Source organism: Rattus norvegicus, chromosome 14 (genome assembly GCF_021556685.1).
Source record: "Rattus norvegicus strain SHRSP/BbbUtx chromosome 14, alternate assembly SHRSP_T2T, whole genome shotgun sequence".
Taxonomy (NCBI): Eukaryota; Metazoa; Chordata; class Mammalia; order Rodentia; family Muridae; genus Rattus; species Rattus norvegicus.
Genome location: NC_141547.1, coordinates 41,039,963 through 41,162,578, shown reverse-complemented (window position 1 = coordinate 41,162,578; position 122,616 = coordinate 41,039,963). Strand labels below are relative to the sequence as shown.

General features: G+C 45.9%; 1 protein-coding gene, 1 long non-coding RNA gene and 1 pseudogene across 5 annotated transcripts; 2 read left to right on the top strand and 1 right to left on the bottom strand.

Moving 5' to 3' along the window:
- Window positions 1–5,252: 5,252 nt before the first annotated feature.
- LOC148001326 (glyceraldehyde-3-phosphate dehydrogenase pseudogene) lies at window positions 5,253–6,557 on the top strand (annotated as a pseudogene). Its single transcript, XR_015637419.1, has one exon. The product of XR_015637419.1 is annotated as a glyceraldehyde-3-phosphate dehydrogenase pseudogene (transcript).
- Window positions 6,558–26,810: 20,253 nt separating this feature from the next.
- Window positions 26,811–62,629, bottom strand: Bend4 (BEN domain containing 4). 2 transcript variants are annotated; one of them, NM_001447004.1, is given in 5 exon segments: window positions 26,811–33,614; window positions 35,118–35,358; window positions 40,693–40,781; window positions 52,170–52,733; window positions 61,891–62,629. In NM_001447004.1, coding segments are annotated over 5 exon segments (1,638 nt in total). In that variant the 5' UTR covers window positions 62,417–62,629; the 3' UTR covers window positions 26,811–33,396.
- On the top strand, window positions 62,482–98,045 carry LOC108352745 (uncharacterized). 2 transcript variants are annotated; one of them, XR_015637421.1, is made up of 5 exons: window positions 62,482–62,646; window positions 91,615–92,119; window positions 95,957–96,115; window positions 97,090–97,148; window positions 97,875–98,045. It is a non-coding gene; the product is annotated as an uncharacterized LOC108352745 (long non-coding RNA). The 2 variants fall into 2 exon arrangements; XR_015637420.1 differs by lacking the exons at window positions 95,957–96,115; window positions 97,090–97,148.
- Window positions 98,046–122,616: the final 24,571 nt, after the last annotated feature.

Genomic DNA, 122,616 nt, shown 5'->3' with positions numbered 1-122,616 from the left:
GGGAGGCAGGCACAGAGTGTCCTAGAAGCTCAAAGACAGGTGGGCTTGATGTGCACAGAGGTCAGAGGTGATCAGCAGAGTGACTGTCTCAAGGTGGACTGCAAGGACCAAGATTGACCTTTGACCCCCTCCCCATACATATTTGTACACTCTACTCATATGACTTAAGTGCATATGTGCATACATATACAGAAAGACCAGTTCCTCACATTTCTTTTAATTTTTGAATCTGATTTGGGTTAAGCATATAACCTTAAATAATAACTTGAAAATATGTCTTTCTTGTTCTAGTAGTTTAGGAGGCTTCATATAAATTTGGCATAAAAGGATGCAGCATGTCTGGAAGTGTGTGTGAAGACAGGAAATGGATGACCCCATTTTTTTCCTCTGAACTAAAGCCAAATTACAATTTTAAAACCAGAACCAATGAGATGGATTAGATAAAAGGACTCACTTGCTGCTAAGCCAGATGACCTGAGTCCGTCACTGACACACACATTTGTGTGTTTAAATGCTATGAACCAAAGCAAGACTTAGGTAAATATTTAATTAAAGAAAAACAAAAATAAGAATTTAGAAAACAAGACCTTAGTTTTTAAGAAAGATGCATAAATTATCCAAGTTTTAAATTTCTTTTTTAAAAAAGTATAATCTTCCAGCACGCCATTAATCCCGCACTTGGGAGGCAGAGGTAGGTGGATCTCTGAGTTCGAGGATAGCCAGGGCTACACAAGGAAACCCTGTCTGGAAAAACCAAAACCAAAAGAGCAATTAACTTATCGATTGATGGTGTGTGTGTGTGTGTGTGTGTGTCTGTGTGTGTGTGTGTGTGTGTGTGTGTATGTGTGTGTGTATGTGTGTGTATGTGTGTGTGTATGTGTGTGCGTGTGTGCGCCCAGTGCATACGCATTCCAGCATGGAAATCCGAGCACAGCCTTGCAGGAGTTGGTTCTCTGTTTCCCCCTCGTTTCTGAAGCACTGTAATACTAAAAATTATATTCATACCTTCTGACAGGATTTGCCATTCATTATCCTACATATAAATGTTTTCTTGGCTTCCCAGCGTTCAATAGTGACAGTGAGCTCATGCAGGTGAGGCTACACCTCGTGTTGGCTACAGCACAATTGCTACATATGCAAGCTGTCCTGCCTCACTGGTGGCCCAGGAGTAGGCTGGGATTACGGACCTGAGCCGCCGGTCACTTTTACATGGATTCCAGGGAGTGGAACTCAGGTTATCAGGTTCGTGGGGCAAGCACTTTTACCCTGTGGGCCATCTTGGCAGCCCAAGAAATCTTTACTAAGTAGAATGTCTTGGTGGCCAGGAGTCTCCATTGTCTCCATTGTGAATGCTAAGGAACCCCTGAATTAGAATCAGTTTCCTAAGGTTAATCCCAATCCCCGTTTCCCCTCCCCCATACTCAAATATCCCCAATTACCCCAAGAGTTTGGGGTGCACAGCTTTTCAGTGCCGCTTTGATATTTTGTAGCTGGGTGATGCTTTTGCTAAAAGTATCATGGCCTACAGAGACGCTTCAGAGAGTGGCATGGGCATCTGGAGTCTGTACTATCCTCTCAGATCACATTTGTGAAGCCTTGCTGACATTTCTCTCAGATGTGATGACCCCCAATTTGCCAAACTGTCAGAAGTCAGTGAAGCGAAGAATTGAAGGTACAGCGTTCATTCAGAGATTGTTGGCCCCGAGTCCCACATCCTGCCTCCGAGATGGAACTTTGGAAAGCATATATATTGAAGATTCGTTTGACTCTTTTATACGTGCAATTTTTAAATTTCATTCCTAGACTTGGTTTTATGGGAAAAGGAAATTTTCATCTCTATTTCATTGTGTTTTGTCTGTCTGATTTAACTGACAGATTAAAAGAGTCCCAGCCTCTCCGGATTTACTTTGCCATAATGTGACAGGTAAGTAAGAGCAACCCACCTCTTAATTGGGATTCCCCCCCCCCCCAAATAAATGAATGGCTTTTGAACATGTATCCTTTTTTTCTTAACATGTTAAAGAGCTAAAATACGTGATGTCTCATTTTACCCTAAAAATGATAGTCACACCTTCTAACAATCTGTCATTCATGATCCTTCTTATAACTGTTCTCTTGGTCTCACAACATTAAATAGTAATTATTAGCATATGGCTAGGACATATTTTACGTTTGCTAGAGTACAATGACTGTCGTGGCATTTGTAGGGAACACTCTCCCAGCCCAAACATTTTCCACCTAGGAACAACTGATATTACAAGTATTTGGCTTGGCCTGGGAGGACCTCAAATATGTGTTCGCACATGGACTTCCTTCCTTTGTTCTACAAGGGCTGTAAAATACCGTATACCAGCGAGCGCTTGTCCTTAAAGAGTACTCAGCAAGGCTGCAGAGGCTCAGTTTCTTAAAAGCACTCACTGCACATCAGCTACGTCAGCTACATCGTCGAGCTGCTCACAGCCATCTGTAGCCTCAGTTCCAGGAGCTTTGGCTCCCCCTGGCCTCTGGGCGCATCGTGCACACGGACGTTTCATACACATGAAAACAAAGCCCTTCAAAAGAAAAATTAGAATTCAAAAATGAAGAACCCTCAACCAGTTCCCCATTTTGCGTTAACTGAGAGTCACCCCGTTTCCCAGAGGATTATGCTGTGTTCTATGGTAGCTCCCAGTAGCAGGACATTGTTTAGGTGAACTCCGACTGCATTGGGCATGGTTTTATGTGCCCTGCTGCCGCTGTGATCACTGGCTAGTGTGGTGCAGACACAGAGCACTTCTCTTGGCACAGGCAGTCCCTTCGTATGTCTCCATCGCGGTGACGTCACCCTAATCTCTCTACTGTCTGCTGTCTGTGGCACACAACGGAGTAGAACCTAACCTGAGGAAGAAATTGTAGCTTTTTGTCTTAGTTGGGATTTCTCTATGTGAAGAGACAGCACGACCAAGGCAGCTCTTATAAAAGAAAGTGATAGTGGTGCTTACAGTTTGAGAGGTTAGTCCATGATCACGGGGGAGCAGGGGGAGGAAGCACGGTGCAGGGGCAGTAGCTGCAAACTTCATATCCCACTCCACAGGCAGAGAGCTCCTGGGCCTGGTGTGGGCTTTTGAAACTGCAAAACCCACCCCTTGTGACATACTCCCTGCAACAAGGCCACACCTTCGAATCCTATTCTGTCTTAAATAGTTCACCAACTGGGGACTAAGGATGCAAACATATGAGCCTATGGGAGCCATTCTCACTCAAGCCACTACACTCTTCCCCCGTGTGTCTGGATATGTGGTATGCGAATGTATGTGTGTAGGTGCACATGCAAAACGTGTGCAGCACAGTGGCCTCTAAATGACATTGGGTGACTTTAGTTGCTCTCTATTTACTGAGTCTCTTACTAAACTCAGAGCTCACCAACAATGGCTAGTCTAGCCTTTCAGCTTGTCCCAGGGATCCCTGAGTGTTGGGGTTACAGGTGTTCTTCCGGCCTGTACAGCTTTTACGTGGACACTGGGAATTGGAACTCTGGTCCTCACTTGCAAGGCCAGCAAGTACTTTATCCACAGAGCCATCTCCAAGCCTGGCTTGGCTCTGACAAAATTGTATTGCTATAACTAATTAGCTTGAGGACCATTTAAGGACACCAACTAGTGTTATTTTGTACAAGTAAATTTGTCATTTAGAAAATGAAACATTTGAACTCCCACCTCTGGTTCAGTCTAAACATTCAGGGACAGATGGGTCCTAAGAACTGTTCCTGAGCTCTCAAAAATTCCTGCCCAGACTGGTAATTTATGTGACTCTGAGGGTTTGTGTCAGTTTACTCAATGCCCACCCAAGCATCGCCAAAAAGCTTTCACAGGTGAAAACTGGAAGTCAGTGTGCCCAGGTAACTCAAAAGGAGTTTTCTGTTTCTAAGAAATGAGCTCTTGAATGTTGTGTAAATTAGTCTGTACCTGGAGGAACTCTCAGCATAGTGAAATGCTGCTGTTCTGGACGAATGCTGTCATCTGCTCCAATAAATTCTATTCAAAAGAAATGGACTCTCAGACCCTCCTGGAGCTCTGATGGTCAGGTTGAGGTCTGTGGAGCATTAAGGGGTTGGTCGTCTTACCACTGCAAGCACTTGAAGAACAAGGAATCACTTGGATAGATCTGAGTTCCTTTTAAAACATTTTTTTGGGGGTTGGGGATTTAGCTCAGTGGTAGAGCGCTTGCCTAGCAAGCGCAAGGTCCTGGGTTCGGTCCCCAGCTCCGGGGGTGGGGGGAAAAAAAAAAGAATGTAAAACATTCTGGAGAGATGGCTGGAGAGATGACTCAGCAGTTAAAGCTGTGCCCCAGCCAACCCAGATTTAATTCCCAGCAACCATCAGATTTGCGTGGCTGTGTTCTCTCCTGCTGACACTTCTCACTGGCCTATTTTCTGTGCTCTATAAGAACCTATCTCAAAATTTACTGAATAGTGTGTTATACAAGGTTCCAGTTTGGAACCTTCTAGAAGGAAGTATGATGGTAGTATTACCAGCTGCATGAGCAGACTCCTTCCTGATGGTCTAGGGTATGGCATATTGGTCATCTCGCCTAAGAACCATGTAGCTGTGGCCTTTGGCTTTCTTGGGGGGCCTCTAAGGCCATGCGATTGTCAGCACATCACAGACCAGTGATGGCCAGGCTAGCTCTAATGTTGGGAGATGTAGAATCCTAATCTGAGCTCACTTAGTAGCATCCTGAGCAACTCCTATAAATAGGTGTTGGCTTTTCTGGATTCACCTATGCTTCTCAAAGAGCATGGCCAGCCAAATTCCTCGAATTTTATAATCATAACATTTATTACTCATTTAAGAAAACATACTTGATGGGGTTGGGGATTTAGCTCAGTGGTAGAGCGCTTGCCTAGGAAGCGCAAGGCCCTGGGTTCGGTCCCCAGCTCCAAAAAAAAAACAAAAAAACAAAAAAAAAAAACATACTTGAGGGGCTGGAGAGATGGCTCAGTGGTTAAGAGCACTGACTGCTCTTCCAGAGGTTCTGAGTTCAATTCCCAGCAACCACATGGTAGTTCACAGTCATCTGTAATGGGATCCGATGCCCTCTTCTGGTGTGTCCTAAGAGAGCATCAGTGTACTCACATAAAATACATCTTCAATAAATAAATAAATAAATAAATAAATAAATAAATAAATAAATAAATAAATAAATAACATACTAGAGCAGTGATTCTCCAATCCAGAGCAAAAAGAAAAAGCAAACATTAAAAACACATATGTGGCTCTCTGCTGCTCCCTGTTCTAGAGACAGCCGCATCTCCTTGTGCAGTGCCAGCCTCGTCTCATAGACAAGATGGTGAAGGTCGGTGTGAATGGATTTGGCCGTATTGGGCGCCTGATTACCAGGGCTGCCTTCGGCTCTGCATCTGGCAAAGTGGACATTGTTGCCATCAATGACCCCTTTATTAACCTCAACTACATGGTCTACATGTTCCCGTATGACTCTTCCCATGGCAAGTTCAACGGCACAGTCAAGGCTGAGAATGGGAAGTTCGTCATCAACGGGAAGCCCATCACCGTCTTCCAGGGGCGAGATCCCGCTAACATCAAATGGGGTGATGCTGGTGCTGAGTATGTCATGGAGTCTACTGGTGTCTTCACCACCATGGAGACGGCTGGGGCTCACCTGAAGGGTGGGGCCAAAAGGGTCATCATCTCCGCCCCTTCAGCCGATGCCCCCATGTTTGTGATGGGTGTGAACCACAAGAAATATGACAACTCCCTCAAGATTGTCAGCAATGCATCCTGCATCACCAACTGCTTAGCCCCCCTGGCCAAGGTCATCTATGACAACTTTGGCATCATAGAAGGGCTCATGACTACAGTCCATGCCATCACTGCCACTCAGAAGACTGTGGATGGCCCCTCTGGAAAGCTGTGGCGTGATGGCCGTGGGGCAGCCCAGAACATCACCCTGCATCCACTGGTGCTGCCAAGGCTGTGGGCAAGGTCATCCCAGAGCTGAACGGGAAGCTCCCTGGCATGGCTTTCCATGTTCCTACCCCCAATGTATCCGTTGTGGATCTGACCTGCCGCCTGGAGAAACCTGCCAAGTATGATGACATCAAGAAGGTGGTGAAGCAGGCGTCTGAGGGCCCACTAAAGGGCATCCTGGGCTACACTGAGGACCAGATTGTCTCCTGCGACTTCAACAGCAACTCCCACTCTTCCACCTTTGATGCTGGGGCTGGCATTGCTCTCAATGACAACTTTGTAAAGCTCATTTCCTGGTATGACAATGAATATGGCTACAGCAACAGGGTGGTGGACCTCATGGCCTACATGGCCTCCAAGGAGTAAGAAACCCTGGACCACTCACCCCAGCCCAGCAAGGATACTGAGAGCAAGAGAGAGGCCCTCAGTTGCTGAGGAGTCCCCATCCCAACTCAGCCCCAACACTGAGCATCTCCCTCACAATTTCATCCCAGACCCCCATAATAACAGGAGGGGCCTAGAGAGCCCTCCCTTCTCTCTTGAATATCATCAATAAAGTTTGCTGCACCAAAAAAAAATCAAAAAAACAAACAAACAAACAAAAAAACACATGTTTCAGAGGCTGGCCTCCTTTCTGCTTTTTTCCTGTGTGTCCTCTGCTCACATGCACTTCCTGAAATGGTCTGCACACACCTATACCACCTGCCTTGTTGCTTCAAATGTTTATTCCATTGCTGCTTCGTCAGTGACGCTTTTCCCGTACCAAACAGCAAGCCCTCTCCCTCTCCCACCTCCTGAGTCTTGTCCCTGATTGGTTTGGCCATGGCACTTCATGGTTTCCTTTTGTTGATCCACACCAGAATGTAAGGTTCTCGAGAGCTGCCCCTGGGGATGAGGTATTGTGTAACTGACCAAGCTGGAATAATATCTCATGCTTGATGGTTGGCTCTAGAGGAGAGAAGGAGGAGAAAAGACACACTATGCAGGACTGCACAAGAAGGGAACCCTGCAGATGGTCACCAGACATCTGGTGTAAAAATAGATCTATCAAATCTTTTAAATGAATTCACACTAATTTTCACATGGCAAACTGTCTGAAGACAATCTAACATGCTGATGATGCATGCGCAATTCATGACGGAGGACAGTTTTGTAGTGGATATGAAGTACCTAAAGGATAGCCATGCCCTTTGACCCCATCTTTCCACCTCTGGAAGCATGGCTGTTAGGATTTGGATATAAAACGGCCCCCAACCACTGTTCTCTAAAAGATGCCCCTCGCCATGTTGGTGCTATTGAGTGTTGATTGGATCATGGAGGTTAGATGGCTGTTAGGAGGTGGGGCCCAGTTAAAGGGGTAGGCCACCAGAGCCATGCCTTTAAAGGGAGTGTCTTGTTTGGCCCTTCTCTGACCCTGCCTCCTGTCTTCCATGAGGTCAGCTACCTTGCTCCTACATGCCAGAATGCTCTATGTCATAATACCCCAGAAAGCAATGGATCGAGCCGACCACAGGCTGAAGCCTTTGAAACCATCAGCCAGAATAAACCCTAACCCCACTTAAATTGTTTCTCAAGTATTTTTGTCACAATTACCAAACAGCAAGATCTAATGAGAGACTTTTGTCAGCCTGGAAAGAAAGCAGTTTAGTAAGACAATGCAGTAACCCTCTCTCCTTGTGGCTTGTTTTCAAGGGGTTTTGTTGCTTAAAATAACCAAAAACATTAAATGCAAAATCCCAGAGACATTTCACATTGCAAATTGTCTGAGGACATCACTCCCCTGCCTCACCCCACTCAGGACGTGAAACTTTACTTGGATGCCCATGTCTAACCTCCACCTGCTCTTCAGTTGCTGAGTGACAGCTCAGCTATCACAGCTGTGGCACTGTCTCAGTTCTGGTCAGTCACCAGTTTACTTGACAACGGACAGGTCCAAGGTCCAAGGGTAGGTTATGCCTGGAGGCCTATTAAGCTGTAGTGTTGAGTAGAGTGTAGTAGCTCACATCTGTAATCCTCTTGGTGAGGACACTGGGGCAGGAGGATTGCCTGTCTGTGCACCAGTGAGATGGATCTCTTTCCAAAGACAAACAAACAAACAACAACAAAAACCACATTGTAGTTCTCTCATTAAGTATTGCGACACTAAGCGTCAAACCCAGACCTTTGCTTATGCTAGGCACATGCTCTACCAGGGAGCGGAATCTCTGCCTAGTGATTATTTTTGGCAGATTTCCTTTTTTATAACGTATTGTTTGAAATTATAATTACAACATTTCCCCTTTTCATTTACCTTTCCATCCAGTTCTTTCATGATTCCTCCTTTGCTCCTTCAGATTCAGATTCATGACATTTTTCTTTAATTGCCACAGACACACAGACACACAGACACACAGACACACAGACACACACAGACACACAGACACACAGACACACAGACACACACAGACACACAGACACACACACACAGACACACAGACACACACACACACACAGACACACAGACACACACACACAGACACACAGACACACACACACAGACACACACACAGAGTCCTAAATACATAACTGTATATACTCTCGGAGCTGGTCACGTGGTATCGGTAACCAATTGGAGGTCTATTCCCTGAGGAAGATTGTTTCTCCTACTCTCAGCTCTCCTGACTTGTCTGGAGTCCTAGGCTTGAGGCCATGAGCTCTCTTCCTGCCCTGTTAGCGTGTCTCTTGGCAGCGCCGTTGTTCAGGTCTTGCTTGGGCATCTGTGTTAATGAGACTTTGCATTTCTAGGAGACACAATCTCTCCGTACGTTTTCTGTTCTCTGGCTCTTACAGTATTTCCACCCCCTCTTCCTCAATGAAGGTGCAGGAATTACGTTAGAGATTCTCAGTTGGAACCACACCATCTCTTAGTCTCTGAGTTTCCATCAGTTGTGGTTTTCTGTAATTGCAAAAACAAATGTCTTTCCGGAGGGAGGAGAACTACATTTATCTGCGAGTGTAATCCTTCCATTCATTTAGACATGTCTTCACGATAGCTGCTGCTGAAAACATGGTCCATCTAAACCATGGGACACTATTCAATTAGAAAGAAAACACAATCGTGAAATGCGAATGTGGCTGAATGCTACCAGGAAAGGTCACAGGAGTGAGGTAGCCCAGACTCAGAATTTCCCCTTCTCTCTCGCCTGTGCTCCCTAGCTCCAAGTCCTCAGCTATAAGTGCAGAAAGCAGAAGAGTAGACAGTACCTGTGGGGGGGGGGGGAGAGAAGACAGTGCCTGTGAGGGTTGGGGGAGAGAAGACAGTGCCTGTGAGGTGTGGGAGAGTGGACAGTGCCTGTGAGGGGTGGGAGAGTGGACAGCGCCTGTGAGGTGCGGTAGAGTGGACAGCGCCTGTGAGGGGTGGGAGAGTGGACAGTGCCTGTGAGGGGCGGGAGAGTAGACAGCGCCTGTGAGGGGTGGGAGAGTGGACAGCGCCTGTGAGGGGTGGGAGAGTGGACAGCGCCTGTGAGGGGTGGGAGAGTGGACAGCGCCTGTGAGGGGTGGGAGAGTGGACAGTGCCTGTGAGGGGTGGGAGAGTGGACAGCGCCTGTGAGGGGCGGGAGAGTAGACAGCGCCTGTGAGGGGTGGGAGAGTAGACAGCGCCTGTGAGGTGTGGGAGAGTAGACAGCGCCTGTGAGATGTGGGAGAGTAGACAGTGCCTGTGAGATGTGGGAGAGTGGACAGCGCCTGTGAGGGGTGGGAGAGTGGACAGTGCCTGTGAGATGTGGGAGAGTGGACAGCGCCTGTGAGGGGCGGGAGAGTAGACAGCGCCTGTGAGGGGTGGGAGAGTGGACAGCGCCTGTGAGGGGTGGGAGAGTGGACAGCGCCTGTGAGGGGTGGGAGAGTGGACAGTGCCTGTGAGATGTGGGAGAGTGGACAGCGCCTGTGAGGGGTGGGAGAGTGGACAGCGCCTGTGAGGTGTGGGAGAGTAGACAGCGCCTGTGAGATGTGGGAGAGTAGACAGTGCCTGTGAGATGTGGGAGAGTGGACAGCGCCTGTGAGGGGTGGGAGAGTGGACAGTGCCTGTGAGATGTGGGAGAGTGGACAGCGCCTGTGAGGGGCGGGAGAGTAGACAGCGCCTGTGAGGGGTGGGAGAGTGGACAGCGCCTGTGAGGGGTGGGAGAGTGGACAGCGCCTGTGAGGGGTGGGAGAGTGGACAGTGCCTGTGAGATGTGGGAGAGTGGACAGCGCCTGTGAGGGGTGGGAGAGTGGACAGCGCCTGTGAGGGGTGGGAGAGAAGCAAGGGAGGGAAGAGCGAGCTACGAGTGACTTGAGAGGAGAGATGGGAAAACAGGTGGGACTTTAATTGGGGAGGGGGTGGGAGATAAATACAGAAGAAAGAGGGAGGTGACAAAATAAAGACATCTGAAGAAGTCATACGGGACATCATTCATCTACCTAAGATTACGTAAAGGTTACATATAATACATATGAGACTCTGTATACATATTAGCTTAAATGGCATCTTCCTGTATGGGCTAACAATTCTCCCCCAAGAGCCCTAGCTTATCTAATAAAATCCACAACACCAGGCAGGAGGTGCCTTTTGAGTTGTTGATCAGGGTTCTCCATGAGGTTCTCCAGACATAGACTGTCATGGTTTGTATATGTTTGTCCAGGGAGTGGCACTATAAGGAGGTGTAGCCATGTTGAAATAGGTGTGTTATTGTGGGTGTGGGCTTCAAACCCTTGTCCTAGCTGCCTAGAAGTCAGCCTTCTGCTAGCTGCCTTCTGAACAAGAGGTGGAACTCTTAGCTCCCCAGTCCTACATCTGCCTGGATGCTGCCATGTTCCTGCCTTGATCATAATGGACTGAACCTCTGAAACTGTAAGCCGGCCCCAATTAAATGTCATCCTTATAAGAGTTGCCTTGGTCATGGTTTCTGTTCACAGCAGTGTCGTGCCCAACCTCGACCAGCAAGGAAGACATGACCAGCGAAGGTCTTCTTCAAGCAGTTTATTTAGGAATCTTGTAAAAGCTTCTGACCACGGGGAACCCCCACACCACACTTAAATAACTAGCTCTGGCCAATCCTAGCAAGCTACTGGGGATAGCGGGTAGGCTGTATCTATGCATAAGCGACCAGGCTGAGCGGGCCTAGCCAAATAAGGACTTGTTTATCTCCTGGAGTGCTCACCATCGGGAAGGTGGAAGGCAGAAACCCGCGCCATCTTTGGGGCTTGGGGCTTCGCAGCTCCCTACACTGCAGTAAAACCCTAGGACATAAACTATTGTCCTCGGTTGCCTCCCAGAGGTGGAAGGTAAGTATTGCAGAAAAATAAATCGTACTTCAAGGACAGAACCCAGAAGCCCCAGAGCTGGAACTGACCGGAAACTCACTCCCCGAGGACTAGCTTTCATGGCACCAGAAGGCACCATGCTGCCTTCCAAAGGAGGGAAGCAATCAATCCGTCCTACACCTCTCTATGATGCCCATCAACCACAACGATGATCACCATAGGACGTGAATCTAATGCCACAATAGTAGCACACTATTGGCAGAAACCAATCGCCCTCTAATTGATCCGAAGACCTGCCCAACAAGACAGAAACCATTCCTGGTTCCGGAAACACAGCCCACTCCCCGGGGCTAGTGAAGTCCTGGATCTTGGAGGAGAACCCACAACCATCACTTCGTGAAGCCAGCATAATTCCTGGCTACACTCTGAGTAGGTTTTTCCTTTTACTTTGTTAGACAGGCGCTATGTTCCAGCTCAGGCTGACCTGAAACTCGCTCTGCAACCTTTTCTCACCGCGCCCACCTTAAGAGGTGGGATTACAGGCATAAAACACCAATAAGGTCAGTACTTTTCATCTCTTCCCACTGGAAGCATGATGTATACAGAGGTCGGGATTCTCTGAGATGTCCTGAGGGTCTTAGGAGATAACGCCCACAGATGAGGAAAAAGCACCTCGTCACAGCCTTTGGAAGTCTCTGTTGGTCTCACGTGTAGTGCAGTATACAGAGAGTGCGAAGTGGCAGGTGGTCGTGACCGAGGCAGAACAAGGTACACTGGACAATGTAGCGTATTACTGCAAAGTTTCAGAACTGAGATAGGAGGCCAAGAAATACTTCAATAAATATGTATTAGTTTTTTTCAGTTTTCAAACGTGCACGAGATTTGGGACTAGAGATGTGGCTGAACAGATGGCAGCCCTTGATGCTCTTGCAGAGGACCTGAGTTGGGTCATAGCACCCATCTTGGGTAGATTATGATACCAGTAACTCTGTCTCTGGGGATCAAATGTAGCCTTCTGATCTACATACGCCCTCACATACATGTGTGCATATCTGTACACAGCCAGACACACTGACATATAAAACATGTTTAAAGGTTCCCAGGATTCCTTTGTAAACAAAAGTACTACGAAACTAAGATGCATTATTCAAAATTGTCCCAATTTTGTATAAAGAAGATGGACAAGAAAAGTATTGAGCATTAAACTTCTTACATATATATCTTCCACTTCTTTTCCAGATCTATAGATTTCATAAATGAAATCTTAATAAGAAAGGACAGATTAGGGCTGGAGAGATGGCTCAGCGGTTAAGAGCACCCGACTGCTCTTCCAGAGGTCATGAGTTCAATTCCCAGCAACCACATGGTGGCTCACAACCATCTGTAAAGAGATCCGATGCCCTCTTCTGGTGTATCTGAAGACAGCTACAGTGTACTTATATATAATAAATAAATAAATCTTTAAAAAAAAAAAAAGAAAGAAAGGACAGATTACTTTTCATCTGGAGATAATTAAAGACATTTGAGTGTCATAAAACTAAGAAGTTCAGAGCCTTAATTTTGAACTCCTTTTGCTCAGATGAGGAGCGAACCTTCTCAGGAGAGAAAGAGAACGTGTGTTTAAAGTCTTTGAAAACTTGGTCCCTGTACCATAGTCTTGCCCTGAGAACTCTACTCCTGCTACTGGCTGTGTTTGCTCTTCACTGGCTTGCTGGTTATGTCTGGTCAGGTGATGCACCCTTAATCCAGAGTGCCCGTTCTCATTGGCAAACTACCTGCAGTAATATTTACATTATGATTCATATCAGAAGCAAAATTACAGTTATGAAGTAGCAACAAAAATAATTTGATGGTCAGGGTCACCACAACATGAGGAAGTGTATTAAAGGGTCGTAGCGTTAGGAAGGCTCAGAACTGATGCTCTGGAGGGGCTGGTGGGGCGCACTGTCGTTCCTCAGAATTCCTCTTTCTTGTAAAATAAAACAAACTGTCCCTCGACACTGAACAGATGGACAGCACTGGCCATGTATCTGTCGGGTCTGGAGAACTGCAATGGGTTCCATTTTGGAACAATGTTGATAATGTCTACCGTAGCTCTATGTATTTAGCCTGTTTCCTTCAAAATGTGTTGTCAAGATATTGCTTCTTCGTAGCATTTTGAATTGTGATTTATCCTCTCTCAGTACAGATATTAATTCAAAACCCCCCAAACCTCTTTTTTTAAAAAGATTTATTTATTTTATGGATGTGAGTACACTGCTGCTCTCTTCAGACACACCAGAAGGGGGCATTGAACCCCATTACAGATCCATCTCATGGGGAGGGGAGGCACCAAAGCCTGACACTATTACTGATGCTATGTTGTGCTTACAGACAGGAGCCTAGCATGGCTGTCCTCTGAGAGGCTCTACCAGAAGCTCACCGAGACAGATACAGATGCTTACAGCCAGCCATCTGACTGACATTGGTCACCCCTATGAAGAGTTAGGGGAAGAATTGAAGGAGCTGACGGAGATGGCAACCCCACAGGAAGACCAGCAGTCTCAACTAACCCGGACCCCTGGGAGCTCCCAGAGACTAAACCACCAATCAAAGGGCAGACACAGGCTGATCCAAGGCTCCTGGCACATATGTAGCAGAGGGCTGCCTTGTCTGCCCTCAGTTGGAGAGCATGTGTCTAATTCTTGTAAGAGAATTGAGCCCCAGAGAAGGGGATGCAGGGCATTTGGACCACCCTCTCAGAGGCAGGGGAGGGGGATGGGACGAAGAACTGTGGGACGGGGGACTGGGAGGGAGACAACGTCTGGAATGTAAATAAATAAAATAATCAATAAAAACAATACAGATGGTTGTGACCCACTATGTGGTTGCTGGGAATTGAACTCAGGACCTCTAGAAGAACAGTCAGTGCTCTTAAATGCTGAGCCATTTCTCCAGCTCCCCCAACCTGTTTTTATTGTCATTTCTTTTACTGGATTTGAGATGTAGCTTTTAGGTGGTTTGGTATTAGAAGGAAGGAAGGAAGGAGGATGTCCAACTCACGTGGGAGCGGTTCAAAGCTGTGTAGGTGGTTCTATGTGATCCAGAATTTCCCCGCTTACTCCAGAAGGGAAATGGAGTTACAGCTGCTTCTCACCTTATTTGTTCGGTGGAACTCACACACTGCCCAAGCCTGTCTGGGGTCCTCCAAGAAATCCCCAGCTCTCTTCCCTTCTCTGAGACCCCTGGGACATGTAGTGTCCTGAAGCCTGGCCTGGTGTCACAACAGAACCACCACGAATGCTTGCGCATGTCTTCAGATTACAGGGGGAGTCGTTCAGTCGATGTCCCCCGTCCACATAAACTCCGCTGCAGCCTTCTTGGAGGTTTACATTCTGACATAATTCTGGAATTAACCTTTTCTACGTAAGGACAGTCATTATTATCAGAAAAGAAATCAAATCTTGATCTTCATTCACTATTTCATTGGTATTGCAAATTATGTCTTTTGAAGGACCAGCTAGAGCCTTGCTCCTCAAACTTTACCCTGCTTAGAAATCACTTGGGAATCCCGTTAAAGGGACATTTGCAAGTTTAGTAGATGAGGAGGAAGCCTGTGTCCCATCAAGCTCTTGGCTCATGCACTGTGCTTTCGGTACCAAGGACTAAATTTTCCATGTCTGGATGTCCAGCAGATGCAGGAGCCTCTCCTCTCCTTCAGTAAATTCAGAGTCCTGTACAGATCCTGATTGTGGTTGTAAAACGGAAAGATTGTTCTAAAAAAAAAACCATCATGACTTCTCTTATTTAGAGAGAGTGTGCGCTAGATGTGTATCACTGACAGAATGCGTGGTGTGGACAGCCTGAGATGAACATTGGCTTTCGTTCACAATCTAAGAGGTACGAGTCTGGTCAGCTGATTGATTCCATTGCTTTTGAACACAGATAGAGGCAGACTGTGGTGGTGGAGAACCGAAGGTGGGCAGTTACTTGCTTCTCTGTTACTTTTATGACAAAGGATCCTTCCATAAAGCTCTGAAGCGTAAGTGACTTAACCCATCAAACACACATGCCCCAATCACATTCCAAAGGGCCCACCCACCTCCAAACACTGGCTGATGTATGGGGACCAAGCCTTCAACACACGAGAGCTTCTTTTGCCGAGAGGGGCAGTTAAGATCCAAATTCCAACAGGAAGGCATCCTTCCCTCCTTTATTTGGGAGATAAGGTTTCCAGAATGTGAGTGTTAAAAATGTCAATGGTGTTTTTAGCAAATATCAGATCATTGTCTCCTTGCCTGATCCCCCCAAGCAGGAGAGTAGCAAGAGCCCATCCTGACAGCTGGCTTAAAACGTATTCCAACAATGTTGCCATTTTCACCGCTGCCATTTTCTCCGGCCTGTTCCGAGCACCTGCTTGACAGTTGATGCGAGTGTTCGGATCCGATCCTTACTGTTTAAAAAGAGACTTGATGAAATGATGGGTAGCTTCATCTTCTGAAGATAAACCTGATTGTTTCTTGGAAGCAGTCAAAACTAGTGAATCCAAGGCTGATGAATTTGGTGGATGAGTAAGCAGGTTATTTTCTTTTGGGTTAAAAAGAAGGAACGCTGTGATCAGATGTGTGCTTGTGTGTGGCTTCTTTTCATAGCTGGCTCCCCAGCCATTTCAGGAAAGGGATCGCAAAAGAATCCATAGACTCATGGATGAACGGGTGAAGGCACATGCCACCAGGCCAGACAGCCTGAGTCTGATCACTAGATCCTGCATGGTAAAGGGAGAGAACAGACTTCCATAGGTTGTCCTCTGGCCTCCACGTGTGCACACTGATACAGAGAGACCCCCTCCCAACTAAACGGATGTAAAGAAGAAATCGAAATAAGTTCATGTTCCTTCAAGGTAACTGTTATTAGAAATAGTCCACTCCTGCTGGGAGAGGTTCCAGCGTGCTGGCTCAGTCAATCTCAACACTTTATCGTCTTGGCTCATTTTGTGTCTTCTTAGTCAATAAACAGGAACAAAGGGCTAGGGTGGAGCTCACCAGACAGAGTGCTTGTGTAACGTACTCCATACATTAAGTTTGGTGGCTGAGGCCTGTAACTCTAGAACTTGGGAGGTAGAGGCAGGAAGATCAGAACTTCAACATCATCTGCAATTATACAGGGAGTTCGAAGATGGCCTGGGCTACACAAAACTGTCTCACAAATAAAGTGTGTCAGCCAGTTGGTGGCGGCTCACACCTTTGATCCCAGCACTGAGGAGGAAGAGGCAGGAGGAGCTCTATGAGCTCAAGGCCAGCCTGGTCTGCAGAGGGAGTTCCATGACAATCAGGGCCACAAAGAGAAACCCTATCTCAAAAAGAAAGAAAAAACAATGTAAAATGGAACTTGGTTGATATTCACACTAAATGGTCTAAACAGTCAGCAACAGAGATCATCAGATGAAAACAAGCTCCAATTACACGATGTCCATAAAAACCACCGTAACTTACCCTATCGTAGCACCAAGGTACGATATGAAAGCCTGGGCATGGTGGCACACACTTGTAATTCTAGCACTGGGGCAGTAAAGACAAGAGGGTGAGGAGTTCAACACTAGCTCTGCTACATGGTGAGTTCAAGGCCAGCCAGGGCCATGGGGGCCTGTCTCAAACAAAACAAAACAAAACAAACAAAACCAACCAAAAAAAACCAAAAACCCAAAAAAGCTAAAAGCAGGAGCTGGAGGGATGGCTCAGAGGTTAAGAACACCACCTGCTCTTCCAGAGGTCCTGAGTTCAAGTCCCAGCAACCACAGGGTGGCTCTTAAACATCTATAATGAGATCTGGTACCCTCTCTGGCCTGCAGGCATATATGCAAGCAGAATGCTGTATATATAATAAAATAAATCTAAAATAAAACAAAACAACCAAACAACCAAAGAAACAAAAAACCCCAACCCAAACCAAAATCAAACCAAAAACTTTCTAGGGTAGGAGGTGGGTGAAGAAAAGAGAAAGGAAGAATGCATATAGTACTATCAGGAAGGGTACATTTTTTAAATTATCAGGGATAAAAATTATCCTCAAAATAAAGGGGTTAATTTTTCGGGAGAACAAAGCAATCCTAAATATTTGTCTGAATGCAGGATCTCAAAACACATGGAGCAAAAGTTATGGCATTGAAAAGAGAAACGGAGAAAATCCCAAGACGCCCACATGCAACACTTGGCAGAATGAGTAAGTAGTCAGGAAGTGTACGGGGGCACAGGATGAGCGACACAGCCACAGCCCCTCGTCTGACATCGCCAGCACCTTCCCTCCCAAGGCAGCCGCCTTCTGAAGGGCAAGTGGAAATCTTCCCATGCAGACCATCTGCTTGGTTATGAAAACAATTCTTAATGAAATTAACAGGGCTCGAATCACACCAAATATATTCTTTAATCACAAGGGATTTGAATTAAAATCCTATAAAAACCTGAGGAAATTAAAACAGGCCACAGTAGCAGCATAAAGGATAGGGATGGGAACTGGAAGGGCAGTGTGAGACCATCACAGTGAGAGGGCAGACTTCACGGGGTTAAAGATGTCCACTGTCAGTCAAAACACACAGGCGTGCACGCGGACACACAAGAACACACACACACACACACACACACACACACACACACCTCGGACATGCGAGAACACACACACACACAGACACACACACACACAGAGACACACACACAGAGACACAGACACACACCTCAGACATGCGAGAACACACACACACAGACACACACACACATGCACACACACACACACACACACACACACACACCGTCCAACTCACACACTGAAGAATTGCCGTGAGTTCTCGTTCCTGTTTTCTGTCAACGTTTAGAGACTGGTCCTGTGGCTGTTCACTGCATCCTCAGGACCGTGAGCAGTTTCTTCTCCCGTCACAGACTGCAGGCTCTGAAGCTGCTATCAACCGCCATAACTGCCCACCACCCAACGGTAGTAGAATGGCTTAGCAACCAAGCAGTCCTTTAAACATGAGCATGCTTGGAGCAAAAAAAATTATATATATTATATATGTGTGTGTATGTATATGTGCGTATGTGTATATGTATGTATGTATATGTGTGTGTTTATATGTATGTATGTATATGTGTGTGTTTATATGTATATATGTATATGTGTGTATATGTATATATATGTATATGTATGTGTATGTGTGTGTGCGCGTGCGCATGCGCGTGCTATTTTTAGAACAGTTGTGGGTTCATTGAATAAGTTAAAGAACTAATTAGTTTCCCTGTAACCTCCACTGCCTTGCCCCCACTTACAAGGCTTTAACCCATTATCGACAGCTCATTCTGGGATGGAATTCTTGTCCAACTAACGGACTTACACTGACATGATGTTCATAAACATAAATTTACTTTAGGGTCACTTCTGCTCTTGTGCATGACGACATAGCTCACCCGTCCTTCCTTCCTTGTACTGTGGAGTGAGCCTTAGATCCTGCCCATGCTAGGCAAGTGACTTACCACCAAGATGTAACCCAACCTGGCCTTGACCTTGCCGTTCTCCTGCTTCAGCCTCCCAAGTTGTTGAGGTCACAGACCCACCCAACCCCAAGCTCAGCCTCCATCATAGCTCCACACAGGAATCTCAGTGCCCTGAGTGTCCTCTGACCCTCTACTCATCCCTGCCTTTCTCCAGATCCTCACAACTCCCAACCCATTTCCTGTCCCTATAATCCCGACTTTTCCACAACTGTCTTCTCTCCTGCCATGTCCTCTTGTGACTCAGTGGCTTATTCCCATGGTCGTCCTTCACTATCCACCACTTCTATTGTGGGGTGTACCACAGCTTTGAGCTATTCAGCCTCGAAAGGCTGCTTGATAGGCCCAAGGTTAGGAAATTAAGAATAAAACCACCACAAACGCTTGTGTAAATTGTTCTGGGGATGTAAAACTTCAGTTCCAGGGGGCTAATCATCAAGTGTTGGGAATCGAACTCTGATCTTTTGAAAGAGAAGCAAGTGCTTAAGAGACATCTCTCTAGCCCTGTAGACTGCGTTTTCCAACATAGATACGAGTATGTATCACTTTAAAATATATTATTTTGATTAATTCTTTGACAGTTTCATATGAGCATACAATATATTTTGACCACATTAACCCCCTACTGCACCCCCTACTGCCCCCCTCACTCTTCCCAGATCCCCACCCATCGTAACCTCTCACCCCATCTCTCAGCGTTTTCTAGGCCATAAGACAAGCTGTGACCAGTGTAACTACAGCCTGTTGTGCGCTACGGCACCCTCATATTAGTTATGAGCTGTTTATGGAAGAAACCAAGCCATGCCTGGCACCAAGACTCATGTCCCTGCTCACCAAGACCTGGCATTTCAGGAGCCATTTGATTTTCTCTAAGCAGAGGCCTCAGGGTTGATCCCAAGTAGAGACGGTTAAAAGGTATCCTGTGCATCTACAGTTACAGGACTCTTCCTGTATCCTGTCCACCTTATTCCTGGAGATAAACATCTGGATTCACAGGACCAGGGCCAGAGAGTGACCACTTGCACAGAAGTTTGGAAGAAAAAAAATAATAATGAGACAATGATTTTGTCTCATTTGATTTGTCTAGTTGTTTGTAGTATATGTTAAAGATCACACACACACACACACACACACACACACACACACACACACACACACACGGGTGGCATGATTTTAAATTTTAAAGGTCCCCCAAGCATTTTCCTGGTTAGGTGCTAACTACTTAGGCAATGGAGACAGCTGCTCACAGAACGGATACCACGGCCCAGGGTGAAAGTTCAGACTTCATCTGCTCTCTGCTGGAAGAGGGAAGAGAGCCAATTCAGGAAGGGAACGCAGGGAGCGGCTGTGGCAGCGCCTGCGGTGGATGCCTGTTGACAGTAAAAATGGGCATGCTTGTCTGGCTAAAACAAACCAAAAAATTGAGAAGGATGCTCCCAGCACGGAATAGTTGTCCTTTAAGACATTCCCTTGTGTCTTTTGTGGAGGATGTGTCGCTTTTTAATACTAGTGATTCTCTGAGACTGAGGCATGGCATAATTTTGAGATGGTCTGTGTATCAGAGTTTAGGATTTGCGGAGATCCTTGAACTGTTTCCTCTTGATTATAACACACGGCTGTTTATGAGCAGAATTTCTGTTTATGGAGAGTCTCAGCCATGTCTTTCTGATGCCCTTGTTCTGGATGGCAGTGTGGGCATAGCATTATAATATTCTAGAACACCATCTCTTGCTACAATGCATTCTTATACTATGTGCAAGTGCTGAAAGAAAAAAAATATTTTATTTATATGAATACACTGTTGCTGTCCTCAGACACACCAGAAGAAGGCATCAGATCCATTACAGATGGCTGTGAGCCACCATGTGGTTGCTGGGAATTGAACTCAGAACATCTTAAAGAGCAGTCTGTGCTCTTGACCACCGAGCCATCTCTCCAGCACATGTTGAAAGAAATTAAACACCATAGGATAATGCCCAAGGAAAAGAGGTCGTGGTTGTGGTGAGGACAGTACGCCTAGTACAGCCCTGGGTTCAAGCCCCAGAGTGAAAAAAAATGGCTCTTCTCAGAGAAGGTTCTGGTAGCATTCCTAACACGGGACCACGGAGTAAGTCTTTAAGAAACCTCAGAGGTTCTTGGAAACCCTAGTGTATTCTTTCATGTAGGAAAAGGGTCTTGACCTTCAAAGTCAAAATTAGTCTCATATCTGTCAAGTTAGACTAACTCCCAGCCCCGAGACCCTCAGCAGCGGGGAGCACAGCTATTTCTCTCTCCTGGAGTTGCTTCATCCCTAGCTCCTCAGACAACAGGGGTTGGTGCAGCTTCGCTCCATTCTGAGGCCTTCAGCCAGGGCTCCAGTGCGGAGGGCTCAGACCCACCATCTCCCAGGCAGGTGGCTTCGACCTCCTGGCTCAGACTCTCCTCACCACAGATATGGATACAGAAGCCTGGTAGGAAAGCTTGTCATGGTTGACAAGCCAGAAGAAGCTGTACAAACAGCTGGAGGCATTTTTGTTAGTGGCTTAAGAGTTGAGGGTAGGTAGCAGGGAAGAGTGAGGAGCGGTCTCACTTCTGACATTAGTTTAGGGGTCTGACTACTACAGCTTAGCTTAGGTTCTGGAAAGTGTTTGAACACACTTAAGAGAAAGCACAAGAAATAGATCCGTGCCGATAAATACAAAGAACAGAAGGAAGTCCCTGGCTAGTGATAGAGTCCAAGCGTTCCAGACAAGTGGGTGAAGGGGACTGCAGTCGGAATGCAGCCTGGGGCTTCCTGGGAGGCAAGGGAAAATGGGAGACACTCAGGAGACATTTAGTTAGCTCATCCTTAGGGACGGGGCTGGGTCATTTTGTTCAGCGTACAGTTTAGTATACAGCATGGGTTTGGGAAGTTCTAGAAGTTTCTGAGTTTTGCTTCTTATGTCATAGTAATAATATTTTTTCAAAATAGAAGATTGCTACTTTTCTTCCCGTGTAATTTCCTGTTTGCATGTTGATGATGCGTGGGGAAAAAATAGCTTCCAACTTTTTACCAGGGTTAGACACGTCCTTATTAGAAAAGTTATGGTTCCCATGGATTCTGGGGGCTCATAGGGATTCTCTGCTTAGGTTCCCTTAAGGAGATGCAGTACATGTCTAGTTAGGGCTTTGATGTTCTGTAGTTACAGAAAGAAACACCTACCTAGAATGTATGAGAACCCAAAAGGCAATGAGCACAAAATGGTAAGTCCCATGGTCAGTGCAGTTCTTTGGTTTTGTAATTGTGCTGAGTACGCCTCTGTGTTGCCAGCTAAGAGAGAATCTTCACACAATGGGTTTACACAAGTAGTCAGAAGCACACAGTGCAGTCAGACATACCACTACACACACACACACACACACACACACACACACACACACAGATTGCAGACACACACAGTTCAGCCAGACACACCATCACACACAGATACACACACACACACACAGTTCAGCCAGACACACTACACACACACACACACACACACACACACACACACACACAGTTAAGTCAGACACACCACCAAACATAGAAACACACACATATTCACACAAACATACTAATATATACCAGTACACACAGATATACACACACATTCAACACAGAGACGTAGTCACAGTGAGACATTGGCACACAAACACAAACACACACATTCACACATATAAACACAAGACATACATATAGATACATAACCTCCTAAGACACAGAAGCAAACACATAGGTACACTCACACACCTTTACATACATAACTACACACACAGTTGAGTCTCACAGACACTCACAATGGCATATACCCACACAAGACACAGACACACACATTCACACACATAAACACTCTCGTATGTAACACAGAAATGCACACACATGCACAATCATATACACAGACACACATTTTGTGGCACACACATTCTCACACACAGACATATAAGCAATCATACACAGGCACACAAATACATACTCAGGCATTCTCACACAGAAACACAGAAACAGACCCCACAAAAACAGACTAGAAAATAAGACATTCTTATTGCTTGGTCCCCCTCTCTTAGCACGATCTGAGTTTTTTCCTAGACTCTAATGGAAAGTAAAAAGTGCTTGAAGCCTCACTATTGAGGCGGAACCTGATTAACAGAAACACCCGCCGAATAGTTACAATGTCTTTATTCCTCCTGCTGCTACCCATTCTAGTCCACTCGCACTAGTGATGCTGTTTGAGGCAGGGACTCATTTAACACAGGCTATCCCTGAGCTCGCCATGACCTTGAGCTTCGGCTCCTGAGTGCTGGGATTACAAGGGTGGATGTACCATGAAGCCCAGTTTACGTAGTGCGGCGCTCACACCCAGGGCTCCCTGCATGCCAGCCCAGTGCACCTCAGCCCTCATTAGTGGTATTCTGTAACAGTCTTGTGTTTCGACAAATACTAATTTTTTTACAAACAAAAACAAAACAAAATAAACAAAGAAACAAAAAACCAGGGAGGGGCGATGCCATGAAACAAGAGCAATCTTTTCTGTGTGAGTGAAGAAGGATGAGCGTTTACATCAAAGCTGTAGCTTGAAACCATGATTTAACCCAATTTGTTAAAAACTGACAACTGTTAAGTACAAGAATAAGACTTTATTTCGGACACATTTTATCCTGCCTTCCTTGTTTAATCAAAGTAGCAGCCCCACCCCCACCCTGCTTTCATATCATCTTTCCGTACTTGCATTTTTAATTGTCAAAACAGTGCACGCCTGCTGTTTGCTGTGAAGGCACGTATGCATGTGCTCTGTGTCTGTGCGACGTTGGGATCTTCTCAGGTGCCGGCCATCATATTTCTGAGACAGGGTCTCCCGGTGACGTGGAGCTTTCTAAGCAGACTAGGCTGGCCAGCAAGTCCCTTGGGGTCGCCTGTCTTTGTCTCCCTAGGGCTGAGAGTGCAAGCATACTCCTTCATGCTTGGCTTTACAGACGTTATGTGTATCTGAACGTGTACACGAGTGGATGTGTGAAGGTGAGGACTGTGCCCAGAGGTCAGGAGTACGTGTCAGATCTCGGGGAGCTGGAGTCACGAGCGCCTGTGAGGGTGTGGTCTGATGTGGGTGCTGGGTCCTCTGCAGGAGCAGCGGGGGCTCTCGTTCCTCTAGCCCCCACTGCCTGCCCTTTTATGTGTGTTCTGGGGACGTTATTGGCTGAGCCCAGATTAACTGCTTTGAGGTGGGGGTGGCATCAGCACAGAAACTTGCTGTGTAGTCCAGGCTGTACTGAAGTTTCAGCAATTCCCGCCCTGCCTCAGCTTTCTGAGCACTGAGATTACGGAGAGAATTCTTTTAATTCAGACTTCAAACCCCAGTGTATTTAAAAATGTATTTAAAAGATTTGAAAAAAGGATTTTTAAACAAAATCAGCTCAATCTTCAAACTGTGATTACCACAAGTTAACAAGCAAGTCTCACAAACCCCACTCCTGCATTTATGTAAAGGAAAGACAGTTGGAACGCAAGTATTTTATCAGTAACACGATTGAAAACAGGTTCTCTAGTCTGTCCACACGGACAGTGTCATTTTGGTACTTTACAGACCAGCTGAAGTGACCCCACCCCAAGGACACGGAAACACTAAAATACAGTACACATGGAAAGAGAACATTCAGAACTTCGAAGACGGAGAACAAAACTTGAAAATGCAGTTAAACAACTATTGACTGTGGTGTTTTTAACTCTTGACAAGTTTAAATAAAAACATTTTAAAAAATGTTATGTGCGTTTGCATGCGCCTGTGCCTGTGCATGTGTGGGTACCCAAGGAGGCCAGAAAAAGGCCTCAGAATCCCCTTGAACCGGAGTTACAGGTGGTGTGAGCCACTTGGGTAGGGTGCTGGGAACCAAATTCAGGTCCTCTGCACGAGCAGCATGCACTAACGGCCGAGCTCTCTCCAGCTCTGCCCGACGCACATTTCCTAAAGGCAGGTTTCACTGTGTTGTTTGGCATATTTCTTTACCATCAAGGCTAATTCTTATGTTGGCCTCTGGGTATGAACGTAAGGCTGCCCATGAACATTAAACTCATCAATATTCATATGCATGCCTGCGATTGTTAGCCTCAGCCTTGGGGTCACGGAGAAAGATGCATTTCTGTTGGGTCAGTCAGAGCTGGGGAGATAGGAAGGTATTGTTTAGTCTCATGATCACATCCTCACCTTGAAAGTCTCTTTTAAGATTTGTTTATTAAGCACAGTGCTCTGTCTGCATGTGCACATGCAGGCTAGAAGAGGGCATCAGACCCCATTGCAGATGACTATGAGCCACCACGTGGTTGCTGGGAATTGAACTCAGGACCTTTGGAAGAGCAGTCAGTGTACTCAACCTCTGAGCCATCTCTCCAGCTCAAGTCTTTGAGGGCTGAGGGGACAAAAGCATGGATGTGGAGTCAGCCTCCTCCATCTGCACACTGGAGCTCCTCCAGCTTCCGTAGCCACAGAGCGGGCACATTAGAGCTTCCCCATGGGCTGCGAAGACTGAATGAAGGAATGACCATAGCACTTAATTAATGATCCACAACTGTCAACTGCTCAAATGATTGAGGACCAAGTGGCTCTCAGGACCTCAATGAAGTAAACAGAAAGCTTTCAGGCACTGTCCTCACCCCCCAGATCTTCTCTCTCCTCTGCCTCGCTGTGTTGGGGGAGGGGTCTGGCTGGACACAGTGGATTATTCACTGTGAGGTTTCCAGTGTGCTCAATTAGAGAAACCTCCCGTCTGTCTCATATCTCCTGTGGGATGGGAAAGGGAGGTTGCAATGTGATCCCCGATCTGGCTCCTTTCTTGCCGTGTTCCTCAGATGTCATGGAGATCATATTTCCTAGCAGGGAACCCTCTATAATTTCAGTCCTGCTGCTGGCCTTGTCCCTTCCAGCAGTCAGCGCCCTCCCATCTCTGCCTGGGTAACGAGTTTTGAGGACTTTGAGGCCCCGTTTTTATCCATCACTCAAGTCTCGGGTGTTCTTTGCAGCTGCTGGCTGACCACCAGTCATGGTCTCACTAAGACTGCTTGGGTGAATTCTGACTAACACATCTTAAAATGGAGAGGGAAAGGAAGAGAAGCGACCCGGCCAGCATTTGGTAGACACCAATTCGTAAGGAAAGATGCTTTAACTGACAGTGATGAGACAGTAAATGTTGGTCAAACTGTCTTTGACAGTCACAGCCTTTTATGACCAATTCCCCTTCTCAGGAATTCACATTGGAAAACAAGTTGCCCAGTGGAACATGGATTCTTCTCATGGTTAATAGATCCTTGTCATTTTCTCTTTGACGTTACGCAGCCATTGACTTACACTACAGTTTGCTAAGGACTAAGTATGCCACTTCCCAGGCATATCAGGCTCTGGGTTAATGTACTGTATGAGTTATAACCATTTACACTGGGCTCCTTAGTCAGCTCAACAGTGTGCTGAGAAGCACTCTAAGCGGTGCCTGTCTGCGGCTGTCACTCTCCTGGTTATTTCATACAAGTGGAGCTGTAGAATAGCCGTTGTTTTGTTGTGTGTGTGTGTGTCCACTTTGTTCACTTGCTGTACTGTCAAGCTTCACCCATGTAATGCTGTGCTGTCTGCACTCTGGCCCCTAGTGATGTCACAGTCCAAGTAAAGACCGTCACATTTATCTCATGACAGAAGTATTTGCACTGCTTCACTCCTCACCACCGTCTACCACCTATTATGATTTTTCTTGGGTTGTGTGATGGTTACTATCAACCTGAGGGGATTTAGACTCACCAAGGTGGTGGCTGCCTGTGATTCTGGGTCTGGATGGCAGGGACAAGGGATTCCCCAGTCAGCATGACTAGCTTCATCAGTGTGTTCTGGGATTGACTGTGAGACCCTGCCTCAAAATAATATGGTAGAAACACAGGAAATGTTGATATCAACTTGGACCCCACAATGTATACACATGTAGCCCACATGTGAACATGCACACACACACACACACACACACACACACACACACACACACACACACACACACACACAAAGAAAACAGTCAAGCTAAAACATTTAACAGATAACTTGACATTTATTGTGCAATTTTACCCCCAACAGAACATGTGGCATTCTAGAGGTATATGAGGTAAGAAAATCAATATTCCAATTAGAACACCCGAAATAATCAGCTCTAGTAACAAATGTCTCTCATAATTAAAAATATTGAATGTTTAAAAAACTCTTAAAACGTTTTAGGTTCCTAAAAGAAATGGCCTAACACTTAAAAAACAACTCACTCTTCTATATAAATTGTTCACAAAAATTTTTTTGCTATTCTATATTATACTATGCATTTTAGCTTCTTTAACATATCCCTAGTGTGTATGAACTCTACACAGTACAATCAAATAGAAATTATTCAGAGAAGCCACAAGACTCCAACAATAAAAATATCAGGATCAATGGATTTGTCACAGTTTCTCCACAAGTATTCATCATAGAAAATAGAGTAAAGGCAACTGGCCCCAGTGTTAGCTGCTACATGCCGTTCTGCACAGGAGCAACATGAGGGCAAGCAAGGCTTAGCCAGGGCAGGGGCAGGCTGGTCAGTGACTGAGTCTCCGCCTGCTTCCGGCAGGCCTTGCTCCCGAGGCACAAGCCAGGCTCATCGTGACCTTGGCATGCGTTTGAAGGATGTTAAATTTTCGACTACAGGGGCAAACCCAACAGGTCACTATAGTCTTTACAGTCTCCTCTACCGTTCTCACAGTGACATCGTCAACTAAAACCTCACGTCCCACGGAACTGGAAGTGTCACCAGAGGCTGCAAAATCAGCCACACAGAGGGGGAACACTGGCCAATAGCCAGAGCTATCACCAGGTGTCACGTGAATGATCTAATCTCGAGATCCAAAGTCTTCCTTTGTTCCTGCATCTTTGTACAGGGGATCTAGAAAGGTGGGAGGGACTAGACTCCTGATGTGCCCACTTCCTTTAAGGGTTTCTGGTCTCCCTCACAGGATGCCACTCAGGGCACGCCTCATGCCGGCCCGAGAGGCCTGGAGGCTTCACAAGCTTGTTATTTAAGCACCTGCATATTTAGTGATAGAACGCCAACCTTCCCTTGATAGCATCAGAAAATCAAATAACGTTCACTCCAAAGTGTTGGCAGACTTTGAGAACTATGCCTGACGGGCACAGATAGAAGAGGCCATTCTGCTTACTGAGCTGAGAAGGCTCAGGTGAGCGCCCTGTCAGGAACAGCTCTTAGGGCAGCTGTGAGGTCCAAGCAGAGGAGAGGAAGCAACTAGCAGGAGTCAGGAGTCACACTTAGGTGGTGTAGTTACTATTGCTATGGGAGTGATCTCCTACAGCACGCTGAGGCGCATCTGCCTGCCTGTACTGCTGCCATGTTCAGAGTGACCCAGGTTTGTGAGTCCGTCTCACTAGCATATCACTTTCATTGCAATTTGGGGAACAGGTGAAAGGGGTGATTCAACAAGACATAGCCCTTACTGACAGCTATGGAGGCTTAGAAGCAAAATTTTTGGTAATCCACTGCCTTCAGTAGTCAAACTGACAAGGCCAGTAATTTAGTGTGAGAATTCCAGTTCTCTCAATATTTCCTAAAATCCATATACTATGGGGAGTGCAAGTGGCCTCTAACTTGATGGGGTATTACTTTTGCCCTCCATATTGCTGATGTCAATTCTTCCCTCTCCATGACGCACGCACGCACGCACGCGCACACACACACACACGCCCCTGGCTGACAGTATGAGTAGCTTTGCCATCAGTTAAGTGACATTTCCCTCCAGTGGTTATTTTTATCCAGTACTTATATGACTGAAAGAGGCCATCACTGTGTTTACAAAAATACATCATAGTGACACACACTCCTGTTGCGACACATTTGCATTTGAGTTGTGACTCAAGCATCCCTTTTGACGTGTTTGCCAAGCAGCTTTGGCAAGTGTCGCCACATTAAGCACACAGCAGCAAGACTCACACCGTATGTGCAAAGCCACTCTCTATTACACTTCTACAAACCCACACGTGAAACCTGTCACAAATTAACACAGATCTGTACTGTGAGATGATACAGCACTAGCTGAGGAAACGATACATTTAAAATTCTTTCTAAGTCACCAAAAATGACCTTTAAACTAAAAAATGTAACTGGTTTATACAGAAACTCAGGAGGTAGTCAGTGGATGTCAGGGTTAGTCTAGAGCACATACTGAATAATGGTTGACCCCTGTACCACAAAACACAGAACTCAAATGAGGGCGATGTTTGGGTTCCAGACATAACTCACATCTTCCCACGGAGTGCATGCCATCCACTTTCTCAGAGTTGCATGAGAGGCACAAGTCATTAGATGGCAGGGATATGTAGAAACCACACACCTGCAGATTCCTAAGTCTGAGTTATTGTGTAAATTTTGTGTAAACAGCAAATAATTCAAGAATCACTATTGGACTGGATGGAAACCACAGTCCTATTGCTGTCAGTGCCGATCACCTGATGCCGTGTAGAGTGGCTGTGTCAAGTAAGATTGTAGTTAACTGTGTCTCCTTATCATCCTGACAAAGGCCTCGCCTTGATGCTGATCACTGAAGGGTAAGGGACAGTCTACATAAACCACAGCGTCTAGCAGGGACACACACTCCTCAACACCTCACCAAGAGATCAACCCTCTTACTCCTCTGCTCTCTGCCTTGGGGAAACCTTATGAAACACATACATGGTGACAGTCTCCTAAATGCTGTGACAGATGAGGAACAGGGTTAAGGACTTGTAGAAACAGCTACACTTTTCTTGATACCACAAGAGGCTGAACACCCACAAATGGGCTGGTGAGAAATGGGGCCTTATCTAAACACTGCTCCCCTCCACAGGTTCCTGGTCTTGATCCCCTGAGGGCTCATCATTCTCTTGGCAAGATCTGTGCCTGGGGAGTTAAATCCCCATGAGAGGGAAAGCATTTTAATTTGGAAAGCGTCACTGTTAACTATGGAGCCTCTGATGCTGGGACTCCGGACCGGCCTAATCACTGATGAAAAAGCCATTTAATTACGCCAGCCTGGCAACCACGGTTTCCTCACCAAGGACAAGGTACAGTTGCATCCATCCTGAGATATTTTTAACTCAAGTCTACTTCCAACCAACACTGAGTGGCTCGGGTAATTCTAAAAGTTGACAGAGGACTAGCTTTTGCCTTGTGGAAGCCATGTGTCTTACTGCCAGAATAATGACAGACAACATCTTCAGACCTCCAAGAGCAAGCCAAAGGCATGTGCAGAAATCAGGGTAGCCAGTTTGATCGTGAGTTCTCAGAAGTGACACCTTTCACAGGCTGACTTGAGTAGCAGCCCAGCCTTAACTGGATATCCACAAAGGCAAAGAAAGAGCCAGCAGGATGCTGAAGCAAACCTCAATGTTCGACTGCTGGTATCGGGGTGAACTGAGCTGAAGAAAACAGCAGAAATCACATAAACAGGCAGGAAAAATGAACACCTGACTGGGCTGAGGCGTTCAGGTCCTCCTGTCATTACCTGTGAGGACTGGCTAGGATGCTGAGGACAACAGCCAGTATCATGTCCACTGTGGGAAAGTGCTGACAGAGCAGATGCAGTGGCAAGCCTGACACAGATGTCCTTTCAAGTGGCAGAAACAGCAGCCAGGTTTCTGCCCCTGCCCCATACTTGTGGGAAGTCAAAGGCTCAAAGAGTTGGTGGCCAAAATGCTCCAAGATGGATGCACAGAATGTTCCCTCGAACTTCCTGGAAAGAGGTACAACCTGCAAGTCTGTACCCTAAAAGCAGTTGCTAAGCACTACGGCTGTAGCAGGGTCAACATATCCAGCAGCAAGAGGAACTGCGGCCCAGTGCAAGACTGATGACGTAATGGCAGGTGGGTGATGACGGGCTCCACCTAAGGTTTCTTGACACTGGAGACCTCCTAGGTCAGACTTCCCAGACCTTGGATCACACACTAAGAAATACCGTTTTCAATATCCTATTGAACAGCGCTCCCACAACAGTGCTTGTCACTGTGGAGTTTATGACAAGCGTGTCACCAGATGGAAATGACAACAGCCCATCAGGAGTGCTCTGCACTTCTTACCTAGACCTTGCAGTAGAGGGAGCAGATGTTGCCGTTTGCACATCTGGGCAAGCGGCAAAAGCCCCTGGTGGAGTATATCATTGCCTACTTGTCTATACGCTGTTCCCTTCTTTATGTAAGTAGGAAAGAAAGTCTTGTTCCTATTCACATGTCAACGGAGCTGGGGAGTTTAACCAAATCGGTAAGCCCGGACCTGGGAAAACCCTGAAGTTAAGGAGACCAGAAGTGAAGACTGCAAAAGCAGAATCAGGACGACTGTATCACGTGACCAGAAAACCTCGACAAGTGAAGTGGAAGACTTAAAGCGATGTATGCAACCCTCTATCAAGGATCAATTCTTCCAGCTGCTGACCCTGACCCGACAGTGGGCTTGAGAGGTGCAGTCGTATGGTACCCACAAATGATTTAGATACCCTCTTCTAAAGCTACATTTGATGTGGAAGGTGATGTAGGCTGAACAGCACAGCACAGCACAGCACAAGCTCAACTAAAACTAGTACCAGCCTATGCAGATGACAATGAGAAGCTTCACTGACAAGAGCTTATCCCAGGGCACCCCGAGCTGGTGTTGAGATCAGAGCCTTTAAAGAGGTGGAGGAGGATCACTCCATGGGGTCTTCCTGATTCCTCACATGGGGGCTCTGAAGCTCCAGCGCCATGAGCCTTGCTCCTGCCAACTTTCCATACTTAGGCAGAGTTGCAAACTTGTGGACGAGAAAACTCGATGGATCGTTTAAAGACTACAGGACAACCAAAGAAAGCTTTTCACACTTACTGACCAAACTCAATGAGGTTGAGCAGGCAGTAAATAAACCACCAAAGAGAGGAACGGGGCTCAGCCGTGTGGATAAACAGCAATGAGAGACGTCTTCAGTGCTGCAGATGAGGATTTTAAACAAGATGATAGTGAGTGCCCCAGACCAGCAAGAAGCTATCAACATGCTGTCCTGGATGCTATCCGGAGACAGCTTTCCTAATTAAGAAAACAACATCCCTTTCTCTTGGACAGCCAAAGACACTGGTCTTCGGTCCATGTAAATGACATCTCATTTACTCGTTTAATTTCTTTTACTTCTAAACTGTTTGGCCGATTTGTTCAAAATCCGATGCTAAATACTGAATATAAAGGATGTCTGATTTATTCTGACAAAACTGGCCTCCCATACAGACCTTTTCTAAATGGATACTCAGTCTGAATTTCTATCCCATTTCAAAGCTCTTTGCTGTGTTTGTAGATGGCATTCATAATTTTCATAAATGCTGCCCATTTAGCTTTTGGTTCCACAAAGAACACAGTAATCTTGATTTGTTTAACAAAGCCAACGGGGGAGGGAGGGATTAAAAAAAATAAAACTAGCCTTCTCCTCATGTCCAAAAGTTTAACCTTCATCAGGAACAATTCCAGCACCTCTGTAGCCTTTACTAGACATCACTAACATGTGTGACTTCTCACATGGATGCCGCAAATTAAGCAGGGAAGCAGAGCAGTAACTCAGAACTTAGACCACAGAGGGACTGTGGGAAAAGGAGAGGCACAGCTGGTTGAGGTGTTTTCATCCATGACAGTGGGGAACAGAAGTTTTATATATTCTAAACCTTCACTCAGCCCAGAAAAAGGCCTCAAATTTCAGAGAAATCACCCATAAGCCATTGCATAGTTGTCAGAACGGCACTGAAGCTACGTGTCTACAATACCCGACCCTTTATCAACAGCAGATACTGTCATTCATGCCCTGTGTTTGATCTTACCAAATAGCTAGCTCGTAGAGGTTCTCAGTGAACCCACCACCCTGGCATTGTGTCAACAAAGCATGATGTAAGGCTATGGAAGGCTATGTGTTAGAACTTATGAAATGAGGCATTTGAAAATGGGTCTGAATCTTTGGATGTTTCCTAAAGATGTAAAGAGAATCTCTGCTTGTAAACCACAGCAATGAGGTTGCCTTTCTGATTGACACAGTGAGTTTTGCGTGTAAGAGAACAGAAAAATAGCTGACTTCCATCAAGTACCCTCTACAGACATGGCCTCTGTTCTGGCTTATCGTAAGAGTTTAAAACAGATGGAAGCTTACAGTCTCACCTAGCTTGTGTCTTTGCTGAGAACTCTAAAACCAAGTCTTAGGAAAATGAAAGACAGCTTACTTGAATTAAAGAAAATACGCGTTGCTTGTCTTCCCTTCCCCCATGTGCAGGAACACCAACTGAACCTTCCCTGGAGACCAGCTCTGCTCAGGAGGCCAGGCTTCCCTGAAGATCTGGGGCTGGAGTCACTCTCAATGACCAGCTAGTAATGACTTCATGTTAACTGTACATTCTCCTCTGTGATAGAATACACCCCAATCTACTGCAGCTGCTCATTTCCCCCCCGAATCCTAAAGTGGATTCGTATTTGGGAACTGTGGCAGTGGGTCAAGAATGTGTAAAGTATGACGGAATACCATGCTTTGGACTCTAAGAGACAAGGGGATGGACATTCACAACTGGAGCTCTTACACAAAAAACCAAAACACCACTGCTAGGTTCTGTCCGCTAGTCCCCAGACCCATCCTGAGAGCTCTTGTTGAAGACCTCATCTTGGGAAGCCTGGTGATCCATCCCTTCGTAAAACGAGCCACCGTTGTGCAGGAAAGTCCCCACTGCCCGCCCTTGTCGGGCGTGACCTACGGCATCGCTGAACACTTTGTTTATCTGCTCCTCCGAGGGCATCCACCAATCAGGGTTTGAGGTACAGTGCATCCTAATGAATTCTGTGGGAATAGAAACAACAGTAAAAAAGAGAGAAAAAACAGCTGGTTTTTTGACAGACGATAGGAAGGCAGCTTAACCTACAACAGAGGCACGATCAGAAAAGTCACATGGAGGTCCAGAGCAATGCAATGACATCGCCACTCACTACATCCAATCTACCCCACACCGGTGTTCTCATGTGCAAGACCAAAGCCACCTACACTCTAGGGAATGCTTGCTGTAGAAAAGAAAGTGTCTGCCTGAAGTGTCTTTCCTCAGTCACCTGAACTCAGACCTCAGGCTTGCGTTCTACCTACTGAGAATCATCTCCCCAGGAGGGATATGGCTGCTCTAGTGTTTATTACACAAATAAGAAGCCCACGCCTGTGCATCTTGGTGAGCAACTCCACCACCTATGATGATGTTGGGGAATAAGAAGCACTGTGTGGCCAATTAGCTAAATAAGATAGATTCTAGAAATTTCTGTAAGCCTGGTCATGCTGGATCATTGGACTGCTTTACAGCGCTATTCTAGTGAATGCATGCACCCCGTGGAAGTGAGCTTCCCCAGCTCTGGTCACTTGCACTGGAATCATCTGGGATGGTTGAGAGTCATGCATGCACCCAGCCTTCAATCTCTGTTCAACTGCAATTGGTGGGGTGAGCTAACGGAACCCAGGACATGCACTCTTCAGGCAGCAGGGCTTACAGAGTTCAAGTGTCTAGGGGAAGGCTACATCCTAGGCTGAGTAGAGACAAGCCTTCTAATCGTCAAACCAATACAAATCCACGTATATTAAATAAACTGGGACTTTTTTACTAGGAAGAACTTGGATGCCTATCCAAACTAAATAAACATGTCGCTCTGGTTAGTGACACTGGTCCTGAACTCTGCAGGGCCTGCTACTGTGCCTGCTGCTTTACGTTCCAGGGCAGCGCTCTGGTGGCCTCGTGTCTGTGTTCATTGGAAGCTGCTCCATCACCTGCTAGTTCCCCAACCTCTGCCTGACCTGCAACTGACCAAAGAAATTACCTAAAATATCAGCGAATTGTGTTATCAAAGCAGAAGTTCAGCTTTGAACATAGCAGCCCCCTTTTTTAAGCTGAAAAGGTTTTACAGATGAAGCCTACTTCAAGTAGGTTTTGTAAGTATTCCTAACAAGCAAGCTGGATGGAGGCCCATGGAAGCAGGATGAACAGCACATATTCTCTCTGTGTATCTCCCTATGCTCCAGTTTTGCTGAATGTGGCCTTCTCTGGCAGCAAAGGAAATCTGAACTGAAAGCGTGAAACATGAGGTGCTATGCGATGCCTTTGGACATTACTCAAGAACGAGGCTAAAGCAAAGACTCGTTTACAGAGTTTCTCAATACCAAGTAGATGGGCCACATGAAGCTTACAAGATCTCGGTGCAAAAATTAAAAAAAAAAATACGGTAACGGCTGAACACTTGTGTGGGAAGCCACAGCCAATGCAGTGAAATGGGATCACGGATGGTGACACTGAGGGGAAGGATGCAGTACCTCGGAGGCACGTGACTTTAACTGGATCCAGAGGGCGTCTTTCGGGACCTGTCTCTCCTGACTGCACTGACCTTTTCCTTTTCCCAAGGCCGCATGAGTACTTAAGCTCGTCGGTGGTGAAGACGAATCTGATGAGGTAGCGCAGAAGCCGCCTCCCGTCCTTCTTGGAAGAGTTCACAGCCTCGTCCCACTGTTTGCTCGTTATGTACACAGGATAGCTGTTCAACAGCTGCTTGCTTCCCTGAAACAGAAAAATATTTTCTCATTACCTGTCGAGCCAGCCAGCCAGAAGCCAAAGCCATCTCCATTTCAAAGGCAAACATGCTTTTTAACCAAGTGGCTGCGCTGACAATGAACCGGGCACTGAGGAGCAGCGTAATTGCTCACACTCAGAACGGGCACTTTTCAAATTACATTTGCATTTTCTATAACAAGAGCCAATGAGGTATAATGAACACCTTTAAAAGAGGAGCTATTTATAACTCGCATTTCAACAGGTAGGTTAAAATGTGTCAAGATCCAATGACAGGGAACACTCTTTAAATGTAACCTGTAACTTTCTCTTTCAATCTATTAAATATGCAAGGATGACTTTGAAGGGTGTGATCAAACAGGTCTCACCATCCTCTCTGGCTGGCAGTTCCGCTCTTAGAGGAATGGCGCCAGCGGTCTATTTTAATAGGCACGGCTTGTGTTTAAGGCACCTAACACATGGCTGTCATTGTGTTACAGTGAAAACATGAAAAGAGTGGGTTTAAAAGGAGAAAACTAAAAAAAGCAAAACAGCTCTTCTCAAATGGTAGCTTCTGCAAAGCGGCTGTGTCAACCGCCAAAATGCTCTTACTTCTCACCTTCCTAGTTTATGACTGCTGTAAAACCCCCCAGCTAAACAGCAGCAGAGGGCTAATTAGGGGACCTCTGTAGTTTATAAGCCATGTTTAGTCAACTGCACCCACGTATCCATTGCTTCAGTTCTGGCTGTCCATAAAATTCTATAGTCCAGGACAAATTAATTAACCCATGATCTCAGTTTTAATGTACTTCCCCAGTAATTAAGGTGTACAAAATAAAAAAAAAGAGAGAGAGAGAAACTCATTCAGTTTTACAACTCTGAAAATTTATTACAGGTTATAAATCTGGCACTGTTTGGGTCTGACAGGGTTTTATTTGAGAAAGTGCTTGCTTATTTAACCATGGAGAAGGTGTTCTTAGGAGAGCCAGCAGGACAGTGGGGACTGGATTTGACCAGGGAACCATCAGCAACTGAACAGCACACAGACACTCATCCCTCTGCACCCAACTTTCCTGAAGGTGACAATGCGACTTAGTTTCCTTTAAGGAAGGGAGCTGAGGTTATGGGTGGTGTACTGAATTTAGAGACAGTCTGGGTTTAAACATAGAACTGGGTTCTATGTCTTCCTAACTTGAGAAAGCTACCTGAACTTTTTTGGAGTAAAGTTCAAAACAGGGAAACTTCCCACACTGGCCGTATGTAGCCAACAGACGGTGGCTTACGAAGCCCTTGGCTCTGCAATCTTGTGCACATGTGTGATAAGACATCAGCAGGAGCCCAGGCTCCACAGGTCCTTTCAGCCCAGCTGCCCTTAAGAGGGAGGTGCTAAAAGTGCAGTGTGTGTGCAGTCCTGAGCAGCACGTGGAGGAAGGAGCCAGGAAGCCAGGTAGGCCGGCAAAGCGGCTAGCCTGGGGTAGAGCACATGGCTCCTAAGTGAAGTGGTGGTGAGCTGTACGGTAGGTGCAGAAGGGAAAATAATGCAGTGTTTGTCATGCACATGGAAGAAGGGAGGGACTCAGTGGATCTCCAGTGGATGGACCCATCAACCCAGGCAGTGGGTGGAGCCTTATGTGGGTGGACTGCAAACTGGCTCAGAAGCACACATTCTAAAGCATTTTTGCAGGAGCCCTTTAATACCAACCAGCTGTACTATTACCTGAACAATTAATGGGGAGCCTGAGGCATTCGCCCAAGGTAGTACAATTATAAAGTCTAGGATGGCGGAGGGGCTGTGCTGGAAAGATGGCTCAAATGTTAAGAGCACAGATTGCTTTTCCAGATTGCCTGGGTTGAATTCACATGACAGCTCAGAACCATTTGTAATTCTAGTCCCAGTGCCTGGGGTAACCAGGTAAACAAACCGCCCACATATATACAGGCAAACAAAATACCCATTAACAAAAAACAAAACAAAACAAACAAAAGAAAAAACAACAAAAAAAAATCCAACAAACAACCCAACATTCAATTATAAAGCTGGGCGCTATGGGTCCAGCCTGGGGAGGGGTAATCGACTTCAGCTCTTTACTGTCAAAATAGGACCAAAATACCATATTCACCAAACACAAGGGCTCACATCTGCAACCCTCTGCTTGGAGTTCAAGGGTAGTTTCAGCTGTATTGGGAGATACTGGACAATTATGAGTACAGAGTGAGATCCTGTCTCAAAGTGTTGACAAAGCAAGCAACAGTTTCAAACGATGAGTTCTGGTTAAGGTGTACGTCCGTCTCCCGCCTATGGACAAATCCTGTCCCATGGGCCTCCTTGGCCTCCGAGGGCACTGTATGAACACATACACACACGTATATGCAGGCAAAGCATCCGCACATGAAAACTAAAAATGATGGTTAAAAAAGAAATCTGTTCTCTTACAGCCTGTGAACACACTCATTCCAGCCTCAGAGGAAAACTGCCAGCTGCTTCCGGAACCGCTTATTTTCCCAATACTAAATGATAATAATAACAGTAACAATGATCTAATAATGCAGGGTTGGGTGCTTACCTGCAAGGAAAGGTTATGGCTCCATTTTACCAAGGTTGTATGTATCCTTTCCACGAGCCACAACCCCAACTTGGGGGATGGGGTGGAAGGCTGAGTTTCTCACCCATCCGTTAATACTGAGCTACACCGATAAACTATTTCAAGAGGAGGGTGTTTGTGACTAGGGAGCTGGCAACCCACAGGACAGGTTCTTTTTCAAATCTCTGAGAAAAATCGTAGGAAAGTCCTGCACAATTCCAAACCACAGCAGCTCAACATAAAACACGGGTCTTATAAAAAGTAGAATTAACATTTGGAGTGAATTTTCATCAAGAAACAGAAGAAAGAGAACCAGTAATTTATAGCCCCAAAGACAACTCAGAATGCCCTGTGGGTTACAGATGGGTGTTATAATACTGTTTTAGCGTAGCTAAAAGAAATGTGATAAATAATAAAAATGAGAAAAAATTTCAGGTGCCTGAAATGACAATAAAAACTGCATGGTAATAATGATGATGGCAGGCAATAAAGTTTAAATAGACCCATCCAAGGAAAACAGGCAGTCCCTGGCCTATGTCTCTGTGTGGGGCCCTGAGTGCAGTCTGCACATGGAGGGCAGGGCTCCATGGTAGGGTTTTCTTTAACTGACTCTCCACCTTAATTATTTTTCTTAGAGACAGGGTCTCACTTTGTTGCCATGGTTGTCCTGGAACTCACTATGTAGACCAGGCTATCCTCTAAGTCACAGAGATCCTCCTGCCTCTGCCTCCTGAGTGCTGGGATTGAAGGCTTAAAGGCATTCACCACCGCTATGCCCAGACTTTCCACCGTAACTTTGAGACGGAGTCCCTCATTGAACCCGGAGCACCCAGACTGGGTAGGCTGACTAGAGGTTAGCACGTCTGTCCCTGCCTTCCCAGTGCTGGGGTTACAGTTGAATGCCACCATGAACCATACTTGCTTTCCTTGTGGGGGTCTGGGTATCCAAGTGAGGCCCTATGCTTGTAAGGCAAGCACCTACACTTCACCAGCTGAGCCTTCCTCTCCGTCTCTATTTTGAGGGTGCTGATTACACACGTCAGTTAGCCACCAATAGGTTCTAACCCTAGCCTATTGTTGAGAAACACTGTAAACAACCCTCACTGTCTTCAAAGACTAGTAGCCAAATGGAAGTCATAGGCACAGACTTACAAGTTGGCCAATTCTAATTTTAACTCACAATGTGCTATAATGAGCACAGGTTTTCAGTCATGTCCTGGAGGAAGTACTCATTTCACTTTTGTATAAACCACAGAATGCAAAGTTAGCAACTGTGATCTTCAACTATGGAATTTAATTTAGGCTTAATCTTTAATTTGCAAAGAAAACTTTGCATTATGCAAAGTGGAGAGAGGTTAAAAAGTGCTAAGGGTGACCAGGAAGGAGACAAGTAATAGGAGCTTCTGCCTGGGTTTGGTGAAGTCTTTACAGAAGGAAGGCAGGGCAGGTTGGGTGTCCTAGCAATGAACAGTGATAGGAAACCGAGCTCTGTGGACCTTTTAGCCTTCACATGGCAGAGAAGGGGGAGAAGTAGGAAGGGGAAGAGGAAGAGGGAGGAGGAAGAGGAAGATGAGAAGGAAGGGGAGGGGCGATGGAGGAGCAGGAGGAGGAAGAGCAGCCTAAATCAACTGAGAGACAGCGGACAGCAAGAGGGAAGTAACTCACGGTGGGTGGATGAAAAGGTCATAAGCATGGAGGACAGGGAGCCATGAGGCAGCACCGACCGACACGTAGACCATGAGGAAAGACCATGAGGGATCAGGCCAGATAGGGAGGAAAGGTGCTGGGGAGGGGCTGGGGTGCGGTTTGGTTCCTGACATCACTTGGGAGCACTGAGGGTAGTGATGTTATGAGGGGGAGAAAGGCAATGAAACAGAGTGGAGAGTGTGCAGACAGCCCAGTCTTACACGTTCAATCACTTAAAAAGCATGAAGGAGAACCTTCTCCAAGAGGCGCTAGAATGCTAAGGGGGTGAGCAGAGTTTAAGGGTCGTGTGGCATGGGCGTGCTGCCTGAGGGTGCTTTGGAAACTCACTGTGATGGATTAATAAGGAAGCACAATAACTGAGGGACACTCAAAGTCACATTCTAAAGTCTTCAAACCGTGGGGCAATAGCATACTCAAGACCGAGCTCTGAATATCTTGTGAAAATGTCGTCTATTGGGCTGGAGAGATGGCTCAACTGTTAAGAGAGCTGACTGTTCTTCCAGAAGTCGAGTTCAATTCCCAGCAACCACATGGTGGCTCCTGACCATCTATAGTGGCATTTGATGCCCTCTTCTGGTGTGTCTGAAGACAGCTACAGTGTACAATATACAGCTACACTATACATAAATAAATAATTCTTTAAAGGAAAATGTCATCTGCCATCCCTAGCATCAAGAGATGACTGCCCTAGAGGATGGGAGACTTCTACTATAGCTCAAAGGATGAGAGCACTGTGTCACAGTGTCTGGGACACTGTCGGTGTTAGACACCCAGCACGGGGCTCTAGCTGAGGCATGCTGGACCTCATCTGCATCCCTATGTTCCCTGCACCAAAGGACAGGGAAGATTTGCCTATGCAATTTACGCTGCAGTTTCTCCTTCCTTTCCGAGGGCAGATGGATGTTTGTAAATTAAACCTGCATGTGACTGATTCCTCTCCACAGAATGCTGCCCACAGTAACAGGCCCACAGAGCTCCCAGTCAGCAGGCCGTGCCTGAGCAGGCACGTTCTGCCTGCAAGCCTGCATCCCTCTTCCCGAAGGCCCACTCCTACCTCGGTGGGCTGCTCGGCGGGCTGCGGCAGGAGCTGGTTGTGGTGCAGCAGCACTGTCTTTAGGTAATCTAGGACGGTCTGGCAGGGCACTGTGAGGAGGAAAACCGAGAGTTACTTGCCATTGATGCCTGCTGGGAAAGGGGAAATCAGCTTCCCCAGTGGAGTGTCACTGGGTCTATCAATTACACTCCAGGGCAGGCCCCATGCCCAGGAGTACTGCCAACCCAACACAACACAAACTCCATGTCTTTTTTTAATGGATTTTCTGTCCCATTTTGTTTTTGTCTTATTGGCCTTTTGCTTGCTTATTCTGATTTTTATTTGTTTTTTTTTTCCCTGGGAGATTGGGAGCACACACTTGAGGCTCTGGGAGGAGTTAGAGGAGGGAAAATGATCAATATATGTTATATGAAAAATTTTAATTAAAAACGTAGCTGAATAGTGGTGCACACACTTGAGGCTCTGGGAGGAGTTAGGGGAGGGAAAATGATCAATATATGTTATATGAAAAATTTTAATTAAAAACGTAGCTGAATAGTGGTGGCGCACATCTTTGACCCCAGCGTTCGGGAGGCAGAGGCAGGTGGATCTGAGTTTGAGGCCAGCCTTGTCTACAGGACTGTTCAAAGAAACCAAAAGACAAAGTATTTGGGGAAAATGTCTGATGCCCCTAATTTCATCAACCAACTAAAAGTTCAACCCACTTTGTTGATGCAGTGCTGGGAATATGCCTCTGGCTTTGAGTAGTCATGGCAGAAGAGCAAAAGAGTCCCTCATGGTGGCGGACGCCAGTTCTGGAGAGGCTCAAGGATGGTGAGGTCCAGGCCAGCCTGGGCTGTATACCAAATCTTTTCTTTTTTTCTAAGGCAACAAAGGTGGGAAAGAAATGGGCATGTCCTGTGACAAGTGCATGGCGCAAGCCTGCATTTGGTATGGGAACTGCAGTAAAAATGATAAATTCTCATTGACTGGGTTTTAAGTGAACCTCCCTTGACCCATACTTTGCTTTGAGATTGTGGAATTTTAAATTTGAGCCAGAAATACTTACAAGGCAGATTATAAAATAAGAAATTCATTATCAGTTTAATGCTGTTGATGTGTGTATTGAGAGTAGAGGAAAGAAGCCGGTGTCAGCCATAGTGACGTAGCTCAGCTGTGGATTATTGGCGGCTATCATTTTCCTCCCATTATTGCTCTCATGAAAAGCAGCACAAGGTGAACATCTTTTATTTCAAGTCCAAACTGCCCTCAAATCTAAAGTTCTCTAGCGTCAACATGATGTCACAAGTGAGAAATTCCACACCTGACCTCATATGGTGGTTGAAATTAAAGCACAGGCTTATTACATTTTTCATAAAAGTAAACTTAATTGAATTATATGTATGTATTACTCTATATGTAAAATGTATATCTGAAACATGCATATATGGCACGTTTAGACTTAAGCCTCACCCCAAGACATCTCATTATGTATATGTAAATATCCTTGAATCCGAAGTGAAGAAAATGGTAAAACAGCTCTGGTCCCAAGTATTTAGGTAAGAGATACACTTAGTGTGTGCTTTAAAATCTGTTTATAGTGGGCATAACTTAACAGCCACTGAAAGCTGTCTAAAGACCTCTGAAGTAGTTGTCCCTTGCCTCTGATTCATACAGTGTTGGTTATACAGCCATGGCGGGCTGGAAGCTCACTCCCTGTCATCCCACAGGCATCCATTTAGGCTGCACGAGAAGCAAGTGCTAACCAGGCCAGCTGACTTGTGCTGGGAGAGGAGGGCACTGAACGTACATCTTCCAGTGTCCAGAGCTCACAGGTAAGTGGGTCCTGTGTGCTGACATTGTAGACAAAGCTGAAGGTCCTGGAGACTAGGAATGTGCTCACAATTAACTTAACTAACGAAGAGACTAAGGTAGGCGGCTGGAGAGGTAGCTCCGACTAAGGGCACTTATTGCTTTTGCAGAGGACCCAGGTTTGGGACAGCTTACAACTGCTGTTAATTCTACACCCAGTGCCCTCCTCTGGTCTCTATAGGAACCTGCATGTGCACACAAACATAAATACAATCATTTTTTTAAACTTAAAACTCTGAAATGATCTTTGAACTTCCCCTCCTCCCACCCTCTCCCACCCTCCAAGTCTCCCCTTGTCATCTCCCAAGACACAGTCTGCCAGACATTCCCTATAGGGTTGTGCAGAGTAACTCTGGGCTAGCACATTTGTGGTCACTTGCCTAGACTTACACAGGGAAGTTGTAGAATGGATGTTTTCTGTGGGAAACAAAACAAACAACAACAACAAACCCGTAGTCAATCTTGAAAATGGAGACCGGTGAGCTGACACAGGAATACATCTGTCTCATTTGCACTGTTAGGCTAGCCCATGAGCAATGAAGGCTGCAGCCAGAAAGTACTGGAAAACCACCAGCAAGGAGCATGTTCCTTGTGGATGGGAGCAGTGCATCCTGCAAGGTTCTGTTCATTTCTGGTTGCCACGTTCCTACGGCCTCTACAAGGGAGAGAGAGTCTCCTAGAGGCCTGATACAGAACTGTATTCTTGGGCACAGTGAGAATTTAAGCAAACCTTTACTCTGGCTGGTGAAGAACCTGTGACCCACTGCGTGGGTTTCCTTTGTTCCCTTGCTTATTCTGCTGCTTCAGTGAGAAAACAAAGGAGGAAGAGAAATATAGACCCTTCTGCTGAAAGGAGAGACTGTGTGTGGTGGTACACGTCTGTAATGCCAGAGCTTGGGAAATGAGGAAAGGACCTCTACAAGTTCAAGGTAACATCTTGTCCCATAAACACACCGAGAAAGGGGCTGGAGAGATGGCTCAGCGGTTAAGAGCACTAGCTGTTCTTCTAGAGGTTCTGAGTTCAATTCCCAGCAACTACATGATGGCTGACAACCATCAGTAATGGGATCCGATGCCCTCTTCTGCTGTGTCTGAAGAGAGTGACAGTGAACTCATATACATAAAATAAATAAATCTTAAAGAAAAAACATGGAGGAAAGAAAAGAGGATCACAAAAGAATCCAAGATATATCTAGTGTCTGGCCCCATACCGATGTTGCTAGCCTAGCCTTCTTCCCTCTAAGGAACAACATGGCACCATACTGCTCATCACATAATCTGAGGAAGGAAGTAGAAACAGGAAGATCTGGGACAATAGCAAAGAGAGCCCTGCTCCCCCCAGTCTCTAAGGCTGCTTTATCTCAGTAGGGAAAACAGCCACCTTCAGGCTAGCATTCTACGGTAACTGTTCCACGGACACTGTTCCACGGTAACTGCTGGTTATGAGCTGACTCTGACATTCCCTGTGTGGTCTGAGCTCCCACACATGGCTCTTCTTCCAAAGAAACTGTTGCAGCTGTGGTTTTCCCATACATATCAAGGGTGGGTGGCCTCCAGCTAATAATTTTAAGTGTACTGGCCTTATTTGTTAGCCATGTAGCCCAGGCTGGTCTGGAGCTCACCACCCTTTACCTCAGTCTCCAGAATGACTGGACTACAGACTGATGCTACCACACCCAGCTAAAGTCAGTTTACCTCTACTCCTCAAGCACTACTTTATCTACCTCGCTACTCAAAGACTTCAAACCCCTCAAAGTTATCACTCAATCATTTTATAGGAATGTTGAATTTTTTTTATTACTGACAATCCCAGCTATCTGTTGTGTTTAATAATCTTCAAGTAGCCTAATCGTATTGTCTCTCCAAGATAAAATAAGTTCCTGAATTGAAACAACTTAAATCAAATGATCAGCATTAAGTATCAGTCTCGTACAGTCACATGGTTGGAGCTCAGGTGAAGAAAATGCCTTCTTTCAGCGGAAACTGAGACGAGAAGATGGTAGGCTTCGTTTCTGTCCTCAAGCACCATATGCGAGCCTTCCCCTTATCAGGGCATCAGGAGATAAGGACATACTCCAGGTGAGCACAGGCCTGAAATCAACTTTAACATAAGTATGCCAGGTGAGTGCAGGGGCATTTAGGAGAATCTCTCCATGACGAGGACCTTGCCTGAACTGAACACTTAAGAATGCACAGGAGTTTCTCAAGTAGAGGGCAACATGTTTTGGGAGTGGAAAGAACAGGGGTTAGGACAAGTATCTGCTTGTCCAGAAGTCACAACTGTCCAGTGAGGTTGGACCCTTGGTGTACTGTATGCACTGAGGGTTGAGTCTACAAAGGTGTTCAAGTAGAGAGCCAAGCACAGTACGTGTCCTGTAATCTCAGCTCTTGTGAGAAGCAGGCAGGAGGATTGGAGTTCAAGGTCACCTTCAGCTATAAAGGTAGTCAAAGAACCCTATTTCCCCAAACAAGACCCCAGAAGACTTTTCTGTGACAAGGGAACCCAAATCTGAGGCTCCGTGACCCCTTTCTGAAGTCCAACACTGCTTATAATTTGGGGGATCTTTCAAGCCTCTGTATTGCTGGGCACACGACAGTTGTGCTCTCTTTAGGTCCTTTCTTGGTTAAGATAGGGTCTCGCTATGTATCCCAAGAGGGTCTTGGACTCTGTCCTGCCCCAGCCTTCTTGGTATTTGGATTACGGACATGCCCTACATACAGCAGTAACAATTTTCCTCTCTTTCGTCTTTTAAGATTTATTTTATGTGTATGAGTGTTCTGCTTGCATATGTGTGTGTGCACCATGTCTGTGCCTGGTGCCTGTGGAGGTCAGAAGATACTGGGCCCCCTGGAATTGGACTTATAGATGTTTGTGGGCCACCATGTGGGTTTGGGGAACTGAACCTGGGTCCTATGGAAGAGAAACAAGCACTCTTAACTGCCAAGCAGAGTCTCTAGCCTCAGGAACAATTTCTCTTCAAGGTGATACTGGTGTTCCTGGTAACATTTGCTGAATTTAACACTTCAATATTCCTATAATACTGTTAACTTTATTTTGAGGAAGGCTCAGAATAGTCCAATTACTGCCCCAGTCACAGCGACCAATGGCAAGGAACATAAGTTACAGCTGCAGCTACTCTCAGGGGCTTCTGTTGTACAAAGTCCCTCCAGCCCACACTGGTCCACACTGGTAAATAGGTACTGGTTAGGTACCTATTTACCTGTCTGGCCTTAGATAATGACACGATGGGACCCCAGGGGTTAGCTCCCTCATCTGTCACTGTGAGTCAGGACTCCCTCTTGGATTCTGTATTTGCAAGTCTGCATGCCTGCTAAGGTATGCTTGGAACTCCCCAAACTGGAACTTTTGCAAGCCATTTGCAGACGTGTGCAGAGCACTTTGGAATTTGAGTCGCCTGACAAATGTCCCAGCTGTGACCGCCTTGTTTCAGTTCTTAGGCTGGAAACAAGTGTCCCAGTCATGGTCTATTTAGGGCTGTCCCTTATATTTCTGTTTGGGATTTCACTATTGAACTGGCTCTCCACTGTGGTGCTGAAGTGCCCAGAGCACGATACAGGCAAGGTCACATACTCACGAGCTGAAGGCACTGCACAGGAGGCTCTAGTACGGCCTGAGCTTGGTACAAGGACTGCCACCTTGTACAGGTTTGCCAACTCACACAGTGTAACCACCCTGACAATAAGAACTGACTTCAGGTGGAGGGTTACAGCTTGGACCCAAGTCAGAGGCTTGGATTACATAACTCTCCATCTACAGCTGCTCTCCCATCCATTAGGTGTCCACTTCCTCGTCCGTAAGACAAAATGAAATAGCTGATGTGGACAAGAGCACCAAATGGTCTAACCCCTGAGCAACCTCTCCAGCACTCGAAACTGAACGTTAAAAAAAAAATTAATCTGAAAACTTATACCATTCACAAAACTCAACCACCAATTCTTAGACTAACCAGTAAAAACTACAGTGAAGACCTAAACATGAGACCAGAAAGTATAAAATTCCTACCAGAGAAAGTTGGCCCAGTCAATAAAATGTTTTTCTTAAAAACATTAGGACCTGGCTCCAGACCCGGCGCCATGTAAAGGGCTGGTGTGATGAAGAAAGTCAGTTCCCTGGGGTTTGTTAAGTGTCCCCAGCCTAGCCTAGTGTGAGCTACAGGCCAGTAAGAGATCCTCTCCATCTCTTTCCCTACCCCACCCCCTCCACACAACACAGGCAAGAGCTAGCACAGGGGTACACACATTCAGAAGTCAGTAACAAGGAAAATAAAACTCAAACCCACTTTCCATGCCCTGGAATGGGAAATCAAAAGGTAACACATCCCGGTGTTGGTGTCCACAGTTGGTGAGAATGAAGACCTCATGAAAAGATTACAGAGGTTTCTAAAGTTAAGCACAGCACTACTGTATGACCTGGAATCTCCTTCTTGGAATATGTTCAAAGGAAATAAAATTACCACCTTGTAGAGCTGGGGACATGGCTCAGCGGTTAAGAGCACCGACTGCTCTTCCAGAGTCCTGAGTTCAATTCCCAGTAACCACATGGTGGCTCACAACCATGTGTCATGGGGATCTGATGCCCTCTTCTGGTGTGTCTGAAGACAGCCACAGTGTACTTGTATACATAAAATAAGTTAGTCTTAAAAACATTTACAAAATTACCACTGTGTGAAGAAACCTGCACGGTGTTTACTGTGACATGGAAAGACATGACTTCCCCCAACAGCAAAACAAGTGAAGGGCCGTGCTCAGTGGAGTATTATTCAGCTCTCACAAAGAGCTTCCTGTCTGCCGCGGCATGAGTGAACTGAGGGGACAGGACAACACTGTCTGATGTATTTTCTTTTTTTTAATTTTTACTTTGTAAGTGTTTGCCTTCATGTATGTGTATCATATGTGTTCCTGGTGTTCAAGCAGGCCAGAGCAGAGAGTCAGATCCCCTGACAGAGGGGTTATATTTGTGAACTGCCATCTGCGTGCTAGGAAGGGAACCTGGGTCCTCTGCAAGAGCAGCAAGAGCTCTTCACTGCAGAGCCTTCCCAGCCCCTGACTGATCTATCTTATGTGTGGAATCTTAAAAAAGATCAAATATGCAGAGAATGAAAACATAAGGCCAGGTATGATAGCACATACCTTTAATCCCTTTCTCAGGCAGAAGCAGGCAGATCTCTGTGAGTTCAAGGCCAGCCTGGTCTACACAACAAATTTCAGAGTAGCCAGGGCTACACAGTAAGACCCTGTCTCAGTAAATACGTTAATTTAAAAACTGTCTCCTATATATTTGGTACTTACAAATTTAAAGTAATTGTAATTGGTATACATTGTAATCTTGAAGACAGCTTTCCAAGCTCAGGGATACAGTGCTTGGTTAGCATGCATGAAGGGTTTATTCTCTAGCACCATGTACACTGGGTAGAGGAGCAGACAGCCTAGTAACCACTCCCCAGTATACCAGGGGCAGGAGGAGGAGTTCAAGGCTATTACTGGCTACACAGTGAACCAGCAGCCAGCCTGAAAACCAGGAAAAAATAAAAAGTAAAACCCAAACAAACACCTCTTCCATAGCTTTCCTTATTTTAGTATCTATGGACTTTGTATTAAAAATAATTGTAATAGACATCTGAGATTTCTCGGATATTTCTTCTAAGAGGTGCATAGGGGAGGGTATGGTTTGCACTCCTTGGCATGAAATATTAATATGGGATTTTTGTATCCCTCCCCACGAGTGTGCTTAATTACAGTGACTATGAGTTCACTAGACGCACCTCACCTGACCTCCTCTCCATTGAGAAATTGCCCCAGCACGGCTTCCTCATAACCTCCCAGCACTTCATATTCCTGATCCACATAGCTCACGTATTCCTTCACTGTAGCTTGTTTTAAAGCTTTATCTCTGTATTTTATGTATGCGAGCGCTCTATTTGCACGTATACTTACCTAACAGAAGAAGACTTAATCAGATCCCATTACAGATGGATGCGAGCCACCATGTGGTTGCTGGGAATTGAACTCAGGACCTCTGGACGAGCAGCCAATGTTCTTAACCACTGAGCTGTCTCTCCAGCCCACGTAGCTTCCTGAACATGTTTTTACTTCTTACCAAAAAATTTAAAAAAAATTGGACAAACTTCCACATGTCTAGCATGATGATTTGATACAAAAGGAAAAAGTGCCAATGTGGGTTCCTCAGGGTGAGTTGTCTCTATCTGAAATAACATCTCCTACAGCTTCTGGCTGTCCACACCAGCAGTATATAACCCTGGGGGAAGGCCCTCCCCAACCTATTGAGTTAGATCTAACACCTTCCCTCACCCTATGACCACCCAAGTGAAGCACTTTTCCTTGTGGGCTGACAAGCTCACCCTCTTTATTTCACTTCCGCTCCAGGTGCAAAGGCTCTTCAGGGAAGCAAATGAAGCCCCCTGTGCTCCTGACAGTAGTTCCAGGAGAACCTTGGGTTACAACTGGTCAATTGATCCCAATCTTCCTTACTCCACTGCTGACTTCCATATGCTGCCTTCTCCTTTGTGACTACCAGTCCTGGGTGTCTAGCTGCCACAGACTGACTATGGAATGGAGTAGACTCTACAAAACAGCCCCAGGTCTTCCTATGGGAACGCAGTGTCTCTAGAACAAATACAGAGTTAATGCTTGAAAACACACGTGTAACCAGCCTATCACTGTATTTTTCTTCAAGTGCGTGTCTAGGGGCATATTTTCCCTAAAATATAGTCACTTAAAGCCAAGAATGGACTCTTGAAAGATTCCGTAATGTGCTGTTCATCCAAAGGAGACCAGGAGGAAGGCAAGAGGACAGCACCTCCCCTTTCAATCTCTTTCCCTCCGTATCGATCACATTCAACAGGTAACCACCAATCAGCTTGGGTGTTTTTCAGGCTACAAATTTTTATCTGTGCATAATTCATAGCCTGATGCTTCATGTGTATTGCTAGGCTTCCACAGACATGAGGATAGGGACTCACGCGGACCATGAATGCCTCAACTTGCTATGCAGTTGAAGATACCCTAGATAGAATGCCTGACCCTCCTGCTTCTGTCTTAGTGTAGGACTGATATGTGCCACCAATCCCAGCTCTCTACACTTAGTTAATGTAATTACAGTTCTGTGTAAAATGGTATTGGTTCAAGGTTCATGGAAAGTTCCTCATAAAGCTGGGTTATCCACAGTAACTCTAGTGACCGTTAGACTCTTTTCAACCAGTGTCATTGATATCTAATCATCAAGAGGGCTCAAGAAACTGTATCACTTTTCACCTTTCTGGGATGTCCAGACAGTGACTAGTGGCAGGCCACAAATGAGTTATCCTGGACACTAGCACCTGGCCTGGCTGAGCCCCAAATTTATGATATAACAAGAATACTGCCACAAATTACTAGGAATTAGTCATATTCTGACATCTGTGTCACCTCTTTCCATACTCTGGAATGTTTAACCCAGGATGAGCCCCAGGAGGGAGGCTTCCAGCAGCTATTAAGCCAGCAGGAAGGAGCCTGGTGTTCTGAACCTATGTGGACAGCAGCACCTGGCCTGGCTGCACATGGCTATGCCTATGGGGACGCACTGTGAGTGGCTGGCATTGGTGTCTGCAGCCACCCATGACACTATTTTCTGCCCCCTAAGATAAAGGAGGACTAAGAATAAGACCAATCTGGAGGTAAACTTAAGAGTGAGTGGAGCCTAGCTGCGGGCCGGGCAGGCAGAGGTGTAAAATCGGTGCGTTAGCTGTGACCACCTTTCCCTGACTGGGGGAGACAAGGAACAGCATGGATCCACACAGCACCCTGGGTTCTCCCAAGATGTTTCCTGTAGGCAAGACAGCCTGGCTTGGAAGAACATCTGACTGCCCTGACCCCGGATTTACTTCTCTTGTCTCTCCTTCCAAGGCAACACACTGAGCCAGACTCTATAATGTTCTGAGCCAAATTTCAGCTCCATTTGGAGAAGTCTAATGAAGAATGGAAAACAGCTTAATTTTTAATTTGGCAATTGTGTGTGTGTGTGTGTGTGTGTGTGTGTGTGTGTGTGTGTGAGAGAGAGAGAGAGAGAGAGAGAGAGAGAGAGAGAGGAGGGGGGGAGGAGGGAGAGAGAGAGAGGGAGAGAAAGAGGGAGAGAGAGAGAGAGAGAGAGAGAGAGAGAGAGAGAGCGAGAAGGGAGGGTTTTTCACATAACTTATGCTGGCTTCAAATTTCTGTAGCAGAGGATAACCTTGAACTCCTGATCCTCTTGGCTCCACATCCCAAGTTCTGGACCTACAAACATGGGCCACCTAACCTGGCTCTGGTTGGGCAAAGCATAAGAGCTATTTCTGGTTTTGTATCCTCTGTCCTAACAAACAGAGACTTTCTTCACCATCTCTTTATTTCTGGATGAGCCACCATTTAAACGGCACACTGGCACACACATCCACGAATACCAGGCCTAAACAGAAGATATAATCTCTATTTATATACTTTATCAGTCGTAAAAATTCAGAAATTTTAATATTTTGAACATATGAATATAGCTATTGGAGTATATAGTTAACCATAGATGTGTAGATTATGGGGCTGTGGCCCTGACTTTATCATAATCTTTGAGGGAGTCACATGATTAGAACAGCTCAGAGATCTTGTTGTAGGGAATAATTCTGGTGTCAACGTTAAGTCCCACACACAGAGGAACGAACACAAAGATACAAGTGAAACTAGTACTTTTCTTTTTTTCAAAGTTGTTAAATGATTTATATTTCATGTGCATTGGTGTCGCCTGTGAGGGTGTCAGATCCCATAGAACTGGAGTTACAGACAGTTGTAGGCTGCCTTGTGGATGCTGGGAATTGAACCTAGGTCCCCTTGAAGAGCAGCCAGTGCTCTTAACTGCTGAGCTACCTCTGCAGCCCCAAGTACTTTGTTAATATCAGAGGGAAAAGCACTAATAACAAAACCTCAGGTCTAACCCTAAAAAAACTCCAACTCTAATACTCTGAAAATGGAGTATGTTTAAGAGGACTGCATCATACCAGGGGCCAAATAGTTTAGGGTCAGCTTAAGTAATGGTTTATCTCTGATCTACTAGTTTGCAATGTGTAAATTAACTTTGTGGGGAGGGGACTGCATGCTGAAGCGATCTCATGCTGAAATTTAGAAAGGAGGCCAGGGAAAGGGTAACAGAATAGATCACGCTCTTTGCTCTTTGCTCCTGCTAATGCAAAGACGGCTTTGTTTGCATTTGTACCTGGGGACGAAGATGCCATATTTAAATACAGGCCATGTGTAAAGGGCTCTCAGACTCCTAACAGTTAATGCACAGCAATGTAAGGTATTCCACACAGGAAGTACTCATACACCAACAGAGACATCCTCCATGAGGGCTGTGGGCTTCAGGGCTTAACCCAAGAACATGAAATTAAAACAGACAAGTTAGTTCTTGTCCTGGAATTCCTGCCTGGACAGGGCAAGCCAAGGACATCTTACACATCCCGCTTTTTCACATTTCTACATTCTGGCCCCCCCACCATCACTAAGCTGCAGCCAGGTCGGCACAGAGGCAGATTTGAGACCAGCACAGATCGGAGGTGCCACTGGTTTCATGCAGGATGAGCACATACCTGGGATGCTCTCCAATTTTCTTCTGAGTTCTTCATTTTCTTGTTGCAGCGAGATAACCTCCTGCTCCAGCTCCTGGCACCGAGGGCAGTAGCCTTCCTCTTCCTCCTCCTCCTCCTCCGGCAGTGTGGAGGAGGACGGGTGACCGTGGGACTCAGATGTTGCCGGGGAGGTCCAGCCACCTAACGTGTGCACCGGGGAGGCTGAGAGAGGGTCCACATCAGCCAGGTGGCCATACTCACTGACCGATGAGGTGTTCGGAGTGGGGAAGTTCCCCGAGAGCAGGTAATTTTGGAGAGAGTCGGTGAACACTCTCAGAAAGGCAGAAGTCTGTTGTTTTCTTTGCATATATTGCATTTCTATGTCTATGTTGTCAGAGGTCTGACTTTGGACCCCTTTTACGATGTGGCACTGGTCCTGTCTTTCGTTATAACTAGAGCCTTCCTGCTTGACGCAAGAAATCATGGACTGAGAGTGGCTGGAGTCCAGAAGTTTTCCTCCACAATTTAAGAGACTAAGAACACGACTGCACTGCTGGGCAAAGGCATCCAGGATCATCCGGCTCTCTGGAATGAAATGAGGGAGACGTCAGTGACCAACAAGCCAGGCATGGAAGAAGCAAGGGTCCCCACTTCAGTGTAACCTTACAATACAGAAGGCCCAGTGAAGCCACCCCAGAAATGACACACAGCTCCCTGCTGTTCTGTGACTAGTGCGTGCCCCGGCCCCTTATTCTGGGAAAAACCTGGGAACCCTATGAAGACATCGCTCTCTGGCCTGCACGTGTCTGAACTCACACCTTTGGCTTCATTAATATCCTTACTCTAATGAATCGAGCCAGCCACTGCAGACTCAATTCCTCATTGATAGGAGGCCTCACTGCAATCATTACTGCTATTTCTGGAGTGCCCTCTTGCCCTTGCTATTCATCAGCTGATACAATCCCTGCCACGACCACGCAGCTCCCAGATGCAAACTGGAGCAGAGAGATAAGTCCTTGTGAAGAGCTCACTAGAAGTCTAAGGTAACAGAGAGGGCTCTATAGGCAAAGGATGAGCACGAAACAAAACTGTCACCAACACCTGGGAGGGCTCAACAGCCTTCCTAATCTAGAATCCTTGTCAAGGCCAGATAGAGATGCAGCAGCTCTATCTGAAAATGGGTTGTTTCTCTTCTCAGAGCCATTTGCACTGGACTGTCAAGACTCCTAGAAGGGGAAAAGGCACGGGTGAACCTGAACTCTAAGTACACTGTCAAACACTGGAAAGTAAAGAGGTAGAGAGGTAGGGGTGTGTGCACGATCAAATTGTTACAAAGACAAGGGGAAAAACTCTCCCATTTGCAGGATGTTTGATCATACCATGAACCCTGAGATTGTGTTGTTTACTGAAAAAAACATCATGGGGCTGGGGATTTGGCTCAGTGGTAGAGCGTTTACCTAGGAAGCACAAGGCCCTGGGTTCGGTCCCCAGCTCCGAAAAAAAGAACCAAAAAAAAAAACACCAAAAAACAAACAAACAAACAAAAAAAACACCAGCCTTAGCATACACTTTTCTTTTTTCGTTTTTTTCTTTTTTTCGGAGCTGGGGACTGAACCCAGGGTCTTGCTGAGCTAAATCCCCAACCCCTAGCATACACTTTAATCCCTCTGGCTGCAATACAGACACACTCTTAGTACACGTCTTTAATCCCAAACAGTGAAGGTAAATTGAGTCCATAGAAGGAAGCAGCCATGTTTGAGAGTGATGTCTAATTGAGTTGCAGACAAAGTAATAAATCAGAGAAAAGATCTGGCAGAATAGGATCTGCCCAACTCTCAAAAGAACGCAGAGAGAAAAAGCAATGGAGGCGTTTTTACTGGGATAGTACAGAGACAGGAGGGAAGAGTGAACAAGCTAGACACAGGGGAAGACAGAATGAGCAAGGGAAGGAAAAGGGGCCAGATCAGAACCATTGGCTGGACTTAGTTTGGGACCAAGCAGGGCAATACAGAAGCCCAGAGAAACCACATGGAATTACTGTAGGGAGCTTTGAGCCAGAATGGCTGAGGGGAAGCAGCCAGCCAGAGACGAGAAAGGACAAGGAAGGGTGAGCTCATGCAGCCACAAGCCTCAGGCTGGGAGCATTCTCCACCCAGATTAGACTGTAGGGAAGCTAGAGGCTTCCAGGAGTGGGCCTACACAGCAGACTGAGGCAGTGAGCCTAAGAGAGGACGACTAACAGCGTAGAAAGGATACTTTTATACTCCCAAATTCTGAAGGCATTAGTGTTGTGCAAAGTCATCTTAAATATGACCAAAAGCCGTGGCCTCCCACTCACCACGTAGAAACAGATCTCACTAGTACAGAGTGACACTTGTCAGGGCCTGTTCAGCGGGGGCTGCCTCCCATTTCTTCTTCCCTTTAAGAGATTCATGGTAACAGACAAAACATTGCAGAACACAGGTGCCAGAAACTCTTAATTTATGACAAAATGTAGCTAGCTACTGGCTTTCTCTGAAAACACTGGCTAGATACTTTTGTTTGATCTCTTTTAAGTAAACAACAGTGCGATGAGGTCTTCCTTGGGGTAGAGATGACAGATGCAGCAAAATCCTCTAGAAAACTCAGCACCTGTGATGAATGAAACCACAAGTCTAGCAGTCTGCATTGTCCGTGAGCTGTGCTACACAAGTCTCAACCCAGCTATGCAGAAGACCAAACAGGAGATCATTTAAACCCAGGAGTTGGAGACCAGCTTGGGCAGCACAGTGAGGCCCCTTCTCAGAAAACGTGGTGGTGGTGGTGGTGGTGGTGGTGGTGGTGGTGGTGGTGGTGGTGGTGGTGGTGGTGGTGGTGGTGGAGGAGGACAATGACATAAGGCAGAGACAGGCATTGAACTTCTGTCTAAAACTCAATGCCTATTATTTTTTTGTTTTTGATTTTGTTTTTGTGTGTGTGCTTTTTCATGATGTAGGTATTAGGGAAGAGGGATCTAAGTGTCCTTCGGGATTCAAGTGCCTGGTTCAACTACTTAATTGGAAGACATAAAGATATCCCAGCAGTGCCCCCAATATACTGAAATATCCATTCCCCAAGTCTGTACAATGCTACCATTCTGGGGAATTCTGAACACAAACTCATTGTCCAGGAGAGGACTACAGACTGTACTGGGATGGGAGACTTGGGTGATTATGGGGTCTCAAATATCACCCACTGAGGGATGGGGAGACAGAACAATTGGTAAAGGGGACACACACACACACACACACACACACACACACACACACACACGGATCCTGGCTCCATCTCCAGCACCCATATAGAAGAGATGGATGTGGGTCCATGTTTGCAATCCCATCGCTGGGAGACTAAGAGAGAAGGGTTACCCTGGGCTCTCTGGCTGTCAGCCAGCCTGCTAGCCTAGCCTAATCAGTGAAACCTTGTCTAAAAACAAGGTAAAGGCTGGAGAGATAGCTCCTAGGTGAACAGCCTGCTGTAGAAACACCAGGATCTGAGTTCCATTCCAAGCACTTATATAAAGGGACGGGGGTGGGGGAAACAAATGCCTATAATCCCAGCACTGGGGAGGCAGAGACAGGAAGATATGTGGAGCTTGCTGGCTAGCCAGGATAGCTAACCGTCATCTCCAGGTTCAGTGAGGGACCCTGTCTCAAGAAAAATGGGGTGACTGTCTGAACAGGCCCCATCCTTAACGTCAGAGCGACTGTCAGTTGACAGCTCATGGAGGATGCTTTGGGGGCACCCGTGCTCCAGTGCATTGCCACACTACCATGCATACATGGATAGTGCTCACTGGCCTCAGTGGGTTATTACGGAAAAGAAGACACTGAGTTGGAAGATGCACACATGGGTCAGGAGACAGGGAGGAGCTGGCAGGGAGGAATGAGGCTAGATGTGGTCATATGTTCTGTTCCTATTATTCCTATGAATTCGCAAAACATAAAGAACAGGAGGGGGCAATTGAGGAAGTCACCCAATGGTGACCTCTGGCCTCCACTCCCCCCCAATACCCCTGCAACACAGAACTTTTTGTTTCAATAGTGTTTTCAGATTTATTCAACAAAGATAGGGGGTGAAACAAGACCACCTTTGAGAGGCTCAAGTTCCAGGATTGCTTTCTTCTTGACACATTTCCTTACTTTCTCATCTTAAAAAAAAAACCTGTGTGGGGAGGGATATGTATCATATCACCTGTAAAGGTCAGAGGATAACCTCAGGTGTCAGCACCTTCTACCCTGTTGGAACACTGTCATCGCTGCGTAAACCAGCCTTCCCCAGCAACAACCAGGGACTCTTCATTTCCATCTCCTATCTTGCTATATAGGGGTGCTGGGGTTCAGGCTTGTGCTGCAGCATTTGGCTTTACACCTTGCAAGGCAAACAGTTTACTCATCGACCCACCTCTCCAGACTATGTCCTGATTTGGGGACAATACTACTCCAATCTCCTGTGACAAGGTCAAGACCTAGGAATCTTTCCATAGCCCTCTCTGAAGGATGGTCCCCTCTCATTTGAAATACCCAGCCAAATACATACACCAGGGTGCCATAGCTCAGGGGTGTGGACCATCTCAGTGAACATAAAACAGGGTTGGCAGAGAACATCATGGCTCAGCTCAAAACCCTGAACTCAAACTTGGTCATTGATGAAGGTGCAGAGTCCCACTCTGGGCCTTTGTCCAAAGTCCTACAGATCTCTGGGTGACGTCTCTGTATTGGCCTAGGAAGAGAAGAGCTGAACCTCCCAAGGGGAGAGGTGTTCCACTCTTGCCATTTTACTTCCTTGTTTTTGTTCTTTTATTAGTAAAATCAAAGGGTGGTATTGATTGGGGATGCTCACCTCTACCACAAGAGCGGTTTTCATTCAGTTTAATCCTATAATCCCACACAAGACCTTATGTTGTATCTACTGTTTGCATTTTAATCATCATGGCTCCAATTGATTTACAGCTCCTACCCCTTTACCATAACCTTGACAAAAGGGATGAATACAGAAAGAACGGCTAAAACAGAACCTCCTAGAAAGAGCTGCCCAAACACACTTGTTCAGTGTCCCACAAAACACTGAGTAGACTTACTCATGCTGATGAGTCACATTACAGCATAGATTTTTAGGGGGGGACATCTGACTTAGGGACAAGCATGATTTGTTTTCTTAATTGAAGGATAAACTCATAACATGCTGAGAAAAATCATTATGTAATATACTACATTATGAAGGTAATCTATTAAAGTGCACTCAGAAAACCAGAGAATGGCGATGATCACAGACTAGTTTTTGCCTGCAGATTTAAAAAGGCAGATTTTTCAAAGATTCTGAATCTGCTCTCAGAACCAATCTACAGAAAAATCGCAACTGTAAACTGTTAAGGTCGAATTTTCCCTCTTTTCAAAACCTTGACATATCTGGGCAGTGTATTTTAACACCAACATACAGAGAAGTGTGATAAAAATATTAGCATTGCACTTGGGGGAGGGGAGCCTCTTATTTCATATGCACCTCAATCAGCAATACTTCAAGTTCTGGAAGATCTACAGCCAGAAATGCAGGAACTGTGCAGTCCCTTACCACTAAGAAAGGGAGGAAAGTTCTGCTCCCTATGAATCCAACCAGATGAGTGCTGACCCTGGAGTCCTAACTGAGCAAAGCATGAACATAGGTTTTTCATTTTCTTAACTGTTTCTTTTTTTTTTTTTTTAAATCTCTTGCCATAGAGTGCCTAACACTCAGGAAATATAAAGTCAACAGTCTACAAACAGACTTTTAAAGGCTGTCTATTCCACCATGTTAATAAATCACAATCCCAGAGCCCTCTGGATGACCACTTAGTATGCTTCACAGCGCAGCCTGCTGGGAGATAACAGCAGCTGTGAACTATGCCCACCCTCATTCTAAAGCCCAAACTCGTGATTATTTTTTTTTAATTAAGATTTCCATTTCTTGAGATTCTTCTGCACTTGCGGTTTTAATCCATCCTAAATCTGATAAGTGCCTGTGTGGAGGATGGGACCAGGCTATCACCACTGCCTCTTCTCTACTCTAACGGCCTTCTTTGTAGGGAAAGCTGTGCACAGAACGTGCCCATCACAGCCGATCCCTCAGAGAATTCCCCCTCTGCAAGGGAGATCATAGTGCTGAAGATTAGTGGTAACCTTTTGATTTTTAGCTCAGCCAAGGGTAAAATACATTAATATTAAAAACGCAGAAGCAGAAAAATTTTAGTGACCTATTCCACATCCACACGTTACATCCACTAAAGGACTTCCAACTAGTTCAAAACAGAGGACCCCCTTAAAATGTCAACCTCTTTCTAAGAGGGCTTCATGGAATGGTCCAGGAGACAGAAGTCAGAAAATCAGATTGTCCTGGAAAACAGCAACATCGTCTTAAATCGACGAAAGATGCCTTAAAAAAAAAAGCCAACCAATTTCTCCCCCCATAATGGCAAACATCAACACAGCAAAACAATGCGATTTTTCTAAATAAATAAATCAATGATGTGTCAAAAATTAACAGATGAGTTAATATACTCGGTGCTATCAGAAGCAGGTGGTGCTTGGTAATACTCATCCTGCTCAGTCAATCCCTGAATATTTTCTGGACCACCGGTATATAAAGTAGGATGCTGTTATTCGTGACGGCAAACAAAAGCAATCATGCCTGCCAAGCGCAAACTATAACAGGCAGCATTTCAGCTCTGCTAGACAGAAAGTAATTAGAATGCTTTTAATGTCCAAAAGAATGATGCTGATAGGCTGCCACAGATGTGTAGATTTATGAATATTTATATGGTGGTTTATGGCTGACACTTTTATCAGTTGAAGAAGATAAAATATCTGCCTGACTCAAAAGCTTGACAGTCAGGTTAATAAAATCTCATTAAAGAGAATGACCTATGCAATTATATAGGATTTATTGTAATTCATTTTTGATTGTACTCTGCTTAAAGATGCAATTTCCCATTTCCTGATGCCAAATTTAGGCCGCGTTATCAAGATCTACGTGGGTTTTAACTCTAAGCCTCCCACGGAGGGAAAATATGCTTTTAAAAAACCATGGCGTATTACCCCTTTTAAGGAAAATTATACTCTTCGTGAGATTTTTTATAAGAATGTTGAAAAAAATCTATTTTTAATGGCATTTTTCTTCTCCCGACGGCTTGCAGCATTTAACGGTAAACAAGACTCACTCCAGCCCTTTCATCCTTTCAGATATTTACCGTGGACAGTCAGTCATCTCTCTGTGCCGAGCTCATCTACCACAATGCTGTTTGACTATTCTCGGCTGACCAGGGGGCCTGAACACGCAGCACAATTACTCTGCTGAGAGAGAAGGCAACAGGCAGGGCCCCACCTGCCCCGCCCCCACGCGGTCAAAAGGCCCTGGTGAGCACACAAGCTCATTGGCTCAAAGTGGCACCATCAGCGCCCCAAAGAGCCAATCAGTTCTTTATGTGGCTGTCCCTCTGATGGCTACTCACATGGCTGTGCCTGTTGAGAGATGGTCTGTCCATTAGTGAGTAATATTACCTTTATTCTATGGCTTCCCCCTCTGCATCCAGAACATTCCGTGACACATAGAAGAAACCTACTATCCAATTCCCATCTTTCCAACACCACCAGGCAGGCATCATCTAGCCCTACACTCCCATCCTGTTGACCTTACCCTGAAGACCTCATTAACAGACAAAATCCAACAACTAAAATAAAAACAAAAAATAAAAGAACCCCACTCCCCTTGCCCTATACACACACAAGAAAAGCCCTGACCAGGACCGCCTTGAGAAAACTGGTAACAAGTTTGAAGGAAAAACAAGGCTCCTTCCCATCCTTAGATTCAGTGACAATGGCTTCTAACTTATGACAGAGACAAACTAAAACAGGACACTAGAAAAAAAGTACCGAGGGGAGGAGAAAACAAACCCAAAAAATTCCAAATGAAGCAAAGACGACAGAGAAACTTCCAGAACAAGAGCAACCAAGGCTGAGAGAAATAACCTAGTGACCACTGGGAAAGAGCAATCTATGGATGCAAATGGTAAGGAGGGGTAGACTAGAGTGTGCTGGAGGAAGTCAAAGACTGAACGGCGATGGCTTGAAAGAAATGCTTGATCAAGGGCTGAACCGGGCAGCTAAAGGACCAACATTATACAAGAGTGCAAAAATATGGGAAAAGGATTCACACTGCTGAAAAGCAACATAAAAAACTCGCAAAAATGGGGTTGGGGATTTAGCTCAGTGGTAGAGCGCTTGCCTAGCAAGCGCAAGGCCCTGGGTTCGGTCCCCAGCTCCGAAAAAAAGAAAAAAGAAAAAAAAAAACAACCAAAAAAACTCGCAAAACAGGGGTAATGGGCACAGTCAAGAAGTAGCAGGAGAGCCCCAAATGAGTTCCAAGCCAGTCTGAGATACAGCAAGGCCCTGTTCCAAAACCAAAAGCCAATGGAACATGAAAAACAGAGGAGAGCCTAACAATGAATAACACACACACACACACACACACACACACACACACACACAGAGGGATATGAGGGGTAAAGGCAATGGGGGCCAAAAAAAATCACCTCAGAAATAGTAAGGAAGCTGACGTAAGAACTCCAACTCAGAATCTCTAACATCTCCAAATCACTGGGGATACGACAGAAACAAGTCTTCACTAGAACCTGCAATTAGATTTTCTTTCTCCAAACCAATCCTTCACATGCCAAAATATTGACAAACGGCAGAGCTCTTAGCATAGGCGTCTCTAACTCCTTCAGAGACAATACCCATCTATTGTCACCAGGAAAAAAAAAAAAAAAAAACCCAACGCAAAGTCTCAGATTCGCTGACAATCTGACTCTGGGAGGCTCTCAAGTGCACTGAAAGGCCTGAGCAGGGACTTTAGTTCTGATGAGCCCATAAACGTAGCTGTGTGTCCTTCCCTCAGGAGCAGGGACTGCGTGCAGGCCTTGCTCAGTGCTCACTCACGTTCCCTAGAGGAGATAAAATCTCGACCTCTGGGCTGGTGATCCCCTGGAGACTCACTGACAGAGAAGCCAGGGTCTCACAGATAGGGTAGATGGGGATTTTAACTCTGCTCTGTGGATGCTCCGATGGAGCGACCCCTTGCTCAAACCAAAAAACCTTCACTCACCACGCCGCAACCCAGAGCAGCAGAACCACGGATAAAGCTAGGGGGCCGTGCGCCATGGACACGGGAGCGCACTGAGAACAAGAAACCCAGAGACCCCAGGAGGAGCCCAAGTGGCCCAGGACTGCCCAGTTGGGGCGGCGATCTTCAAAGGGCAGGCCCCCCTTGAGGCAAAGATCCACCGCGAAGGACAAGCAGGCGGTGGGCGGGAAAGGGAAGTGTGGCGTGGGGAAAAAGTGAAGTGGCAGGGGAATAAAATGGGCGTCTCCTCGGAGTGGCCTGGACCCGCTGTCCCGGGCCCGTCCCCTCCCCAGCTCCCCGCCCAGGGCCTGCTGTCTCCGCAACCCCTCCCGCCGCCCGCTCCGCTGCTCGCCAGGGGCCCGCACCACGCAGCCACCTGTTAAGGCGCGCGCGCCGTCGGAAGCCCTGGCCACCGCGGCTCCGGGAATCTTCCAGAAGTTACTACTACCCGAGCGCAGCACGCTCCCAAGGCCCTCGGGGACCGCGTGCACCACCTTCCCGGACCCCCCGATTCCCACGCCACCCCACACCACCGCGGGAGCTCCGCAAAGTTGCGGCCCGGAGTCTGTACCTGCACTGAGCTCTAGGCTGGCGCCGTCGCTACCCGCGCCGCTGCTGCCCGCGCCGCTCGCCGGGCCAGGGCCGTACCTGACGACGGCGGCGAAGGACGACGACGACGAGGCGGCGGGGGCCGCGAGGGGCGGCGGCGGCGGCGGCGGCGGCGGCGGCGGTGGCGCCGGAGTCCTCGGGTGGCCCGGGGGCGCGGCGGGTGTGCAGGACGGCGACGACGAGGAGGCGGCGGCGGCGGCGGGGGCCCGGCCTGACCCGGCCGGGTAGGACGGCTGCGTCGGGAACGGCGGCGGCTCGCTGCTGCTGATGGGCACGGCGGCGAGCGAGGCGAAGGGCGGCGGCGGCGGCGGCGGCGGCAGCGGGGACGGCCGCGCGGGCGACAGCTCTAGCAGAGAGGGTCTGTCGTAGCGCTTGGCCAGCGCCGGCCGCCGGCTGGGGAACGTCTTGAGGACGCTGTAGGGGCCGCGCTGCTTGTAGATGCGGGGCGCGCTGGGCCCCTCCTCCGCCGCCTGCATCTCGGGCTCCATGCCGAGTCTGAGGCCCTGCCCGCCCCGCGCGCGGCTCCGGAGGTGGCTCGGCCGCCCGGCCGCCTGCTCTACCCCGGCGCGCGCCGGCGGGAAGGCGTGTGTCTGCGCCGTGGCCGCCGCCGCCGCCGCTGCCTGTCGCCGAGCCTGGCATCTCCGAGCCCCCGCGCGGGGGGCTGCCGCCCAGCGCTGATTGACAGCCCGCCTCGCCAATGCCTGGAGGGAGAAAGGAGGTAAGGAGCAAGTGTTTAGGGTAATATCTGCTAATGATGATGGGGGCGAGGCGGGGCCTGGGCCCCGGCGGCCCGCGCGATCGGCGCCTCGGACAGGGTCGTGGGGGGAGGGGAGCCCGCGGCCCGAGGGGACCCGGTGGGGGGAACGGAACCTGGAGGGCGTCCCGGTGGGGACAGGTGGAAGAGGTGGGGTCCCGGCTCTCTCCGCTGTGGACGTGAGGCGGCCGCGGTTGCCGGCAGGGTCCGAGCTTTGGAAAGGAGTTCCCGGCGCCCTCCTGCGTGACCTCCCAACTCTCGGAGTGCACGAAGGGGGTGGTACCTAGAAGTTAGGGCGGGGTCGCCCGAGTGCAAGGGTGGGACAGCAAGTTCTTCTAGAAGGAAGCTACACCCCCCACCTTCCGAAAAAGAACAACTTGAAGGACTTGGCACAGGCCTCTGGGAGGTTTGTCCTGCCTTAGGGTCCTGCTGTCCCAGGTCTGGCGGCTGAACAAGAAAGCGGTCAGGGCCTAGAGCTTCCATACTGTTCGACTTGTTCTCCATAGGGAGCTGAGAGAGAGAGAGAGAGAGAGAGAGAGAGAGAGAGAGAGAGAGAGAGAGAGAGAGAGAGAGAGAGAGAGGGGCGCCATCATTTCTCTCCATTCTACAGATTTGAAAACTGAGGCTCTGAAAGACTAATGGAAATTATGCAAATTCACGCAGAGGAGTTTGTGAGTGAGTTGCAGGGTTGCATGAATTTAAAATAGCTGGTAGATGGTGCAATTAGAAGGAAAAAAAATGGCCTCGAGCTTCCCTCTGGGATGGTGACTGCCTTGAACAGTATTATCGCCATACCAAAGTGGCCTAGGATCTCACTTCCTGCCTTGCTCATACTACCTGGCACCACCAGGCTAAGGATTTAGGGGCACACAAGGTCTCAGTACTTGTTTGAATGAGGAAGACCTCAGTAGTTTGCCGGGGATGCGTAAGGGTCTTCAGATCCGAGGAAGGGTTCTGGCCTCTTGACAGTCACTCCTTCCAATCTCAGAGGAAGCATCCTTCATTTAGGCCCACCCCAGTCCCAGCACCCCTACCTCCCAAGACTGGATTTCAACCTGGTCCATCATTATCCAGGTCCTTGATTGATGACTCTCATCTCTCCGATCTACAGTTACTTTTTTTATTCAGAACTCTCCTTTAGTCTTGGAAAAGTGACCCATTTTCTTCAGGGGGCCAGGTCTTCAACCTCTCATTTTCCAGATCTCTTAAGAATTCCTCTACAGTTCACCCTCTCTGGACTGTCTTCCTCTCCTCAGCAAGCTCCCCAGATAGTGCCGTGCCCCTCCTCCATTTATTAGAGATGAAATAAATAACACCATAAATAAAAGTATTTGGGAGTCCGGGAACTGTCAGGGCTGATTAGGGCATAGAGGACATTTTCTTTCTCATTATGCAAAAGCATTTCATGGGGAAATAAAAGAGGTTTCATTGTAACTCATGCATGTCATATTTCAAGGAATTCAAGATATTAATCATATTTAACATTATTTGCAACGTTTCTTCTCCCTGGCTTCTGAAAACTGCTAAATGAGGACACGTGGATCACCGGGAAGAAAGGGAGATGAACAAGCAAGGGACAGTTAAGAGATAATGAAATGGGGGTGAAAGACAGGGAGAATGGGATGCCCGGGAGATGTTTCTTAGTGAAAAGTGGGGGAGCGGCTTCCGAGATGGGAGACAGCTGAAACTGAATGATATACGAGGACATAAATGGTAACAAGCCTCCCCACACTTTCCTGTCTAGAGAGCAGTTCTGAATTTTTGCATCGAAATCTTTCCCTCCCACTTTACTCCCTGATCATTTGCCAGAAACTCCCTGCTTTTTGAAAAGAAATTAGGGTGGTCGTGGTGGTGGTGATGGGGCTTAGAAGACCTTCAGTCCTTTGGTGAAAAAACGATTTCCTGATCCTGGGGGAGAGCTTTCTCTTAGATTTATTGACTTCGTTTGTATGAGTATACCACCTGAGCATGTATCTGTGCACTGCATGGATGCCTGGTGCTGGAGGACCTAGCACAGATGTGAGCCGCCGTGTGGGGGTTGGGAATCGAACCCAAGGCCTCTGGTTCAACAGCAAGCACTCTTAACCACTCAGCCGCCCCTCCAGCCCTTATGTATATATTTTACATGTATGTCATATTTGCCATTCAAACACCTTGACTGGGAACGCTGCTTTCTCTATGTTTGATTGACTAAAGGGACCACCTTTCTATGTTATACCCCAAAATAGCTGTTTCTACAGAAGTGAATACTTAAATGAGTTGCTGCAATTGTGATCTCTAAATGCAGGTGTTGGAAATGTAGTCCCCAGTACAACAATAATGGGAGATGGGTAGACATTTAGGACATATGGGCTGTGTCCTCGAGCTTGGGTTAATGCCTGTTATGAAAGAGCTTGGGGTTGTGAGTTTGAATTCTTGGTGCGCATGTGGGCGATGCCTCTGCCCTGTATGGTACATGTTACCAGAAGGCTCTAAAGGCTCTCAGCAGATGCTGAGGTGCAGCAACCCTGGATGTCTCAGCCTTCCGAATGGCAGAAGGAAACAAAATTAAAACAAAACAACCACCCAAGCAAAAGCCACTCATATTTATAAATTGCCTAGTTTGGGGTATCCTGTCATAGCAGCAAAAGAATACACCTTGTGTAGGGATTGTTGCAACATTTTATTTTACAGTATAGAAATGCCTAGTGAGTAAAGTATGGAAGAATTTGGAAGAATAAACTTGAAAAAGCATAGGTTGCTTTATTAATACTCTCAATGGTGATTCTAGTAAAGACTGTTGCAGGATGTTTGATCATGTTGTGTCCCCCACAAATTGGGAATTGGAAATCCCGTTTCTTGTTGCGGTGTGGCTCAGTCCTAACATACACCTTGAACCCAAGAGCTGCAGACAAGAGCTAAATAAAGTCAACGGGGTAGGTAAAGAAGTGGAGCTAGCAACCAGTTGATAAATTGAATGTTTGGGACTCAGAACTATAGGAAAAGTGTGGAATGTTTTCCCTTTAGTTAAGCAGTTTTGAGCCATGGTAGGAAAGTATGGTTTGGTGGGTCCCGCCTGTAATCCCAGCACTATCCTCCCAGTCCGGCACCCACTTAGGAGGCAGAATCAAGTGGCCTGACCTACTGTAACTTGTACTCAGACCCTATTGAAAAAGGAGGGTGGAGAGAAGGAAAGACGGGCCTTCTGATGAGTCTCTGAGGGGAATGAGGATGAAGTGAGCTGGGGTAAAGACCATCTTCATTCTACAGAACTCTGACTTAGGAGTGTGAGGAAGGCAAAACTTGTATATAAAGAATAATGAAGGGGTTGGGGATTTAGCTCAGTGGTAGAGCGCTTGCCTAGGAAGCGCAAGGCCCTGGTTCGGTCCCCAGCTCTGAAAAAAAGAAAAAAAAAAAGAAAAAGGAAGAATAATGAAGTACTACGATGTCTGGCAGAATAAATATCTAGGCAGTTGCAAAGCCTACAGAAGACTTCGTGGCTTCTTTCACCTGAGAGATGAGAGAGATGATTTAGAATGAAATTCATGATTGAAGTGGGTACAGAGCAGGAAGATGGAGAGATTTTCAACATGGCGTGGTAAGAGTGAGAAAGCATGCCCCAGAGAGAATACTCCAGGTATAGCCAGGAACCCTTTTGCTCAAGAGATTTTCAGGCCCCATTGCTCTGTCTGAATCTGGTCCTTGGGATAATTAACCATGTTTCTGAGATCTTTGAGACAAGCCAGGACTTTGAAAGCAAGGTTTCCAGAAAGGCATTCGCTGACCAGAGCCACTGCCACAGTGGACAGCTTCTGCATTCCGGTGCAGCACTCCCTGGCTTCTCCAGGTGTGCCTCAAGCTAGATGAGGTTAGCTCAGAAGGGCAGAGATGGTAAGCTTTGGAAGTATTGGCATGGGCCAACTCAGTTTACAAGCTATGGGGCCAATTTTCACAGATGTGTTAGACAGTTTGGAGAGTCAGGCAGAGATGTGTCAGAGGACCCAGGTTATTACAGAACATTCCAACTAGGTCAGCATTTAGAGAAGGCATGTCCTCCAAACAGTCCAGCCACTAGTGTCCAGCCCCATCCTGGGAAAGCTCAATAAACCCATCCCAGCAGAGGGTGGAGAGTGTGCACCTAATACTTATAGGGCCCAAACCCGTTAGGGATGTGGTTCTCAATGCTACGACCCTTTAATACAGTTCCTCATGTTATGGTGAGCCCCCCACCCCAACTATTCTTCATAATTGTAATGTTGCCTAATGTAATCATAATGTAGACATAATGTGACCTCTGTGAAAGTGGGTTGTGGACCACAGGTTGAGAGCCACTGCTTTAGGGCCTCTAGGAGGTGCCAAGTGGTTATTCTGGAGTCCTGAGGTTTAAATGTTCACCCTGTTGGGTTTGGACTTAAAATGCTCATCTCAGCACCATATATTTGTGGTTTTGAGCTAAGGTCTCACTGTAACCTAGAGTGCCTTAGAAGTCACTGTGTAGCAGAGTCCAGACAAGAATTTGAAGTAATTCCCCTGCCTCAGCCTCCGAAGCACTGGGATTACGGCGTGCTGGGGTTCCAGACCTTACCCATCCTTCCTGGCTCATGGTTGTGATTTGGAGGTCAACAATGTGTCTGAGTTCACTGGCTCCCAAGTTGTCGAGGAATTAGGCTGAGAATGAATTAAAGTACCTGATTTAGATGCCACCCTTGGACTTTGGACTTGCGACCTGGCACTGGGATGAATTTATACTTTGTGGGATTTTTGAGATGGACACTTGTAATTCGTATGGGGAAATAATGTATATTTAAGGATGGGGGCAGAACAGTAATGATTTGAACATGTCTCCCAGTATTATGTAGTGGAAACAATCCACAGTGGGACAGTGTTGAGAACTAGGGCCCAATGGGAGGTGGTTGTTAGGTTCTGGGGGTTGTTCCTCCCCCCATGGGTGGATGAATGTGGAGTATGCAGACTGGAAGCTTCAAGGACTCCCTCACTCACACGCTGTCTGATGTGTTATAAAACAGGGTGGTTTTTTTTTGTTTTTGTTTTGGGGTTTTTTGTTTGTTTGTTTGTTTTTACCAAATATGACCTGCATCCTTGGACTTCCAAGTCTCCAGAACGATGAGCCTAGCAAATGTCTAGTGTCTATAAACGGTCCTCTCTGCAACTCTGTCACAGCATCCCAGAAATGAACTAAGACAGAGGCTTAGCTTTGCTTTCTAGAAAAGGTCTCCCAGAAGAAACGTATTAGAAATGTAAAGCGGTCACCTTCCATATCCACACACAGGCAGCTTCTCAGCCTGCATTCCAGAGAACGTTTTCTTTGATGAGAGCCCCTGTCATCCAAATGCTTAGGGCGCAGATATAAGAGAATCATGATTTCGAGGCCAGTCTGGACAGCTTAGGAAGACCCTGCTCAAGATAGAATTTTTAGGGGTTGGGGATTTAGCTCAGTGGTAGAGCGCTTGCCTAGCAACCGCAAGGCCCTGGGTTCGGTCCCCAGCTCCGGAAAAAAAAAAACCAAAACAAAGATAGAATTTTTATTTTTATTTTTATTTATTTATTTATTTATTTATTTATTTATTTATTTAGTTAGTTAGTTAGTTAGTTAGTTTTTCGGAGCTGGGGACCGAACCCAGGGCCTTGCACTTCCTAGGCAAGCGCTCTACCACTGAGCTAAATCCCCAACCCAAGATAGAATTTTTTAAAAAGGCCAGTAATATAGCTCAGTAGTGGAGTGCTTACCCAGCATGTTCAGGTCCTCCTGAGTTCAGTCCTCAGTAATCAATAAGAGAACGAGGGAAAGGAAACAATCCTGGTTACCCATTCCTTAGAACATAACATGGGCACTTGCTCCCAAGCGTGGAGTAGCATAGCCCTTTAAACTGTGACTGTCACTCCCCCTCCTGGGCTAAACTGAACCCAGAACTGTGTGGGATGTGTGGAACAGAGCTCCCTGGAGAGGCAGCATCTATTAACGATCCCCCAAACTGCCTGACCTTGGCTGACCAGCACACTGTGTGGATTGATGGACAGACACTCAGGACCAAAATTACTTTGGGTTTCTTAGGCCCTTTAATAGTCCTTTACTTCTAACCCTGTATCTGTCCTAACATTCTTGTGACCCGGCTAAGATCTCACAGTGAGTCACTGACCTTAGGGGAGCCGTGGCTGCCGCCAACTCTAAAGCTAAGAAAATTCTGACATCTTGACCTGTGAGGAAGACGTCCTTTCTGCCGTGCAGTAGCTTCTCTGCAGTTGTCTAGCAGTGATCTTGAAATGTGTCTGTTTATCACCTCCTTTGTTCTGTGGCTGTGAACAAAGCCTCTTCTCCAGTGGAACATGATGTTCCGAGAAGCCGGAATCTGTGTCCTAGCCCATGGTCACTGTCTTTGCCTTAGAATAAGCTATTTTCTTTTCCCCTTGAATGCCAAGTTTTGCTTTGCAACTCTTTGGCACAAACGTAACAGAGCTAAGCCCTTAACAGTCATAAGTAACATTCAGTAAACTTCTTGTTCTGCTGCGTGGTCTGAGTCATAGGATGGTGAGTTCACCATTATCTGCTCTTGGGGGCCTTACAGAGACTGATCGGATGGTGATTACACTCCTGCTTTGTATCTTTTTAGATACTTACTCTTATCTCAAAAATAAGAGAAAGTGAACCTTTGAAAGCCAAGGGGCTATATATGGGACAGGGTGAGTTTATGATTGGCAGCCTGTCAATTCCTTGAGCCACCCAGAATATAGCTTTTAAATAATAACTCAGCCATGGGAAATGTTTTTTATTGCACCAATTTCAATGATATTTAATGAGCTTCTGATTGACTGTTTGATCTCCCAATGTTTTGTGCTACTTTTAATTCATTTCGTATAATAGGGGAAAAAAAGTAATTGGAATAAAATTTTGTGACAAGATAATGACCTTCCACTTTGAAATTAAATGTCTGATTAGCTTCAACATTTTAATGCCGTGATGATACTGCAGCAGGCACAGAAGCGTGCGTACTGTCATCCCATAGGAAGTGACTGGGACATAGGCCTTTGCTTTATTTATCGCATGGTGAAAGGGCGTGGCAGCTATGGAATCACAGACATGGAGCCCTAGGGGAAAAACTGCAGTCTGACCGAACCCACGTCTGTGGTTTTTAACAACTCGGGCTACATGGTTGTACAAACCATATTTAAATACCAGCAATGGAGGTCTCACTGCCTCCAAGTACGTCATCCATTCACCTGGATATTAGTCAAGAAATATTTATTGTGTGTCTACTGTGTGCTTGGTGTCTTTATGGGCACCGAGGGATACAATGGTGAAGCATTCCAGGGTTCACTGAGGGAATGAGGAGAAGGTAATGCGTTAGTCCCCAACTGTCAAATTTTTGAGAGCTGTAGTTATTGAGAAAAGTGGATAAAGGGTGTTCTTTTCTTATCCATCCTCTTTTCCTTCCACATTGTTCAGGAAGCCTCAAACCTGCTACAGGCTGAGGATGACCTTGAGAGCAGGGAGGACAGCCATTAGGTGGGCTGATTTGAAGAGCACAGAGAAAGGCAAGAGGTTAGGCGTGTCAGGCAAATGGCAGAACGAAGGGTGAGAGCAGGTGGAGGCTGAGCAGGGCCAGGCTTGCCAAAGAATGTCAGAGAACATTCTGCAGTGTTCTGACCGCAGTGCGGACTCACGAGGGGCGGAAGCTGTGAAGTGACGTCACCGGGTTTATGTTCTTAAAATCTAATTCTCAGCAGGGGTAACGCACGCTTATTAACCCAGCCCTTGGGAAGCAGAGGCAGAGGGATCTCTGAGTTCCAGGACAGTCAGGGCTACATATACAAAGACACCAAACAAAACAGCAGAAGACCATTTTCAGAAAAGCGACTGCGCTAGGGACTTTATTTGGCTTACCTGATAGCCTCATGGTTTCAAAGGAAATCACATATTAGTATCGAGAGAGGAAAGGAAGGTTAAAGAACAAATGTATAGATTCATTTTCCACAGGAAGTGGGCTAAGGAGGGAGGGAGTCTTTCCCAGAAAGGATAACATGGATGTCTAGTACTTATCTGAGCTTGAAAATAAAACAACAACAAAAATACAACCAGTGGAAGACAATGAGACAGCATCAGCAGGTAACTCCAAACCGAGGGTCATCAGGCATGACAGTGTCCGATGAAACCCAGTGTTTTTTTCTGCACTGCTTTTTAAAAGAACAAAAGAACTATTTTAAAGTTTATTTTCGATTCACAGGAGGTTGGAAAGATGGTATAGGATGTATCTAGTTTTACACGGAGTTCTCCTTGTGCTGTCTACATATGCCCACCGCAAGACCTAGAAACCCTTTCGGGATTTCCCATGTAACTCGGTGCCGTTGAGACCCACCTATGTTTGTTGTATGTGTCATTAGTTTGTTCCTTTTCATGACTGCATAGTAGCCCTCGGTATGGCTACGCTATATGCTTCTAGCCAGTCCTTTTTTGGGGGACATTACAACTGTGAACAGTCTGGGGTGACTGTGTATGTACGGGCGCTCTGACCAATGCTGTGCAGGTTTTTTGTGTGGAGTTAAGTTTTTTTGTTTTTTGTTTTTTTGTTTTTGTTTTTTTTTTGTTTTTTTTTTTTGTTTTTTGGTTTGGTTTTTCCAAATAGGATTTCTCTGTTCTGGAACTCACTCTGTAGACTAGGCTGGCCTCAGACTCAGAGATCTGCCTGCCTCTGGCTCCTGCATGCTGGGATTAAAGGGATTAAAGGGTATAGAAACCTGTGCTACTTCTGCATGTTAATTCTTATTCTCTGGGACTAAGTGGCTAAGCATGGGTTGTTGGTGTGCTTTACTGTGTCTTAAGGATTCTTCTTACATTTTTCTTTTTTCTTTTCCTTTCTTTTCTTTTCCTTCCTTCCTTCCTTCCTTCTTTCTTTCTTTTTTTTTTCCTTTTTAAAAACAGGATTTGTTTGGCAGTAGAGAGACAGCTTTTAAACCAGCAGGTGTGTGATCCTTTTAAAATAGAATTGTGCTTCTTCTGGGTGGGTGTGGTGATGTATGCCTTTAATCCCAGCATTTGGGATGCAGAAGCAGGCAGATCTCTGTGAGTTCAAGGTCAACTTCATGTACATAGTGACTTCTAGGACAGTCAGAGCTACATAGCAAACCTCTGTAGTGAGACCCTGCCTAAAAACAAAACAAAAACAACCATACATAGACGCACGCACGCACGTACGCACGCACGCACGCATGCACGCACGCACGTACGCACGCACGCACGCATGCACGCACGCACGGGCATCTACAAAATCAGCTTTCAATCTCCTCTTTGTTGTCTTCCCTTCTGTTAGCTACCCTTTGCCTCTCAGAACGGGCTCCTCCCTCCACTGCAACCTCACTGGCCTTTTTGAACAGGGCAAAGGTATTTTAGCTGAAGTGCTTTTCCCTGGAGTGTATACACAGCGTTTCTCCATATCTCTTCTAGGCTTTCCTGGGGTATTCCTGTCTCAAGAGGCCTTCATTAGGCTCCCTGCTTACGACTGTAACCCTGTCCCTGTCCTGTCCTACACACACACACACACACACACACACACACACACACACACACACACACCTCCCTTCCTATCTAGCACTGTCACTGTCTGTCATACTATAAAGTGCCATCGTGGTGACATTATAACTCCCTTACAGGTCTGCTGAGTCAGTGTGTAGAATAGCGTCTAGCACATGGTAGAGGTCCCGTGAACCTGCTGGGTGAGGAATGACTTTAAGAGCTGTGGAAGCAATTGGAGGAAGTGCTAAGATTACATGGGACAGAGAGGTAGCAGTCATGCTAGAGGGAAGAGGACACAGGTAGAGTATTTCAGGAAGCACATGTACTATCTTAGTCAGCTCTGAGCAGAGAAGAGACGGTCTTCGTTTTGAACTTAAATTTCCTCATTTTCGTTTCCTACCTGTTGTTAGGATTACTCAGGGGAGGCTCAATCTTCTTGTCATTCTCTCTTCCAAATGAAGTCCATGACAGTTTTCTTCCCTTTCTGTAAAGGAGGGTCTGTCTGTAGAACCTGTTTGGAAAAGTGATAGCCTTTTAAGGAGTGCATAAAGGCAGTCATTGAAAAAAAATGAATTACTGTTTCTTTACACCAATAGTATTCAATTCATGAGAACTCTTATAAATAGTAAGAGACCCCAAGTAGGGGAATACAATGGAGGGGAGAAGGAAGCTGAGTGTGTGTGTGTGTGTGTGTGTGTGTGTGTGTGTGTGTGTGTTTGAGACAGTCTCACCACAGGGCGTCATAAAGAAACCTAGCCTGAGGTGCCCACAAGGACTAGAGATTCTATAGTACGGAGTAGTCACGCATGCTTCTGAGCTGTTATTAGCAATCCCCTCAACCTCCCTCCCACCCGTTCTAGTCTACGTGTCCATCCATTTTGCTGGAGTCTGCCGTTACATGCTAGTCCACATGGCCCCAGAGGTTGTCTGCTGTGTGCAGAGTATCTATTTCTTATCAGATTCGGAGGTGTCAGCCCTGAGTACCATTGCCTAATTGGGTCTCGATGATGGATGGTTTCATCCATGAACACTTCCAATGTTACAATGTGAGTAGCATTTCCCTTGAAGCAAAGAGAGAAACAAAAGAGTTGAAGAGATTTCCCCATACCCACACTCATTGAGGAAGTTTAACTAAAAATTCTCCAATTTAACCAAAGTAGCTGGTGACCCTTTTGAAGTTTTGCAAATTTAGCCATTTAGTTCCTTACTCTTCACTTCCCTTCAGTGCCTGAGGAAAAATCACCTCCAGAGAGCAGAAATTACCAGGGACAGAAATAGTAAATGTTTGAGGTATTTAAGAAAACAGAGTGGTACTTCGAAGACCAGGCAGGAAAGAAAAAAGGAAAGAAGATAGATCGCAGGGAGACAAAATGTGTGTGATCCAGGTCTTAGGTTACTGTGGCAAGATCAGTTTCCAGGCTGCCTCTGCTAGCCCTCTCCCAGCCTGTGGACTATATTGTAACAGGAAGACCAGGTGCTACTGTGTCTTAGTGTTTAAGCCAAGGTTTAATCTCACAGTAGTACAGGAGTGTGGCCCTCCATAGAGAGGTTCCTGAAGTGAGCCTGTGAAATACAGTCCTAGATATTGGCAACTTTAGGCTTTGTAACAATCCACAGAATATCTAAATTAATCAGTGCCATTAGCCCCTCAGCCCCAAAAGCAACTGGGTTTGTCTGGTTGCCCGGGGTAGTTCATAGCTTGTTAACAAATTTGCTCTCAACAGTCCAGTTGGCTTTGGAAACAAGTAGAAAAATGTTTTTAGTGCAAAAAAAATTTATTCTTTTCTAACTAATTTTCCCACTATCCAGGTTGCTAGATGTCTTCTGGGCTGGGGAATAGGAGCTCTTTTATTGTCATTTTAAATTTCTTCTTCTGTCTTTGTAAGGCAGCGGTTGTTAACTTCATGGATTTCATGAAGCTTCATAATGGCTTACTGGGCAGTGGAATTGTTCAGTGGGTGGAGACACTCGATACTAAACCTAATGACCCGGGTTCAACCTCTAGGTCCTACGTGGCAGAAGGAAGGAACCAGCTATTGCAAGTTGTCTTCACACACTAAAAACAATAAAAATATAATAGTGATTTACTGTTGCGTGTCACTCGACCTTCTGGGCGATTCTCCTTACCACTGTGGTGTCAGAAGTGCCTGACAACCAGGACTTAGCTGCTTTGTTTTATTAGGGAGCTTCCTAAGGCTGCTGGAGCAAAGTATGACAAACAAAGTCTTGAGCAAGATGTATTTTCTTAGGGCTCAGGAGCTTAGAAGTCCAAAGGCCAAGCTGAGTGCTGTATTGGACCTGTAGTCTAGTCATCCAAAATGGCTGAAGCAGGAGGATCACTAGAGACCAAGAGATCAAGGCCAGCCTGGAGAGCATAGGAAGATCCTATCCATCTTATTTACTTGTATCCTTATTCTGAACATAATGCTTGATCAAAATGCTTTAAAGGGAGGAAGGGCTTGTTTGGTTTCATGGTCTTAGAGGGTTTTGTCCGTGATTGCTTGATCCTGTTTGCTCGAGCAGAGCATCATGGCTGCTGGAGCATGTGGAGCATGTATGAGGAGAGAGAGCTGTAACTTCATGCTGACCATGGGAAAGACGCAATACAGGAAGACACAAGAGCAAAATCAGACCCTCTAGAATACCCCACATTGACTGACTTCATACAACTGGCTCTCTCTCCCATCCTCCCACACCTGCCAATAACTCACCAAAGAATGAATCCATTCCCTGGGTCATCCAGTCTTCTCTGGAAACATTGCAGACACAGCCAGAGGTGAGCTTTACTCATCTTTACTCTCAGCCTGATCAAATAGGCAAGATACCCAGTGGTCAACCCACACAACGTCAGCAGAACTGGTTCCTTGTGAGAATCTGTTTGCTTCTTTCCTCCCTCCTGCTGGTTGGTTGCTGGCAGTCGCTGGGGTTCCTACCTAGTTTTCACCTTTACCTTTACTCAGGATTTCCCACTGTAAACTTTTCTTTGAGTCCAGGTTTAAGTCATTCCACTTATAGTATTTTCTTACACTAGTTCTGGCATAATCCCATGGACTAGGTTATACGGTCTTTGCTACTTAGCAGAATGAATCATGTCGAAAGGTCAAGTCTTGATTTTTAAGCCTCTCAGAGTCTTTATCACTTAATCTATGTGCGTGGATGACGAAGGCACATGCTATGTGTGCACAGCTTTGGGTTCTCAGTAGCTCACAGAACACGAGGCCAGGCGTGTGGCCACTACAAACAGATACCTTCATACTCTGTACTTTGCTAAGAATCCCATGGGATGCTAAGGATGATCCCCTCTTTTCTGTGGCCCCACTATCAGAGATCATGGGCAGCAAACTTATTCAGGTTTTGGCTTTCAGAAAAATCACTAAAGACACACTTGAGCACAGTGAATCACCAGTCTAACTGTCTGGGAGAGAATTTTGGAGATCCTGATAATCACATTTCTCTTCTAGATGAAAACCTCTGGGATGAGACCTTGGCATTGGTAACTTAAAATAACTGTCTAGGAAGCTAACTATCGTGGCTGATGCCTATAATCACAACAATTTGTAAACAAGGGTGGGTTGCTGTGAGTTTGAGGCTAGCTTGGGCTACAGAATGAGACCTGTTTTAAAAACAAAACTCTTCAGTTCGTGGATGTCTATCTATGTCTGTCCTGGTATTCATTGGGTAGCCTCAGACTTGAGGCCAGCCTCCTGCCTCAGCCTTCTGAGTGCTGTGATGGTAGAGGTGAGCAACCAGGCCTGACTGCACAGTTATTTTCAGAGCCACTGTACACAGCATGGTATAGGCTGTTCACTAGGAAGGCAGGATGCACATTCTCATTTGTGACTAGCACACACCTCTGGGGACAAGGTTACTTCAATTAGAGAGCCATCACATTTTCTTCACATCTACGTAGGGGCAAAGCCCAAAAGAAAGAAATGAATCCAACCCACAGGACTGAGGCTCTGAGCAACTGGTTTATTGGGTCTAAAAGAGGCGTAGACCTTTCTAAAGGAGGGGAATACATTAGGTACGGGTAGGAGGCTTCCTGGGAGGTCAAGGCAGCAATGTAAACTTTCAGCCCTTTATAGTATTACTTTTGGTTGCAAGGGACTGAAATCCAAGCCAAACTAGATTTAGGGCAGAGGGAATTCTTCCACGTCCATGGTTGCTGGGGAAGGCGGGAGGGAGGGAGGAGGGAGGGAAGTGGGAGGGAAGGAGGGAGGGGAGGAAGGTACTGTCCTTGGGATGAGAGACAGGCTCACCGATTGCAGAATTTTTTCTCTTCATCTTATTTTCACCCCTCAATTTGCGGCAGCCATGGCTCTCAACAGAAATGTAGCTGCCCCGTGCACCCTGAACCCTTTCACTATTGACTGAAGTCATTCCATGGGGTTGCTAGGGTCCCCAGGACAGCCCTGGAACTGCTCGTGGGGACATAGGAGCCCCTCAACCAGGGATGCTAGGGAGACAAAAGTCCTTGCTTTCTTTTGCATCTTCCAGAGAAAAGAAATGAAATGCTTCTCTTTTCAGACTTGAATAAAAACCACTTCTGGGGGTGGTAAAAATTTTTCCTAAGTCAAGTTAGATGACATTCTGTGAAAGTGTAAGGCAAAACCAAAGGACAAGGACCATGAATATCAAAAGTGGGAGCCAGACAATTTCAGGGTACGCTTTCTCTCTATCTTTCCTTCTGATTGGGGAAGTTCAGAGGGATCGATCCAGACTTGTTCACAGATACACTAGTGCACACAGACGTGCTCTCCGCACTCTGGCTCTGTTACCCAGGTATGCCTTCACCAGAACATGTAAGACGGTGGCTTTTCTTAGGTTCCCTCTCCTTTAATGAAAGAACCTAGTTTTCACCCCACTTGGGTGTCCATGCTCTTCAGGGAAAGTCATTTGTGGATGCAGAAGATGAAGAAATAGGTATTACCTCTTTCTTGGAGAGCCGGGCCTTGAACTTATGAGGGCACAGGTCTTTCAGAGTTGATGCTAGCACAAGTGCTCTGGAATTCACAAATCAGCATTCCAATACGGCTTTGCTTTTCTATAAAGTTGAGAGCACCTGCCCTGCCCCCATCCCACAGGCGTCCCATTTACAAGTAGGGGTTGGGGAGTAAAGTCCAGTGGGACAGGCCATGGAGCATGCTAAGCTCTCGCTGCCAGACAGGTTAAGAGCCACATTGACTGTTCACTTATCAGGTTCGTGTTCTTGTGTGAGCTGCTTTTTACGTCTCTGTGAAGGGGACAATACTAGTGTCCACTTGGCAGCATTGTTCTGAGGTACTTGATCAGTGCTCGACACAGAGAGCATTTGATAAAGATTAGCTCCTCCCTCCCCTCCGCCCAACCCTCCCCTGCTCTTTACTGACAGATTCAGATGGAGTCCTAGGTGTGCAACATAGGGTTTCTGGCAGTCAGCGTGTGCTGCTGGCCCTTCCACAGGCGACAAGAAGTGCGCAAACTTTGAAACCGGTCCCTGGATCCAGATTCTCATTCCACCCCTGTGTGTGAAATCCTGGGTGGGTTTATTAAACCACGGTGAGTTAGGCATGGTACTGTGTCCATTTTTCACATGGAACCAGAACGATCCCTCCAGATTCATATGGGATGAGCAGTCCATTAACACCTGTTGCTCCAACCCTCTGCCCAAGGGGTAGCACAGGGAGAGCGGGTGAGGCCACCCAGGATCCACCTCCGTCTTGCTTTGCCTCTCTTCTCTACACCGAGACTTCCGGGTCTCCTATTTTGTCCCTGTCTAGCTCCCAAGATTTTACTATTCTGGAATTCAGAAAATAGTTCAGTTGCCAAAATTGGTTGAATGAGCTACTTTTAAAATTAGTCAAGTGATTAAAAAGTACTGCTTTGCAGCGTAGTTCCAATGAGTCCCCTTCACAGAAGCGTCCTGTAGGATAATGTTTTGACAAGAGCTGAGGATTTACAAAACTGACCTCAGGAGAACTCTGCTGTCCCCTCCCAGGAAAACACATACATTGCCTAAGTTTCCCTCCCTAAACTGGAGGAACAAGATAATGAAAGCAGGTAATGGAGACTTACCACCCCTCAGGTCCACAGTGAGGTCCTCTTGGGGATGCTGGTTTAGTCCTATCTGGATGGCCTGGGGCTTCAACTTTGGCTCTTTAATTTAAGATTGGTTCAGTAGCTCATGTTTATGGATAAATGAGTAAAACAGTAAAGATCAAAAGCGAAAAATAAAATTGCTATGGAATTCAATATTTCAGAAGCCCAAGCCCAGTAAACGGTAGCGAAGTGTGGTGTTCAGGAGAGGCCCCCACTTATGATAATGTGCCTAACAAGGAAATGAGATTGACACAGCGCTTCTGTTTCCCTGTCCCCCGAGGTTAGAGATTATGCAGCTCGTGTTGCTGTTTTTAGCTTCTTTGGTAATTCCTATGGTGAGAGACGGCACTCTGCATATTTGTCACGTTGCTCTTCTGTCAGGTGCCAGGGTCTATGAGGTAGCAAGAAAATGCTGGTCTCCTTTGAGCTCTGAACTGCCCCCAACCCCCACCCCATAGCGGCCCATTGCCCCTTTCTCAGGGCTCTCTTCTTTATTTATGTTCTGTTGCCAGGGAATTCCATGAGTCTGTCTAGCAACAATCGGTGCTGGGTGAGATGCTGTCTAAAGGAGGCCTGGACTGATAAAAGGTTTCACGTCATTTGAAACCATGTTGTATACCACGGGCTTTTCAGCTGCCAGGGAAGGTGAATTGTCCTGGGAGATGAGCATGAGGCTGAGTGAAAAGCAGGCTGGTTAGGCTTCTTTACCACAGAACCACCGTGTGGAGGGACCCACTGCTTTCGTAATTGAATGGTACTTGGCGATAAGTGAACACCCAGTCGTATTCGTCAGGGTTTCCCAGAGGAGGAAAGCACGAATGCACAGCCTGCTGGATAGGTGGGCAGATTTGACATGGTTTTATTGGCAGTTTATGATGGAGCAACAGAGGACTTAAGAGCGTTTTGTTAAGGAGATTAGAAGATACATTCTGATCCCCAAAGACTGCTCTGTGCTCAAACCACTTCACGTAGGCTTTGAATCACGGTGCTGCCTTGCTATAGATTCCCAAACCCATGGCAGCTGGCAGGCCTGACCAGTGGCCCTGGAGCGGCTCCCGGGTGTATTCCGGAGCAGGAAGCGGCTTCACGGGGACTTTCTGAAAAGAGAGCAGTTGGTCTTAGAAACCTCTCTCTACAATGTTACACTTCCCTGACTTTGAAAGAAAACTTGAGTTTCTTTCATTGTGGAAAGTTCATTGTGGAAAGGCAAAACAGAAACATAAAATTAAAAACAAAACTGTTACCCATAATACCACTCTCCACAAACTTGGACTTACACTCATCTTGCTGCCTTTTTTTTTTTTTTTTAAGTTCATGTGTCTACATGCTTAGCAAATATGGAATTCTATCATACAGCTTGTCTAAAGCCTCTCCCTCTTCCCCTGTTTTTCCTCTTTTCTTTCTAGAAATGATGGGAGGGCAGTTTAGAGGTCTGGGCAGGGGACTAGCCTTTTTGAGTGAGGAGGCAGTATGGAACGTTTTATTTACACTGCTTTGCCTCATCAGAACACCAGCCCAGGAAGCCAGCAGCAGCCAGCCCAGCCCCTTGTGCATCTCCCATGCTCCCTTTGACTCTCCTCATTCATGGAGACTGTCTTTCTTGTTTCTTCTTTTATCTTCTCTGCAGACACTTCTGGTGTTTGTAGTTTATAACTTTGTGGAGTTTTACCAGGACTTTTTTTCTTTTTTTTTTAAATAGAAGGCCTTGTTTTATAGCTCAAGCTGGCCTTACTTATCCCTGTCAGTCAGGGTGTGCTTTAGCCTGGGAAGTGGTATCTGCTTTCCTTCCTGACACTCAGTCTTAGGAGTCATTAGCCCTCTTCTTGCCCTCTCCTTTATTTCTTCTCTCCTCATGTTCCCGCTGTGCCTCCCAAAACTTCTGACTGGACTACAACTGAGTTCTGAATATGGTCCAGAATCTGTAGTTCTTAAGATCCATGTACAACCTGGCATTGGGAAGGGACACCTCATTTTCAACCAGTGCTGTCTTGGCCAGCTCTTTAATTGACAGAGATGCCATGTGTGCATTTTGGGAAAATGACCTTCCAGCTGGGCTGTGAAAACCTCAGTGGGAATGCTCCAGCTGGGTTGGTGGGTGTGTAGGGACATTGTGGCAGCCTTGTTCTGTTTTGTTTTGCTTTACTTGTTTGGAGACGGGGGCTCACTATGTTGCACTGGCTGCCCTGGAGCTCACTATACAGACCAAGCTGGTCTCGAACTCATAGCAATCCTCCTGCCTCTGCCTCCCAAGCACTTGGATTAAAAGCGAGTACCTCTACAGCCTGCTCTCATTTTGGAAGTCTTAATTAATCTTCACTTTATGGCTGTCATATGACTTTCTTGTTCAGGCCACAGCCTACACAGCACAAGGACACGTCTGTCCTTGATCTCACCCTCTGTCCCATCATGCTCCGTCCACAGCAGTGTGTCTGTTTCTGGAAATGTCCCGGAATACTTGTCCCTCACTTTCTGTTCCCTCTGCCTGGGACTCGCCTGTTGATCCCCACCACTCCCTTCAGCCACACCACTCCCTTCTCCACCTCTGTTAAGTCCTTGTGGTTAGAGTCTCCTGTAAGCTTGCCCTGAGGAGAGGATCATAGTGTCACCTGCTCAGGGAGGCCTCCCAACTGCCAAGATCTCCTCCCGGATTTCATTGCTTTCTTATAATCCTTGTAACTTCTCTGCCTGTTCTTCCTAGCATGAAAACTCCAGAAAAGCACAGGGTTTTGCTCACTGCAGTAGCCCAAGCACATGGGATGGTGCTTTAATTGATAAATATTTGTCAGATGGATGAATCAGAAGCAATTTCCTCAAGGTTCAAATGACCATGACCAGAGAATCCTTCCTATATAAATACAGATGTCTGCTCACTAATGGAATAGACGTCCCTATGTAAAGTGGCTACAGCATAAAGTCTGTTTGAGTCTTCATTGTCACTGGGGACTTAAATATGCATTTCGGTGGAGAGACTTTTCCCCAGGAAATTAAACAAGGATTGGGAAAGCTTCCAGACCTGTGGTATTGCTGGCCACTGTCAGTCAGACCTGCTGCTGCCTGCTGTCTCAGAACTCACCTCTCCATTCCTGCTCTTTCTTGACACTTGCAGCCCTTGGTGGCAACTCTCACGTGATCTCTGTCTCCAAGAGGCTTCTGTTGTTGTTGTTGTTGTTGTTGTTGTTGTTGTTGTAGTAACTGTCCAGATTCTGTCACTCCACCCTCATTGTATTCTGAACTTCCTGTTCTCTTTCTTGGAGTTATTGTATGGTGTCATTGTCTAGGAGTTTCTGATCACTATCTCACAGATAGAAGCGAAGTCACCGTAGAAGACGTGCAGACTCCACCTCCGCATCTTACTGGCCCCACAGCAGCTCTAGCAGATGTTTCTTGGCGTCCTCCAGGGTGAATCTTGCCGTTGCTGTGCCAGCTGTAAGAAATGCTCACTGCGCTGCCCACTCTTGTCTTCTGCTTTGGCTCTTGTTGGCTGAGATCTGTGACAAAGAGCGCCCACCTCTGTGGTCATACGTAAACCAGAGGTGGCCCCAGGTTCTATGTCAGTATTCTCCCGAGGCTGGGGCTCTCCTCGTGCCAGGAAGAAGTAGCATGTAGGGAGAGGGCCAGTACCTCTGGGCGCTGACAAACATCGCTTGGGTTTGATCTTTATTTCTTAAGTTTTTGCTCTTTTGTTTGTTTGCCATCTAGTTGAAATTTTGGGATGACAGTTGGCATGATTTCTGTTATTCCTATGGAATTTTCAGAAATCTCAAGAGCAGTTTGGCCCAAGCTCCATTGGTTTCCTGGGATCTGAATGATTGAATGAGGGATGCTGGGATGGGAACATGACCCATGCCTTGTTCCAAAGAGTCACTGTTTTACCTTGTGTAGGGGAAAATGTTACCTCAACCAACTAGGTCTTTTGTGAATAGCCATGGTGGGGAGTTGGGGTGATGGCTCATTAAAAGTGCTTGCTTTGCAAGCATAGGGCACCTAAGTTTGAACCCCCAGCACTGACATAAAAATCTGGTCATGAATGTATGTGCCTATAACCTCAGCGTTGAGGAATGGATCCCAAGAGTTTGCTGGGCAGCTAGCCTACTGGCAAGCTTCCGATGCAGTGTAGACCCTGTGTCAAGAGAGTAAGGCAGAGAGTGACAGAGGAAGACACCCTCCCTATGCGCGCGCACACACACACACACACACACACACACACACACACACACACACACAGTGCCTAGGGTGGTGTCAGCACATGGTTCACATGTTTTCTCATTGGCTTCTTTGTTGTGCAGTTTGAACATTTACTGCATGCTAGAGGACGAGAAGATAACCATGAGCCAGCCACAAAGTGTGGCTCCTACCCGCCTGGCACTTGCTTACTGTCTAGGAGAGGACAAAGCTATTGAGCAGATGACGGTACAGCGGTTCTAGAGGGAATAGGAGTAATCGAGCAAAGTCCAGGCTTCCTGAGGCTGCGTGGGGCAGGCACAGTGGAAGGCTCCTGGGCTGTGAGAAAGGAGGCAGAGACAGCGTCTCTGAGGGACTGACAACAGAGGCTGAGGAGTAGCCATCCAGAGAAGAGTGCTCCAGGCAGAGAACCATTCACATGCTAACTATGAGTAAAACAGAGTTCCAGCAGAAGCTTCATTTCAAGCATTAATCTCAATGAAGTCCAGAAACCCATCTCGTTTCTGGTGACTTGGGACACATTTCTTAGGACCTGTTTCCTGCTCTGACAGTACTTGTGTTAAGAAAATGGCAAGATTCTTTAGTTGAGTGACTTGGGTTTCTGATCTCTCTATGTATCTAAGTATCTCATGTGTCTGCTGTCTACCTGTCTGCTGCCTATCTTCTGTCTGTCTGCCTGCCTATCTATCTATCTACCTATCTATCTATCCATCCATCCATCCATCCATCCATCCATCCATCCATCCATCCATCGTTTGTTTGTTTTGTGACAGGGTCTTGCTGTGCTATGTAGGCAAGGCTAAGCTTGAATCTAAGAGTCTACACCTTTAATTATAGACAAAAGCCCTGTGGTGCCTCTGTCTTTTGTTTTATTTAACACATTTGCTAGCTATAGTCCTTTGCTCGAGTGTTTCATATTTTTAAGGTATTTTTCTAAATTAAAAATTGATGTATGGGGTTGGGGATTTAGCTCAGTGGTAGAGCGCTTGCCTAGGAAGCGCAAGGCCCTGGGTTCAGTCCCCAGCTCCGAAAAAAAGAACCAAAAAAAAAATTGATGTAAGGAGACACCCAGAGGCCTGCCTGTCATGTGGCCTGCCGGAAGTGGGAGCCACAATGATGGGCAAGTGTGTGGAGAGATGGGAAAGAAAGAAGCCGACGATTTGAGGACTATGAGGAGAGGCAGACCTGGAGACATGAGGGTGGAGAGGAGCAGCTAATATGGGTAGCCTGTGCGGCCACCCGAGATCATGGTGAGTCCCAGCCCATGCTGCCACCGAGGGCCATGTCTGTGTCCATGGACAGGCAGCAGCGGGGTCTGAGTCGATGCCCATGGCTCATATAACCATGAAGATCACTCTGCTGCCTGGGACCATATTAATGTCCAAAGGCTGTGCAAAGCTGGCCCCACCCCTTGCTGGCTGCAACACTTGGGAGAGTGGACCCTGTGTGTCACCTGGGCAGCACAGTAGAGCTGGCCCTATAGCAAAGTCGCAGATGAGCCAGCCTGAGGGCATGAGCACAGGAGAAACAGTCCTGCCCTTGGCCTGGGCAAAGCAGGAGAGCTGGCCCTGGTGGTAAAGGTACAAGAGAACTGGCTGGCTGGCCCAGACTCAGGGCTTTAAGATGGCCCACCCCAGCATCTACCTCAACTATGAACTGCTGGAGCACATGAAAGGGGTGGTCCTGCAGATCCAAAGCTGCAGCTTCTCCAGGACACACGTCAACAACAGACTGTCCGAGAGGATCTAGTATTGATGGTGTGGGAGAAGCCAGAGGCCTCAAAGCAGACCAATGACTCATTGCAAAGAACATTCGCAGGTGAAGATATGTGCATGCGCAGAAGGCTTTACTGAGATCACACGTCACACGTTGCGGCTTCCACATGTTTTGTTTTATTATTTTCTTTGAGGAAGGAGGTTGCAAGGACGGATATGAAGGGATGGGGAGATGAATGGGATTGGGACGCATGATGTGAAACTCACAGAGAATCAATAAAAAGTTTAAAAAAAATAGTGTAAGTGGGTATTGTGTGCTCAGCGTATCTCCCTTCTCCTCTCCTGCGCCCCTCCCCCTCCCCTTTAGCCTCCTTTGTTCCCTAGATACTTTCGATTCTGCTTTCAAGACTTGTGGCCCATATCTGTTTAAAATCTAGGAACCACAAATGAGAGGAAACACCTAGGTATGTTTTCAAAGTGGACCAGCTTCATGCTGTGACGCACCAGGCCGGCCCACAGAAAGCCACTAAATGTTTACGGAAGAGAAATCCAGAAGCGAAGGTGGAAGAGAAAATGTTTAAGAATAATGGAACTAGATTTCCATACGGAGGACTGTCTGTTAGACCTGGGCGTGCAGCTTCATAGGGATGGGTATTTGAACCTTTTTAGGAGGGTTTTTTTGTTGTTGTTGTTGTTTTGTTATTGTTTTAGGTTTGGTTTGTCTTGTGGCTGGGGTCTGAACTGAGAGCCCTGAGTAAGCTAAGCGTATGTCCTTCCACTGTGGAGGCATCTTCCTTGCTACTCAGTCGTCCTACATGTATTTAATGAGCACTTACTCTGCGGGTTCTGTATTGGGAATTGGTGGAAAACTAAAGTTCATTTTCTATCCCATAGGATTGGGAGGCACAGGCAATAAGTACCCCTGGAAAGATGTGCCGTCTTAGTGACTGCCGAGAAGGAAAACTGGGAGTGGATGGCCTTAGCTTTCTGTTGCTGGGATAAGACACAATGATGAAAAGCAACTCGGGGGTGAAGGGTGTGGTTCACTTATAATTCCACATCCTCTCCATCGCTGAGGGAAGTCAGGGCAGGAACTGAGGCAGATGCCTTAGAGGAATGCTGCCTTAGAGGAATGCTGCTTACTGGCTTTCTCAGCCGGCTTTCATACATAACCCAGGACCCCTGCCCAGGGATGGTCCCTCCCACCGTGGGTGTGGCCCCCTCACATCAGTCACTAATGAAGAAAATGCTCCCCAGGCTTGCATGCAGTCCAGTCCCATGGAGGCATCATTTCAATTGTGGGACCCTCTTCTCAGAGAACTCTAGCTTGTGTCATTGACAGACAAACAAAACCCAACCAGACGTGCTGGATAGAGAAAAAGGGAGATGGAAGCATCTAGGTTTGCACAGGCAGCCAAGACGGCTGTGACGAAGTAACACTTTTAGTTGAGACTTGGAAGAAAGTATGGGAAGGGGCTGGAGAGATGGCTCAGGGGCTAAGAGCATTGTCTTCTCTTCAAGAGGTCATGAGTTCAATTCTGAGCAACCACCTGGTGGCTCACAAACAGATGTAACTGGATGCAGTTTCTCCTTCTGGTGTGTCAGAGACAGTGTATTCATGAGAGAGAGAGAGAGAGAGAGAGAGAGAGAGAGAGAGAGAGAGAGAGAGAGAGACAGACAGACAGACAGAGACAGAGAGACAGACAGAGAGACAGAAACAGGAAGCAATGTGGCTTTGTAAGGAAACAAAGGAGTAGATATTTGTGTACTTCGAGGACTGCAAAGGACTGTCATGTTCACTGTGGAATGGCCCATCAGTACTAGTAAAAATGTTAAGATTTTTACTTTAATTTTTTATTTTATGCATGCCCTGCCTTTATGTATGTTCTGTGCTGTTGGAGACCAGAATAGGGAGTCAGATGCATGTGAGCTGGAGTACAGACACTTGTTAGCTTCTGGGTATGTGCTGGGAACTGAACCCTGGTCCTTTTAAGGAGCAGCAAGTGCTCTTAACCACTGACCCATCTCTCCAGCCCATGGAAACTGAGTTTTGATATAGTGAGGTAGATGTTTGGAATGCCTTTACTAAAACGTGACAGCCTGTGATACATGTTTTATTCAAGGCCATCAGGGATGGTGGTGACCTTGGTTGTTAGGCTGTGATGCTTGTTGCTGGCAGGGTCACCACTTTCCCACCTGCATTCAATCTGGGAAACTTCACTTTTGTCTGTTTCACATATGGGCTCTGGATAGATTTTTTTTATTCCCATTGCTTTAAAATTAATTAAAATTACTCTTGTATGTGATGTTTATAAAAATGAATAGAAAGCGATGAGAAATGAATATAGATTGTGCTCTATTAGGGAACTGTGAAGATCTCCAACTTTAGCTGTAACATTGCTGTTGGGGATCACGGAGAGAATTCTTCGCATCACTGCTGAGAGAGCAGGGAAAGGTAGGGATAGTGGTTACAGGGGGCAATTCATAAAGCTATCAATTGTGTGCCAGTAGAAATTTATCTAACAGGGTGCAGTGTTGGCCACACAAGGTAACACACAACTGTCATCCCAGGGTTTGGGAGACTGAGGCAGGGGCATTTTGAGTTTGACATAAGTTATATAGTGAGGTAAAGGCCTGACTGGGATACATAGCAGGGTTCTTTTTCAAAAGCAAAACAGGAAATAAAGCAAAAAGTGTGTGTGTGTGTGTGTGTGTGTGTGTGTGTGTACATGTCTCTCTGTGTTTGTCTGTATATGTATATGTATGTGTGTGTATGAGCATGTGCATGCATGTACATATGTATGTGTGTGATGTATATGTGTATGTGTAAATGTGTATGACTCTGTGTCTGTGTATACGTGTGTGTGTGTGTGTGTGTGTGTGTGTGTGTGTGTGTGTCCATCTAGAGGACCTGGTATCAGGAGGAATGCAGAGTAGAGGCTTAAAAACATGCCACAGGTTGCAAATAGAACTTGTCCTTTTTGCTCCTTCTCCTTTGCATTGTACTAGAAGATGGCGGGGAAATGTCTAATGACTGATGTTTTAAACATTAGCATAAGAAAATTTCAAGAATCTAAATGACTCTTATCTACCCTGGAAAGGCACCACCTTATTCTTGTTTGACATTTACTAAATAGCTACAATATTCGAGCTTCAGGTTTTCAAATGTGATTTATTTACAAAGAGACGAACCTTTAACACTTGGGGCCTCAGTAGAAAGATTGGGGAAATGCTTAGGGGGCAAAATGTTCGCTGCGTAATCACAGGGACCAGAGTTGGGACCCCCAGAGCCCAGGAGAATGCTGGGTGGGCATGGTGGGCTGACTGGAATCCAAACACGGGGAAGGCTGAATTAGGGGATCCCCAGAGCAAACTGGTTAGCCACACTACCCATATTGGAGAGCTTCGGGTTCAACTGAGAGGCTCTGCCTTAGTGAATGAGATGGAGAGGAAGGAAGGAAGACAGGAGGGCAGCTCCAGGCCTTTACCCTAAACACACACATATACATGTGTACCTACTTGTATTTGTGTGCTCATACACATACAAATACACGCATGCACACACACACACACATACATGCACGCACATGAAAAGCAATGGAAACACTTTAGTAGATGATTGTACTTACAGACACCCACTGCTAGATTTTTCGTCAGACATTTTGCTTCCATTCATCTTATTTATTTATGTATTTATTTATATCTATTTATTTTTTAGTTTACTTTGGGTGATAGGGCCAGACAAACGCTAACCACTGAGTTATATTTCTGTTTCCACTACTTCTTAAATCCCAAGTAACCCAAAGCTTGGTTTGTTTTCTCTCATTCCAAAGAGAACAAAGTTGTATAGTGTTGCAAAGTAAGGGAGTGGCAGAGCTCAGCCTGGAGGTGACCAATTCCACCCCATTCTGTGGCTGCTGTAGGGAGCCAGCTCCCGGGATGGGAAGGGTCATTTTCCCAGGAACGACACCAGTGGAAGTGAGGGTCTGTGTGGCAGGCAGCTTCGCATGCTGTTTTAGTTAGGGTTGATTGCTGTGAAGAGATGCCAGGACCACACGACCATAGCAACTCTTATAAAGACAAACATTTAGGTGGGGCTGGCTTACTGTTTCAGAGGTGTAGTCCATTATGGCCACTGTGGGAGCACGGCAGCGTGCAGGCAGACATGGTGCTGGAGAAGGAGCTGGGAGCTCCAGCTCTTGATCTGAAGGCAGCAGAGGAAACTGTGTGCCACACTGGGTATAACTTGAGCCCTGGAGACCTCAATGCCCACCCCCACAGCAACACGTGGGTTCTCTAACAAAGGCACACCCACTCCAACAAAACCATACCTCTTAACAGTGCCACTCCCTACGGGCCAAGCATTCAAACAGGTGTCTATGGGGACCATATCTCATCAACCACACACGCCCCTTTCTTTTGGCAGATGCTGGGGATTGAACCCAGGGCCTTACACATGCTAGACAAGAGCTTTACCATTGAACCAATAAATTTATCTCTAGTTATGGACACATAGCATCTTTGCCTACGTTCTTTGGATCCTAAAATGTAAAACATAATTTTGATTAAAGGTTACATATACATGGGAAGGACCAGATATGCTATGAATAAATGTACATAGGTCCCAGTGCAGAAAACAAACACAGGGGATCTGACATTCTTCAGTTGCTGAAAACTCAGGCTAAGTTGGGCTGACCCCACTTCTCCCCAACCTCTCCTCCTGTCTCTCCCCCCTCCCTGCTACCCTCCCTCAGTCGGAGAAAAAGGTAAGGAGTCATCACCAGTTTCTTTAAGTGGAGCCAAGGCCAGCCGATGTTTAAAGACACTGAAAGGACAAACATTAAAGCAGTGCCGGGCAGTAATCAGGCATCAGATAATGATTCAGACCACGAGGTCATGAAGCAAACGCCCTTCTAACATAGACCATTGCTTAAGCATGTCTAATGCTTCAGAAAGAGTTGATTTGCTAGTCTCCAGGTAGTACATCCAGATAATCACCTGTGTCTGGAGAAAGAGGCCATGACACCCTTAATGATTACTAATGTCGCTTTTCATTTCATTCCCTTCCTCCCACCAGAAAAACTTACACAGAACCAGGCGTTCTGACACACCCTTTTGGGTTGACTTATAGTAAACTTCATCATTCATAACACTAAATTTTCTGATCAGAAGACTTTACATCTTTGTACATCTTTTTGAACATACAATGCATGAGGCACAGAGCAAGCCCAGCAATGCACCTGCCAAGCCAGTGAGATGGCTCAGTGGGTAAAAGCACTTGCTGCCAAGACTGATGATCTGAGTTCCATCCCCGGGACCCACGTGACGGATGGACAGAACCAACTCCTGCCCTCTGGCCTCCACACTCCTGCCGTGGGTGTGTGAGGACGTTCTAATTACTTGGAAAAAATAAAAGGGGTGGGAAGGAGTCTTCCCTGTGTGGGGGTGTATGCTCTCCCAGTGGAAAGCTGGGGGTTTTGTTTGCTGGGGGTTTTATTTTGGGAACTGTCTCTAGGGATTTAAGCCACACACCTCTCATCATTCCTTTGTCTTGTTGTGCTTAGCAGGCTTTGCAGCAGCATCTAAGGACCCAACGTGGCGTTAGGTTACGGTTTTACATAAAGCTCTTCTTTTTCTTTTTAAACCATGATCCTGGGGATGAGACTCAAAGGTATTTCTACATAGTAACTAATTGGAGATGCAGGCAGGAAAAAAGTCTTTGTACAGTAATATCACTTATGCAATCAAAGCCACTTAATGTTGCAGGAATTTATTCATTATACGTAACCTATAAGTAAGCAAAGACTATCGTAATTTTGGTTATATATCAATAAAACTGTCTAAATGAACATGTATATGTGAAAACTGAGAGTTCTGCATCCATCTGAAGGCAAGCAGGAGAGTCTGTCCTCCTCAAGCTGCTAGGAGGAGCTCTCTCCCGAAATGGGTGGAGCCGAGCACAGGAGGAAACCTCCAAAGCCCACCCCCAGAGTGACTTCCTCCAACAAGGCCACGAAACAAGTTATTTGTAGTCATTCTCCCTGACTATAGTGATTGTAGGTGAATTTTATTTCTATCATTAACTGTTAGGAAGTTCTCTTACACATCAGCAATTGTCATATGTTTGCTTTACACTTTTTTTAAAGAGGAGATTCGACTAAAAACAATAAAGATGTTCTCTCTCTTTTTTCTCTTCTTTCTTTCTTCCTTCCTTCCTTCCTTCCTTTCTTTCTTTTTTTTTCAGATTTGAAGCAAACTTTCCTTGGATGGCTACTCAGTTAAATAATCAACCTTTGGAGCTGCTGGCTGTTATAATAATTATGTATCTCTTCTTTGTAGCTTAAAGTGAGGTAGCCAGAGAAAGAAAGCAGATCGGGAAGGTTGTTTATGCCAAAAAAGTACATCCAATGAAAATCTTTTCTTTACAGTTGGTGTGTGTGTGTGTGTGTGTGTGTGTGTGTGTGTGTGTGTGTGTGTATTCATGTGGCACCCAGGACAACCTTGGGTGCTGTTCCTTTATTGAGACAGGGTCTCACTTTGGTCTGGAGCTCACTAGACTATGAGGTTTGTTTTGTTCATCCTCAAGCCCAGGTTTCTGCTTTTCTTTTTCTCCTCAGCACTGGGATGCTAAACACATACCACCCTGAGCAGCTTTTTTTATCCATTTGGTGTGAGTTCTAGGGATCAAGCTCAGGTCATGCCTGTGGGACAATCAGGTTCTAATGAAGCTGTCCTGTCTTACCAGCCTCCCAAGGCCTTCTATTCCTTTTTCTTTCCTGTTTCCTGTTCCCAAAGCCATTTATTGGAAGATATGTTAGACTTTTGTGTGTCTTTCTGTTTAGGGTCAGGGGGTTGACAAGGTGTGGTGATTGCTAGTTTCTGCCTGGAGAGTCTTGCAAGGTCAGGGGTGGCCATTCTCTTCTTTTTCTTTTCTTTTTTTTTTTTATTAACTTGAGTATTTCTTATTTACATTTCGAGTGTTATTCCCTTTCCCGGTTTACATCCCCCTAACCCCTCCCCCTCCCCTTCTTTATGGGTATTCCTCTCCCCATCCTCCCCCCTTCTTTTTCTTTTTTTAAGTCTTTATTAGCCAGCCAGTGACACTCTCTCTCTCTCTCTCTCTCTCAGATTTATTTATTTATTTATTATATGTAAGTACACACCAGAAGAGGGCATCAGATCTCATTACAGATGGTTGTGAGCCGCCATGTGGGTGCTGGGAATTGAACTCAGGATCTCTGGAAGAGCAGTCAGTGCTCTTAACCACTGAGCTATCTCTCCAGTCCAGGGGTGGTCATTGTTAAATGTAAAGGTCATAGGAGAAAGAGGGTTTTATTCTAGTATTTGGATTTTATATTAGATGTTAGGTGCTCTACCACATAGCTGTATTCCTAGCTCCCTAGGCTGGCACTTTATGTTTCTAACAAGATTATCACTAATTTATCCATCCAGGTACAGATATGCAACAATAACTATATGGAGATGTATATTAGACTCCTGGAGCTGAATATCACTGTGCAGAAGATGGCTGATGGTTTGAGTATGGACGAGTGAAGACATGGGACAGAAGCCCAGCCAGTCAGACAGCCTCAGAGGATGCAGAACAGCCTGGGAACAGAGAGGAGGCTCAAGACAATGAAAACCGATACCACGGGAGGAAGCACTTCTGAAGGAGAAATGGATTCAGTTCCAACAGGCTTGGAGACATTTAGCAAAATATAAATAAAAAGATAAGACAACGTGCTAAGTAATCATTATTGAGGACCTTGCTGAGAACATATGATGCCAGGCTGAGGAACGTGGGGTATACCTACCTGGCAGGGCACCTAGCGCAGCACACTCGGGGCTCTGGATTTATGCCCCGCACCAGAGAGGGTAAAGGGAATAAGGACAGACTGAGAAGGAGAGCAAGAGAATCCTGCTTTCCTGAGACTCTGAGAGGGAAGAGCGAGTCTGGGTAGGCACTGTTGATGCATGAGTTTCATTTGGAAGAGGGGAGATGGTGGGACAGGCACATGTTGAGGGATCACGGGCTCGACTGAAGAATGAGACCACCTTTGAAAACAGTTTGTCAGTGTAACTTAGTTACATGATGTCACAGGGAATGTTTCAAATCTGACAAGATGGGAGGTAGGGTTTGGATATAGCTCAAGTGTGGTCTCCAAAGGTTGTTTGTTTCTTCCTTCCTTTCATTATTTTTTGTTCGTTAATCTTTTTTTCAGTCCAGTCTTTATACCCCTCCCTGTCTGCCCTCTGACTGCTCCTCATCCAATACCTCTGCCCCACCCTCCACCCCCAGCCCTACCTCACCTGTCTTCCCCATCCCCTGGGGGGTTAGGTGTGTCTTCTCTCACTGAGGCCACACCAGGCAGTCCTCTGCTGTGTATGTCAGAGGCCTCAGTCAGCTAGTATCTGCTGCCTGGCTGGTGGCTCAGTGTCTGAGAAATCTCAGGGATCCAGGTTAGCTGAGGCTGCTGGTCTTCCTATGGGGATGCCCTTCTCACCTTCTTCCAGTCTTTCCCTAATTCAACCACAGGGCTCCCTGGTTTCTGAACATCTGTTAGGTGTGAGTGTCTGCATCTCACTCTTTCAGCTGCTTGTTGGGCCTCTCAGAGGAAGGCTTTGCTAGATAGACTCCTGTCTCTCAGCACAATATAGCATTAGTGATAGTGTCAGGCCCTGGGGCCTCCCCTTGAGCTGGCTCCCATGTTAGGCCTGTTGCTGGACCTCCTTTTCCTCAGGCTCTTCTCCATTTTTGTCCCTGCAGTTTTTTCAGACAGGAAAAATTCTGGGTCAGAGTTTTTGACTGTGGGATGGCAACCCCATCCCTCGACTTGATGTCCTGGTCCTCAACTGGGGGGTGGACTCTACAAGTTCCTTCTCCCGACTGTAGAGCACTTTATGCAAGGTCCCTCCCTTTGAGTTCTGAGAGTCTTTCACCTCCCAGATCTCTGGTACATTCTAGAGGATCCCCCCACCTCCTATTCCTGAGGTTGTCTGTTTTTCTTCTTTCTGCTGGCCCTCATGGCTTCAGTCCTGTTCTGCTGCTCAATACTTGATCATACTCCCCTTCCCCCCGTCCCCATTCCCATCGTGGCTGCTTTCTTCTCCTTTCCAAGTGGGATTGAGACATCGGTTTACTTCCAGCTGGGGAGGTGTGGGAGGTGTGGGAACTTTAGGAGGTGGGGTCTGCTGAGGCAGCTGCCCTTAAATGGATGAATGGAGCTCATCGCAGGATCACTAGGCCTTCTTGAGAGTGAGCCTGAGCCCTGAGTGGTTTCCTTGGGTTGGTTTTGTGGTGTGGTCTCTTCCACATTGTTTGCTTTTACCTTGCTTTCAGAACCTAGGTGAGGCACCCAGGAAGGTGAGGCACCCAGGAAGGTGAGGCACCCAGGAAGGTGAGGCACCCAGGAAGGTGAGGCACCCAGGAAGGTGAGGCACCCAGGAAGGGCTTCACCAGGGTTCAACCAACACCTGCCCAAGCCCTTTGAGCTGCCAGAATTGTGAGCTAAGAAACTCACTTTCTTTGTAAAGTTACCATATCTTGGATATCTTATGAGAGTAGGAAATAGACTATTGCGATCGGTGTTCTTATAAAAAGGGGAAATTTAGTTATGCTTGTACGAACAGCGAGAACACCGTGTGAATCAGGGGTAGAACTTGGGATGATGTGACCATAAGCCAAGGATCACCAAAGATTGCCAGAAAGCCACCAGAACCTAGAGAAGAGGCCTGGGCCAGACATTACCCTGATGCCTTTAGGGAGAAGACTTTTTTTCAGAACCCTGTTTTTAACCTGAACCCTTAGGACCAAGAGACAATGCATCTCTGTGTTCAAGCCACTCTGAGGCAGTCATTTATGGAACTTTGTTGTTTCAGTTTTGGGGAAGGGGGACAGGGAGATCAAAGCAGGAGAGACAGAGTGGACTGGAGAGTTAGTTCAGGATCTGGTTTAGAGACGGTGGCGTATTCTTCTAGTGACCGTTGTGAGAAATGAGTTAAACTACATGGTAATGTTAGGCAGGCAATCTTTTTCGAATATGAAATATCTGCCATAGACTCTTATGGTCAAAGCCAGAGGATCCTGGTTGGTAATTCTATTGTGGAATGCCCTGGGAACTTCAGGAGGCAAAATCTAGCAGTAGGAAGAAGGTCACCAGAGATGGGAGATGTGTCCCTAGGGGTTCTTATCTTCTGGAACCCTCTCTTCTGTCTGTCTTTGCTTCTTGGTCTCCTGGTGTGAGCTACTCTGCTCTGCCTTGTGTTTGCTTCAGTGGCCTGAATAATGAGGAGCCAAGGGCCACCTCTTCCCTCATTTCCTTCAGGCCTTTGTCATCATTAGTGAAAGTCCTGATTGAGGCCACACCCAGGGTTCTGGTGGTGTGTTTCTCTGTTTCTATCTAGAGGTCATTTCTATATCCCACTCTTGAGACAACTCTGACTGTGAGTTTTTAAAAAAATTGATCTCTGCTCTGTTGCGTAAGACCAATAAAATCTAGTATCATTGCAGGGCTTAATTCATAATGCTCTCAGAGATAGCAGTTACGGTAAGCCGGCGGTATAAATCTGGGAGTATTGATGGAAAGTGTTCACACAGATGTTTTCAAGTACCTCAACTCGAGCAGCAAAGTGGGAGTGAGCAAGTAACAAATGGCATTCAACAGTCGTTTAACAAATTGATTTCCACTAAAATGAAAATGAAGAAAGATTCATATCTTGGCTGAATATTAATTCTTATGCTCTTTATAGCGGGCCGAATTAATCTTTAGGGTGAAATTCATAACTCAACCAAATGAACACTACACACGGCAACAGGAAGTTTATTCAACGAGACGAAGCTGTCGCTTGACTCTCGTTCTTCATTCGTTTTGGGGGACACCAATGTATTCCCACATGATGGCTACCATATTGACTTTGTAAGCGATCTCTGATGATTATCGTGCTAAAGGGATACAAAGAATGTTCTAGACAGGAGAGAGGCTGTTTTGTGTTAATGCCTAGAAAAATTGGGTATGAGAATCCAGGAGAATTAATGGTGATTCGTGGAGTGAGGAAGGGGGAAAGAGAAAGTACGTTAGCTACCTAAGCCGTGTGATCTTGGGGAACCCCTCCGGGGCTCTTTCCTCATCCTGAGCACAAGGTAAAGAGCCACCTGCTGTCCTGTGTGAAGGCATCCAGGAGAGTACACTGCAGTAGAAGCTCAGAGGACATAGGAGCGTCTTCCATTGAAGACTCTTAGCGAGGCAGTGTTTGGAGCATGGGAAGCATGGGGATTACGGAGCTGGGTGATCTGGATAAACATTTTGTCTCGGCGTCATTCCAGTGTGTGCTTAACCTATCACATAGTACTTACTAAACCTCCCCACACTTTTCTTTTTCGTCTGAATTTCTTATTGCCTGAGGTCGTGTATTGGTGGCAAGAGGTGCTATAAAAGGTAACATATGACAACATGACCCTGAGGACTACCAGTGGCCTATGTGACACATATTGACATATATAGAGATATAAATATAGATACAGATATAGATATTTTAAATCCATTTTTCCCGCAAGTGATTTTACTTTCTGCCTGCTAGATGCTCATTGAAACATATTGAAGATCTGAACAAAATGCTTAACTGTCATCTGCAGGAACTTGTCAGGAAAAATATCCAAGTTCGTTCTGTTCTGTCTACACTGTGAATATGGTTTGTACAATGCACAACCTGCCGAGAATTACACAGTATGGCGCCTAATGATGGCATAATGTAGCATTTCCTGGTCTCTTCCTCATTCTGCCTCTCCTGTCTCCAGGTGGAACGCTCCCTCCACAGAGCCTTACCTGGACAGCCTACATCCCATGCGGAGCCGTGAAGACCCCTAGTGAGGCATCTTTGTGGGAAGCAAAAGTAGTCAAGGAAGTTCTCACATCAACTTTGTTGGCGCCAGTCTTACCCAGAGTCAGGCTGACAGGTCCAGGCCGTGCTCTCTTTATCCTATAGTCTCATCTCCTAGGGCATCTTATGAATGTGAAACATGAGGAAATAAAAATGAGTCCCCTACAGAGAAAAGCCGTCGCACCTACCTGTAGGGGAAGACCAGGTGCTGGGGCCTGCCCTTCAGACTTGAGGCCTTAGCCAACGGCCATTTACAGTCACCCTGACTGAGGTGGTTTGAATGTTCTGGGCCCATAGAGAGTGGTACCATTAGGCTGTGTGGCCTTGTCAGAGGAAGTGTATCACTGTGGGGGTGGGCTTTGGAGGCCTCCACCTATGCTCAGGCTCTGCCCATTGTGGCAAAGATCTTTTTCCTAGCTGTCTGGGATGGCAGTCTTCTGGCTGCCTTTGGATCACAATGTAGAACGTTAGGCTCCTCCAGCCCCATGGCTGCCTGGATGCTGCCATGCTTCCTGCCATGACAATAATGGCAGGAACTGTAAGCCAGTCCCATTTAAACGTCATCCTTGGTCATGTCTCTTCATAGCAATGGAAACCCTAAGACACTAAGACATGTCACCACACCTGACGACGCCAGTGTCTAGGAAGTGACTACTACCACCTTTGTGACCTTCATCTTTTTACTGTCACAGCTACCAACCCCCAGGCCACATCTCCCATGTTACAGCTCCACTTCTCCGCACTTCGTTTGAAGTCTCTACTTTCCATAGCTCTGACACTTTTGGGCTGCAGCTGCTACTTAACACCCTTGTCTGCTGCTCACCCTTCTTTCTCTGAAATTCACCACTCTCTCCTGCCCTTTGATCAGAGCTCATGATGATCAGTGTGTTTTAGATAGCTTGGGTTCTTTCTTTCAGTCACATGTCCCTGGCAAAATCCTGACCTGGGATTTGCCTACGTCCCTCTTAAGCAAGTGGGCCTCACTGCCTTATGGCAGCCCCACCCCTCCCTAGTCCTCAGGAATGCTTGGTTATTACTCTTCCCCTGCAGCCAGCTCGCTCCCTCAAGCCTCCCAGCCTCCCACTGCTTCTTCCTACTTACTGTGAATGGTGAGTAGACTTTCGAGAAAACAAACCTTTCTCTTCTACCCCTGGGATCCCAACTCCCTCCCTCCCTTCTTCTGCTACATCCTCAGGTTCTGCTACCTAAGCTTCGCCCTTCTCTACCTGTCACCCCTCAAACACCTGATGTTAGCCAATCGTTTTCAGTAATTGCGCCAATGTCTGTTTTCATTGTCGAATCTCTGAAAGGACCTGATCTCTTCCCCACAGCAGTCATCGCTGTGAGAACTTCCTGCTTAGTTCTCTGTTCACCTGATCTCTGGTCTCCACAGAACACACTTAAGTCCCACAAAAGCAAGGACCGCGTCCATTGTAAGTCCCTAGCATGACGCTCGGAACCTTGTAGGTAAAGTGTTGAACTTTGGATTGACTGAGCCATCTGTAAGATTTTGGCTAAGTCAGTCATTTTTTGAATGTAAGCATCCTTTATTCCATTAAATATTTCTCTCAGATTTATAAAATGATTATGAGAAACACTGAGTCATTTCGTTTTGAAAACCGTATGTTTAAACTTAGGTGTTTCCATTTAGGTGGGTGTCTGTTAACTCCTTGCTATGGAAGATGAGGAAATTAGCATTCCCCACTTCCTTTTACTCCCCCCTTCCTGTTTTGACCATGTCATTATATATTGGTGACATTTGTAACATATAAACCTGTTCTGTAACTCTTATTAACTCAGTTATTTAATCTTATTTTAAAAATATTATTTTACAGGGTTGGAGAGATGGCTCGGTGGCTAAGAACACAGACTGCTCTCCCGGAGGTCCTGAGTTCAATTCCTAGCAACCACATGGTGGCTCACAACCATCTGTCATGGGATCCAAGACAATGACAGTGCACAGTGTACTTACACAAAACAAATCAATAAATATTTTAAAAATATTATTTTATGTGACTGTGTTTTGCCTTCATGTATGTCTGTGTACCACTTGCATACCTGGTGCCCATGGGGTGCAGAAGAGGGCTCTGAGCTCCCTGGAACTGACACTACAGAGCCGGGAATCAAACCTGGGTCTTCGGGAAGAGCCAATCATTGACCTATCGTTCCAGCCCCTTAGTTAATCTTAGTTTTCCTCTTTTTAAAGACTTATTTATTTATTTTATGTATATGAGTGCTCTGTATGTATGTACACTTGCGCCCCAAAGAGGGCATCAGGTCTCATTACAGATGGTTGTGATACCGGAAATTGAACTTAGGACCTTTGGAAGAGCAGCCAGTGCTTTTAACCGGGGAGCCATCTCTCCAGCCTCTAATCTTAGTTTTCTATTTATGTGAATTCATTTCTCACTATCAAAGAAAGAAAACTCCTTTTGGTAACTTTAAACCGTAAAGGAATTGACCAGAAGGCTGTTCCATAACTCAGGGGGGAAGTGCTGGGAATCTTGCCGCAGGGTAACAGCTCAGAGTGTGGTAGCTTGAAGGAGAAATGTCTTCCTTAGCCTCGGCCCTTGGAGCCGAGGTGGAACGTGGTAAGACGTGCTGGGTGTGGAAAGTTCGGAGGGCGTGGCTTCCCCAGAGGAAGTACGTCGATGGAGGTGGGCCTTTAGAGAGTCTCGACTAGGACTTGAAGTTCCAGGACACGAGTTCTCAACTTCCTTTTCCTGTTGTCATCCTTGCCATCCGCTGCCATGCTGCCATGCTGCCATGCCTCCGCATCACCACATCTTCCCATCATTATGGTGACGGACTTGTCCTGGAACCATAAGCCAAATAAAGCCTTCCTTCTGTGAGTTTCCTTGGGATGCTGCGCCCACGTGCTGCGCCAGCAGATGTGGCCTGGCCACAGCGCCACCCCCCCCAACTCCACGTTCTCCCCCTCCTCCCCCCTCCCCTCGCCGCCCTACCCGCAGGCGCTCCCTCCACCCACACAAGTTGCCTTCTCTCTTCCCATGATCCTCCCTTCTGGCTTCTCTGGCACTCCTTCAGCCTCTTCGCTTGTGTTTGGATGACTTCTTGTCACTTTGTTCCATTTTGTTTTTCTCCCTGTGAGCAGTCTTTGCAAACGGTTCTAATGTAAAACAAATGAGTCCCCGCCACTCTTTTACTGTGTTTGAGAATTCAGCTTTTCCCACTTTAAAGTTGTAACACTTTCTCCCCTCAGCTCTTTCCTTTTTACTTTGGGAATATGTGGGGGAAAGGAAGGGACAGAGGGGGCTGTAGCTGTGAGAAAGCATTAAAACACATTCTGTTCTTTAGTTTAAAAGTTGTTTATTAAAGGTCTTAACTTGTAGCCTAGGCTCATCACAGACTTGTGATCCTCCCGTATCAGCTTTAGTATGGACAAACATGGACTACCAAACTTCACTGTTGTATATCTGGATTCTGTCAAATGATCTGTGTGACAGTTTTATCCATCTTGGAGCATGGCGTGCCTGTGTCCCAAGGCTCCCTTGTTTAGGATTATTCCATGCCCTTGGACTCTTACCCCCACCCACCCCAGCTCTCAGTTTACCCTAAGGGCGTGTTAAAGCAAATGGGCTGTGGCTGTCTCCTCCCATTTTATCCTTCTCTCCTTAGAAGCGATTCTTAATTGCTTCCAGTTCAAAGATGGATGGGTGCAGATTTCCCTCATCGATTTCTTTTTATCCTTAGAGCAAAATAATTGTCATTCAGAATTTCTGACTTCCTGCTACTATAGTCGATGGGCCTCGGGTGGTGGTAGTGAATGGCCAAGATTGCTGCAAGTCAAAGGTGGTGCCCAGAGATGTGCTTGCTCCCTACTCATTTTATTTGGCTGTTAGAAGGGAGAGTTTGTTGTTGTTGTTTGTTTGTTTGTTTTGTTTTCTGACTGATTGATTTTTAAGGCTTGTGGTCCGGAGACGTGTAGGTCTACCATCCTACATATAAACCCTTTATTTGCTTAACCCATTTCCAGACAGATTTTTCTGACACTCATGAACCAACAGTAATAAATGATGTCATGCCATAGATGTAGTCTTTCTGGTGAGAACAGAGGGACTTCATACATGTCTGCTCAAGTACCTTTCCACAACAGTCAGGGATAGAAGACTGTGATCAGGAGTATAACGGATTTTTTTCAAACCTTTTTTTTAAAATGATGGTTCTTAAATGATTTAACCTCCCTTGTAGCCTACCACCCACCAGAGGTAGTGAGAAAGAAAGAATGGAGGGGGTGGGGGAGTGGACTTGTTTAGAAAGGTTCTTTGGGGGGTTGGGGATTTAGCTCAGTGGTAGAGCGCTTGCCTAGGAAGCGCAAGGCCCTGGGTTCGGTCTCCAGCTTGGGAAAAAAAAAAAAAGAAAGGTTCTTTGGGGCAACTCCTGTCTGTGATGTCTGGAAATGGACAGTTCAGTTTGCAAGTTAGCAGGCAGTGACAGCTCAGTCCACTCTCAAACACTCCAGCATTTCAGTTCTGTAACAGTGGTGACACAACCTAGCAGAGACAGCCAGGCCTCAGCCTTGACTCGAGTCAGTAGGAGGGGCCAGGAGGAATGCCAGAAGTTCTGGACTTTGCTTCTCTCAGTGAAGCAAAGATCAGCAAAGACACGAGACCACAAGTCTTGCACAGCTAGCTCTGTGCTCAACCTCTGTCACTGTCCATCGAGTCCTATTTACACCCTCCAAACATCACGTGTCCTCCGTGTGTCTTGCCTCAGCACATGTGGCTGTCGGTCTGTGGAAGCTGCAGGAAACTGCAGCACACCAGCAGAAGTGTTTTTGGTGCGTTTCTCTATGGAGTCCCAACAAATGCAGACCCCAAAGGGTCTTAGAAATGCCCCAAAACACGAGCTTGCAGGGATATTTCAGACTTAAGCCACAATAGTTAGGGTTACTATTGCTGTGACGAAACGCCATGACCAAAATCAAGGTGGGGAGAGGGGGAGGGTTTCTTTGCCTTACATTTCCACTTTGTAGTCCATCACTGAAGGAAGTCAGGACAGAAACTCAAGCAGAAGTGTTCCCTAGAGACAGGAGCTGATGCAGAGGCCATGGAGGAATGCTGCCTCAGCCTGCTTTCCTGCAGAACTCAGAATCACCTACCCAGGGGTGATCCCGCCCACAATTTGCTGGGTCCCCCCCACATCAATCACCAATTAAGAAAGTGCCCTACAGGCTTGCCTACAGCTTGATCTTGTGTGTCTGAAAGGCTCCCTTTCCTCCAGTGACTCTAACTTGTGTATAGTTGACACAAAGCACACCAGCACATCCACCCAGTGTTACACGGGAAGCCTTAAAGCATGCGTGTTGGAGGCATCTCAAGGATGTGTGATACTAAAGCAGGGCTTCTCAGTCTGTGGGTTGAGACCCTTTGGGAGTTCAATAACCTTTCTCAGGGGTTGCCTAAAACCATCAGAAGACGCAGACATTTACATTACATTTCATAACAGTAGCAAAATTACGGTTATGAAAAGTAGCAGTGAAATAATTTTATGATGGGGGATCACCACAATAAAATAAGCGGTATTAAAGTGTTTGCAGCTTTAGGAAGGTTGAGAAGCAGTGTACTGGAGGTTGGGATATTCCCATCAGAGGTCAGGGTATCATCGCACAGTAACAAAATGGTCTTATTTCTACAGCAGGAAGCACCATGGGGTAGAGTTTCCGTTAACAGTCTTGCACATGCTTGTGTTTTCCCACCAAATGCCTTGGGGAAACTTGGTTTACAGAGCTTTCTGGGTTTCAGAATTAGGGATTAAGGATTTTAGACCGTATCATATGATGGCCTCCTCAGGATCCCTCGACACAAGCTAGGTTGACAGGAACAATTATTTAGACACCATTGGTAAAGAGCTATTCTTTTAGGCAAAACATAGACAGTGTTATCAGTTGCTCCAAGGGAGCTCCTGTGATTTTTGGAGAATTAAGCCATGATGTCAGGGTGGAGGGCATTCAGTTGTGTCATTTGTCACAGCAGAGGGTGTATCCCTCTCTTTGCACTAAATCTCTCTCAGGTTATGCCCAAGATTCTAGCCTGAGGCACCCAGAGAGTCAGCGTGCTGGAAGGAATCCAGGGGCCATAGACTCTTGGGGAGATGGGAAAAGCTATTACTGTATTCTCATAGTCATTTGATGTGTACTTTTTGAGCATGTTCTCTTTGCCAAATATTATAAATTCCATCTGCATAAGCTTTTATTGTTTATCTAATGTTTCATGTGCACTGATGCTTTTTACAACCCTGAAAGGAAGGTGCAGTAAATATTGTCATCCTGGTCGGACTGCTGAGGAAGCAAAGTCCTGCAGAGGTTAAGAGTCACTTTAAGGCACAGAAGTGGTTGGTATGAGACAAAAAGCCAGTTCTCTCTTCTGTGGTACACACGTAGAGGTTTGCACTTTGAGAAAACAAGAGTGAATGCATATTTTAATCTCATAACAGTAATCTGTTCTGCAGATCGTGGGCAGACATCAGATTCGATTGAAGTGGCTTTAGCAAATGTCTTCTCATAGAGCCTGCTCAGCCTGGGGTAGTTAATCAGATGTTTCTTGGGATAAAAGGCTGCCACGTGCCTTGTCTCTGCTCTGAATCCTTCTCAGTACCTGCATGACCAAGAGTTTATTTTCTTAATGGCTACAAGGCAGGCTGATGTCCCTCCATGGGAATTAGCATCCTTGTCCAAAGTCAGTATTGCTTCATAGACACAGCCCACGACCTATGTCTGAGAAGGGATCGAGAAAGCCCAGTTCCTCTGCCTGGACTGGGGACAACTCTGAAGGAGGACCCCTGATTCAGACCCTCTCTGGGGCTGGCTGAGTCGATGGTGTAATTTTGCCACAGTCTGTCTTTCCCTCCATCTCTCTTTGCCTCCTGTGAAAACTATGTCCAAATCCACCGCTGTACCTCAGAGTCTACTTGTTGGGAACTCGGAATGAAGAATGAGGACCTGGAGAGAAGTAGTAAGGTAGTACCTGGCAGGTCTTTACTATATGAGGAGATAGTCAGCTTTCTGGTCGCCTTTCTTCAGTCATTAATGAGAGAACAGAAAATGACCCCTTCTTGAATTTCACTGCCTCTTTTCACTGACTGAGAACACCCTAACATTTGCTGTCTCCGTGTATTTACTAATGTCCTCCCAATTTTTAATTTATTTCCAGATCTGAACAGCCAAGTCTGCTTGAACCAATATCACAGCTGAAATTTGTCGTAGGCCGAGGCATTTGCTGGGAACAGGAAATGGAGAACATTACCAGGGGAATGGAGTCCTTCTGGTAATGATGCATGGGGTTGAAATGATGTGAAAGGGAAGTCAGTTAACCATGTAAATTGAACAAAGGAGAACGCCATCATAATGACCCTAGGCCCTAGCATCCCTGAGAATAAAAAGGTCCGCATCAGAATGAGGTCACCCCAGCACTCACGGCATTGATCCAGTGCCTTGCTTGGGTTTGTCAACCTGGTTTGAGTCTCAGCCAGAGGGTAGGTTAGTTTCTTCTCGGCAGTCCTTTTACTCCTTGGAGGGCGAGAAAAAGAATAAAGTACCTCACGAGGGGGTTCTGAGCAAGAGCTTTTAAGGGAGGAGGATTTTGGACCCAAAGTTGATGACTTAATTTGAATCAGTTTCCAGGTTGGAGCTGTGGTGTCTGTAAGAAAAAGGAAGCAGAGAGGACAGGCTGGCGCTGGTGTCATTATGCCCCCCTTCCTGAATATTTCCTACCAAGCAACTGCTTTGGAAATAACAAAATGATTTCACTATGGAAAAAATGCAGAGCAAAGAATCCGGGGCTGTTTGATTGGCTAATAATGAACATAAAGGAGTCCGTGCTTGTTGAATGGCAGATTGAAATCCAGTGTGTATTCATGCAGATCTTATGGGGGGTGGTATTGGATTGGGCCACAAATTAGTGCTGGCATTAATGAGATGGAAGCTGTAAAATACGGAGTTCCAATAACCATGATCTCTGATAAGATCCAATTGAGAGCACCCAGACCATTCAGACAAGTCCTGTGTGAGAGCTGTGCAATAAACAACAGAGACATTCAAAATGGGGGAGGAGGCAGGATATGTAACCGACCGAGCTGGTATTAGAAAGATGGGTGAAAACGACATTAATGCGCAGCGAGTGACAGACATGGGCTTGCAGAGAATAATGATTTGTAGACACAGACACTATTTAGATTCGATGCAAACCATCGGAGAGGAGGCAGATGCCTCCAACGTGACAGGGATGTTTGTCCAAATCAGGCACTGCTCTGTGTCACTACCATTCCCGCTGACACCGACACTAAATGCTCCTTCTGGGTGACTATGTCATGATAGATACCACTACCCATGCCGTACCCATCTACCTGTGTTATCTGTTTACTTTCACAATATTTCCATGTGAATAGTAGAATATCTGTGCTCTGTTAGCTCATGATTTCCATGGCCACAGGAAGTAAAGTCTTGCTGCTTGTATGAGGTAACCTCCTCTTCCTATTAACTGCTTGTGACTTCTCCTATGTGACTTACTTCAAAGAGCACTGCCAGGTGCAAAATGCCCCCTTCCCAGCATCTTGAGATCTGTACGGCAAGTAGAACAAGCATGATCGTGGCAGCGCTAGATGAGCCTATTAAGAGGACTGAGCAGAAGACGCTGCCTAGCACATCTTAGCACTTAGACACCATTGGAATTATTGGATGACCTTCGCTTGCATAGCTTATCCCAGTCATTGTCCTTGTGTTTCCTGCTGAAATAGGCTACAGTGGTGACAACATCTGTCCATCTTTACTGAACCTGCTGGTTTCCCATGGTTCCATGGGTGGCTCTCGGGATTGCCTTCTAGGACTTGCTTCTGCAGAGTCGAATGGTATATCTCCTCTGGGTCCCATCATGCTTATCTTTTGCTCATTTCCTGTCCTTTTTAGGAAACCTTGGGTTACGCTAACTGTTTCTTATTGTGGTGATTTGAATATGAATTGCATCGGGAGACTTATGTGCTTGATCCATAGGGAGTGGCATTATTAGCAAGTGTGGCCTTGTGGGAGGACATTGTTACTATGGAGGCAAGCTTTGAGGCCTTATATGCTCAAATGAGGTGTGTGTGGCCTTCACTTCTGGTGCCTGTGGCTCAAGAAGTAGAACTCTCAGCTCCTTCTCGAGCACCGTGGCTGCCTGGACGCCTCCATGCTTCCTGCCGTGATGACAGTGCATTAAACCTGTGAAACTGTACGCCAGCTTGAGTTAAATGTTTTCCTTTATTAGAGTTGCCATGGCCATAGTGACCCTTCATACCAGTAGAAACCCTAACTAAGACACTTACATCCCTTACTTATTGTTCCAGGCACACACAGTGTCGTCCATATTTCTTTGCAGTGTTGCTATAGGACATGGGAGAAATTATTCTTTCTCCTGATGCTTGCCACCTTGATTTTTCAGTACCCTAATTTTTATACAGCATATGCTTAGTAAATGTTGAAATAAATGAACCAAGTTTCGTGAGAGAGACTGTTGTATATTTACAGGGGAGCAAGAAGTTATATTTACCATCTTAGACTGATAAAAACTTATAGCTGAGAAGACCCACAGAGATTAACTGGGCCTTTGTACCCTACTCCACTGTTTACATTGAGGAGAGACAGAAATCAGAGGTGAACGGACTTTCCCCGTATGTAATAGTTAGTGGGTAGTTTACTAAAGATGAATTCCAGGCTACCGTCCGTGTCCGGCTTCTCACATGTTTTTCTAAAGGATAAAAGCAATAGTCAAATATTTCTGTCAGGCTTCTTATACAAATTTGTATTCCTTTATGTCACCTGCTTCAGCACTGAGAATTTAGGAGATTGTATCAAGGCTGCAAGGCATCCAAAACTGGTTGTCACAGAATCATACTCTAAGAAGTCAGAAGAGGTCCTGAGGCCATCTTGATTTAAAGTTTAACTCTCTATCTCTGATGTGCAGACAAGCAGTCGCACTGTGGGAGCATTCCTGCCTCTGTTTTTGGATGGAGCTAACACTGGGGATTTGACAAAAGTCTATGGTCCTGGATCCTTCATTGTAGAGTCCAAGTCCAGCTTTCTGGAGACACCCAGAACAACTGAGTTCCTGGCTTCTTTCAGTCCCGATGCGTTTCCCGTGTGTGATGGTTTGAACAAGGTTGGCCCTCATAGACTCCTGTGTGGAGCAGACCTCTTTACTGGTTGGTAACGGCTCTATTTTAGTGAATCTTAGGTTGCACTTCCTGCTACTTGCACGGTCAATGGTGAGATGGGACATTACATGACATCATTTTACTTTTAGGTGGGCACAAAGAGACAATAAAAGTCTAGGAGCCGTTCTGAGCCTGTCCCCCAAGACTCAAGGGAGTTATAGATGGCAGATAAAGTCTCATTGGTACAGGTCAGAAACTCCCAACAGTAGTCCGCTGTGGGTTTTATAGTTAGGGGCCGCATGACTTTTTGCATGGAGTATTGTAGGGCATCCTGCTCTAGGAGATCTAAGAACAGAGTTTGGGCTGCTTCAGGTATTTCTTACTTATATCAAGACTGTATGTTCCAGCACACTGATGTTTTTCCTAAGCTGAGTTACTAAGACCGCATGGAGACTTGTCCTTCATTTTGGGGAATGTGTGTCATCTGTGTGGAGAAAGAGGCTCTGGGCATCACCAGACCCACACCTCCTGGAGACTCCCACCTCCCACCCAACCTAACTGTGGCACCTAAGGATGACATTCTGTGCTCTTTGGGCACCCAGAATAGAAATGACTTCAGCTATTGCCCTTGGGTTTGCCTCCATGATGAGCATCCATGTGCATTTGTGACAAAATATCCAACAAGAAGAAACCTTAAGAAGGTTTACTTTGACTTAGAGCTCTAGGGAATACAGTTTATCATGGAGGGGAAGGTGGGGTGGTAGGAGTACGGGGTGGTAGGTTACACCACACTTACAATCAGTAAGCAGAGGGAGATGAATGATGATCTTCAGCTTGTTTTCCTTTTTAGTCAGCAACCCCAACCTATCAGTGGTGTACTCATGGGTCGGTCTTCCTTGGTTCAGGCTCTCTAGAAACATGCTCATGGACACACTCAGCGATTCTAACCTTAGTCAGTTTGTCAGTGGACATTCAATCATCACAATCGGAATGTTCTAAGTGTTTTTACACTTGTGGACCGTGAAGGACATACAGACCCTGCTATGCTTTGACAGGCTACCTGGGTCGATATTGGCATCCTGCTCAAGGGGTGAGGGATTCCACAACACCAGGCATAGTTCTCAACTATCTAGAGTACCCTAGAATGGTGAGGCAAGGGGACCAGAAGACCCACTTTTCTCCGTGGCTTCTGTGACATGGATTTGAGACCTTTCATCACTGCCATGCCTCTCTTGGTCATGTGTGTGATTGATGTATGCTTTTCCCAGAGTATGGCACTCAGACCTGAACCCCATGTGTGGGCTAATCAGCAAAGGATACTCACTGTACCCTCACCTCTCTAGACAGACAGACAGACAGACACTGAACTTCTAAGGCCAATGGCAGGGATGCATGGACATTCTTGAATGTTATGTTCTTTAAGAAGGGTGACTTTGCCAACAAAGCTTAATCCTTGGGCTACAGGTGTTTGAAGTGACAGAGCCAGTGGGTGGGGAATGAGCCTGGAAAGTGATAAACAGGGGACATTAGCAGTAGTTGTGGTGGAGTAGCTGTAGCACCAGGGTCTGTCTGTTTCTCTGAAAACTTACCTCCAGCTCTCTGCGTCAGAACGCTTCTGCAAATACTTGTTTCTTTCCTTGTAGTAGAGTCCAGCGTGCCATTCTGACGACTTTTAAGTGCATAATCTCATGGCATCAAGCTCATCCATCACCGCCATCCAGGTCCAGAATTTTCCAGAAAGAAACTTATCAACATCAAGCAGGAATTCTCTAGCCTTGAATCCCTCAGGTCCTGGAAGCCTTCATTCTACTTCTGCTTCTAGAGATTTAACTCTATGTATGCATAGATATGCGTTGGTCCGTTTTTGGCCTATTTCACTTGGCATATTGTCTTCCAGACTCATCCATGCTATAACACACATCTCCTTGCTCTTGAGGTTGAATCCTATCTCCCTGCTTATGTAAATGTATTGTCTTTATCCACCTGCCAGTGGATGTTTGTGTTGCGTCCATCTTTCTGCTACTGTAAACGATGCCGCCATGTGTGTAAGTGCATAAATCTGCTCAAATGCCTGCTTCCTCTTCCTCCAGGTATGTATGCTGAGGAGGAATGGATGGATTCTATGTTGGGTTTTTAATTGTTTGAGAGGCTGCCATACAATGCCGATTGTCACAGGAACTGAGTCATCTTATGCTCCTACCAGCAACGTACAAGGATTCCAATCTCTCCACTTCCACTGCAACACTTGTTTCTTGCTATTGCTTTGTTAATAGCCACCCTAATGGGTGTGCAGTGTGTCTCATTGACTATCCCTAATGATGAGTTATGGCGAGCATGTCTTCATGCGCTTATTGGCCATTTTCTCTCTACACTCATTTTTATTGTTTAGGAAGAGCATGCAGGCCCCCACCCCCAGCCCGATTCAGACATTCCACAAATTCATGCCTAGAAAGTCCCGGTATGAGATAGGAAGTTGTGGTTTTCTTCACGTTTGTTTTAAAAGTATTTATTTATTCTATGTGGTGAACCTGATTTGTCTGCACCCTGTGTGTGCATCCAAAGCCCAGGGACAACAGAGAAGAGTACTGGATCCCTGAGACTGGAGTTGGAAGCTACCACAGGGGCGTTGGAAACTGAACCAAGATCTTCTGCAAGAGCAGCAAGTGCTCTCAATTGCCGAGCTGGCTCTCCAACCTCACCTTTATGGACTTAGTCCAGGGGAATTGACCTTCCCTTCACTCGTGGCACTGTGGTTTGTACATGACCACAGTAGTCTAGGTCTCCAGTCAACAGGACAGAAACTGCCAACTGGAAGTTTTTCCAGCACTGAATATACAACTGTGAGATCCAGCGCCTGGAATTCCTGGCACAAAACCATTTTCCCCAGATTGCTTTATAATTATTTCTTCGAGTGTCTGCCTCCTGACTAATGTGACATGTGAAGCAAGGCATGGGTCAGCATCTTGCTTGTCTCCAAAGCGCTTGGCACGATGCCTGATAGCAAATATTTATCGAGTACCATCTGGGTGCCAAAGAACTACTCCAGTGACTGCAAGGGAAATACCCCTGTTCTCACCAAGGTGAGCCTGTAGACCAGCCATCAGTTTCTGGTCTCCTTCCTACTCCAAGGCTGATGCTCTTCACAGCCTTCTCTGTGATTAGCAATATGAGGGGAAAAGAATCATTCAGAGAGAAAATATGAACTGTCAGATGAGAATGAAATTATAAGTGGTAAGAGGAGAATTAAATTAAGAGCAGTAAGCATCATGGATTTATAAAAACAAGTCATGTCAGACAAACTTAATTGCTTTTCCTGATAGAATTACTAAATTAGGGGATGGCGGAGTACAATATCCTGAGAGCAGTTTCCCTCAACGGCCAGGTAATGAATATTATTTTTTTGAAGTCAGCAGAGCCTTTTGAAATAGAATCTGTTGGAATTGTACTAAATGAATTCAAATTGGCTTTGATGTGAGTCTGGTTGGCTGACTTGACAACAGATTGAAGAGGAGAAAACTTAAGTATCCACAAACAACTCGGCTCCATGGGCCTTACCGATACTGCCTCTGGAAGTTGGGAGTCTTTATTCAGACAGATTTATCATGATTAGAGTCAGAGGACAGTGTGTGTGTGGGGGGAGGGGGGCACAGTTAAAAGACACTGAGAGAAAAATCATAGCGCCTAAGGGAGATCACTGCGCGGAGTGCAGAGACAAGCTGTTTCTGTGTTACTGTTGTGATAGCATGGCCCCTGGGATGAGGAGCCCCAATATTGTACATAGCTCTTCAGACCTTTGGCATTCAAAGTGCAATTTTCAGACAGAAGGAGTCTGTAGAGACATTTAGGTGCTTGTTGGACATGCAGAATCTTGGGCTAGGAAGATGGGGGCTGGTATAGTGGTTGGCCAGCAAGTGTGGAGACCTGAGTTCAACCCCCAGAACCCACATAGCAAAAGTAAAGAAAGCAGGAGTAGTGTAGAGAAGAAGAAGCCCCTTGTAAGCCAGTGCTGGGTTGGCAGAAGCAGGAGGATGCCTCCGGCTTACTAGTCAGTCAACCTAACCAGATGGGCAAGAGACCTGTCTCAGAAGATACAAGAGGATGGCTTCTGAATGACGTGACTGGAGGTTGATCTCTGACTTCCACATCCACATACGTGTGTGCTCACACATGACACACACACACACACACACACACACACACACACACACACACACACACACACACACAGAAATGCAGAATCTCATGTCCTACCCCAGTGAGCTGAACTGACTGCATTTGAGCATCACCCACCAATGATTCATGTGGACTCTTTAAAGCTTGAGAAACCCTACTGGGGTTATTGCACCAGCCTGTTTTGCTCAGTTTTTATACCCTCTTCTTCCTCCATTGAGTATGTTTTGTGCTAACATAATAGTCCAGGATTCAGCTCCAGTCTCCGTGATTCCAGTGTTTCTGTTTTGCTGTTTTCCAGTTAAGCATTCTTGGTGAAGCTCCTTAACTTCACCAGGGTCTGCTGTCTTCGTTTGTAAGGAGACAATGCCCGACCTGTGCCCAACTCAGTGTTCTCCTGTGCCGAGTATCCACATCCTCTCCTTGTACCCTTTGACTGGCTGCGAACTGCAGCATTCTCACCGCACACGGACACTCCGAGTGTTAGCACAGTTACCTAAAATTCATATTTTAGTGAGGGACAGAGCTGCATGTGGTGCTTCTTCATACATCCATGTTAAAAAAAGACATGGTAGGTGGGGATACCTCTGGGCAAAGAAGTTAGTATTAAAACAAGCAGTTTACTCTAGGTCACCCAAAAAGGGGAAGAATGGCTTGGGATGTTTGTTTGTTTTTTGCAAGTTTCTCTGAAGTCCTTATTGGAAACAAAAAGCCACTTAGAGGCACGCTAAAAGTCACTGGACAGGGCAACTTCTCCCTGCAACAAACAAATTCAAAACTAATAGAGCTGTTCTATTAAGATCTGGAAAGCTGACACATGTGAAAGGAACTTATCACTCCCTGTACATGTCCATGAAATCTGTCTTCAAACTTTTTGTGTATGTGCCTAAACAAATATAACATAAAGCCCACCACCTTAACCAATTTTAAGCATATAGCTCAGTGACCTTAAGTGAATTACATAATGAGGGAACAGAAATAAACAAATGTGAAAAGAAATTAAGAAGAAGCAGGTCCTCCTTTCCCTCTGCCCTACTGTCAAAGGGCAACCATATTCATTAACGCTTCTAATCCCCATGACTTTTTCTATTCTGGGAACCTGGTCTAGGTGGAATCACCCAGCATTTATTCCTCAAAGACCTTCTATCTTAGCTTTCTGAATTAGGAAGCCATCTAACCCACATGGTAATATTTGTTAAGATGAATCGTTTTTCATCTAATTTAAAGAGAAAATTGATTAATTCTTAGCCTAGTTGAATCTGTAGAATCAGAGACTAGTAGAAAAGAAATCGGTGTAGACAGATCATCTGCTTCAGACTCCTGACTTTTATGCCAGCTCTGTATGGTTTGATGCTAGACTAATGTCTAGATAGAGCAGGATAGCAGATGAAGTATCCCTTCCGATGCTGGCATGCTCATGGACTGCAAAATCCAAGGCAGTAAACCCAGTGTAGGGCATTAAAGCAGTGTTTTCACCCACTGTTTCTTATTTTTAATTTCCTGCAAATGTTGCAGAATATTGGAGGAAAATACAGAAAATCCCAATTAACACAAGACCCCAAAATAAGTTATAAAAGTGGCCTTGCATGGCCACTCAATGCCTAGGTCTGGACAGCGAGTAAGGGCTAAGTCTTTTTGATCTGATGAAGATGGTCAAGTTTCTCTGCTTTAAGTGGAAGATGCTAATGAAGAAGCAAACCCTGGGGGCTTGGAGACGCTTTTTCCTGGACTTAGAAATGCGCATCCTACTTTGAAAGCATTCAGGTGTGTGAGACCTGTGGATTTTGAGTCCCGTAAATCCTGCCTGCCCCTCCTCTGCACACATTCAGCGTCTCTTTATACTTGTTCAAGGGTGATAAAGGGGTCTGAGTCCCTTTGACCACCCAAAGAAATGGGTCAACAAATCTGTTTGTTGAGAATGTATGTAGTCCAAGTTCATGTAAAAACACGTGTATCGTGGAACACGTATGTCAACAACTTTGTTTAGTGTTTGTAACCTCAGATGTTACCTCCAGACCAGGCTGGACCCATCATCTTTGGTCTTCTGGGGTGCGTTTCCATCCCAACAACACTGGAAATATTTCTCTTAGAAGAATGTGGTAGGGTTGTTTTCTTTTTTAATTCCAAATAACACCACTCCTTGAACTGGGAACAAACAATTCACTTGCATCTCGGCTCTGCATTTATTTGTAATTTTCACATAAATCAACTTATATGAAAATGTATTCATAATTTGAGCTTTCTCTATGGCGATAAAATGTTTCTGCTTCTGCGGTAGAAAATAGCTTATTATGCAAACAACATCAGCACTCTTACATTATGCATGGGATTTACCTGGAGAGCATCACAAAAGCTTTAAAGAGAAAAGACGAGGAGGGCGGAGGGGGGGTTCTTTCACTGCACAATTTCCCTATAATAATTAGGTTCAAATGAACTAATATCTGTATTTAGCAAGTTATTTAATATTGCTTTGATTGATTCAGTGAAACAATGGTGGAAAAGGCAAAAAACAATAAAACCAAAAACACCAAGGAAGGGCTCCTGACAAATGGTGCCTTTCAGGACGTCAGCCCAGTGAAAAATGAGATCTACTGGTTTCAAACTCAGGCTAGTGGCGGTGAGTAATTAATGACCAACTCATTTGAACTTATGCGTTTGATCTAATTTGGGATATTGGGAGTTCACACTGATTTGCCTTTAAAAAGAATGTCACTGTCAAGTGAGGTGATTGCTTGAGATGGATAGGGAGGGCTCTGACTTGGCCCTGCTCGGTTGGTCCTAGAGAGGACACAGCGGATGGGGCTTTCTAACTCTGCGTGTAGTGGAGACACCATACCACAAAGAAAGATGGTGCCCTTTTTATAGGCGTTCACACAGGAAACACTTTAGGTCCAAATGGTGTTTTGGTTTGTTTCATTTTTTGTTTTTTCCTGAGACAAGTCTTCTCTGTGTAGTCCTGGCTGTCTTGGTATGCACCCGGAAGACCTTGAACTCACAAAGATCTTCCTGCCTCTGTTTCCCAAATGCTGGGATTAAAGGTGTGCACCACCACTCCTGGCTTTGTCTTTTTTTGTTTGTTTGTTTGTTTGTTTGTTTGTGTGTTTAGTGTAGGGTGTGAGCATGGTTTGAATAGCCTAGGCTAGCCTTGAACTCCTGTCTTTACCTACCAAGTTCTAGGATTACAGGCATGGACTGCCATGCTTGGCTCCTTTTTTTCTGTTTAGAACACATTTTTCTTGAGTTCCTTTTTGTTGTGCCTAGCTTGTAGGTAAAACAGGACAATATGGCCTCCATTTTACCTTGCCTCTGTTTTGGGTAGGGAGACTGCCGAGCAAACTGACAATGAGTAGCATAAATAAGAAAGGTAACTGGAGTAAAAATGATAAAAATTACTAAGAGAACACAAAAGAAGTGTGATTTCAGAGGCAGTATCTGCTGCCTCTGTCACGGAGAGTACTCTCTGACAAGTGGCTTAACCTCTGAGCTACTAAGTACTGAGGACGCGGTTTCACTGCTTTTAATTCCGCACCCATGGGCATGTGCCGCGCTGAACCATGCCTGTGGTCTCTTTGTTCTTGGTGCCATTGCAAAGGGCCAACCTCCAAGGAGGCCATTCCAATGGTACTTTCTAGTGGTTTCTAACCCGCCTTTGCAAGCTGACGTACTGGATGCTGCCGTGCTATTCTGATCACCTTTGCAACAGCCATACTGTCTGTTATACTTCCTAAGCATTATGAAGTAAAGTCGAAGTTCTTATATTATTTAAATATTTCAGGAAGAAAAAAATGGAGAATTTTCTCCATTTGTTTTCCAAAGCTAGGACTGTCTGATAATTATGTATTGATTTCACTTCTAAAGATGGATGCAAGAAGTATAATGTGGCTGGGTATGGTCGCACATGCATTTTTAATTTTTTCAAAAGTTTTTTAGCTATTATATCCTGGCTGCAGTTTCCTCTCCTTCCTTTCCTCCCAGTTCCTTCCCTACCTCCATATCTACTCCTCTCCCTTACTCCTCTGAAAAGGACAGGCCTCCCATGGATGTCAACCAGCATGGCATATCTAGTTAGAGTAAGATGAGGCACCGCTGTCCCTATTAAGGCTGGCCAGTGCAACCCAGAGGAGGACAGGGTCCCAAAGGCAGCCAAAGGGTCAGTAACAGTGCCCCTCCCTCTCTTAGGAGTTCCACAAGAAGACCAAGCCACACAACTGTAACATATGGGTAACCCACACTGTTAATCCCAGCACTAGGGAGGCAGAAGCAGGAGAATCTCTGTGAGTTGAGCCAGCCTGGTCTGAATATTGGGTTGCATGGTAGCCAGGGCTACATAATAGAGTCTCCATCAGTCCACTAAATCCAGCCCTGTATAAAATGAAGAACACATTATGTCTAGGCAGTATTAGTTCTATAAGCAAATGCATCTAACATATGAAAAACTGCAGGGTTGTTACTTTAAAAGTTTTGTTTTCTTTTAATTTTTTTAAAAATTTTTTTTATTAATTTTTACTTATATGAGTAGAGTATAGCTGTTTTGAGATGCACCAGAAGAGGACACCAGATCCCATTACAGATGGTTGTGAGCCACCATGTGGTTGCTGGGATTTGAACTCAGGACCTCTGGAAAGAGCAGTCAGTGCTCTTAACCGCTGAGCCATCTCTCCAGCTCCATTTCCTTTTGATTTTTAGCATGGGGTCTTTCTGTAGGCCAGGGTGGCCTCCAACTTGACATGTCCCCCTGCCTTAACTTCCAAACACTCAGACAGCGTGAATGCCACCATGCCTGCTACAACTGCCATCAACAAGTAAACAAGGAGAGGAAAAAATTACAGAATTAATAAACTAATACTATTGTTTTTATAATTAAATAGCCATATTTTATAAAGCTGTAGGTTCAGATACAGAATTTTGCTTAAGTGTGAGAAGTTATCAAATTCTCTTCAGCAAATACAAGGGATCAAATGGTGAAGTCATTTTGTTTAAAATCAGGGACAAAGAGTGGTTCCCTTCTATGGCCAAATTGTTTACATTTACTGCTGATGAGATGAGAAAATAGGAGATAAAAGCAAAAAAGACAGATTTCCTATTTGCACATATTTACCAAGCACGAGAGACTACTCCATAAGTTGTTCAGATATGATAAATAGAAGAAAAAATCTATAATTTTGTTTTAAAACTGGTGAATTACTTATTTTTATTGTGTGTGCATGCATGCTGTGTGTGTGTGTGCACACCTCATGGTATGGGCGGCTCTGTGAGGTGGTGTTTGTCCTTCCACCAGGTATGTGTGGCAATACCTTAGTCCATTGAGCAATCCTGCTGGCCATGTTTTCTTTTCTTTTCTTTTTTTAAATTAGCGTCAGCAAGCTAGAAATAAACTTTGGGAAAGAAACCCAACTATTAGAAAATAACAGCAAAGATTAAAGTATTTATGAGTAATTTCACAAGATTTAGATCTTGTGAGAACACTATAAAAAGTCATATTGGATCAAGAGAGATGGGAATCGTTGGCACAGAATATTGAATATTTAATTTTTTTAGTTCACTCAAAGTTAATATATATATTAACTACAAAGTTAATATATATATTAAACTACATTCAGATTTTTTTTTAAAATCTGGTTTGTCTGTAGAAACAACACAAGACACCAGCCACCTGCAGATCGTAGTCATGGGATCATCTCGGTCTTTAAGTTCTCACAGTGGAAACAGAGGCCTCCGTTATGTAGCCTTCCCAGAAGCCTCAGCATCTATGGGAGTCCGAGCTGGGACCAGGACCAAAGCAAGAACTGCAGTCATGGAGCCTGGACTTGGGCTTGGCCTCTGGTCACCAGACCTGTAGCCCTTATCAGTATGAACACGGGCATGCTTCCCAAATGCAGGTTAGATGATGTCAGCCAGTCAAAGGAGCAGGTGGTGGAGACACCGGGGTCTTAGGCCCAGGCTTGATGCCCTTGGTACATGAGGTCATGTCTGGACTGTATCTTCTTTGGGCTCTTCTTGTTGAGCTTCTTGGAAAAATATATGTTCTTCGGGAACTTGATGTTTACCTCCTTAAGAGATTGACATCTGTGTGTTTAGGTTTTCTTTTCAGTGTCATATCTATGCCATTATTCAGGATTCTTGTATGTGATGTGGTTCGTGGATGTGGCCATGTCTGTACTGAAACACTGAGGACCAGAAGGAGATTACGTTCACCGTCTTAGTGGGGATTTGTTTTTGTCAAGGTAAAGCTTGAAGGTCAAGCAGGAGAATAGGTATCTTTAAACAGCCAAGAAAAGTCTGTCAAAGAATAACTTACAAGATATTGAAAGTAATGTTAGAACTGTAATTAAGTGCTTTGCTGTGGATGTCAAGAAAGATAAGCAGTTCAGAGGGATAGAGTAGAGGCTCTAGACAAAAGCCCTGGTTTTCGTGAGACCTGCTGAGCTTCCAAAATGTCACCGCAGCCTACTAAAGGAGCGGATGTCTTAATAAGCGAGGCTTGCAGGGTCGGTTATCCGTGTGGAAGAAAACAAAATGTATACCCTTTACTTCGTCATGAAGCCCAGATGGATTAAAGAGAGTGATAAATATGTCGATATCTATTAAAATGAATAATGTACTTTAGTTTCCACCCTGCATAGTGAGCACAACTCTACCCAATAGAAATAAAGCATCCATCTAGGAGAACATGTGCAGTGTGGTATTTATTATAGCATCGCTTTTATTGACAAATGAACAAAAAGACTAGAAATGGCCTGGCTGTTCATCAACAGAATTATCGAATAGGAAGATCCATACATTGGAATTTTATGCCACCATTTAAAAGAGTGAGTTCCAGCTGCACCTGCGCTCTCTCTCTCTCTCTCTCTCTCTCTCTCTCTCTCTCTCTCTCTCTCCTCTCTCTCTCTCTCTTCTCTCTCTCTCTCTCTCTCTCTCTCTGTGTGTGTGTGTGTGTGTGAGAGAGAGAGAGAGAGAGAGAGAGAGAGAGAGAGAGAGAGAGTGTGGTGTGAGGTAATTAAAGGGAAAAGGGAGCTACAGAATTATGAGAAGAGGGTGATCCAGGTTTTAATACCAATATTTCATATGCACAGAAAAATGGTCTGAACGTGTGGATCCAGGCTGTTGATGTCATGTTTCTCTGGGGAAAGGTTGAGAGTGGAGGTAGTGAAGAGGGAGAAGGTGACTTTAGGTGTTGATGGATTGTGTCATTTCTTCCAGGGAGCCTGTGCCTCATTAAAATTAAAACTCACGAAGAACATTAAAATGGCCAAGTGAGACAAGAACACAACGACGTATATCCTATCTGGTTGGCCTCTTTCCTTGTCTCTGCTAATTTTTACTTATTTGACCAATAAATTAAAATCAAAATTAGCAAATCCTCTTCTAGTTAGATAATAGTTTTCAGATATACTTCCGGAATAAGACTGCCCAAGAATCCCCAGAGCCCCAGATTCTCAACAGCCAAAGTTTCCTTTAAGACTCACATTGCCTGTGTTTAAAAGAAAATCGGGCAGTGAGGTGAGTTTTCAAAGCTTATTTGTAAAGCTCTGTGGCTGTCAAGTAGTCTAGGGCCAAGAAGCGATTGATGACCCTGGCCTTGTAGCTCCCAATGTCAGACTCCGGCTTTCATATCTTTTGACTTAGAACTTGATGCTTTTCTCACCCAGACTCTCAAGGAAGGCATAGTATTGGGCTTGTTCCAAAGGGAAGGGAATTCCCTTACCAATTCAGCGCATCTTCGAGACTTTTTTCCTAGGCTATTGCAGTAAGTCACAAGTTATCATACGGTCCTGAGAACATCCCACTGTTTAAACCACTTTGGCTTCCAGGCCACTGAGTAAACAGCAGTCTGTCTCTGCAGCCCATGTCTGCTTTGCCGGAGCTGGCATGGTGCCCGACGTCCAACCGATCTCAAGTCCCACCTGTCTCGTCTTACATGATACTGCCATTCAAGCAAAATCCAGGGTGGCTTTCACTCCAGTGAGGGCAAGAGCCTCTGGGTGTAACCCTAGTCTTCTTCTTAGGTGTCTGATGTGGGGCAGGTGCTAGAGGAGAGGCAAGCCGGGAGAATGGACGAGCATAGACACATGAACTCGAGAGGAGCTGTAGCCCAGGCCTTTGTTTGTGTATGTTTGCAAGGCTTAGCATTGTCTAGATAAGGATCACAAGCCTTTTGTGATGCCTGCAACCTGGGAACCAATGCCAACAGCCGAATGTCTGAGCTGGCTGAGGTCACTGGAGAACAGTCACTGTGTTCCTAATATATCTTGAAGCACAGGCACTTGTGACAGAAGAAATAAAATTGTGAGCGGAAGAACACATTGGCTTTATCCCTTTGCTGGAGGAAAGGGGTTGTGACTTGGACTTATCTGTCTGTATCCTGATGTTAAGAGTGGCTCAGATGTAAATTTTAAATTAAATAAGAGTGTCTGAGAGAATGTGTGTTCTGAGCTCCAGTGCTCAATGAACAAAGTAAAAATGATTTCAGCCGCGAGAGTTAATTTTACTCTAGGGACGAGTTTATATTTTCCCTGCTTAAGTATGCTTGGAATTCAGTCCTGGGGGTCAAATATTGACATTTACAAGATGACTTCTTATCCTATAAAGCGACGAGAATGAATAGGTAGCTGACTGATACCACATAACGAAACACACAAACACGATATTAGGCGATAGGAACCAAATCCAAGGGCACGCTCTATGAATCTGGTCCATGAAGCTCACTACACGTGAGGCTTACCAGCGGTGTTCCGAAGGGGCTGCCCCCGGAGACAAGGATGCTAGGAAAAAGCACGAGGGTGTGGCTGACCATGTTCAGTTCCTCCTAGGTGCTGGGTCCCTGAGCACCTTCAGGTTTTGAAAATCTCATTAATCTGCAAGCAGGATGGTCACAGTTGACCAATACGTGTCCACAGACGTCAAATAGGACTGGCCTAGGCTTGTGATCTCAGCACCCTGGAGGCAGAGACAAGAGGGTTGCCGTGAGTTTGAGGCCAGCCTGGGCTACATGGTAAGTGCCAGGTCAGCCAGAGCTACATGGCAAGACCCTGCCTCAAACAGACACGTTTTTGAAATGGATAAACATCTTGATTCTTCTGAACTCTCTTTACTTGGCTGCCATTTTTCCTCTTCCATCCCATTTCCGCCCTCCAAGGAGATCTTTAATAAGGGTTCTGACTGATTACTATTAAATTGTTGTGAGTTCTTGACTACTTAGAGTGAACTCACCTATTACAGCCTTTCTCCCTGATATTTTACTGAGCAGCAGTCTCATAGAGAGAGCAGGTGCAGGCAGCGGGAAATAAATGTTAGGCATTAGGAAAATAAGGCCCATTAACCTCACACGGCGAAAGGTGCTGCAATTGCAACAGAAGTCAGCCCTCCCCATCCTCACCAGGGTGCTCAGGGCCCAGTCATCAACCACACACTCAATCTCTGTCCCGAATACTTTGTTCCTTTATTCTCTTTAGAGGCTGGACATTGAGTTCAGAAACCTCTATGATCTCCAAACCTTTGCTTGCCAGGAATTCAGGGATGAGATTCACAAAGGGCAAAGCTGGTACTCCTAGGCATGGCCAGGTGACAAGGGTATCCTTCCTGAATAAGCAAGACTTCCAGCCTCCTGAGGCTGAGTGAGGACACAGCTTCCTGCTGTCTGGGAATAGGGACTCAGCAGGGACCTCACTAGCAGAAAGGCACTCAAGATTTCATCCACCTGGTCGCCCTCTCAGTCAGAACATCTTTGGCTCAGCAGTATCTCTCTGGCTCTTTCCTAGGTGCCTCTGAGTCCATTAAAGACCCCCGTAGTTGAGGCTAGGGAGATAGATGGCTCAAAGTGTAAAGTGTTTGCTGTGGGACCTGAATTTAGTCTCTAGAACACACGCACACGCGTACACATGCACACACGTACACATGCACGCATACACACACAAGTCAGGCATCCGTGTATGTTTGAAACCTCATCTCTGGGGAGACAGAGACAGATAGGTGGAATGAAGTTCACTGGCCGGTCAGGGTAACTGGATCATGATCCCCAGTGAGAGACTCTGCCTCAGAAGACAAGGTAGAGAGCACCTGAGGAAGACTCCTAAGGTTGACCTTTGGCTTCTACATGCATATATACATGTATGCATCAGGATGCACAAGGACTTACACACACACAGACACACACACACACACACACACACACACACTGAGAGAGAGAGAGAGAGAGAGAGAGAGAGAGAGAGAGAGAGAGAGAGAGAGAGAATCATATATACCATTTTTGCAAGTACATTAGTTCAGCCTTACTTTTGTGGTAATTGCCTGAGAGATCACCTCCTAGATGGATCCATCTCTTGCCTCTGAATTTTGTGATGTGTGTCATGTTGTATCCTGGCTCTGTGAGGAATGGAATGGGATCTACCCTTTGGTACTTGCCCTCCAGTGTCCTTACCTTTCTCTGAAGAGACTCTACCCTGGGATGTTTCCCGTGTGGGCGTGTACTCACTTTCCCTATGCATCTTAACCTGTTTTGTGTTTCCATGTGAGATTATTTGAAACTGAATAATTTATGAAGACTAGAGATTGACTGGAGTCTAGGAGCATGGCTCTCATGCCTGGAGATCGTGTTCGCGCTGCACCTGCCCAAAGCTAAGGATAAGGGAGTGAAGGAGCATGGAGAAGCTGCTTTTAGGGCAATCCTACTCTGGATTTTAGCTGGCCCACCCTCACAGGGATGACCTCAGGCCATTTATGGGGCCAGAATTCCATTCTCACACCCTAACCACCCTTTACAAAGCCCAATCTCTCAAAACATCGGGAGCTAAGTCTCCACACGACAGCTTTGGGGGTCACATTCAAACCACAACCTTGTGTATCAGTGATGGCTCGCTGGCACCATCAACAAGCTGAAAGAGAATTTACAAAAGAGTGAATCCTCCTATAAAAAGTGCATATTCAGGATGCTCCAGTCTGAGCATCCCTTCCTTCTGGAAACAACCGCTAGCCTTCCTTTCTAAAATGACATTATTTCTCTAGCACCATCCCTACTTTCCTTGTTACTGTGAAACTACCTTGTTTGTTCGTGTAGCTTTGGACATTTTAATTCTCGCCTCCGGCGTCACAGTCATCTCTGCACAGAGACCCTCACCTGCCTTGCTCACTTGACATTTGAATGTGAACAGGGCATGGCATCATGGGGAGATTTAATATTTTGGAAGAAGAAGTCATCATACTTTATTACTTGAAGTAGCTCCCATTTGGATCATAGTAAGTGAAATTTAAATTTCTTCTGATTAGTGAGGTATACCTAACCCGGGCAGAGTAATTACTTTTCTTATTGCTGTGACCGAATACCTGAAAAGAAGCTACTTAAGGAAGGGTTTGGATCAGCTGGTGGTTTGAGAGAACTGTTCATGAGAGAAGGCAGGGTAGCAGGACCAGCTCCGGAGGGCTTGCATTAGGAGCAGGGTAAGCAACTGGTTACACTGCATCTGCAGTCAGAATGGAGAGAGACCAATGTGGTGTTCAACCAACTTCCCTCTTGTTCCATTTTTCACTGAGCCTGAGAGCCCAGTACCCAGAATGGCTTCACCTACCTTCACAGTGGGACTGCTTTGGTCAACTAGTCTAGAAACACTCTCACAGACATGCCCGGAGACACTGCCGTGGTGATTCCAAAGCCAGGCATGTTGACAAGGAAGACCATTGATTGCTAGGCCACTCCTCATACACTTTTAACCATGAGAACTGGTAACTTTGTCTTCCAAACCCCAGCTGTCCACACTGTATGTGTGGACACACACTTGAGTTAGTCATCCTGTGGGACTAATGTCGACACTCCTGGGATAATCACAGAGCATGGGCCCATGATGAAAATTCTTTCACATTCTGACTTCCAGCTCCTGACTGTAGAGAGTGGGGCTTTTAGGAGTTAAGTAGGCCTCATGGAGGCCTAGAAAAAAGCTAAGCTCTTACATTAATACATAACCAAAATCTAAACTCATATTTCAGCAACAAGACATAGTAAATAATGCATTGCTCCGTGAAGATTTGCTTAGTTTATTTACTTGTATTATTTATAGGTCATGTTGGAATAGACTTGGTCTGCTCAGCTTTGCTCACAGGAACGTTCCATAAATATAACAGCGGGCAATAAAGTAGCATTGATTCAGAAGTGAGCTCAGAGCTCCGCAAAACGCATAACATCAAACATAAAGACCGCGTTGCAATGATAAATACCAAATCTCTAAAATATCTTTAAGACATCATCGGCTCTTACTGCCGTTACTTACGCAG

Bases quoted from the DNA above. Each gene is read 5' to 3' on its own strand.
- Bend4 (XM_087584328.1), bottom strand. From the start codon at position 62,416: ATGGAGCCCGAGATGCAGGCGGCGGAGGAGGGGCCCAGCGCGCCCCGC. The intron at 52,734-61,890 runs GTACAGACTCCG...ATTTCATTCCAG, and splicing joins CAGCCTAGAGCTCAGTGCAG to AGAGCCGGATGATCCTGGAT. The intron at 40,782-52,169 runs GTATGTGCTCAT...TCCTCCTCACAG, and splicing joins AAAATTGGAGAGCATCCCAG to TGCCCTGCCAGACCGTCCTA.